The sequence below is a fragment of the Bacillus rossius genome, chromosome 1 (assembly GCF_032445375.1).
Source record: "Bacillus rossius redtenbacheri isolate Brsri chromosome 1, Brsri_v3, whole genome shotgun sequence".
In the NCBI taxonomy this organism is placed as follows: Eukaryota; Metazoa; Arthropoda; class Insecta; order Phasmatodea; family Bacillidae; genus Bacillus; species Bacillus rossius.
Window position 1 is genome coordinate 100,153,900 of NC_086330.1, and position 103,249 is coordinate 100,257,148.

The 103,249-nt window shown below is 37.4% G+C and overlaps 1 protein-coding gene across 2 annotated transcripts; it reads left to right on the plus strand.

The window, feature by feature from the left end:
• The first annotated feature begins 5,417 nt into the window (after positions 1-5,417).
• LOC134540777 (transcription initiation factor TFIID subunit 4) lies at positions 5,418-92,164 on the plus strand. 2 transcript variants are annotated; one of them, XM_063383697.1, is made up of 14 exons: positions 5,418-6,524; positions 15,112-15,309; positions 16,046-16,156; positions 21,334-21,375; positions 24,131-24,343; positions 29,160-29,282; positions 34,918-35,052; positions 36,331-36,722; positions 37,219-37,385; positions 53,103-53,233; positions 54,062-54,244; positions 59,114-59,236; positions 69,177-69,224; positions 81,849-92,164. In XM_063383697.1, the coding sequence occupies exons 1-14, from the start codon at positions 5,478-5,480 to the stop codon at positions 81,960-81,962; spliced, it is 3,027 nt and encodes a 1,008-aa protein (XP_063239767.1). In that variant the 5' UTR covers positions 5,418-5,477; the 3' UTR covers positions 81,963-92,164. The 2 variants fall into 2 exon arrangements, with proteins under 2 accessions (XP_063239767.1, XP_063239776.1); XM_063383706.1 differs by lacking the exon at positions 21,334-21,375 and having other exon boundaries at positions 5,420-6,524.
• Positions 92,165-103,249: the final 11,085 nt, after the last annotated feature.

The following is a 103,249-nucleotide window of genomic DNA, read 5'->3' on the forward strand; positions in this document are numbered from 1 at the left end:
ATGTTTTGTATGGCTAATTTTAGATTAAAATTATGCGATGTGTTGCAAGTTGGCTTATTGTACACAAAGATAAAAAGTAGTTTAATTTTTTTTATGGGATGGCTTATAAATATGTAGTTTACTTCATTTAAATTAAATTGTACTACGAGTGTCATTCAATTCGTGTGTTCGTGAATTGATAATTTTTTTGTTTGGTCTCGTAACATTACATTTTACATGAAAAGTGCGAACTATGGCATATATTTCTAAATTATAATTGTTATTTACAAGTAACTGATATTATGTAGTTTCTGCATAATCCAAATCTTTTTCATACAAAATATTACAAAATGTTTTTAGCTTTTCATTCCATCAGGCCTAATAGTACGTTAGATATGCAAAGTTATTCGAAATAATGTAGACATATTCTGGGATTGAAATTCACTTCAAACGACTCCTGAATATATCTATTACGATCCATTTCAATTATGAATGTGAAAATAAAGTTTAACTTTTTTCACACTTCGTTTGTTCCTGTGTTCCTGCCACTGATGTAGACAGCAGTCTTAATCCTTGACAGTGATAATAACACACACGAATAAAAGCCGATGAGTATAATTAAATAAACATTGCTACAGAAAATTATATTTTGCTGAAGGAATACTTATTGGAAAAATTTACGATTATTTCCAAGAAGCCGATACTCTTTAAATTTATTTATTTTTTTCTTTCCCAATTTTTGTCAATGATTCGTTCTAATAAAATGTACTATTTCGTTATGTATTATGTCGTCGTCCCACCGAAGGCCATAAAGCCCGGCAACCACCCGCCAGTATTAAACCCCGCTAACGGAACGCACCCCTAGCCCATGTCACGTGATTCAAGCGAGCCGTCGACGCCGGTGAGTGCCTTCACAGATTACGTCCATATGCCAACACCACCGAACATTTCCCATGCATCATTAATTACTGGGAGTAATTAAGGGATTTTTAATTAACAGAACAACCCTTAATAATAAAAGTGTGTCGTAGGGGTGCAGCGGTTTTCCCCGTGGGAAACCGCAATTAATAAACGTCAGGAACATCCCTTGCGGCCTTCCGCCAATAATTAACCACAGTGTTAATAAACCTAATTCACCTCCCTGTTTTTACTTGCAAATAGCCACTGGAGTAGTCTGCAAGTGACAGACAGTCTCCAGCTTGACTTTTTATTTTTAAATATAATTAATCTCAATTTCATTATGTATCATTATTATAGGCCTTCCGCCAACTAATTCAGACAGATGTCATTAAGATACGAGGGTTCTAGCAATAATTATGACTAATTAAAATTATAAATTTGGAATAACGGCACATTAGAAAGTTCGGCGTGTCATGACGCTTCCTCCCCTCCCAAGCCAGCACAAAGTGGCAGTCACTTTACGGTCCAGGCCGACTCCCGCGAAAAGAAATTAATGTAATTCGTCGAGCATGCGACTGCCGACTACAAACTTAAAGACTTTGCCCCTTAATATTATATTTGTGGGCCCGCGACTCACACAGGTGGGCCTGGGCAGGAAGCTATCTGCAGTTCATCACGGGAGTGGCCGTTAATTCACCCAAACTCTTAGTCGACCCACAAACCAATGTAGGGATCTTGTTTGCGAGTGCCGCAATGTAACATAATTAATTATCAGTGCGAGTGTATGTAGTGTCAACGTATTTTTTGTCAAGTGTAATTGTGTAACTTGTGCCACATCCACACTATGTGAGATGCGGAATTAAAAAACCAGCTCCTAAATACTGTTTCTTTATTTCGTAAATGCCTCCTGAACAATTAGAAAACAGTCTTCTATACTGTTTAGGGCCAGTGCGTATTAGAAGCAGGGACTCCCTCCCACCATCAACAGCCGTCGATCCTATTGGAATACGCAGGGGCAAAAACCCACGACCACCTTGCCGTCACCCGCGGTCTCGTGATCGAGACCCGGGGCGGTCCTAGTGATTTTAGTGGCTCTTAATGAAATCTCCGGCGGGCGCCAGGTTAATTTGAGTATTAACCGAGGTGGTCGTGGGTTTTTGCCCCTGCGTGTTCCACTAGGATCGGCGGGTGTTGATGGTGGAAGGGAGTCCCTGCTTTTAATACGCACTGGCCCTTAACAGTGTAGAGGACTGTTTCCTAACTGTTCAGGGGGCGTCTATGAAATAAAGAACACGTTAATTAGGTGCTGGTTTTTAATCCCGCATCTCACAAAGTGTGGATGGGCACAAGTTATACAATTACACTGGACAAATACGCTGACACTACACACACTCGCACTGAATAATTAATTACGTGTTACGTTGCAGCACTTGCAAATAAGATCCCTACATGGGCTTGGGGGTCCTCGAAGAGTTTGAGTGGGTTAACGGCCACTCCCGTGATAAACTGGAACTAGCTTCGTGCCCGGGCTCACCTGTGTGAGTCGCGGGCCCACGAAGGTAATATTAAGAGAAAAGTCTTTACGTTTGTAGCCGGCAGGCGTCTGCTCGACGAATTAAATTAAGTTCTGTTCGCGGGAGTCGGCCCGGACCGTAGGGTGACTGCGTCGCGAACCGTTGTTGCGCGACGAGCAAAAATTAATGCGGCCGGGTTAAGCCCTGCACCGGAAAAGGGCACGGGGGCACGCGGGGAGAGGAAAAAAGAGGTTTTAATGAATTATAATATTTACCAGTATGAAGAAATCAGTAGCACAAAGGTTGAAGTCTCCCCGCGGGATCACGTGTCCGCCCCGGCCCGTGAGTAAAACTCTACTGCCGCTTTCTGCCGGCTTGGGGGGGGGGGGGGGGGGGGGGAAGGAAGCGTCATGACGCGCCGAACTTTCTAATGTGCCGTTATTCCAAATTTATAATTATAATTAGACATTATTATTTCTAGAACCCTCGTAACTTAATGACATCTGTCTGAATTAGTTGGCGGAAGGCCTATAATAATAATACATAGTAAAATTTAGATTCATAATATTTGAAAATAGAAAGTCAAGCTGGAGACTGTCTGTCACTTGTTGACTACTCCAGTGGCTATTTGCAGGTGAAAACGGGGAGGTTAATTAGGTTGATTTATGCTGTTGTTAATTATTAGCGGAAGGCCGCAAGGAATGTTCCGAACGTTTATTAACTGCGGTTTCCCACGGGGAAAACCGCTGCACCCCTACGACGCACGTTCACTCTTAAGGGTTGTTTTGATAATTAAAAATCACTTAATTACTCCCAGTAATTAATTAAGCATAAGAGCTGTTTGGTGGAGTTGGCATATGGGCGTAATCTATTTAACACTCACCGACGTCGACGGCTCGCTTGACTCACGTGACCTGGGCTAGGGTTGCGTTCCGTTAGCGGGGTTTAATACTGGCGGGTGGAGACCGGGCTTTATGGCCTTCGGACGGACGACGACAACCTCGGTTAATCCTCGAATTAACCTGGCGCCCGCCGGAGATTTCCTTTAGAGCCACTGAAAACCACTAGGACCGCCCCGGGTCTCTATCACGATGTACAAAATCATAACAAACCTTTTGAATGAACAAAGCCTACATAAAATTAATTTTTACATTTTGAACACAAAAATGCAAATAAAGATTGAACTTGACAAGCAGAAACCGTAGGCTAAAGAAGAAAACAACTGTATTAAAAGTGATCCTATATTGTAAATAAATAATTAAATTTGCGAATCGTACTTTTTTTGTAAATATTCTTGCTTTCGTATAAACAAAAGTATTTATTTCAACTATAAATTAAGTTCACTTGTTTATTGTAAATGCTATAGGTGAGAAAACTCCATTAGTGAGACTCATGTGAGGGAAGCCTTCTTTTCACAGACGAGAGAGCCACACCCGAAGTTACCCATAGTTATGATCACTTTATTTTTCCCGTTCTATCTCATATCTTTAATGAAGCTGTCCTAACCAAATCAACCGTCCATAATGTTTTAAAGTATTAATAATGTAGCTAACCTAACCTAATTGACCAATAGTTATCATGAGTTACGATGAACAAAAAAAAAAAACGATGTACGATCGGGCGTTTGGCTCTCTCGTCTGTGAAAAGGGTTCCCCTCATGTGATAGGTTATTCCATAGAAACATCCATGCTTGTGCCATGAAGTCCTATCTAGCAATTTTGTTGGAAGCTTCTAGTGGAGCCTGTACAAATCCTCCCATTGTCTGATACAAGCTTAATCGGTAAAAATAATGTTGAAGGGCTTTTTTGTATAACAGTGGAACTAATTTTTTTTTTTTTTTGGCATTGCAGCTTGCCACTTTTGTACTGCCTTCTTAGGCATGTAGAAAAACTAAGAAAAAAAAGGGAATGGTTTTGAGCCATAAACTTCATTACTACCAGGAGCAATACAAGAGCAAGAGATTCTCTCTCACTATTTAAGCTTAATCGACAAATGCGGGATAATTTAATTAATGGGTGCGGATTAGACACTTAATAACCAAGTACCCAAACGAATGAAAAATACTTATCAGGAAAAAAAATTCAAAAATTGAGACGGATCTAGGAATAGTATTATATACGAAATGCCATCTTAACAATGTTAATATTGGGCCTAACTAATATTAGCGCCGCTATTTCGCAGGCCACCACAAGTGAAACACGCCAAAGCATAGAGTAGGAAGTTGCCAAATCTATCTAAATGATGGTGGTCTACATCCATCCACATATCTATGGTTTTAATGCTAAGTTTTTTAATCTTTATTAACAAATATTGCAGATAGATAAAAATGCGAAACATTGCCCAAATGCACAATACTTTGCACTTTATAAATATCAAACACACTTATTATGAAAAATATGTCTAGAATCTAAGTATTTTAATTGAATGTTAAAGGATATAATTTTTTTTGTACACCGACTTAATTTCTAGTGTGGCATAACGCATAACCGTAGAATTGTACTCTTGTCCGGTTTAATAATAAATCCACTGCTTACAGTTAAACGATTTTATCAAGCGATCTTTCTTAGCTTTTTACTAACGTTATTGTAACTTCCATGCATCGTGGATAATTTTTTATATACAAATATGTGCTATTTTCTTAACAAATAGTTTCATATTATTCATTTCTAATTTGAAGTATACATAAATTCACAATTTTACATACCGTTTCGTATATTGTGATGAAACGTATTTACTTCGCAAACCTACAAAAAATATTGTTAAACAGAAATACCATACTTTCATGTTTAAACATATTGTTGATTGAATTGGCATTATATAATAATATAAATGTACTATAATATTTTGCACGGTTCAGTTTACACAGCTGCGTTCCTGCGTAGTTTTAACGTTATAGGCAGCCATTACGAAAACTTCATCGCTTCTCTGCCTTCTAGTGCTTCAAGCGACTCTCATCCCACGGAGTTTTTCGTCCTCCCTCTATTCCCCCTCTTCTACATCTGCTCCGCTTTGACACTGCATTGTGGGTAACTGCTCTGTTTAGGCGCATGCGCTGTTCAGTTTACAGTTAGAGCTCGTCAGAAAATGGCGTCGGCAAAGTTTTTGGAGGAAGCTCTCAGTACGGACGTCGATGAATCAGCAGTCAGTGCATTGGTTGGGTCACTGGAGACACAGTTAGTAGCCCCTGCACCTGTGTCTTCCGCTCAACAAGGGGCAACAGCCAGTGTAAATCAGAATCATTTAAATAGTGTAATACCTAATGGGGGCACAGTAGCTTCACAGAAACATAGTGTGACGAACGGAGGCTCAGGATCCATGAATATTCTTTTAAACTCGGACGCCAGTAAAACAATTACTACGAATTCGCTTCAAAGTGGTAACATAGTGCACTCAAATGTTAATACAGTGGTAGCATCGTTGCATTGTGGTGTTCCTGGAAGTGGCTATGTAAATCAAGTGACTTCGAGTGGTAGCCAGCCAAATCTTGCGAAACCCCACGAGGCTGTCAAGATTGTTTATCCTGCGTGTACCCAGCCGATGGGTGGATTGAATGTAAACAATCGTGTTGCTTTTCCTAGTGGCGTGCTTCCAAACGGTAATTTGGGGCTTGCCTCACTGCCATCACACACGGTACTAAATACAGTTTCTTCAGGTGTTCAAAGTGTAGTCTCACATACACATGCTCAGACTGTTAGTAATATTTCTAAGTCTGTAGGTAACGTTCTTAATGTAGATCATGGTACGAAACAACAAGGGACTGCATTAGTTATTAAAGCTAGTGGTAACTCAAACGTAACACAAGGGACGCCAGTAGGTGCAGTACCAATGACGGTTAACACATCAGCAAGCTTATCTGGGACACATACAAACGCAAATGTTGGTACCACGTCAGTTACTGTATCAACTATGTCTGGTGTGGTAACATTAGCCAAAACTGTATCGCATAGTGTTGGTGCTTCACAAACAACAATTGTGGGAAGCTCACCCACAATTTTACCAGCAAATGTTCAGATTGTTAATGTCAATGCTGTTAGACCGGGAACATCAGTCCAGACAGGACAGAAGGCCCTTCCTCCTAGAGTTGTCATTGGAGCACCACATATGGTTGGTACTCGTCCAGGACAACCAGGGGTAAGTTTATGGTATTGAAGCACTGAGTTTTTGAAAAGTGTAACAATATTTTACAATTTTCGTTATAAGTTATATTACTAAGTCAACTCTTATCTCGTTTTTATTTACTTTGATTATTTGCATAACTAAAATACCTACAAATATATTTATCATCCTGTCACCTTTTTTATCCATGTTATAGTTTAATTAGGTTAATGTTGTTCTTTATGAATGATGGACTCATAATAATAAGTTGTTTATGTAAAAAATATGTTTTACTAACTGCCTGAGTTGTTTACAATGTGATACCATAACAATATTGATGTCACCAACGGGGCGACGCTGTCATTAACGGTTTAAGTTCCACATCACGTATACAGGTTAATCTCTTGTTCCTGATGATGTGATCCTGTATACATTGATCTGTGGTTCATGTTGCTTGCTGTTTTAATTTAGTATGTCGAAAGATCCTGCACATAACAAAAACTTAACAATTAATTATGTTTGTAAGTTCAATATGAAAGAAAATATTTTCTAAAGATGTATGTAATTTGTTTGCACTGTGATAATCAAGTATTTGTTATGTCCAGCATCTTGTTACTGGTAAAATTCTTATATCTCTGCTTTTCCGAAAATACTTTTTTTGGACACTAAAAATGTTCCTCTATTTACCCTGAAAACAACATTTCTAAATTCCTACTAGTTTTTTTGAGAAATTACCTTTCGTAGCTTACATTACGATACCTGTGCATTGACGCAGCCGTCGTCATGTTGTGCTTTCCGTGTGGGTCTATGTATGTATGTTTTGGAGAACTTTAATAAAATCGTGAGAATATTTGATTAGGTTGTATTAGCTACCTTAAAAATACATTAAAAACATTATGGACCATTGGTTAGGTTAGTATAGCTACATTGAGAATACTGTAAAATATTGTTAATGATTACTTAGGAATTAGGTACCAATTTAAGATATAGCTATCCTGACCTGACCTAACCAACTGTTGATACTATTTCACAGTATTTTTAATGTAGCTATAGCTGACCTAACCTAAAAAGTTATTTGTGCTATTTTAAAGTATTTTAAATGTAGTTTAAAATTCTCTAGTTTCTCCGTTGTTTAAGTCTATGAAAGATAATATGGACATCTTTCATACAGATTTTTATCCTTTATGTGCTATGGAAGTTTCCAGTAAAATTGTGAACTTCGGTCACCTGCGGTGAATTTTAGAACTGTTTGGGCCTTGGAGTGGACTGGTGTTGAAGCTGTGAACTGATTGAAAAACTACAGGATAATTCCTTAGCAACCATCAATACTTAATAGTTTTTAATGTAGATAACCTAACCTAATTAACCATTTCACGATTTGACTAAAGTTCTCCAAAACATACACACAGAAACACACAGAAAGCAAAAAAAAATTGTGAAAGCCGCATCAATGCACAGGTATTATAATGTTAGCCACAAACTGTGATTTTTCACAAACTGGTATGAATTTAGAAATGCTGTTTTCAGGGTGAATAGTTAGTGTTTGAAAAAAAATATTTTTGACATTTTGTTATTTTATTCACGGAAAAGCCACCAAATAAGAATATTATCTTTTGATGTACTAAGTTAAAATAGCAAGTATCATGTATCACATGATCAAAATGTACCTACAGGATCAAGCCATCAGGATCAAGGTATTTACTTGTATACATGATACAGAACAATTACCATCATTACCACCCCTACATTTGTATGGGATAAGTGCGGGATTATGGAGGTTGGTTGCGAGGAACTTTCATACAATTATTTTGAACATTTTACATTTCTTTATTAATCCAATGTACCTGTCATGGTAATTGTTCCTCATTATGTATCCAGTTTATATAAATTTTTTATGGTTCATATTTTCAAAATCATATATATTTTGGTTATGGTACAGTTTCATTTAAACTTATTTAACAGCTTACTTTAATGTGATATTTTACATTAAAATACAATTGGTACAGTTACTCGTGGGAAAAATGTTCATTATTGTGTATCCAGTTTGTATCAAAGCTTTATAGTGCACATCTTCAAAATCAATGTATTTTAAATGTGGCTTATCCGACCTAACCAACCTTTATCTCTAGCAAGAAGCTTGCATAGCCGTAACAGGAGATTTACATAAAACAATGAGAAATACATTTTAAAAGATACACAGTTTAACACAATTTAAGAAATGGGATCACAAAGAAAAGAAAGACAATAGACTCTTGTTTTGGAGGCAGAATAAATCAGTATCGTAACGTGTGCGAGCATTTAAGTCAAAGCTTTAGAGTTTAGATCCACAGAACGTTTGCTCACGTCTGATTATTCCTGAAAATACTTTTGATTATTTAGCAAAAAATATATAAATAGACCTATGTGAAAAGTTCGTACAAAATAACAGGAAAAATAAATGAAAATAATCCATGTTATGTAGCTTAGTAAAATTATTATAATTTTAATTCATCCAGATGGCAGCAATGGAATCAGGTTATCAATGATATGACATTACCACATAAAATGTAAACTTGACAAAATGTTTCCTTTAAAAATAATCAAATAGTGGCCCAAAAATTATTACTGGCTTTTGGATTAGGCCACATCCAAGTAATGATGATGTGCCCAACGGTTTGACGTTCCATCTCGCAGTGACTTGGTCATAACTCAGAGCTAAGAAGTATGCAGTTACTCTGGCCATAAAAGACTATGATCTAGAATAATTATTTTTATGTAATTCACATTTCAATAAATTTGAAATGTTTACTGTTTGGCTTTTCATTAAAAATTTAACACTTTTTTGGCTGTCAAACGGAAATTTCACTAGTGGATGTGTACATAATTTGTATCTCTGCCCTGATTCTTAGTTCTGCTGTCTGTAATACGAAGGTCATGGCATGAAAATAAAATAACCTAGACTAGATTCCTTTTCAGTGTTAATTTTTTTTTAATTTTTAGATTCTGCTATATTGGCTAACAAAAGAAGTAAGACTTATGGGTATTTAGTTTATTTGGAAATACAGTTACACTTTTATTAGTGGTCACTTATTTAACTGTCAGTTTCTGTTATTGTGTTAGTATCAACAAACATACATCTTTAAAATTGTCCTTGGATTACCTTTACACCCTACCATATAAAGATGGAAGTGGTTGTACTGTATGACAACAGAAGTGACATTGTCGGTGCACCATAAACCCTAAACTTACCAGTCGCTGTTTTGTTTACATGCAGAAGAGAGTAGACAGTGTATTTTAATGAATGTTTTGTTTTATATTTTCCTGTTACTATTTAAGGCAATAAAGATCATAGATAAATAATAACAAAGCGACACGAACGTGTGACTCCAGGAACGGATGTACATCGCACTGCGGTGTCGTAGCGGCGAACTGGAGCACTTGGGGCGCATAGCTGAGTCGCTGGGCGATGCTCGGAGCCGATAGCACAAGTCTGATGGGGAGGGGATGAGAGGGTGAAACATTTGAGGTTAAGGGACCCGTGGGCGGCAGTGCTCACGTACCGCTTGTCAGTCAGACGCTTCGGTCTCCGTCGGTCTTCTCCGGCGGCATCTTTAGCAGAGCGAATACAAGGGGGAGGGGGCGGGTGAACTCTCATGGACTGACCGAAAAGCAGCCGTCTACAACCGAAGATGTTTTACCACGTTTGCGGACGAAACGGACGTGCCGACGCGACAGTAAACTCCGCAATTGTTATCGCTCGAGTGGCATAGAAGACGGAGAAAGGAAGGGGGGAGGTTTCTGCTTGGTAAATTTCTTAACATTTACAATTTTGGTTATAAAAGTAGCTAAATTGCGGCCTTTTTCTCTGTTTGGTAAATGTTTTAAAATTTATAGATCACAGTAAACACCAAATAATGTAACTTTTTCAGCATAATGTTACGATTGCGCTACCGTTCTCTATGTATTTTTAAGCTGTGCATATTAAGGGGTTTCTGTTATCCGCCACAGCCCTGCAAAATGTTACTGTAAATCTTTTGGTTATTTGAGCCATCTGCAAAACTAGTTTGACTAGTTCATACATTCATAACTAATCTCTGGGGCCACGATGGTTGAATGGTTAGATCACTCGCATCCAGCCAAATTGATCCAGGTTCTATTGCCTTTGTGTGCCTGTACTAAGTTTTTCTCATAAGTGAGAAACATGGCAGACATTGTCATGGTTGGTGGTTTTTTTTTCAGATGGTTCTCTATGCTCCATTTATTGGTATCTCTTGACCTTTCATCAACTCTGATGACCTCTATGTCGAAGAGATGCTAAGCTCAATGCATACTTATATAATCTAGTTAATCCAGAAAAGTAAAATAAGCCAATAGAAACAAATTATATTCCAGCTCACAACTAAGAATTACCAATTAAGTATAAAATCTGTTTTTCTCAGAGCCCTTGAAAAAGTTAGTTGATGTGTAGCCAGTAGCAAGTATGAGTGGGGCATAGAATTTTGTACCGAGTACGAAAAAAAAGAGTTCCGCCAGCAGCTAGCCACTAGTGCTTATAGACGGGCTTAGAGATGTGGAGGTTCAGCAAACTCTTCGGTTGGCCCGCCACAAAAACATTCGCGATGCTCTAGTTCACGCCCTGGAAATCGAAGCTGCCTGCATTGCCTCAAGAAACATGAGTATCAGAGCGAGACAGGCCGTGATAGAACCTTACCACCAAGCGAATAGCCGCTCAGATACTAACGAAGAGATTATACTTGGAACACTGAAGAAGTTGTTAAATGGATCTCAGTTTCAGAAAACAAGGGGAAGACAGAGGTGCTTCGTCTGTAAAGAGCTAGGACACATCCGGCGCGTGTGTCCGAATCGTGGTAGGAAGCCCAAGGGAGAAGTACAACGCTGTGAGACAACGATCGAACAGGAGAAGAGTCTACCGGTCCGACGGAGAATAGGTCGCGTATGATGTTATGCATGTCGAGAAAGAGGGCACGTCCAACATGACTGCCTGAATCGTGTGAAGAAACCGAAGGAGGAAGGACATCGATGTGATAGCGGGATTAAGGAGGGTGCTAACTCACTGGTTAAAGGAACGGGAAGTCACCTACGGTGTTCTGCTTCTGCGTGCCGACAAGGGCATTCTCAGGGAGGTGCCCGGAATGGGAACGTGTTCAGTGGGGTTGCCTGGTGGAAAGGGAAGCGCCACAGCAGTAGGTGCAGAAGAGCGAGACCCATAGTCACCGCAAAGCTGGCCTATGGACCCGAAAAGTCGGAGGATGGCCGCGATGTTACATCTGTCAGGAAGTGGGCCATATTCAGTACACCTGCCTGCTGCGTAGGATGGCTTCGCCACATGGCTGACAACAGCGCAGTGTTTCCTGTTCGGGACGAACAGGTTTAAGGAGGGGGCAATGTTACGAACAAGAGCAAGGCCGGGACACGTGCAGGTGCAGAGCTGGCTGGCGACTGCTGCAACATGATATGCGCCGCGCGCGCCTGGAAGATAACAAGGATTGTCGCTTTCCCTCTTCCTTCCCACCACTCCCCTCGCGGCGCCCTGCCTTTGACGCGTAACTGCAACCTGACAGCTGTGGAGTTACGCGAGCCGCCGACACATGTTTCGAGAGATTTCTGCCATCGGGTCGGCCGGAATGACGCGACTGGCCCCGGCCGCGCTCGCAAGTTCTGGAAATTGCGGCTGACAGTTAAAACGAGGACGGCGGCCTCGAGGGGGTGAGTCGGAGTTCAGAGTGAAGTCGGGAGTTTTCCCGCGGCGGAGTTTCCGGGCGATAGAGTGGCGAAGTCCCTGGACGAAGGTTCCAGGGTGAAGAGTTCAGTTCCGGGCGATAGTGTCGCGGGCGCGGCGGAGTCCCGAGCAAAGTTCCCAGCGAGGCATTGAGTGGGATCTCGGCGAAGGGGAAGTGCTACGGCGGCAGCGTAGTGCGGCGATGGAGGACCACGAGGGGTGCTGCGGCGAGAGTTCCGCCAGAGGTGTGGCCCAGCGAGGTGTGTGGATTGTAAAAATGAGTGACTGGTGAAGCAACACTTTTAAGTGCAATTGATTTTTGCATGGTTGCTACAGGACTAGAAAACCGGGAAAACCGGGAAATTAAAATGGTCAGGGAATTCCGGGAAATGTCAGGGGAAATTCTATGAATTCTGGAAATTTTAAAGTAGCGTATAATTCAAACAAAGCTTTGTTTTGATGCGCTCGTACCGCTACCGAAGGACTCCGCTAAAAGACTGCTGCTTAAGGCACACGGCAACTGCAACTTTTTTTTCAATTGGTCTATGATTGTCCATTGCAATAGGCTGTTACAACCACCCACCATAACTTCTGGCCAATCCAGGCACTCGTTCGTTCACTAGCGAACCTAGACCTTCATTTGTTTGTGTTTTTCTCCTTTTTAATTTGCCCGTGAGACTTTGTATTATGTTCCGTTCCATGCAGTGAACTACAGAACGTGCATGGTGTCGTTTATCTTTTGAAGGCTATTGTCACGTGGAATAAGGTGAGTTCAAAGCTTATTACGTGAATTTAAAGGCGTTGTTTCAGGTGAAGTTAGTTTTTGATGCGATCATAAGAAAATAAAATGCATTTTGATAAAGTGGCAATACCAATTCTCATTTGAAAACTACCAAGCTGATATGAAAACACGTGGCTTTTGTGTGCGGTTATGTTTTTGCATTTTTTCTACCTATTTTTTAAAATTACTTTTTGGTAAATATGTAGTTAGGCGGTATTTGCGAGAAAAACAAGTTAAAAATACAAAAATACTTTTATTATATTCTCTTCAACTTCCAATTTTCATTAAACCCGGCGGAGATAAGAAATTCGAAAAACTTAAGGAGATATCAAATTTTTTTAATTTTCATAGTTGAGCGATATTTGCTAAAAAAAAATTAAATTCCGAAAATACTTTTATTCTATGCTCTTTAACTTCCTCTTTTCATTAAAAGCGGCGGTGTGTATAATAAAATCTTTAGTTGGGCTATCTTTTACGAACCCGCAGTAAATTGTAACAATATTATTTTATACACATGTTTATATTAATATTGAATACTCAGTACTTAACAAATTAATTTTTATTAAAATAAATTTCAAAATAGTTAAGTGTCTTCAATCGAAAAAGAGGTATAACTTTTAACATCTGTAAATATAATATTTAATATAGTTATTTTGATATAAATGAAAATATGTAACGTTTCCAAGCTGAGTGCTGTGGCAAATTTTGTTTGAAATGCTAACTAATTTTGGTATGAGATAGTCAGGTTTCTAGTCCTGGGTATGGTATGAATATATGTGGACTTTTATAATTTTAAGTTTTGTTGAGTTTAATTGGTAATATATATATATTTTTTCCCCTTCTTTCCCTCTAATCTATTAGTTTGTATACCTGGAATGAACCCAATTAAAAGTTCTACAAGTATATAATTTTCTTTGTCATATTCGTGGAGTATGGGTTGGTGCGTGAAATATGTACTGTAGGCTTTGATTTTACATTCATCTCAGTTATGCTTTCCCCTTAATTACAATATTTTTGTTCAACATCTTGCACACCATTTTAAAACTTCACTCCATTTCCATTACACAGAACAAAATATGGCTTCTCTTGTTCCACGCTTCTGTTGGATTTTGGTTAGTTAGTTAGTTTTTTAAATTTTTTTTTATACTGATACTAAGAACATCACAATTTGTCAGAGCTAAAGAGACATTTAGTTTTGTTGTAGTGCGTAACAGTATATTGCATGTTCGGTGCCAGATCTTGAACTAGTTGTTGGCAACTTTCCATCCGCATTTATATTCTGAGCACTTAAACAATAGCTCTGCTATGGATAAGACTTTCATACTGTAGTTATAGTTACTTACACTGGAGTTATGTTTTTTTATTATCTAGTACAAATCATAACCTTTATTAATGCTAGTGATGATGGTAATGGTGTTAGTAATAAAACATACTGACATATTCAATAATTTTTTTTTGTCATTTATGATCTAATAAATTCAATATTGGCATTCATAGAGTAAAAGTTAAAAAGGGAAATGTGTGCATATTTTTATGACTTAGAGTTTAAGTGAATTCCAGGTTCTCACAAGCAGGGAAAATCTGGAGACCAGGAATGATTCACGAGTTAAAAAGGTGTCTTCAATACCTGGAAAACACAGGGAATTTCACATAATTCTAGTAACCAAACTGGATTAGTATTTTTAAATACCTACAAACATTTTCCTTTAATGTCTTCAACCATTCTGTATATTAATCACAAATTAGTGTGTAGTTGAAAGCCAATTTTTTTTTCATCATTAACTAACAATTAGAGAAACATTGAATGAATCGGCTATGTGTTGATATGCGTAGCATTGATGGAAATAACAGTGCAAACTGTGCTATGTATTGTTCAGGGGGAAAATTTGCTGCCAATCTGATATATTATATATGGCTGAACTGTGTTTTGATAAGTATATGTAGTTTGATGTGTTTGTGTTATTTTGCAAGATTGATAGATGAAACAATGGAGAAATGTTTTAATTGGACAGGGAAATTATGTAGGCTTGAAGAGTGTGAACTCTGCAGTGATGTGAGATCTGGATGTAGAACGGGTGGAAGTGTAGCCTGCCCGTGGTGAAGGCGTGTCTTGCTGCTTCCAGCAAATCACGCTGCAGACGCTGCAAGGCCTCCAGCCGGGCACACAGGGCCACCTGCTGCTCAAGACGGAGAATGGGCAGTACCAGCTGCTGCGGGTGGGTCCGGCCCCTGCGGCCCCCTCCTCCACGGGCGTTGTCCCGAGCAACGCCCCGGGCTCCCTCCCTGGTGGCACCACCTACCGTCTGCAATCCGTCCCAGCGGTGGGTAGCGTAGCGTACAGTAGTCTCTTGCTAATCTGGACCGTATGGGAGCGTACCCTGTCTGGATCACAGAAATTCCAGATTAAACTAATATGCCCAAAAATGAATGTAATAAGTTTTAATTGAGTAAAACTATAAAAAAAAGTTTTTTTTGTGTATACATTTATCATACAGCTAAATTTTAGTTTTAATATTTCTGTACATGTGTAGTTAAGTATTTAACATACAAACTGATGCAGGATTTACTAAACAAAATTTTGTTCCTTCTGTATTATCCTGATGTCCAGATTGTCTACTGTGTTTACTTTCTCCGGTAGTGTACCATCTTTTATCACGGTACCCATGACAGCATACTGTATCGTGATCTGAAAGAAACACTTGGAATTATGTTTGCTGTCCATGAAGCCGCACAAAAGATTTTTATTGTGTGTAATAGTAAAGAGACACACGATGGGTCAAGGGGGTAAATATTAAAGACACATACCTGTAAGATGGGGTCATGGGGGCAGTTTAGGGATGTGAAATCAATTTATTTTTGAGAATCAATGCATTGACTACAGAGCAAAAATCATTTGAATTGGTTGTTGTATGTGTCACTTAGTTATGTCATTCTGTCTCTTGGTGACTCACTGTTTACGACATGAAGTGCTGTGAGTGGAATACCAGAAATTAGGTGTCGGAAGGTGTTTGTTAGCGTTGGCCTCTGCTCGGGGGCTGATGTGCGTGTCTCCTGCAGCACGGGGCGGTCGCTGTGGCGGCGGCGACTTCTGCGACGACGACGACAGCAGCAGCCATCACCCCCTCCCAGCCGCCGACACTCACCTCCTCCAACGCCATCACATCGCAGGTAGGTCTGCAGGCCTCAGCTGCAGTCGGTGCACGTCTGATTGAACACTTTTGGAAGCGCTGCTTCAGAATCCTTCACACACATCAACATTCAACATTGGTGTTGCAGTTGGCCTTGTGGCCTGTAATGTGTGCCCCTATGTGAAACTGTTAAATTATGTAAAAAAAAAACACATACCGTATTGGTCCGAATATAAGGCGACCATTTTTACATAAACGAGAGATGCAAAAATTGGAAGTCGCCTTATTTTCGCACCCAAGACGTCAGAACCGCAAACATTAGTTCCAAGCTGAAAGCTACAGTAGAAACATTGTTTAACAAAACGTTCACAATTTTTTATATTAACTAAAACTTTGTTACCTCACACGGGGAAAAATGATAAATCCACCTAATATTGCAGTAATTGACAATTGTTTGAAGTTGAAAATTAAAATATTTGTTCTTGAGTAAAAACGTGAATGTTGAAGCATCTCAAAATGGCAACCTTTTATTTCACAATTCATATTTGTACTTTGTGTACAATCGCGTGTTAACATTTACGGTAATTTATCTTCAGATTTTTAACGGAAATATTTGTACTAAAATATCACAGTTATTTTCAGAACGATTGTTTACGTTTACAAACATTTCGGATGTAATGTTTGGAAATTCACGGCTGCCAACTGTCTTTCCACAATATTTTTTTGTTGTAAAACGAACATTGCCGAACACGCACGAAGACGCCATATTAACAGGAATTTGGTACGTTGCTTCAAAAGCTATTTTAATAATCCACTCTTTATTTATGTAAAAACCTTTCATAATTATAATAGATTATTCTTTCAAATTCATAGAACAGACTCTCTCTGTCAGAGAGTAATATGGACAAATATACGCGGTCACGTAACCGAAGTTATTCTTGGCCGTATGCTTCATCATGTCAGCTAGCCACTTGTTTTGTTCCGGCAAGATACATTCTTTGTTTGCTTTTTTTACGTTTAACACACTACTAAATAGTAATACGCCTTGTTCTGTGGTAATATGTAGCTTAAGTCAAACGGAAAGTTAAATGCTGTATTTTAAGAGGGATTAATAGCCATTGTAAAAATTGTGAAAAATGAACAATCACACATCGGTGGAACGGCGGGGAACGAGCCCTAGACAAATAAACAGCTCTGAAGATGACAATTATGCAGCTTCATTAGAGTAAACATACGAAAAAATTTCTAGTGTAATACTTAAAAATGTAAATATTTTCTAATTGTTTTCTTTTGACTTTTAGGGTAGGCCATTCAAACTTATTTTAAATAAGTAATGTGATAAATATAAATTAATTGTTATACATAAATGCAAAAACAATTTATCAACACAAAATGTATGTCTAATGAATTTTCACATTAATTTCTACCAAAAATTATTTTTACATTTGTTTGGCCTCCTGAAACTGCAGGTCGCCTTATATTCGGGGTCGCCTTATATTCGGGCCAATACGGTATAATGTGTTTCTTTTATAGCATATCTTGACTCGAAACACATGAATCAAAATGAACGGGCTTCAGAGGCCAACCATCTAAACATGGCTCTCCCAACAATTAGAGACGAGAATTTATGGTTTTGATTTTAGGTCAATTTCGTTTTTAAAATATGAGATTTCTGTTTTGTTGGTTTTTATTTTTATACATTATGTTCATTTATAAAGATAGCATGCTGTTCAAAAAATATTCTTATAATGTTTCTTAAGACTTACTTGACTAAGTTAAGGCGATTTTGAAATATGCTGACCCAATTTTTACAATTAAAGATTTTCTCAAATAAAAATTAATTGGCAGTTATATATGCATTTAAGAAAATTAATGTGTTAATCCATTTGATTAATATGATTGGTTCTTATTTGAAGCTAAATGCATTTAAAAAAAAAAATATTTTTTATTTTTGTGTATTAAAAGATTAAATATTGGTGATTTTACATCAAATTTGTGTAAATGTTACTTAATTTCATGGTTTTAGCTTACATTTTGGTTTAAGTGGTGCTTTAACTCAGTGTTATGTGGTTTATTGATATGCATTAAGGTGTTATTTCTTTTTATTACAATTCACCATAAAATCTTGTCCTACCAACTAGATGTAAATTCATGCAATTACATTTCCTCTTTCGCTGCTAATGCCACTTATTGTGTACTAGCCATGTTTGAGTTAATTTGATATAGTAGAGGGATTTTTTCCCCTCTAATTGTTAATTTCAAAAGTGTTCAAATTAAGACATATTTACTGAAGTAGTGATGTGGCTGTGCATGGCAGTTGTAGCCATCTATGGCTCTAGGTACTAGCATTTAAGGGGCCCACCTACCCAGGCACACATAGGGTGTGCAGATCTTCAGAAAAAACCATGTGATTTGAAAACTTATCAACATAATCAGAGTAGTGTCTGTTAATGAAAAGCTTTTAAGAATACGCTAAGGGTGGATAAGTAGTTCTGTTTCCATTTTTCATTCTAAAACTGTATTTTTATGATTTTACATGATTTCAGAATAATTTTTAGGCATAGAATACCTGGTAACAGGTTCTTGAAAGCACTCGAGGGTTTTGCTTTGAACTTTTATCCTCATTTCTCTGCCATATAATGTTATGATAGCTGCTCAAATCTCACAGCTGGCCTAAGCATGACGAGAATACTGCACGCCAGTTCAGAGCATTGTGCTTAGAAACCGCGCTACCTGCGAGCGTCAACCATATCCATACCTGCCAACCCTCCCGCTTTAGGCGGGAGACTCCCGATTTTATACCCTTTCTCCCGCCCTCCCGATTTGTCATTAAAATATCCCGTTTTTTGGTTCTGTTTCTCTTGAAGTTTTTAATGCAATAAATTTATAGAATTTTTGTACCATTATTCCGTACAATTGTATAGTAACTACGGTTCGTACCATAACGTGTAGTTATTTTAATAGCCTAAATGCCCACAATTGTCGGCTAAAACTCTTGGTTAAGCGTACATCTAAGAAAGAAACGTAGTTATTTACGATAATTATGGGAGCTGTTTTGGTACACGTTCGTCATTGGTGTTTGTTAGCTAACCAGAAAAAGGTTTCTTTTCCAAAATGGCGTGTTTTGTCAACATTGTAAATTGTGTTTTCGGTGTGTTTTGAAATAAAGACGGACTGGATTAATAATGAGTTTATGATACCACTGTTTACATTCGTGCCTAAATTCGCTTCGGTTTGTTAGCCGGCTATGTGTGAATTGTTTTTTCGTCCCTGAACAAATTCGCCTTTGTTCGCGTCTGTGCTCACAGAATAAGTGTAAAGGTAGCATTATAGTAGTCTTCAAATTTATTCAACGGTGTATTCATAAAAATATGATTTTGTGGAAGCAGTTGCGTGATGAGTATTTTGTACGCGTTTAGTTGTAGGCCTACTCGGCAATAGGGATTTAATATAAATGGCCTACAGTGAAGTATCTTGCTGTGTACAAGAAGACATTTAGTGACGAATTTCCGTGCATTTTGCAATCTAGGAAAGGTGAACATGCTGCATTTTGTTCTTTGTGTCGTGATTTTTCCGTCAAAATAAACAAAATTTCACCCCCCCCCCCCCCCCCCCCCCCACCACCAACGCTTTATTGGGGGCAACAAGCATTGTTTACTCCACTAAAAAACCTCCCGCTTTTTGACTGGCCAAAGTTGGCAGGTATGCATATCATCCCGCCTCACCAACACAGATACACCCTGACTAGGCGGGCCCTTTAAGGGGTGGTCTGTTGAATATGTTTCTGGAGTGTCAGAATACCTACGTTCTATGGGACATTTTTGAAGATAAATGTTTCATGATCATACACTGATATTAATTATAGTGTGTCTGTGTCTATCTCTGTGTGTCTGTGTGTGTGTGTCTCTCTCAAAAACACTAAATCATTCATTGACAAAGAAAGTTACGCAAAACATTTACTATCTGCTCCTTATGTAACACTCAACCTCATGTTAAATAGGTTAATGGGCAGTCCTTGATTAGGGATTTATGTGCTCCATCAATTTTAGGTTAAAATACTTTCTAAAGGTACCAGAAGTAATAAAAAAATTAATTATTTTGGCTACTAATTTTAAACATCTACACCTACCCCAATGAACTTCACCACAGTATTGAAATAATTGGTAGTAATTTATGTTATAAAACTTTGAGCAGTTGTCTGAATACCCTCGTACTATTTGTTCAATAAGATGTTTATTTTATAAATATAACTTTTTTTTGTTTATCACTTTTTTTTAAGTAAACATTCATTTTAAGATGGAAAATAATATTACACTTTTAATTTTCTTCCTCTTGTGAAATATACATAAGTATTGCAAAAATTCTAAAGTTTATAAAATCCTTTAGAGCATTGCCATTTTTTATAAAATAAACTTTTTAATCCTTGCAAAACACAACACCCTTATTTTTTAGCGTATGGGGTGAATAGGGATGGGTATATAGTAATAAAACTCATACTAAATTCAATTCAATTGCTATATTATAATAATAACCACCCACTTTCCTCCACCTTGAGCAATGGTTCAGGATACAAGAGAGAATAGGCATGAATCAGTGGCCCTACAAGAGTGGCTGTCCTGTCTGTAATCTCAGGACAACTTGACTTGAGTGAATGAGGTGAAATGAGGTTGATGTGGACTGGCAATGGATTAGAATACCCGATGAAAGCCTGATGGCCATAAGCGATGTGTTCTACGTTTCTCACTTCTTGGAAATCTAAGAAGGGGAGGTAAAATCTGAATTCTTGTTTCAGAACGCCAGTTGCACTTCCTCGCAGCTCCTATGATTAAATAAGTACTTGTTTATTTGGAATCGTGGGGAACTTGAAGTTTTCATATATTTCACTGAAATCACTTTCAGTGTTTATAATTAAGGTTAAGTAAATAATATCATGATGATAAAATCCTAAACACAACCAATGCTTAAATAAATTGCAAATATAAAATACATAAGAACTGAGAACACAATGCATAATAATTCATTCTAGTTATTGTGTCATTCCAAGAAACAGAATGAAATATTTTTTTAATATAATTAAAAAAAATTATATGCCATTGTAATGGCTAGCAGGTTAAGCATAAAATTTTAACGCCAACACCATTTTTTTTTTGTTTCTTTGTTCTCGCCAATCATGATGTTTGTATTCTTCACTCTTCATGAACCCGCTTGCTCTCGAAGGATGTGGTTCTTGGCTCCCAGCATTCTGACGGAGTTGTGTGGGTGAGTTTACAAATACCCTAACTCAAAGTACCCTGGATGAGTGATTAAAGAAGCAAGAAATGATAGTTCCACTAACACAGATAGTTTTGATTTCATTAAATCCAGTCATAGTGGTATCATTTAAGATTTAACAGTCTTTATTCACATAAAATAGTTAATTTTTAATTCAGGTTTGGCCTTAATCATTAATCTACACAATTAATACTATACCCAATGAGTGTGAATGGTTTGTTTTTCTTGAGTGAATATATAACATTTTAACAGAAACTATAATTATTTAATTTAGTGTGTGGTCAACAGAAATAAATGCAAGCATTCAGGTGGTTCCAAACTTTTGTGATTGCAATATTGTCAGATTTTTCTTAGTTTAGTAACATTTGGAATCTATTTTGTGTTAATTTGAAAGTAGGCATTGCAGGAATAGCACGTAAGCATTAAGGGGTTACATTTTGTTAAAGTGGGGTCATTATTTCCTGCAAAAAGAATCCTGTTTTGTGCTCTGATACTCCACATGTGTACATATTGTCTCCAATGTAGCTTTTGTTATTACATTTCTGTCCAAACTCTGATGTTGACTGTATGTTCCAAAAAGTTGCCTGTTTGAAGGTTTAATTGTTTTCTCCCTTCCCAGAAAAAATGTTGTTAGATAATTATTTCTATTTAGTGTTTAATGTATGAACCATAATTTGTATGGTTTGTGTGTAAAACCATAATAATGGAGGAAAAAAAAAATTATGCAGGTGTTTAATGTTACTTTTGATTTTGCTGTGGTCTGGTTTATTAAATATTCATCCATTCTTTGTCAGGCTTTCAAATGATTGCTTAGTAAGATAATGAACAGAACAATTTTGGCCATAAATTGTCTAGTGTTTTTAAGGCAACAGTTAGAGTTGTGTTAAATCTGCATCGTTTGAGGGAGTGAGAGGAATTGAAATTAATGTAACTTTATTTTCTGTTATTCATAAAAAAGATTTTAACATCGGCATGGTGTTTCTTTTGCCCTAGCCAAGGTAACTTGGTTAGGGTTTGGAATGGTTGATGCTTGTGTCTCTGCCATGGTTGAGCAGATGTGTCTCTCTTGAGCTGTTGGGGCCTTATTGATTTACTGCATTGTCCGGTAGGTTTCTTGTGGTATTACCCAAATTTATTTATTCATATTCTTGATACATGTATGAACAGTAACATTATTTGCTTTTATTTACATAATTTTTGTGATTGAAAATGTGTTGTGGTATTTCAATAGATAACGGGCATACCCACCAACAAAAGGAAAGAATTTGAAAGAAAACAGCTGGTAAAGAAATTCTGTGTTAGCAATAAATGTGTTGAAAATTCAGATAAATTATTAGATACCATTTGAATCAATCTTTTATGCTATTTTAAGAATGCACAGTTACATATTTTTAAAATGATATCAATTTCAGATACTTTATTTTTATTTCAGTTGTAACTAACCAGAAAACTAATTTTACTAAGTGGTAAATTTTATTTTGAACATTATGTTTTGTCAAACATTTTTTCATGATTTTACACATAAAGCTTATAATTACGTATGCTGTTGGTGACCTACAGTATCTCAAGGCACTAAAAGAGAAAATCGTTTGACCTAAAAAATATGTATTTGTTAAAGTGAAACTTCTTAACAGCAGGCAGGGTAAGTCGAGGCAGAGCGTAATGAATAGTGCAACACCCAGTATTAAGGCGCTCAATTGTGGAGCTGGGGAGGGGAAAAGACCTCAAAAACCTACATTTCCTGCTCCACACAGATCAGCATTTGTGATGTCTTCGGTCGCACGACCAGTAATATGCCACACGTGTGGTGGCACGTTGGCTTAGGTGAACAAGTCTGCACAATTCTGACAGGGCTGGGGGTTCCTGTGAGGATAGACCAGGGGAGTCAGGTGATTGGATAAGAAGGGGTGAAGTTGGGTGAGGGGTAGATAACTCACCAGCTTATGGCAATATGAGAGAATAATGAGAGACCATATTTACTGGTATTTTTTAATTGTTTATTTATTTTTTATTTATAAATTTGTTACATGTCTACCAACAGTATAATTACTTTTGGGGCAGGTACAAACACAGAATGTATATACGGGGTAGACAGGACAACAAACAAGAGGTGGGCTCTGCAATCGGGCTAGGCACTGCATACCGGTAGGACACTACAACATGTAGTTGTTTTACACATTGTTTGCACCACCAACATGCAAGCACCACCTCTTAGAAGGCACCACCTACCAGGACATAACAAGACTAAGTCGACAACTTAGATACAGAAAAAGACAAACACATAACACACAAGCACATAATAACAATAGAAAAGTTATGAAGATATTACATTAAATGATTTAAAAATAAATAAAAAATAGAAATAAAGTTAATATTATGGATGAGCAGAGGATAAAACTTTTTAGCATTTTTTTTTTAACACAAATTGCTTAAAGAAGTTCTCATATTGATTGAAATGCATAATAAGTTTGTATATAATGTCTTTGTCTTTAGTAATTTTTAAGGTACCTAAAGGGTTCCGACTATTAAATGAAGGAATTTTAATGCCAGTAACTTTAAATATATAAGGGCAAAAAGGTTGTAATTATTATCATTATAAACAAATGCAGCATCTAGAATGTTACTTATAGTAGAAAGAGAACCTAAATGGGAATTTAGATCAATAATATTGCCATTGTTTATTTTGTTTGTGTGCGTTAAGCATAACATAAGCTTTCAATGTTGGTTTGTGTTTGCCGTACAGAGGCAGGCCGCAGACACAACCAAAGAGAAATGTCGGAAGTTCCTTGCCAACCTTTTAGAGCTGTCGAGCAGAGAACCCAAGTCTGTGGAGAAGAATGTTCGGACACTGATACAGGAGCTTATCGACACAAAGGTGGAACCTGAGGAATTCTGTGATCGTCTCGAAAGGCTGCTAAACGCTTCACCGCAACCTTGCCTTATAGGCTTCCTAAAGGTTAGTACTGTACTGGAATATTTACGTTTGAAAGATAAAATGTGCTTTCTTTTTTGTAAAATTACTTAGCTGTCCAGCTGAAATTAAAAATGTGAACATAGATATAGTCATATTTTTCGTTCACAGACTTTTGTTGAAATGTTGTGACAGTGTGTTGTTGAAAGCTCTCAATCTAGGTGTGGGGAAGTAAGGGACGGAAACCAATGCACATCTATTTGGTTAGGCTTAGTAGAGTTTGTCCTGAATACATTGTAATTTTTCTGTGTGCGTTTACATTTTCGTGACTTTACGTAGTGTGCAAATGTGGTATTTGTCGATAATCCAACCGATTAATGTTGTGATCCGAGAAAGAGTGTCAATAGCAAAAGTCATTTGTGATTGTGACATAGAAAGTTAAAACAGTTTTCTTTCAATGCCATTTTGTAAATAAAATGAACTGTAACCCAAGAAAATGAAATATGTGCTACATTAATTAGAGTGCATGTTGTGAACTTCTAAGCATGTGCCTTAGTTGTGTGACGAGTGGGGGCATGCTGGTATTCATGACATTCTGCATGCCGTAATACTTCTAGTTTTGACTCGAATATTTGAAAACGATGCATTACACTTTCACTTGGAAGCCATAATTCCAATAAGATTCCAACTACCATTACTGGCAGATGAATTGGCAGACAATGTTTATATAAGTCTGATGCTGTTGGTTGTACTAACGGGAATACGTAGATATATTTAACAATAGATACCGGAACAGAAATTAACAGATGATTCACGTGGGGAAAAAAAAAGGGCCCTGCAGGAAATTTTGTGAACCAAGCTGTGATATGCGAACAAGCACTTTAATTTTTGAAAAATTAAAATGTTAATATCCAGGCAGTAATATCGTTATCACTGTCAGTAAAGGATGGTTTGGAAAGTTTGTGGAATGGTTCATGACGTGAGTTGAAGGTCATGTCCGAGTGGACAAGTCAGCCAGCTGACTGACAATAAAGTACATAACCACGTATCTCCCATTATGTGGTGTTGTATTTGTCATACAAAGTACTCAATGGTAGGCTTATAAAGATAAATAGTGTGACATTTATCGTTGAGTGTTATTCTACGCATTTATAATACATAAAGAATATTTCCCTACACATTTTGGAACACATTAAGTAAATTAGCCTTGCTATTTATGGAGAATAATGCTTCAGAATACGTGATTTCAAATAACAGAAACTTTTTTTAGGAACACATTAGTCGTGCTAAGTGAGGGATTGGTAGAGCCAAGATTATATGGTTTTATGCGAAATTGTGAATTTTCACGCGAAATTCATCCCAAACCGTGAAAAATGCGAGATGTTTTCTAACCACAAATAAACACCTCAATATTGATTTAAATCGTTAACTACCGACTATTGGTTGATTGACAAAAATTCCGTATCTGTTTGTAGAAGAAATGGTCGTCATCCAACTGCAGTGTGGTGGTTATTTAATGCGTTAATTATTCATCTTAAAAAATTACAAGATATCACAAAAATTGACGATTTCACGAATCAAAAAAAGATTGTTATCGGAGTTAGGTTAGGGTTTTTAAACGCATCTAGCCACTAGAGATCACGCAATATTAACAACTGACGATCGTAAACTAAAATTAACAAGTTAACAAACACAACAATGTGAAAAATCTCAGCGCCTTGTTTGCTGTATCCTTTGAAAAATACACGTGAACAAAAACTGCATTCATTAAATAAATACGTATGAAATAAAATAAAAGCGAACATTGATATTTAATGATCACTTGATATTTAATGAAATTTCACTGTAACGCAATTTTGTGTGCTTGTTGAATAAGCAGTTTACCGTGAAGCCTTAATTTTCATTTCACACTTCACAGGCGAGAGAGCCAAAATCGTAACATAATCGAAGTTTTCCGATCGCTAATGAAAAAGCACCATATTGCAAGGATTTATTTATTTTACGGTCATTAAATATTTTAAATAACGCTTACCTACCCAACCCTCCCGGAAAATAAATAAAAACATTTATTTCACTGACCTGACATAACCTAACCTTTTACTTCGGGTTGAGTATATGGCTCTCTCGCCTGTAAAAAGTAGGCTTCCCGCGGTTTATTTTTTCGCTACAACTTCAGTAAATATTTTTTTTTGGTACCTCCGGGCTTTGTTTACAAATGACGTGCATAAATGAAAGCTAAATTTCTTAATCATGCCAAAAAATAAAGCTACTGCGGCATCACGTGCTGACGAGTTTAAGAATGAGGGATTATATGTCAGTGACGGAAAAATACTTTTCTGTAAATATTGTAATTGCCGTTTGGAGCATGAACGTAAGGACACGGTAAACAAGCACATAATTAGCGACAAACATGTAAAAGCTAAACGATCCCCATGCACTTTGAAACGACAGCTTTCTATCCCAGAAGCAGGAGTGGCGCAAATATGCGCAAAAAAACAAAAGGAAGATTTTCTTCTCGAAACTGTTGAAGCCTTTGTAGCTGCAGGTATTCCTCTTGAGAAACTTGACAACAGCAAGCTGACTGCATGGATGCAGAAGCATGTAAGTGGTGCTGGTGATCTTCCAACAGCGGATTGGATGAGGAAAAAGTACATTCCCCTACTTAGAGAGAAAAAAGAAGTGGAAATTAAGCAGCAGCTCTTGGGGCAAGATGTGGTCATACTCGCAGATGAAACCACTGACAAGAGTAATAATTGTGTTTTCAACATCTTGTTTAAAATTCTGAAACCAGGTGCTGAACAAGATGTTATCTTAGGGGCTTCTTGTGTCCTTGATGCAGCAAATGCTGTTTGTTGTTCTTGGGCAGTGATTGATGTATGCTCCAAATATGAAGTCAAGGAAGAAAACATAATTGCGTATGTTACAGATAGTGCTAGGTACATGACAAAATCTGCTGGCACCCTTGAAGGTGTATTTGGTGACCACATGTACCACATACAATGTTGGGCCCATAAAGTAAACATTGTTGGGCAGATCTGGCAAAACAACTTGGAAGAACTGAACCTCTTCGTTTGTAAGGTAAAGATGGCCTTTCTTAACACCAGAAAGAGGAGGCATGCATACCTTCAATTTCTTCTCCAGAAACATGGAGAAAACAAGGCTCTGGTCAAGTTATTCCCCATGCCAGTTGTTACACGTTGGAACACATTGTTTGAATCTGTATCATACCTCGCACTCCATCTGCACGACATTGTGGAATTCTTTGAGCAGCTTAGCGAAGATAACTCTGGTGTTAAATATATCAAGGGACTCCAGAAGGAAGAGTTACAATGTCTTGAGGCCACTCTTACATTTGTGGCTCAAAACTGTAACACCTTTGTAGAGCTAATTAATTTTCTTGAAGGAACAAAGTATCCTACTGCTCATCAGTTGTGCACAAAATTGAGTAAACTGCAAACTACTCTTGATGTCTTGGCTAAGGGAATATTTCCTGAAAATGTTGAAGACATTTTGGCTGAAATGAAAACTGTCAACTCTGCAGCCCTTAAAGAGCAGTTCAAGAACACAGCTAAACTCAGTCTTATAAAACTGATTGATCTGGTGAACACTGATCCATCTCGTCAACTATTTCTGGGAATCAGCGCTCTAATGAATCCTCAAAATGTAGGAAACATTCGTGTGGAGGAAAAAGAATTCCAGAAACATATTGGGAACCTACCTTTCCTTTGCAAGGTGCAGAAGACCTATGTAGCGACAGGCTACATAACACTCCAAAACCTGGTTTCCCAAGAGCAGAAGAAACCGCATGTGAACTACATAGACATGGTGGACATACTATGTAAAATGAAAGCGGATTATCCTGAATTTGCAGCTGCTGCTTTAAAGTTAATATGGATACCTGCAACGAATGTGGACTCAGAAAGATCTTTTTCTAAGTATTCTGTAGTTGTAAGTGACAGAAGAAGATCTCTAAAACCAGAGAATGCTGAACTGCTGACAATGGTGGCTTTTTCCTGAGCTTAATTATATTGCATTTATAGAACAAAATTTTAACTGTAGTTTCTATTTTAGTTAATTTAGACTCTCTCCTGAACTCAGGAACAGTACTTACCTGCATAAGAATACTGAATATGTTAGTTGTTAATTTTTTATGTACTCTCAACATAGTATTGTTTAATGTGCATATTTTAAGTCTCTAACCACGAATTATTGAAGAATTTGATCAAGGCAGCTCTGCTAGGTGTGTACATGTTATTACATGTGTTTTAATTTTTTATGACGATAAAGACGAAATCCACAATTCTTAATGACGAAAAGTCCTTTTTCATAACACCATAAAATCTTGGCTCTAGGGATTGGTGTACACATATACAAAGTGTGTGGGTGTGTAATGTGATAATAGCAATGAAAATATTACAAATCTATGTTTTTACGTATTTTTTTTTACACCTGTTACAGGTGCGACATAAATATATAGAAACATGCACGTATTCGAATGCTACGCTGTTTCAAAATGTCAAAGCAATCCGTGAAGAACTTTCGTGATTAAAGATTTTGAACAAACAATTACCATATCTATTTATATAGGTTTATGTAAAATATTATATTTAATTCAATACGTATTTAAATTCCCTTTTTTTATTGTTTGTTTACAATAAATAAACCAAGCATGGCTCATTCAAAAATATTTTTAAAAAAATAAAAATTTACATGCTAAAAGTTAACAAATTTAGATCTGTCTTCTGCAACTTAGAACATATATCCCTTTCATATCTAACAAATAATCTTTACCGACCTAATTTTTTAGATATAAATTACTTTTCTATTTAATTTAAAGGTAATGTTTCCATTCTTTTTCTAGAAAAGTTTACCTCTCCTCAGGCAGTCCTTGGTCACGAAAGAGCTCGTGATTGATGGAATTCGTCCACCTCCACACACGGTTGTCTTTTCCCTTCCGAATTCCGGCATTGTGCCTCAGCTCCAGGTGAGAGACAGCTTTCACATGTGTTCAGTTGTAAGTGCACTGTTAAGGTACATAGTTCATCACTTTCTGCATCCAACGCCTGTCTTCAAGTAAGTAAAAATATATATATATCTTTTTTTTTTTTTTTTCAGTTTAATTTATAGGCTATATATTTTTTGTGTATGTTTATCCCTGATAGCCTTTGCAAACTTGTGTAAATGTTTTTTAGAATAGTTGATTAGTTGCACTATTAATAATAACTGTCCTTAAGGCACAATGTTACATGCCATGTTGATTTTTTTAAAAAATGTAAATTTATAAGAACTACTACCTATTGTAGTGTTACCATGGTACGACTTCTGGAAAAAATTTATATAATTTTTCGTTTCATGGCTCATAAACCCCAAAACCATTAACTAAAATGTTTTATATATATTTATATATATCACATTTTTATGGACATGATAACTAAGGTAAGGAGTTTCCGCGATTGCGGAATATTTTGCAGAATTACAAGAGTCCCACATAATCGCAGAATCATCGCAGAATCGCTGATTTTGCTGTACCTTTTTTGTCCATTTTGAGTGCAGTAATAATGCATGCAAGGGTTATGTTCTCCCAAATAATATCATACTTATCATGGGCAGAGTTAATAATTTCCAAACATTGTATAAAACATACATTTTCATATAATTAATGCGGCAATGCCGTTAAAAAATACAAGTTTGAATTACCAAAATATTATCACTTACGTACGGCAAAAAAATTTTGTTTGCAGAGAATCAAAAGATAAGATTATAAGATGAGCAGCACATTGAGCGAGCGATCCTACTGGCATTTATGAAACGACTATAGTCACAGTCAATGGAAATATGTGCGCATCAATCGACTAATCAATTGATACAAGGCTCTATATATATATATATATATATATATATATATATATATATATATATATATATATACACATACATACATACATACACACATATATATATATATATATATATATATATATATATATATATACATACATATACATATATATATATACATATATATCGTGATCCACTGAAGTAAATGAAAATGTCTTTGAGTAAATACGTTTTTAAAGAAGCCAGCGGGGGAAAATCGCATGTGGGAAACAAGTCTGCGGCAGATAGAGCTAAGGAATTTCCAGATGTGTTACACAGTGATGGTGGTAAACTTTTTGCTCCATTTGCAATGTGTTATTGGACCATAAACAGCTCTCCACGATTAAGGATCATTTAAATTCTCAAAAACATAAAGCCAGGTCGGTGCAACATACCTCACGTTTGGCAGGAACCTCCAAGCAAACAACGATTGGTGCTTCCTTCAAAAAAGAAAGTTTGTCTGATGAAAGAAAAAATTGTGTCCCAAGATCTCGTGAAAGCATGCGTCAGTGCTAACATACCACTGACAAAACTTGACAACAGTGAGTTTCGTTCATTTTTGAACAAGTATGTTGTAAATGGTGGCTCTATTCCAAGTCACTCACAGCTGCATAAAGAGCACCTTCCTGCTTTGCATGCGGAGTACCAAGGGAAGTTAATGTCGGAAACGGAAGGGAACCAAATAGCTATTGTAACTGACGAAACAACTGATGTTGAAATGTGGTATGTTTTGAACATTATTTTCATACCATTGAATGTACATGAAGGTAAACTTTAACCATTTCTTGTGGATACAGTCATGTTGGAAAAAACCAATTGTTGTACTGTGGCTCAAAAGCAGTGTCGAATTATAATATTGACTACAATATTATTTTAGGGTTTGTTACTGATAATGCAGCTTATATGCTGAAGGCATATAAAGATACACTGAATGGAGTTTTTCCTCACTGCATCCACATTACTTGTATTGCACATATCCTGTCATTGGTTGGTGATGTTTGGAGAAAGACATTCAAAGACGTTGATGCATTTGTGAATGCAATGAAGATGTTATTTTGTAATGCACCAGCCAGGAAAGCAAGGTTCATGAACTACCTGAGAGATAGAGGTCTGGAAGTGAAAGCACCTGTTATTCCAGTTAATATTCGTTGGAACTCATGGTTTCAGGCAGTAATGTACCATGATAAAATTACACTTGAATTCTATAAGTCATTTCTGGAGGGAGAACTGCAACATACAAGTGTTCCATCTAATGCTTTGTCACATGCTGTTGATGTTGTGCAAAATGATGTCAACCAGAAGAAACTATCAGCTTGTTTGAAGTTCATTGCTGAAATGTGTCAGAAAATTGTTCAACTTCTGACAGAGTTTGAAAGTCAGAGTCCCAAGGCAACAGATGTGTATGACATCCTAGTAGATTTGAAGGCTTACCTTGAACTTCAGTCGAAAACAGACCACTCCCATTACTTGAACGAAGTGCCTGCTGAAAGTTCAGTTTCTGTAAAACAGCTATTCAAAATTGTTTTTGTTAGCTCGTTGGAAAACTGGCTAAATATCAGTCAGCACAGGGTCAACCAGGTTGGAATTTTTTGAAATATGTGAGAATATTTTCTCCTAATAAAGCTATTCTGCTGTCACACAATTTTAACAATTATGTTAGTGTATTGTCACTTCTAGCATCTTGTGGTGAAGTAGAGTTTGCTACTTACATTGGAATCTTGAAAGACTCAGATTGTTTAGATGTAGACTCATTCCAGTTTTGGGACAGCATAAAGAGCAGGTGTCCAGTTCTGGCAGGTATAGCAAGGGCTTATTTATGCATGCCTCCAACAGTTTTGACTGTGAAAGAAGTTTTTCATTTTATAAGGACATTCTTTCAGACAATAGACGTAATCTGTTACCAGAAAAGATTAAGATGCTCAACATAATGCATTTCAATACCAGACTTTATAAAGATTAGATAGTTCACAAATGCTCAGTTGTTTGAGCTTTTGAACACAAGAATATGATTAATGCTGTATTTCAACATTTGTATAGTGCCTTACATTAGATAGGAATTTCACATGTATAGAAATAATATAATTCCCTTTAGTTAGACTTCTTTAGGCTGTATACCTATACATGTTTAAAACGTGATAAACTATTTTTAATAAATTGCAGAACTTTACCTTTCTTATCGCAGAATTTCTTGTTTTCTATCGCAGAATTTGTGTTTCTCTATCGCAGAATTTTGGCCTTTGGTGTGCAGAAAACTCCTAACACTAATGATAACTGCTGTATTTTTTCGTAAATATCTTCCAAATTGATACATAAAATATAGTAATGGAAAATCTTGATCAAGTTCATTAATGGGCAATATCCGACCAAAAGGTTAGAAATGGGTAAGGTTTTTTTGAAAAACAAGGATTGGAAGACAAAAATAATTATGTATCTCTTCATAGGCACACCATGAAATCTATTCAAAGTTTTTATAAATCTTATAATTTTTATCTTAAACTTTAGTCTGAAACAATTTTCGATAAGACGAAACATTGCTGGGGTTCATGGGGTTTGAATAAGAATATAAATAAAACTTCTCTAACATGTACACTATCGAGTTAATTATTATTTTTATTTTACATTTATCTAAAACTGTTGTTAAAATAAATTTTTGAAGTGGTGGAAATAACAAGGTTTGAAAGTAAAAAAAAATATACTTTTTTAATATATATACTATAAAGTCCATTATAATTTATTTTATAAATTTTAATATTATATATATATATATATATAAAGATGTGTGCAGGCAAATATGCGCGGCCTTTGCTTTAGGATAATAAATACCTTGAACAAAAAACACTCTAGTTAGCAATACACTATTTTTTCCTAACTTTATTTAAAATTATTTATTAACTGTGCATCCTGCCTGAGGTCTCACTTTTTTTAAGGCAGTGTCATAATCACAGGCTTAATGACCAGCATTAAGTACATCACAATTATAGCGTAGGTTGCTTTATTTACTTATGCGCCAGAAACAATATCCAATATGGTACTTAAATTGCAATTATGTAGGTCTAACATAATATTTCTTAAACATGTAAACAAACAAAAACCACAAAACTAGAATAAACTATCCATAGAACCACAGATACAGAAGTACTTCTTACTTCATAGTCAAATAAATGGTTGATGGCCATAAACAAAATATTGCTGTGAGAACTCAAAATATTGAACCAAATATCGATTGTGTAGTGTTCAGCACCTGGTTGCTTGCATGCACGTAGTTTAATATTGAAGCATAATATCTTTCGTGACATTGCCATGTTTTTAAACAGTAGATATTATGAATAGATAAAAAAAAATAGAAAACAATGTGTGCTGACATTTTTCAACGTTTGCAATTTTTGGACCCAAATTATAATTTAAATTGATTTAAATTTGTTTTTAATTATCAATTTTGCAGTATTCTGAGTATTTTGAGGTGAATTCTCAGTATGTTATAAAAAGTGAAAAATTCACATTATTGCAAATGCTATAAATGCATGTCCCTAGTCACTTTTCTTTAAGGACAATTTCATAATTTTTACATTGATACCTCCCGTGCATATATTTTTCTGCCACAAATATTTTCAACAGATATTCATTGAATATCATGGATATGAAATGCCCCGCAAGTGATGATGATTACGAATACTTGCAATAAAATAAGTGTGGCAGAACAGCACATACAAGGGAGGTATGGCATTCCAATTTCAGATATATGTAGCCCTTACATAAAATTAATGATAAAAAAAATCAACATGGTGTGAGGGATTGAGCCTTAAGTACTCTACATTAATTTTTTGGTATGAAGTTGAACAATATTGATGGCACACCCCAGGCACATCTCGTCCAAGTGTGGGTGATCTGGGTTTTATTCCTGGCAGATCATACATGGGCGATGTTGCCTTGAGTTGGGTGACAGTTTCTTGGGGTAATGAATGCTCCATTTTTATCCCGTCACACTACGTTTTGTCTGACAAGCCAGATGTCGATAAGACGTTACGTAATCCCATATTCAGTTATTCTCGTCTTTGTTCCCTGTCAGCAAGCAGTAGAGGTCTGCAAGTATTCAAGAAATATTCAGTGTTCATGAATAAATGGGTATTTCAAACTTCAAATATTTTTAAAATTATTTTTTTTTTTAAATTACGTTTTACTGTTAAATACACCAAGTGGGACTTGTTCACAAAAAATTTTATCAAAAAAAAAATTATCTTGTATGAAATGAAGATGAGTTATTGAGAAATTTAGTTTGTTTTTTTTTTTTTCATTAAATTATACATAGATTGTTTTAAAATGTAACAGATAATGTGTGATTATGATTTGAATTCTATTTATAATACTCAATATTTTCATGTATGTAATCAGTTGGATAAACAAAATAATTTTCAAACTTAAATTTTTCCTTGTTTAAGAAAATGAATTGACAGGGTTTTTTCGATCATTATAAACCTCTATTATGGTACCATATATACTTTTCTCATTAATTTGACTGTATTTTGGATCAATTTTTCTTGGTCGTGAAGTGTGTGTATAAAAAAGTTTCCGTGCATGTTAAATTTCAATTTGAAACAAAAAAAATATTTGTGAATAATTTGATATTCGATTTGAAGTTCAAATTAGAATGAACAAACGGTAATCACAGGAGCCTAGCAAGCGGATGTGGAAACTAGAGCTGTGGAGTGGTTGGTCGTGCTGATAGGGGGCGTGCGTGGTTCCAGTCGCAGTTGAGGCCGCAGGCAGTGCCCAGTAATGCGGCGGCCCAAGTGCGACTTATGACGCCGGTGAGCACTCAGAGCGTCGGTGTCACCACAGTCCCTCGGCCGGTCCAACCTGTGCAGCAGAGGCTAGTCACAGTGAGTTGTGCTGTGTTTGAATTCTTATCCACGTACACATCTTTTAAATTCTTTTATGAAATTTAAATACAGAGAAAAAAGTCTTTAAACATATAATATTGTGGTTTGGCACATTCTGTAATATGGCACCACTCAAGCTGCTTGTGGTCAGATTTTTTGGGTTGGCTCTGACTGATTTAATACAATTCTTTGGACATTCTTCATTGCAGTTTTGCGCTGTTAGTCATGTAAAAAAATCCAAGGATGCAAACATAAGAAACCCAGATGGACCCAACGATTAAACTAAAGAGGTATTATGGACAACCTGATGATGACGGCACAGATGAACACACTCAAACTTTAAATATCAGACAGCACAATAGTTCCGGGGAAGGAATTTAGTCATGAATAAATAACAGTACAAGCAAACACAGTGGGCTAACAATGATAAGACAATTTCAACAAGAACTCTAAATGCAGACAGACAACACCTGAACAACATAATGAATATTGAACACAGAAATGAAAATGAACAGGTGTTATGGACAACGCAATGAAGAAAGCACCAACGAACATAGTGAGCTTCCTATGACAAAATAGTTGTAATGTTTTATTTTTGCATTCGTGAATTGTTTTCCATGACATACCATAATGGCATATGTGCAAAAAATTGTATTAAATCAAAATTCCCCATTGCATGAATCATTTAAAGAACATTGAATCAGACATAGCCACCAGATCGTATTACTGCACTATCAACATTGTCTATTTATCATTACTGTCAAGGTTTTCACTTCAGTACAGTGTTTTCGTAAATATGTTTTATGTACGCCTTGTTAAATGTTTGTGGTTTTTATATCATATTTTGGCTATAACGTACAGTGAAAGGTCTTAAATTCGGCACGTTCCGAACCTCGGTCACGCCGAATTAGTTATTTTGCAGGATTAAAGAACATCAAAGTATTTTAACATGAATACAGATTGTTTAATGTGAACTGTAACCTGCAAGAAAATAGGAAGCACTGTTCTGAAATGAAACCAAACAGTAACTATGAACTTTTGAGTGAACTAAAAACGCAGCTAATGTGGTAATGTGACCAGGCGACCAAAGTTAACATAAAAAAAAAAATTAAATGCAATTGGCTCAATTGGTGCAGAATCACAGATTGTGCCAAACCTAGGAAACCTTTCACTGTATAAGAAAAGTATGTGTGCTGCAGTGTACATACGACGTGTGTTTGTGTGCACGGTCGTAAACAAGCAGTGTCGGTATCTCAGTCCTGTCGTTGCCTGCCGCAGCCGGTTCGAGCGCAGGTGCCTCGCATGGTAATGGCGTCGGCGCTACGGCCGCCCGCCCCCACGCCGGCTCCCTCGCCGGCGCCCGCGCCCGCGCCCAGCTCCGCAGTCACCTCCAGCATCATGACGCCGACATCGGCACCTGCACGGGTGCCCGCCCCGCCCCTCCATGCCATCCGGCCGCCCCTGCAGGTGCAGATCCGCACGCCCAATGCTGCCGTGGCCAGCCACATGCGCCTGCCGGTCCCCGCGCAGCTCAAGACCGCCACCGCCACGCGCATGACCACTGTCGCGGCCGTCGCCGCCGCCCAAATGAGGCCGCCCGTGCCTGTCATCCTGCCCAAGCCCGTCCTCCGGGAGAAGGAGAAGAAGACCTTCTCCAACACTGGCTTCGCGTGAGTCCTCGCACGTCTCCTTGCGCTGTTCGGTATTGAGCAGCGTTCCCCTGTCTTTCGTGGATCGCTACACTTAACCCACGAATTTATTAAATTGGTGGCACTTTATTTAGCCAAAAGGTTTCATACCAAAGTAGTCTGCAATTCATAGTAACTTATTACTTTTCTTTGAGGTTTACTATTGGTGTGTGACATAATAGCTGCTTCACATCATAGTCGTTTGGGCCATCCCTAGAAAAGGTGATGCGCCAAATAGGCTTGACCTTGTGTGTTGGTCTGTGTGGTTTTCTAATTTTTCAGGTCCTGTTTCAGTTCCTTTAAAAAATGGTCTGCCTGAAACAGATTTTAAAATATTTATTTTGATTTCAGGCTTTTGGTTTCAGTAACATGTGTGTGTGTGTGTGTGTGTGTGTGTATGTAAATATTGACACACAAACACAAACACACACAAGCATATGAGAGTAGCAGTGGTAATGTGTGCGGCACATGTGTGCAGGGGGGACGACGACATCAACGATGTGGCGGCGATGGGAGGCGTCAACCTGGCAGAGGAGACCCAGCGGATACTCGGGTCGACTGAGTTTGTGGGCACGCAGATCCGGTCCTGCAAGGACGAGATGCTTCTCCACTCCAACCCCCTGCAGCGAAGAATCAGGGAAATATGTACGTGTGATTTCTCATTTCCACTGAGCATTTGGCATCGCTGCATATTTTAATCTCAGTCAAGATGCTAACTAGGGTTGTGCTGATATTTGATAGAGGTATCTATATCCAAAAAAATTGGAACAATATATTTAAATTTTTATACATTCCCTTAATGAGAGCTAATGAATGGAAAATTTTTGAATTACAACTTATGTATATTAGATGCCCTTGAGTTAAAAATTCTTTAAAGCAGGCTTGCCACCAAATTAGGTTCCTAAATCCTCTTTGCAGCATTTAAAAATCCTGTAAAAATTATAGCCTTAATTGACATGATATATTTTTCGCAGTAATTATAAATATACATTGCATTCCAAAACATAATTTAAAAAAAATCAAATGAATGTAAAAAATTGTTAAGATTTGCCACCTACATTACAAAACTAATAGTTGGTATCACAATAAAAAAAAAGTAATTTAAAAAGTTTCTCTTCAGCATAGGCTTTGGTCCTTTTCTTATTTACAAACTATAAATACATCCATACAACTGAAGTTATTTACAAGTTAAATAAAAAATTGGTTGTCTGTAAAGTCGGTTTACGGACGATAGTTTAACGTGACGTCATAACAAAACATTGATGAAATGATTGATCCAGAAGAAAAGTAAATACAGTAGAACCCTGTTATAATGAATCTGAAGGGAGTAGTTTATATGTTCACTATAGAGGGGAAACTTTATATCTGGGAAAACTTTTATATTGGCAATACATACTCAAAAGCATAATCTTAACTACACATAGGCCTAAGCCAAGAAAAGAACGAATGAAAATACTCAAAGCAACAGTTTTATGAGCAAATGCAGATATTATTTTTAATACACTACACATGTACAAACTTTCTATTAATGGTTCTTCGACATCGGCGTATTTTCCTTTTTTCAGGCATTTAATACTCTGTGACGTATTCGCAGCTTGAGAAAGAAAATTGTTCAGCTTGTTTAATATTGTACTTAATGTGGATGTTGCAATTCCCAGTTCCTTTGATATTGACACGTGCGGGACAGTGGTGTTGGAGTCTACCTTTTTAATAATGTCCAGTTTATCTCGCACAGATAATGCCTAACGTTTTTTCAGTTTATCTCGCACAGATAATGCCTTACGTTTTTTAAAGCGTTTTTCACCCTTTTTTATGTACGTATTTCTTATTGAAGCTCATTTGCAGCTTAATAACAAGAAATTCTTTTTACCGTCAAAAGTAAATAAACGAAAAATAAAGAGAATTGCACATCAAAGATCACTATGTATCATTTAGTATCACAGTTGCTAAAGCTGGAACGAAAATTTCTCACTTTCTATGGAAACATTTAGTCCACAGAGTTCAATCTAGTGGTAGTCTTACGAACCTTACTCGATCAAAATGTCCGAAACGTGAACGATAAAAATGAGACGTAAAAATATTGAATTTGCTGCTATAATGTACATACGTATTTGTGTGGCGGTAATTTATGTTTAATTTTGATAACTTATTAAATGTACACGCGTTCGCTCATTCTTTAACTATGCAGGGAAAATATTTTTTATTTTCACCAAACTGAGCACCATTTCTGGCTACACGTAGCCTACCGAGGCCACTCGATTACGACTTGTTTATAATATGAACAGTGGACAATCAAGTAGCATATTGCGGAGAAAAACGTTAATGTGATCCAGAATAGATGTTTTGTGAAAATACTTGTAATTATATGAAAATATTTGAGATAAATGTGCATTATGTCGGCAAAATTTGTTCGTGGTACACGGGAAAACATATCAACATTGACAAAAGTTGTGCGCTATATCCAATGAATTAATACATAACCTCACATCATTTTGCCGGGACCGAGACGGAAATTCACAATAAACGGGAATTCATTATAGGCGGGTTCACTATAAACGGGTTCTACTGTATCATATTCGGCCTGAGACTGAGCCGTAATAGGTTTTTGCAACCAAACCATTTAGGTGTTAAAAATTATATTTTTTGAGGAAGAATTTTTTTTTAATTTTTCTATCTTTTGTATGATAAAATCTATCTCTATATACTTTTATGAATAAAATTGAATAATTTTTAATTGAATTATCACTATTTTGTATGGATACAAAGGAGTGAAATGAAATGTACAATTTAATTAATAAATTTACTTTTATTTGCATTCATTATTCAAATATATTTATTACAGTAGAATCCCTCCCGAACGACCCCCCTCTGGAACGACCATTCCGTAAGAACAACCGGTTTTCGAGGAACCGTGAAAAAATTAGAAAAAAAAAGAGAGTAAAATCGGATGAAAAACAAGTGCGCTACACACTATGTACGGCGCTGCGCGTCACGTTTTTCTTGGAGAGCGCTGTACTGTTGGCAGGCGCACGCATGGCTAAAAATAGATACCACCCCTCCAGAGTCCAGACTGGCCACCCTAGCGATAACGGTGAACAGTGGTGCGCATGCGCATTTTTGTTGCCGTCTCGATTCCGTGTCTTTGTCTTGTGGCTTGTTAGTGTGATCTTGCTCGCTGGTGGATACGCTTCTTTTGCTTGTTGATTCGGATATTTCTTGGTTTTTATTATTGTTGACGACTTATTACGCTTTGTTTCTTGGACGCTGATTTGGTTAGTGGTTTGATTTTGTGAATTTTGTATATTGTTGACGACACACGCATTTGTTTTTGGATTTTGATTTGGTAAAATTATTGGCTTGATTCTATGAACGATCGTTGACGACACACGCAGTTTTACACGGATTTTGATTTTTTTTTTTGAAATTTTCGTTTCGCATTTGTGAAAATGAGTGCCAAGCGAAATACACTTTCGCTAATGAAAAAATATGAGATTATCCAGCAAGTGGATAAGAAAACAATTTCCAAGACTAAGATAGCGCAGCAATACAACATTCGGAAGTCTACTCTCTTCACGATTCTCAAACAGAGAGAAGAAATTGTGAATGCAGTACAAAAGCAAGGCCGCAATGTGCAACTGAAAAATTTGAGGGGCGCGACGTACGAAAACTCGGCCGCTCTATATTTCAAACCACCCAGTTACGTACCATGTAAAATAGCTTTTTGGCCCGACCCTTATTTATAAGAACCTCAGCTGTCACACTTTTAAAACCCAGGGAAAATACTCTGACGTCCGCTTCCCTTCTCACGTCGGTTGGTTATTATGTCCGCCGCCCGTTAGCTCGCCTGGCGCCGAGAGACGTGTCCGGCGTGGCGGGACGAATGGTGACGCCGAAAGAGTGGGAAAGGGGGGAGGGGGGGGGGGGGCAATAAATGGATAAAAAATAAACTACCCACGTTACATAACATTAGCACGATGTTATTTTAAAGCTGCCCAAATAAAGGACGGTTCTTTCCGTGAAATGGCCGGGGGGGGGGGGGGTTGGGGAGGGGGGTGGGGGAATGGCCAAAAATTGCCCAAATTCTCTGGAACGACCCTTCCGTAAGTACGACCGTTTTTTCGGAAACCGTGAGGGGTCGTTCCAGCGGGATTCTACTGTACTTTTGAAAGTGCGCCGTATTTATTTTTACAAGTTCAAAAAAAAATTTCGGACCTGCTGGGATTCGAACTGACAACCTTACGATTAAAAAATAGCGCCGCTGACCACCAGCCACGAGGCCATATTTGATAATTGCTAGTTTCAGATGTTATATATACCTTTATAAAAATTTTTTTCACGGTAGGGGAATAATATTTCGTTTTAATAACTCGATTTTATAACAAATACGCATCCCAAATACACCAAACTTATTTATAAGGTGTTATAATATTTTTTAAAACATTGTGCAAAAGATCCCGGTTGTAATTTGAATTATTATGTGTAACTGTAAAACACCATTGTTGGTTCAAAACGTATTTGATTATTCAACATTACTTTAAAATAACCGTACCGATTGTGCTGACAATCGGTGTACGATCGTTAAATTACATAATATTAATAATTCAAACGACGATAATATGATTGAAAATTCAAATCGATGGTCGTTCCAATCGAGTGGAAGAGAGATGCCACGCATGCGTACAATGAGCATGAAGAGAGATGCCACTCATGCGTACAATGAGCAAACAGGAACATCCGTAGTGGGACATCCGTAGTGGGACACTTTTTCGTGCGTGCAGCCGGCGTTCATCGATTTATTAGACGTCACGTCAAAAACAAATGTATTTCAAATCATTAACTAGCTTCATATTCTGTGCTCTTTTCTGCATCTCGTCAGTGGGCTTGAAAGCCAGACCTGCAGATGTTCTCATTCTGCAATGCAACAGTGCGTTTAACATTGGTGATTCCAATGATGATCTGTGAGCAGTTTTAACCATCGAGATTGCTGGAAACCCTTTCCACAGCATTGCTGTGGGGAAGAATTAACATGGTCTTTGCAAGTTTTGAGAGCACAGGGAAAACCACCACATCATTTTGCCTGTGCTGAGAGACACTGTGCCTGTAGGAATCTATTTCCTGTTTTGGTCAGGCTGGTCCAGGTTCCCATACTGAATAAAAGATAAACTCATCTTTCAGTCTGTCCATGTCATCTGGCCCGATGACATTCGGAAACCTGTTGGCAAGCTTCTCTACGTTGTGCCAGTCTCATGATGACATGTTGCAGGGATCAAAAATCATAAAATTTTTTAACACATCATCCTCCAGAAGCAGGAGGCGACATAGCTCTTTAGTTCCTGTCTGATAAAATTTTCTGACATTCCCAAAAAAAAATTTTTTTTGTTCGGTGGCTAAATTATAGGTTTCCAGGAAATCTCTGGTTTTGTGAGCAATAAAAATTCCTTCGTCTGGCTGTTGGTTTTCACGTTTGTTGTCTACTTTAGTGATACCACATTCCTAAATTATTGGAAATTTCATGTAGCTTGCAACAAATTGCCTGAGCAGTACACAAATTTCAGGATAGAGTTTATGGATGTATGGTCTTTCTTGCTGAAACAAAGTGTTCAATTTGGAAAATCTTGGCAGTACAGCTTGAAGGAAGAAAAAGTAAAGTTTATCCAAATCTGAGTGTAAAGTACTGACAATGCGTTAAACAGAATCTGATTTGCTTTCTTTTCTATCAAAATTACAGTAAAACCCCTTATTTGCACTTTTCAAGGAACCCCAAGGTAAAAGTGTAAATTGCGGGAAAGTGTAAATTGTGGGAAAGCACTTTTATTGGCAGTTAATGCTAAATTTTAGCTTAAAAAATGTATCAGCATTTACCTATTTTTAATTATTGTGTTTAAAGTACTAACAGGAATATTCAGTTCCTTGGCCAAAACCACTCGGGTACCCACATGCTTGTCAAACTTCTCAATAATTTTAATTTTATCTTCAATAGATAAAGTATTTCGTGGAACTTTATACCTATCCATCTTCAATCAAAATCTTTCCATAAATAATATTGTGAACGATAAAAAAACACGTGCTAACCAAAACGGACGTTGACTAATGTAAACAATGAAAGCCATCATAGATATGTACTGTACATAATGCAGCACTACTAAATATACGTACTGTGTATCAGCGCTTTCCGGTAGTATCGATAGCTCAGCGCTTCGGACTATGCTCTGCTACGAGAGTGCTCTATGACACCATAAATAAAACCGTTTGTGGTTCTGCTACGAAAGTTCTCTATGGCAGCAAAGATTAAAACGTTAGTAGAGGAGAGGCACCATAGAACTTGTCGATACATCAAAACGAAAGGTTACAGACAATAGGCGAACTACTTCAAACTTTTCACATCTATGACTAACGTGACGAGTATTTACATTTTTACCGTGTTTTGAAACGTACATTCCGGGTTTTTTGGTTACGTAGCGGTGTAATTTCAGGGAAAATGCAACACGAAAGTTAATGTACAATAAAACGGACCTAACTTGATGTAAGTTTTTGGACATACGCCATTGCTAAGAACTTTTTCTGTTGAAGAAAAACTAATAAATAAAATAAATAAATAAAAATAAAAATACTCAAAAAAAGATACAAAAAACACACAAAATTAAGCAAACAATTGCTGTTGTCAACAAGGATATGAACACCACAAAATATTCCGAAACAGGAATATGGTCAGCAAACAAAGAAAAAACAAAGAAAAATGTACTAAGAGAACGAAAAAATCCCCACAAATGATGACAACACAAAAATATTGAAACCCAAAATAATTCAGCACAACAGTTGAAGCGAGACAAAAAACATGACAAAACGAAAAAAACAAACAAATACAATAGTTTTACCTAAACAGAAACAAGCGACGTTTCGGGAACTGCTATCTGCTCCCGTCCTCAGGCAGAGACGCACATGGTACGGAAACACAGGTGTGACTGTGTTTCCGTACCATGTGCGTCTCTGCCTGAGGACGGGAGCAGATAGCAGTTCCCGAAACGTCGCTTGTTTCTGTTTAGGTAAAACTATTGTATTTGTTTGTTTTTTTCGTTTTGTCATGTTTTTTGTCTCGCTTCAACTGTTGTGCTGAATTATTTTGGGTTTCAATATTTTTGTGTTGTCATCATTTGTGGGGATTTTTTCGTTCTCTTAGTACATTTTTCTTTGTTTTTTCTTTGTTTGCTGACCATATTCCTGTTTCGGAATATTTTGTGGTGTTCATATCCTTGTTGACAACAGCAATTGTTTGCTTAATTTTGTGTGTTTTTTGTATCTTTTTTTGAGTATTTTTATTTTTATTTATTTATTTTATTTATTAGTTTTTCTTCAACAGAAAAAGTTCTTAGCACTGGCGTATGTCCAAAAACTTACATCAAGTCATGCACTCCCATTGCACAAATCTTTTAAAGATAACAAAACGGACCTACATAAAATGACGTTATTTGCGGGAAAACGTAAATAACGAGAACGTAAATACGAGGTTTTACTGTATCAAAATAGTTGATCAGTGCAAACCACTGCTTTAACAAGCTCTCCACACACTGTAGGAGAGCCAGCCATATTGTGAAACAAGGTTGAAGAATGTTGTAGGTATCCATTTCCAACATTTCCTGAGTATCCTTGCATTCATCTTTCCGCTTTTTCTGAGGTTTTGAAGTGCACATAGACATCTTTAGATAACTGTTCATACACGTCTTGCAGCTCACTGCAGGCATGAGATGCTGCTAGCTGAGCCACGTGGCATGTCCAATGTAAGAGCCATACATTGCCTTGTTGTTGTGTCACCCTGAATAGCATTGAATTGAATTCTCCAACCATTGCCTTTGCTCCATCAGCTGACATACTTAAACAATTTTTCCAGGGAATAACATCAGGGTGGCCACAGACCGGGAAAACCGGGAAAAGTCAGGGATTTTAGAAATGGTCAGGGAAAATCAGGAAAAGTCAGGGAATCGCCTAAGAGGTCAGGGAAAATTTTCTCTTCTACTGTGCATTATTAACTTTGAATATGCCATGTTATGTTAGAATGTGTACCGTAAACCAGTTCTTATGTGCTGTTCTCATTCGACAGTACAAAAACAATGGCTTGCGTGCAACATGAATAACTATTGTAGATCTCTTTTTACATGCTAAATGTCGCACACCAGTACCATAATAATTTGGTGTGTATGGTTTTTCTGCTCTCGGTTTTGCCAACAAATGTATGTACTTGGTTTTTGAGCACGTTCTAAGAAATCTACAAAATCAAATGGCTACTTTGTTTGGCAGCATATTTTCAGTTATTTTCGCTTATATCATGCATATTATTTCATAGGGATTTTTCTAAAATAAAAGGTTTAATAATTGACGTGTTAAAACATTGCAATTAAAATAAAAAGCAAATGAAAAGCCGGTGGTGGGGTAAATTAGACGTTATTTCTTTCAGTTTCGGCTGGGATCGCCATATTGGCTTATTTGCCTTTGTGTACACTTGTAAAGTACCTATTGCTGGTGTTGTGAAAATTATTATGACGAAGTTGTATGGGTAGTGTTCGTTAGACGTAGTGTTTGAAGTGATAATTACTGCAGTGAGCTACTTCTTAGGAATCGTAAATGGGGATTATGAAACGTCTAACATGGCTGGCTAGCTGTTCAGATAGTTAGCTAACCTATTTTTATACAGATGTGACAGACGTTCGATTTGTTTGTTTACACATGAAAAGATTGCGTAAAATTTCGTGTTTCAGTATTTAAAGTGTGACAAAATTTTCATAGTTTAGAAATGACAATTTAAGGAAAGTTCGTTAACAGTTTCATGGTAAGTTGCGAATAATTTGAGACCCTGAAACATGGTATTTCCAAGAAAGACTTCAAATTTCAAAGATGATTGGCTTCAAGATGAGAGATTTTGTTTGTGGTTGGAACGACCTAAAACCGGAAGTAATCATGCTCGTTGTTCGCTGTGTCAGAAAACATTCTCCCCCAGCAACATGGGAAAACGTGCACTCACAAGTCACATGAATGGTGAAAAACACAGGCAAGCAGAAGAATATTCCAAACGTAGCAGTTGTAACTTGGGTATGTACTTTTCTTGTAAGCCACAGCCTTCTACTAGTGCCAGTGGTAATTCTGATTCACAGTCATCCTCCATGTTGTATACTACTACTATTGTTTCTGATGGTACTGTTCTTGGTGACCAGTCGGGGGTTGTCAGTAAAATGCAACCTGAGAAAAATTGTGAACAGTCAGTTGTGGAATCTACAGCTCTTTGCAAAATGCCACTGTCTGGGATAAACACGTTTGTTTTAAATGAGGAGGTGACTAGGGCTGAAGTTTTGTGGTGCATGCAAACAGTTTTATCACATAAGTCTTTGCGTTGTGCAGCAAGTGATGTGACTGTGATGCAGGCTCAGTATCAGTGCTTAATGAAGCACCCCCCCAGCAGACTCGTCTGACTGATAAAGGGATAACATCATCGCCAGTGAGGGCCGCGGGGCCCGAATGCCGCAACTTGGCATCGAACTCCGCGACCCTTTAGGAGTACCAGGTGGCGTCCTGCCAACCCCTAACCTCCTGTTTTGACCTATGTGAGTTCAATTTTGACTTTTGTAAATGACTTTCTAAATAAGCTGCGAAGCTGTGTTTTGATGCAAATGGCCTGGTGTAATCTACTTTAATTTCGTGTGGTGACTCTACTTTAAACTCGTGTGTTGTCCAGCCCTCCCTTTAAGTTTAAAATTTAAATTCAAAGGGGGGGGAAGGGGGGTGAATATTAATTTAAGCTGAGCAGTTGGCCTTGGCTGCTCAGTTTGTTTTGGTTTTATTTAGTTTGAAAAACGTGTTGATTTATTTATTTGCGTGTGGGCAAAGGCTGGACTGATTTACTGTGTTAGCTAGTGTGTTGTGTGTGTGGCGAGGTTCCTAGACCGTGGGCTGCTGACCCCCTCCCTTTAACGGGAAGAGGGGCTAGGCCGGCGGAGGGGACGAGTCCCCTCTGCCCATGGCTGGCTCGGTGTGTACCTAGCGCGGCTCAGAACCGCAGCTAACATTTCTGCCAACTGCAGCACTGTGCCGCGCGGAGTAGACTGCAGCTCGGTGTGGCCCCAGGCCCTGGGGAGCTGCGGTCTGGTGTGAGCTGGTTCAGCTGCGAGCTGTGCGCCCTTGGTGGCTAGGCTGGCCTCCAGGAGTCGAGTGGCTTCTTCAGGTGTAGCAAAAGCCACTCGGTGAAGGCCGGTGGGGCGCCCTGTTGCCTTGCTGCGTATGCGCCAGCACTTGGTCGGTTTGTGGCCGGCCTCGCGCAGTGCAGACTCCACTTCTTCGGTCGGTACCCCAGCCCCTCCGCCGCCCCGAAGGACGACAAAGTGCCAGGGCACACTCTTCAGTTGCGGAGGCTGCTGGCGATTTTCTGCAGCAGATTGTAGTCTTGGGTCCCGCGCAGCAGTGGCGGCCGCCTCCCTCTTCTTGTCTGGGGCGGCCGGCTTCACTGGGCGGTCTCGTGGCGTGTGCAGCTGTTGTTGATCTGGTGCTGGTGCTGTGGTTGCAGTGCTGGTACCTTTCTCTGCCGTAAAAACGGCGGTTTGGGTGCCAGAGTGTTTCCACTTGGCTGGGGCGGGCGTCTGACACGAGTTGTGTCGTATTCCCGCTTGCTGGTCTGTCTGGGTGCTGCTGTGACACAGCCTTGGGGCAGGTGGGGCTGTTGAGGACTGCGTGCAGCCATCCCTCGTCTGCCGTGGTGCGTCTTGCGGTGGGCTTCCTGGGGACTGCCGTCCAGTGTCCGCCTCAACTGCCAGCATCTTCTCATAGGTGGCCCACGAGACATACTGGACAGGACGCGAACAAATGCGGACTGCAGTATCTTCGATTTGTAGCATTTTTAGTTGTTCTTGAATGTAGCTCTGGATGCTGCGCATCTGTTGCGAGGTCCGCACCCAAAATCTCAACCCGCGCTTGTCCTCCGGGAAGGGCATGAGGCGGGCCCCGCACTTCGCGTTTTGCTCCTGGAACTGCGCCCTTTTGTCCACTGGAATGGATCCCGACATGAGCTATTCGCAAGCGAACACTGGGCCCTCAATGTTCCCAGACTCATCAGTTGCCAAAAAAATGCAACTGCAAAGAACAAAAATTGGGTACATTATATTACATGGCATAGCCCCTTATTTCCATAATGAATTAGTGAAAGACATATTCCAGTGTACTGAAATAGTTGTGGGGTTTGATGAATCACTAAATAAGACTTCCCGACTTGGACAAATGGATATAGTGGTGAGATTTTCGAGAGAACAGAGCTGCCAGGTTTCAACTAGGTACTTCAACTCAGCATTTTTGAATCATGCCACAGCTGAAGATCTGCTGAAAGCATTCACTGAGACACTGTCAGAAATAGATTTGTGCAAAATTCTGCAAATCTCTATGGATGGTTCCAGTATCAACCTAAAGTTTCACCGTGATCTTTGTGCTTCTTTGTCGTCAGATCCAGAGGCTTGTCAGTTGCTCGACATTGGTACCTGTGGCCTTCACAGTATTCATGGGGCTTTCAAAACAGGAAATAAATCACTGATTGGGACATACAGTCAAACCTCTATCTATCAAACTCGCATGTATCGATTGTCCGTGTTTATCGTATACTTTCTACGGTCCCGGGAAAATTGCCATACAACTGAGGTTAAAAAGGTCCGCTTGTACCGATGTTCGAATTATCGTTTTGTCCGCATTGATCGTACAAAAATGTGGTCCCGTCACTATAAATTATAATAGATGATCATTTAACCATAAAGATTTTGCAGAAATAACCATTTCTTAGAAAGAAACCGTCATAAAAACAGTAACGATAGTATATAGAAATATTAAAAATCACCTTAAATCTGCAGCCATGTTATAATAGCAACAAGTGAACTGTCAACAAACAGTAGATGGCTAACATTGGTGCCATATTTTCTGAAATTGACTCGTCACGACACGTTGCCACACTATCGACTTGTATTTATGTACGAAACTTTATCATGTCAACTAAAATGGTAACGTAAAAAGCAAAACATTTTATACCGTACATATATAAAATCACTTCAAGAATAAACATGTCCCTTATTATGACTGAGCATTAAGACGTCTCGTTTTTAAACTTCACAAGTTAAAATGAGCGGAGTCTTGGTAACTGTTTTATACGTATTTTATAATTTGGGAAGTACAGTATTGTACAGTTGACGCATATTTTTTAAACTATCCATTTATTTCTGGGGATCGTAAATAATTAATTAGTGGTATCAAGACATCAAGATGAACGTAAACTTGAACATGTCATGGCAGCGAGAAAACTGGTGCGTATACCATTAAACTGGTATTAGAACTGGACAAAACTGGTACACGGGAGGTGGAGCTTATATTTTTTTCCGCTAAGCTCGCATCTATTGGCTGGCTGCTGATGGAAGGTCACGAGTCTGGGCAGAGCGTTGAGTGAGTTTTACTGCGCATGCGCAGCTCAGAGAACAGAGAGAGCCAGCCGGTGGCTACGCCGCGCCGTAACAGCTGATCGAGTACAATGACCTTTCTCCGCGCATGGCGCGCTATTGACGGTAAATTTACATCAATTTGCTGCCTTTTTAATATTTTTACTGTGGCGCAATGCGTATGTGTAATGTAGCCCGTATTTGTTCTGTACGCTGCAGGATACGACTGTATTTTAACTAACTTTAACGTATTTCTTACAATTTTTCATATTTTTGAACTTTTTTTTTCTCGAAAATCTGTACGTACGACCGAGGTGTACATACGAACCGGGGGCCGTACGAGCAAGGTTTTACTGTAGTTGAGAACACTTGATGAACGTATTAGGATTATTGAATAAATTGAAATTGAATTGTAGGCCTGTTGTGCATAGGCTATGTTTTTTTTAAAGTGTAAATTGAATTAAGTAAAATGCTTCCATTTTTATTTTTATTTTTCAATTGATTAAACTTTAATGACAAGTAACTGATATATTTCTGACACTAATTTTGAGGTTGAAATATTTTTTTCAAAACCTAAGAGTGAAGTCCACATCTATTGAATGTCTGCATCTACTGAATTTTTTTGTTGGTCCCCTGAAAAACGATAGATAGAGGTTTGACTGTAGTCAATTTTTTGCGGTCACACTATACACTTTTCAGGGATTACCAGCTCGGCGAGGGGATTTTACTCATTTCTCAGGTTCAAAGATTTTTCCTCTCAAGTTTTGTAATATTCGCTGGATAGAAAACTGTAGAGTGGCAAAAAGGGCTATTCAGATTCTTCCGATGGTTCAAAAATATGTTGATGCTGTTTCCAGAGATTCCAAATTGACACCAAAGTGCAAGAGCTTTAACACTGTATCTTCAGCATTGAAAGACAATCTTCTGACTTGCAAGCTTGCTTTCTTTGTATCTGTGGCATCTGAAGTAGAACAATTTCTTACAGAATACCAGACAAACACTCCTTTGGCACCCTTTATATATGAATCGTTGAGCAAAATTTTGAAAAATGTACTGTCAAGGTTTGTTAAAGATGGAATTGTAAATGGAACAAAGTCTGTAACTAGAATGATGATTTCAGATGACAAAAATTTACTTACTGCCAAAGATATCAATCTAGGCTTTGAAAAACTGGAAGCTCTGCGAAAAATCAAAGATAAAGAAGTTGAAATTGTTGTGTTTCATCAACAGTGTAGAACATATCTTCAGAAAATGTGCCTGAAAATTTTGGAAAGGTCTCCTCTTGTCCACATCCTTACCAGAGGAATTTCTTGTCTGGATCCTGAAGTAGCACTGCGTCCAAACATCTGGGACAAACAATTGGCAATGGCTCTCCAACAGCTGGTTCAAAAAAGGCATTTCACAGGCTTAGAAGCAGACTGCATTCAGAGGCAGTTTAAATATGTTTGTGAAAATGATTCTTTTAAAGAAACTATGAAGAAATTTTCAAGAGAACATGACCGTTTAGATAACCTATGGATGAAAGTGTTATCAGCTTGTAAAAAAAAAATGGAGGAACTCAAAGCATTTGCGAAGAAAGTTCTTATTCTCTCGCATGGAAATGTACCACTAGAAAGAGGATTTTCTATCAATAAGGAATGTATTGTCGAAAATCAAACTGGAGAATATCTCGTAGCACAGAGGCAGGTGTATGATGTTGTTGTAAACATTGGTGGAGTTGAGAAGGTAACAATTACGAAGGCATTGATACACTCTGTCCGTAACTCCAGAACTCGGTACCAAGAAGCTGCAGAAAGAAAAAAAACAAGAGAAGATGCAGTAGACAGAGCAAAAAGTGAGAAGGAAAAATTGGCATTACAAATACAAGAATTGGAGAGGAAAAAATGCCTACTTATGCAGAGTGCAAGAACAGAAACTGCTCTTCTTGATGAGGAAATACAGTCTTTAAGAAGACAATGAGTGAGTGATATCGGGCCTAAATATTTGCATTGCTTGGTTGTAACAATTTTTACTTTTCAAATGTTTAATTTTTTTAGATACTGCATGGTCTTATTAATTTTTTATTGTTTTTATTACTGTTGAAATATTTATGCCAAAGAATCGTAACAAAACTGCTAACAACAGAGATCCTATATTTCTCCTTTTAAAATATATTTATAAAATCACAATCATGGTTGTGTAAATTAAAAAAAATTGTAGTCGGGGAATTTCATTTCTACATTTCTGTGGCCACCCTGAACATCCTCTTCAAATGAGGAGCTCACCAAAGCAAAGAGATTTTCTCCAGTTGCAGCACCACTCAAAGCCATTACTTTGTACAGATGAGTTTCAACAATCCCTGATGGAAAGAACCTTGCTAACACTTCAACCTGCCTAGTGACTGTAACATCAGTTGATTCATCAATCATCAGTGTGAAAAATTGTTTTTTCATTGCATAAGAAACATAATCTGCAGCTGATATACCCAAATATTGAATAATTATCTGGCTAGTTTTAGTGCGAGCACAATGAAAGTTTCTTGCAATTTCGCTATCTGGAAATATTTGTGGGACAAGATTCGTGAAATTATCACTGAGTTTCACAGATAAATTGTTTTCACAAACGAAATTCGCTCTTAACAGTTGCGCATTTATTATTTTGTTTGGTTTGGTTACAAAACTCGTCAAAGAACAACTCTGATCAGCAGCTCGTTGGTTTTTCGCATGAACTTGCGTATTTTCGTGCCGCCAAAGATCCTTCAAGCCACCCTTTGTCACGTTCAGTTCCGAGTTGCAAGTCGAACAAACTGCGGAAAATTCAGTTTTGCCACGCCTCAGCCATTTCAATTCTTGCTCCCATTCTTTACGATAACGCTGTTTATAAAGTGACCTGTCCGGCGAAGCCTTTCGTGTTTTCTCCATCACAATCAGCTTAGCCCAAAACTACAACTTAAATCACGTAAGAAGTTTGTAAACAAATGCTGCACCTAAAACATTGAATTGGCAAAAAATTCCAATGTTTACTGATGCCATGACACTTCTTAGCATTTAACTCAACAAACAAAAAACATTTCCCCCGAAACCATAGATATTGTTCTTCATGAAACGAAATGTGAGAGTATATGTTTTTGGTTTGTGGTTAAACGATTAGAAGTGCAATGGCGCTACACCTAATGTGAGTGTTTGCTTTACTGGTGGACATTTTATGGTTTGACAACTTCAAATAGGTAGTTGAATGTAAATATTTACACGAAGGAAATTCAAATATGAAAATATCGGCGAAGCGTCGTAAATATCTGTGAATGTCGCTGTTTATCCGTTAGTCCGTTTTAAGCTTCAAATTTCCGTGAAAACTGATAAAATCCGTATAAACGGCAGGCCTGCTTTAAAGTATAATATGTTCTTAAATGTTGGACAGCCTCGAAAGTAATATATATCTACGGCCATAAAAGTGAAGTGTGTATGTGTGCTTTCTCTTTCTCTTCCCTTCTCCACAATTCTCTTTCTACCCTCTGTCCCTCTTCCCTCTCTCTCAAATCTCTCCCTATCTCTCTTTCCTCCCACATCTCACCCCTTTCCCCCCTTATCACCCCTTATCCTCCCCTTCTCCTCCCCTTCTCCCCCCTTATCCACCCCTTCTCCCCCCTTTCTCTCCTCATGACCCCTTTCTCATATCACCTTTCTCTCCTTTCTCTCCCTTCTCTCCCTCTCATCTCCTCAAATCTTTCTCACCCCCTCTCTCTTTCTCCTCTATGCCTCATCTTACCCCCTTGTATCTCCCTGTCCCTCACGCACAACTTCCCCTCCCCTTTTCACTACCTTTCCCTTCCATTTCCCTCCTTATCTTCCCCTCTCACAATATCTCTCTCTGAAGGCATTGAGTAAAGCTCTGATATGGGAACAACCTTGGCCACTAGTTTCTGTGTTGTTTGTTCCAGCATCGAAGTACGGACTGGAAGACCCGCCCAATGAGGTTGCTGCCATCATCTCTCATGCTACACAGGAGAGATTAAAAAACCTAGTTGAGAAGTTGGGGGTCATAGCGGAGCATAGGCTAGATGTTTTGAAGGTAAGTTTTTTAAGTTATTGATTAAAAAAAGAATTGAGCACTATTTCAAGTTTTAGTTCAATGTGTTAGGTGTTTTGTTGTGTACATTGTTTGTTATACTGTATGTTGTGATTTTACCAGACGTTTTTAGAATGGGTTACGTTAGTGTTGTATTGATTACTAATAAAATGAAGATTCTGATTTCTATTTAAATTTTCATAAACAATCTTTGATTCTGATTCAATATTTTTTAAGGTAATGTGTGTCAAACTCATCCTGATTTATATACTCAGTTAGAAAATCCTTTATTTTACTTAAGGAAAGTATTTACAATTCATATGTACATATTCATTTACAGCTACAAATAATATTAAACAACTTACAAGGATGGTTACTCAAGAGACTTAAAATTAATTAACTGCATGTCTCATTAAATGTTCATTCTATTTTCAAATTTGTTTAACAGAAAAAATAAAAGTAATATAAGTGTGTTATATAAATTACCATATAAACCAGAATAGAGGCTGACTCCTACTTTTGATGCCCTCCACCAAAAAAAAAATTTTTTTTTTTTGTTCTATATCTTAATCATTTTCACCTTTTTTTTATATACGTCCTTTGCCACCATATATTATTAATTATTCCCCTTCTTGTGGGAATTAAATTTAAGAAATCAATTTGAATTTTGGAAAAAGTGCTCCTGGGTGCAAACCGACTGACGCCTCCTAAAAAAATCTACGTGCCAAATCTTTACAGCTGTGCTGCACGACAGACAGACAAGAATCAGTGGAAGGACGTTGGGTGGGACCTGGCCGTGGTGTGACGGGAGGCGGTGGTTGTGGCGTACAGGTGGATCCTCGCTACGAGGTGTCGCAGGACGTCAAGGCGCAGCTCAAGTTCCTGGAGGAGCTGGACCGTGCGGAGCGCAAGCGCCACGAGGAGCAGGAGCGGGAGCTGCTGCTGCGCGCGGCCAAGAGCCGCTCCAAGTCCGAGGACCCCGAGCAGGCCAAGCTCAAGGCCAAAGCCAAAGAAGTAGGTCTCGCCTTGCGCATTACAGTTTGGGTGATGATACATAATTGCTAACCTTCAGTTTTGTTGCAAATTTAATTAGTGGAGAAAAGATTTAATGGATTTTTATTTTTATAATGATTTAGTTTTAAAGCAAGAGATTCCAGTGTTATTGTTTTTATTTTGTATAAACTCTGTTTATTCTTAAAGATAGCACCATTTTTCAAAAACTACGACACTACTTGTCAAATGATTCGTATTTTACCAAAACAGTAGCATTTTGACTGATACATAATGCACTTTTACAATATAATAATTTTTTATAAGAATGTCAAACTGCTGGGAACAGTACAAATAAATCTACAAGAATATGTGTGTTTGAAAAATGTACCAATTTTGTTGTGCTAAAATTAGTTACTAATAACAGTTGCAAAAAAAAAAAAAATGCTAATCTATTTAGTGCATATATTTTGTTGGTAAATAATTTACATTCTTTGAATATAATATATTAAAAGATAATGTTTTTGTAAATTGAGTTGAGCCGTGCTAATTAGTTGAATTATTTTTTGTTGCATTTCAATAGATTATGGTGTATTAACTTGCATTTCGGTGTTATATGATGCATTGACATGCTTTTCGGTGTTATTTCAGTTTTATCGCAATTTGCCATCTAATCTTGTCCCCAGTAATTAGTGATGGGAAGAGACAGGAAAATTTAGCGAATTCATTTTGAGATATGATAAAATTCAAACAATTACACTTGTTCACTGTTCCTTCTATGCTTCACTGTTAATAAGGAATGTCTCTGGGCCAATTTATAAACCCTTAATCAAAGAAGTATCAAATCCCAAGTAACGCAGTCGAGAATTGTGGAGTCCATCCCGGAATTTGTTGAACCCTCATTTTTCCTACTTGATGTTGAGTCAAATCTCAGTTTGTTCAAATTACCAAGAATGCATCAAATCTGAATCAATATCTGAAGGGTCTAAAATAACTATTATTTCACTAACTAAATTTCCCGATTCAATATGTATCGTAATTAGGGATGGGACGAATCCACATTTTGGTCGAATCCGAATCCTTGGTGTTTGTCATCGAATCTCGAATCCCAGTCCCACACTAAACTTCACCACATGTTATTAAAAAAAATCACACATTTATTTAAAAATATTACATAGGCCTATGTATTAAAAAAGTTCACATATGTGTATTTATAAAATAAGTGCATAGTGTATGCACCTGATATAAAATAGAGACAAATAACCTCAAAAACCACACACGTAAGTTTGCATCTGTCTAATTCTCTGTTAAATTAATCCTTCCTATGTTTTCAATAAAATATGTTTGTATAACAGACACCATTTAAAAATAGTTACGTTTTTTTCTGCAATGTTATATTATTGAAGGTTGGAAATGATCGAGTAGTTATGCTATTTGACAAAATGCAGCGTACTTTATCTTATGTTTGTGCTATTTCCGTTACCTTAATAATATAGTTTAGGTATACAATCTTCAATTGCTACCGTATTTACTTGTGTATAGCGCGCCCTCGTGTATAGCGCGCACCACGATTTTTGCAACAAATTCCAAAGAAAAAATTTATAATATTTTTTCCCCATAAATAAATTTTACTTACATTTTGTGGTACCTGTTAAGTAATTACTTATGAAACAAATGATTATTTACTTTGATGTGTGGTGGTGTGTCAGGAAAATACTTAAATTAAATACTCTTCCACCTGAAAGCGAAACTTTCGTGGCATACTGTACCATCTAAAACGACACGAGCAAGCTAAACTCTGCTGTGTAGACGGAAGATAATGAAGCGCTGTATCGTCACAACTGGTACAAGGCGGGAGGGAGGGAGGCAGGCAGCAACGGGACTATGACCATCAAGTAACCTTGACAGTTGACAGGACTAAACACCACCACTCCCGTCACCGTTGGTTGCTAAGCTGGCGCGGAGGACTAGATGACTCACAGGTAGCTGCTGGGACGAGGAAGCGAAGGAAGTGGGTGGGCGGGGGACTGGTGACAACTGCTCTCTCTCTCTCTCTCTCTCTCGCTGGAGGCGACAATTGGCGAAGTGGCATTTCTCCACCCGGCACTGTTACTAGCTGCTGCGCTAGATTTCTGTAGAGGGGGAGGTCTAAAAATAAACAAGAGAGACCATGATGTGCAAGCTTGCGTGCGCACGTGTGTGTGTGTGTGTGTGTGTGAGCAGTTATTTACAGCGGAGGGAGAGGGCCATACTAAAAGGGAATGGAGAGAGTGATGGAAGAGTGACCGTTGAGAAGCGCACTCTCCTGCAATCTTTCCCTTTAAACGTCACCCATCACCCGGCAGTTAACGCCTCCCAGCCTCCCCCTCTCACCTTTTTTTCCCCGTGTATAGCGCGCATCCTTGATTTTTTTTTCTTTACTTGAGGGAAAAAAGGGCGCGCTATACACGAGTATATACGGTAAAACTCTTAAAAACCCACCTCGAATCCTACGAATCCTCGAATCCATAGGATTCAGTATATTTGACGAATCCAAGATTCGAAGATGCCATCTCTAATCGTAATATATTATTTTCATAATTACATACTCAAGTCAAAATATACGAGGGAATGGTAATAGGAATTAAGAATTGTCTGTTTTGAATTTCTGAATTTACTTCATTTTCTCCAAAAAAAATTTTGTTCCAATATTTTCCCTTGGATATCAGATTGTTTAAATACTAAAGCTTTTATGTTGTTTGAGGATTTGATTGGGCCATCTTATGTTGTAATGAAAGTTCTTCGTACTGAACTAGTGGATAAGTGTGAAACTTCTCCTGTGGAATGAAAAATGAAGTTAGAATTACTTTTAAGTAAGTTCTGAGATTTCTCTGAATGTAATTTCAAAACCCTTGCAGTTTATTGTGAAATCTCATAAAATAATTGTATAAAATCTGTGTAAAATATGCAGTTTTGCTGCAAACAATTTTTAATTACTTCATTTCTATGTTAACCATTTTCTTGAGTCCCTCGACATAAACATCCAGCTGGGTTGGGAAATTTTCACTTGTAGATAATTTCCTTGTTGGGTTTAGGACTGGGTGTTGTGTTCTTATGTCTCCTTTCTGCGGAGGGCAGTGGGGAAGCACTGCAGAATATCTCACGTAGCGCACTTCCGTCGTTCCAGATCGCTTGGAATCCAGAACATTTTTCGGGCCCTGTAACTCCTCATTATATTCATCCGTCCATAATCATTATCATCTATTTATCATTATGCAACCATCTCATCCATCGTACAACCATCATTTATAATTAGGGACAAAATTATATGTTGAAATGGAATAAAACCGAAATACATAACGCCGATAAGTATGTCAAAACACTCAGTTGCAAGTTAATACACCCTATAGCACTGGAATGCAAGTTATATCATGGAATTAAGTATAATTCAATGAAAACTTAATTAAAATCATTAAAAAAAATCTGTTTATGTTTAAAATTCAAGGAATGTCATTATTTCCAGACAAAAAAAATTGGTTGTCTGTAAAGTCGGTTTACGGACGATAGTTTAACGTGACAACGTCATAACAAACCATTGATGAAATGATTGATCAAGAAGAAAAGGAAATATCATATTCGGCCTGAGACTGAGCCGTAATAGGCTTCTGCAACCAAACCATTTAGGCATTAAAAATATTATATTCTTTGAGAAAGAAATTTTTTTTAAATTTGAATCATATTTATTGAATTATCACTATTTTGTATGGATACAAAGGAGTGAAATGAAATGTACAATTTAATTAATAAATTTACTTTTAGTTGCATTCATTTATTAATTAAAATATATTTATTACTATTGAAATGTTGCGTGCGCCGTATTTATTTTTAGAAGTACAAAAAAAAATTTTACTCCTGCCAGGATCCGAACCAACATCCTTTGGATTGAAAGTTTGCGACGCTGACCACAAGACCACTAGGCCATACATTAAAATTAGTTGTTTCAAATGATATATATATATTTATAAATTTTATTTCAGGGTAGGGGAATAATATTATTTCGTTTTTATAACACGATTTGATAAATACACATCCCAAATACACCAAACTTATTTATAATGTGTTACAATATTTTTTAAAACATTGTGCAAAAGATCCCGGGTGTAATTTGAATTATTATGTGTAACTGTAAAACTCCATTGTTGGTTCAAAACGTATTTGAATATTCAACATTTCTTTTAAATAACCGTACCGATTGTGCTGAAAATCGGTGGACGATCGTTAAATTACATAATATTAATAATTCAAACGACGAAAATATGATTGAAAAGTCAAATCGATGGTTGTTCCAATCGAGTGGAAGAGAGATGCCACGCATGCGTACAGTGAGCATGAAGAGAGATGCCACGCATGCGTACAATGAGCAAACAGGGCACATCCGTAGTGGGACACTTTTTTGTGCGTGCAGCCAGCGTTCATCGATTTATTAGACGTTGTCACGTCAAAAATTGTATCAAAGTGAATGGATCAGAAAAATTAAATTAATTGGTTTTATTGTTCATCTGTTATTGAATCAATTTTAAGCCATAAATGCTTGCTAAATATTTTTATTGCTGCATGTATCTGTTTTAGCCTGATTTATTAAAAATGGTTTTATTGTGAAAAAGCAGCATTTAAATTTTACTTCTATTTTGGTGGTATAAGTATTACAAAACAGCTTTTATAAAAATAAAAAAGAATAAAACCAAAATCCTGTTTTAAAAATAATAATGGACAAAAAATAAAACCATAAAATCTTGTCTCTACCATGCATCATTTGACATAAAATTGTGGTAAGTATGTACGTTAATATAAAGTTAGTTGCCCAGAGCAGTAGAGCTGGACTGACTGCATGTGTATCGTGTGTGTGGGCCACAGATGCAGAGAGCGGAGATGGAAGAGGTGCGACAGCGGGAAGCAAACCACACCGCCCTGCTGGCCATTGGCCCCAGGAAGAAACAGAAGCTGGAGTTGGGGTCTGTAGCCAGCAACCTTGGACAGGTGAGTTACATCTGTTGAGTTACATCTGTGCTGGTGCATCGTAGGTGTGTTCTAACATTCACAATTTTTTTTTTTGTCATGTCAGACTCGAGCAGTCAAAATGATTTCAAACATGTTTCACTCTCATCTTGTAAAAAATCTTTATGACCGATATTCCAAGACTCAAAAATAAGGGTTTAGGTGTTGAATATGCTACACCAGTTCCCTCATTATATTTCAAGTGCACATTACTGCACCCAAATTCTTAGATACACAGGACACGACCAGTTCCTTATTTTTAGTTGCAGTTCTGTTGCCCAAATTTTGCGCATGCGCAGAACTTATATTTCCGATTTCGTCTAGATGGTGGAACTGTATCGGGTGCTATTAACTTGGTGTGCTAAATGAAACTTTATAATAGCGAAACTATCCTGGAATACATTTTGTACACTTAAATGGTCATAACAAGAAATTATCGCTACTTAAAAAGTACTTGAGGAAATTAGAATAACACTATTGAATGCCCATAGTGCACTGTGGAGAAGAAATAGTATGGGTAGTAGCAAGTTCAAAACCAGACAGAGGGAAACTTTTTTTTTACTTATAAAATGTATTATTGCATTATAAACAATATAGTTTGTTTAAAATAAATTAAATATTATTTGTTTGAAAAATTGCTGTGATAACTTCTAATACTTGCTTAGCTAACAATACTGCCTACGTAACATTTCAGTAACTGTACAGTAGGGTCAAAAGCTTCTTACCGTATTGGTCCGAAGATAGGCTGACCTCGAAAATAGGCCGACCGCTTCTACAGCCCACTCAAAATCAGGGAAAAATTAATTTAACTAACTAAAATGATTATCAGCAGCATATTACCACAGTAACACTTCAAATAAGTTAGTATTTATTGAACTGACAAAAATATTTGAGAGTTCATATTTCCGTTTATCTTCACATTGTTTTGTAGTGGTGCCAACAATTTATACGGCAATGGCTACATTTTCTAAGTTCATAGAAATTGTGACGTAAAAACATTTACCGTTAGGTACGTTTAATTTTGACGTAAAAAACCCAAAATGGTTTGTTATGACGTGATAACTGAGTGGACTGTATACGAAAATAAATAGCGATGCCATTAAAACGAAACAAATTAACAGTGAGGCTACACCATTGTACTACTCACCGCCATGATGATAATATAACTGACTTCCAGCCGGAAGTCCAGGGCTGCCAACTATTGGCAGAGGAAGCTTGCGCATGGTTGCCACTACACAGCAGCGCGGGAAATACAAACTTGAAGTGTCTCTTATATGTTGAGGTCTAACCAATGTTGTTAGCACAAATTACCAGCACTAATACGGTCTGAACATTAATGTTACTAACACAAATTATATACACTAATACACAGTCTGAACATTCCGCCCACCTTGAAACGTCATTTCAACACAATGGTAGAGGACAGAGCTTGACCACTGGGCGTTTGAGAGATCCACTGGTGGTGCGCACAGTAGCCACTCGTGTCACACCATCCTTTCCAGGGTGAAGGTCCTGGATACGCCCCAGGCGCCACTGTAGAGGTGGTGATCTCTCATCCTTGAGCAACACAAGCTCATGGGGTACAAGAGGCGTTGCGGGTTTGTGCCACTTATTTCGCTGTTGCAAAGTGTGCAAATAGTTTCTGTGCCAACGATGCCAGAAATCCTGCTGTAACCGCTCCACAAGCTGCCAACGATTTAGATGATTTAGTGGAACACTCTGGAGATCAGGCTCTGGCAATGCTACCAATGGTTCCAATGTCAAGAAATGACCAGGAGTCAATGCGTTGACGTCATTGGGTTCGCTGCTCAATGGACACAACGGCCGGGAATTCAAGGTGGCTTCCACTTGGACCAGTACACTGTACAACTCTTCATATGTCAACACCTGCTCACCAATCACTTTCTGAAGATGGGTTTTGAACGACTTGACTCCAGCCTCCCAGAGGCCTCCGAAGTGAGGAGCAGCAGGTGGGTTGAAGTGCCATGTAATACCGAGCTGAGACACGACATCTGTGATGGCTTGTTGATGAACAGGTGACGACACTAGCTGTTGAACTTCCTTGAGGTGGTTGTGTGCTCCAACAAAGTTTGTGCCACAATCTGAGTAAATGTCTGAAGATCTCCCTCGTCTACCAATGAAGCGCTTGTAAGCAGCAAGAAATGCCTCGGTGGATAAATCAGAGGCAAGTTCAACGTGAACGGCTTTGGTAGCACAGCATACAAAAATGCAAAGGTAAGCCTTCAGGATGGGTGCCCTGCGCAATCTAGCAAGTTTGATGGGAAATGGTCCAGCATAGTCGACTCCTGACTTAGCGAAGGGCTTGATCTGCTGAACCCTCATGGCTGGAAGATCTCCCATCTTAGGTTGAGCAAAGGAGGGCCTTTGCCTGAAGCAGCGCAAGCAAGTACGAAGTAAACGAGTAATGGCATCCTTGTCACCCAAGATCCAAAACTGTTCTCTCAGAATACCCCTGAGTGTCTGAACTCCTGGATGGTTATTTTTGTCGTGATAATGGCGTATGATGAGATCAGTCAGAGGATTGGATTTTGGCAGAAGCACCGGATGCTTGTGCTCGAATGGGATTGTAGCTTGAGGCAGTCTGCCGCCCACCCTAATCAATCCATGATCATCCAAAAGGGGTACTAACTTTCGAATCTGGGAAGAAGTGCAACGAGCTCTTCTGAGAGCATCAATGTCTTTCTGGAATGAGCTAGATTGTGTGCGAAGCAGCCAAAGCCTTAACGCATGATCCAATTCCAAGGGTGTGAGGCTCCCATATACGCGTGCTGAGTGGGAAGTACGCACGTTGTGAACAAAACGCAGCATAAATGCTGTGACCCTCAACAACTTTGTAAGACGGCTGAATCTGGTCACCAGCTGTTCTATGTCATGATTATGGGTCATGGCTTCCAACGTCACAACCTTGTGTTCCAGAAGGACTGGGTCCGCTTCAACAGCATGTTGGGATTTTAAAGGCCAATACTGAGTTTGCTCTTGTAACCATACTGGCCCTGTCCACCACAAGTGGTGGTTTAGCAACTGAGTAGGTAGGAGGCCACGGGAGGCACAGTCCGCCGGATTGTGCTCGGATGGTACATGTCGCCACCAGGATGAGGATGTCAGGTCTTGAAGCTCACTTACTCGGTTGGCCACGAAGGTTTTCAGCTGGTGTGGGGAGGAGTTGATCCAGGCCAAAACGACTTGAGAGTCCGTCCATGCTGTAACTGATGACAAACTAAACTCCTTTTGATAAGTTGCAACGACACGTTTGAGCAGGCGCGCCAGCAATAAGGCACCACACAACTCCAGGCGAGGCAAAGACTGGACCTTGACTGGTGCTATTTTCGACTTTCCGATTAGCAAATGGGTGTGGATTTTGTTGTTCGATTCTATGACCGTAAGTACACCACAGCAGCAAAGCCGGTCTCAGAACTATCCGAAAAACCATGGATTTCATAAACACACCCCTCAGACCCTTGTATGTGACGAGGAATAGCAAGAGCTGTGAGGCAAGGGAGCTCCTGTTTGAATTTCTGCCAACGGTCTGCCAGTTCAGATGGAAGATCAGCGTCCCAGTCAATAGTTTGCAGCCAGAGAATCTGCAGCAGATGTTTGGCGAACATTAACAGAGGGAAAAGCCAACCAAGTGGGTCAAATATTCTAGCAATCGTTGAAAGGATGGTCCTTTTTGTGGCATGGTTGGAACTTTCTTCAATCTTGTACGCAAATGTATCTGACCCTGGACTCCACTGCAGTCCTAAGACTTTGATAATAGCCTGACAATCAGGATCAAAGCTCAACATCTGGGGTGTTTCAACATCTTCATGTGGAAGCCAGTCCAGAAGTGCGGGGTGATTGCTCATGAATTTCCGTAGTTTAAAGCCACCTTTGGCAAGACAAGAAAGAAGTTCCCTTTGAACATCCAGTGCTGAATCAATGGAACTCGATCCTGTGACCACATCGTCCACATAAATGTCAAATAATAGGACTTTAGATGCGAGAGGAAAGGCTGCAGCCTCATCCCTAGCCAGCTGCTGTATTGTACGAAGAGCTAGGTAGGGGGCTGCAGATACTCCATAAGTAACTGTTCTCAAGCGAAAGTCTTCAACAGGATCAGTGTCACAGGACCGCCAGACAATGCGTTGGTAATCCTGGTGCATCTGATGGATAGAAATTTGTCGGTACATCTGTTTTATGTCCGCAGTGAATACTATCGCATGTGACCGAAAGCCAAGCAAAACATCAATTATTTCTCTCTGTAGTTTGGGACCAGTAAGCAGGCAGTCATTCAGTCATTCAATGACCTTCCAGTAGAGCCCTTAGCGGAGGCATCAAACACCACACGTAACTTGGTGGTCGAACTGTCAGGTTTAACTACAGCGTGGTGAGGAATGTAGTATGCTGGAACTGAATGAATTTGTTCTGGAGGAACCTTCTCCATGTGTCCTGCAACCAGATAGTCCTTCATGAAATCCGAGTACATTGCTGATACATCTGGGTTCCCTTTAAGGCGCCTCTCCAAACCAAGCAGGCGATTTATGGCTTGAGCACGAGTGTCTCCCAACTCAGGGGATGTGTCGAATGGCAAACATACACTGTAGCGCCCATCCTCCATGCGCTTGTGAGATTCAACAAACATTCTCTCACAACGCATATCTTCAGGTGAATGATGCTTAATGGTGGGGTACTCCTCAACTTCCCAGAATTTCTTCATTACTTCTCCCAATGGAGGGGAGGAACAGAACAAAGAGACTGTGAAGGATTGTGAGTCCGCAGGAGCTGGTTTAGAGGGTACCCTTCCCATCAAGATCCAGCCAAACACTGAATCTAAAGCAACAGGGGGGCCTTCCATACTGCCACCCGTAACCAATAGGGGAAACACATCTGCCCCGATAAGCAGGTCGATGGGGCCAGGCGTATCAAATGAGGGATCCGCCAACTTTAAGCTAGAGACTGCCTTGCGGACACTGGGCGACACCATTACGCTGGGTAAATTACCAGTTATACGTGGAAGAATAAAGACATCAATAGCAAACTGAGGACCAGTGCTACCAACTGGCATAACTACAACTGAAGCACGGGCCTTGGCAACGTTCACCTGAGTGCCTGATAACCCACTGACTGGCACTTGGGTTCTCTCACGATGTAGCTGCAACTTCTGCATGCAGTGCTCAGTAAGGAAACTAGCCTGACTTGCTGTGTCCAACAAGGCCCTAACAACACATGGATTACCTGCAGCATCTAAAATCTGCACCTGAGCTGTTGACAACAGAACAGTGTGATCAGCTCTCGCAACAGCTGACGTGACTGAGGAGACTGCGGATACAGTTTCTCCAGAAGACGTTTGGTCTGCATCCGAAACTTGTGCTACTTTGTCATGAACATGATCATTTACAAAATGCAATAAGGTGTGATGTCTATTACCACATTTATGACACGAGAAAGTAGACTAGCAATTTTTCGAAAGGTGTGTTTTACCAAGGCAGTTTAAACACAACTTCTCTTTCTTCACGACAGCAAAACGATCCTGAGGGTTCAGTTTATGAAAGTCGGGGCACTGGTGCAACATATGAGATGCACTGCACATACAGCAAGACTGCGTTGAAGTAAGGAGAGCATTTGTGCGATACTGAGATTGAGTCAGGTATTTCTGCTTAAAGGGTTGTCTCCCCAAAGTGTTAGTACGAGATGTACCACTGACTACTTCCTGGGCCCTACAGTGTTTTTCCAGAAATGCACAAAAGGAATTAATGTTGGGAAACTCACGACCTAATGTCATCTCCCACTCTACTCGAAGCTTAGAGTCTAGGCGCTTGCTCAGTATAGGGAGCAGGATCATGTCCCAATGGTTTACCGGGGCCTGCAATGCCTTAAGTGCTGATATATTTTCAGAAATGACTGTCAACAGCCGCCGTAAAGAACTTGGTGAGTCTACTGAGGCTGCAGGTGCCTGTAGTAGGGCCTCAACATGTGCCGACACAATCAAACGTTTGTTCTCATAGCGTTCCGTGAGCAAGTTCCAAGCTACTTTAAAGTTTGCCTCTGACAAAGGTAGCGACTGAATCATCCCAAGCGGATCGCCCACGAGAGCACCCTTCAGGTATGCCAACTTTTCTACAGATGACAAAGCAGTGTTGTCCGAAACTAATGTGGAAAACAAATTGGAGAAATTCGACCACTGCTGCGGGGTTCCGTCAAAGCTGGGAAGTGTGATTTTCAGTAATGCAACATTTAACTTACGGAGTTCTGAAGCACTGCCTTCAGGCCCGGGTGATAACCCAGGCTTCGTGTTCACAGAGTCGACGACGGCCATGACTGTGTAATACTGCTCTTCAAAGTCTACCAAACGTCGCTGATGCTGTTAACTGTTGAAATTCTTCCTTTTGTCCGACGAAGCTTCCACCTCGATGAAATCCGCTTCATAGGAGCGCTTCACTTCCGGCAAGTCACGCACACTGGCAAGAAGCAACGGCACCTTGGTCGCGTCACTCGCTGCCGCTTTTGCTAAGTCACACGCACGTTTCACCCGTCCCTCGGCTAATTGCAGCCGCAAACCCAACGCTTTAAGTTCACTCATGCTGAAGCTATTTACGAGATTTCCTGCTATAACCTCAAACTTGCTTACGCGAACACGCGGTAATTAATGCACGAACCAAAAAAAGTTACTCCGTTCGTGCAGCAAGGTACAACACAATCGACCAACGTACAAGGGCTAATAGTCATTTCACTGCCCGTAACGTATTTCACTGAACAAAGGCGGTCCCGGACACAATAAGCAATATTCACGCACGTGTCACGTATCACAAACAAATCTCGAAAACCGGCAATTTTAACACCAGAACTATCCGGCCTAGATGGACCAAAATGTTATGACGCGATAACTGAGTGGACTGTATACGAAAATAAATAGCGATACCATTAAAACGAAACAAATTAACAGTGAGGCTACACCATTGTACTCCTCACCACCATGATGATAATATAACTGACTTCCAGCCGGAAGTCCAGGGCTGCCAACTATTGGCAGAGGAAGCTTGCGCATGGTTGCCACTACACAGCAGCGCGGGAAATACAAACTTGAAGTGTCTCTTATATGTTGAGGTCTAACCAATGTTGTTAGCACAAATTACCAGCACTAATACGGTCTGAACATTAATGTTACTAACACAAATTATATACACTAATACACAGTCTGAACATGGTTTCATGTAAAACGTGTATGAATCAACCATAAAACAGCCAATATTGCAAATAGGTTTTATTGTTCTTGTTGCTGTTGGTATGTACCGGTATTTGTTTATTCATGTCGCAACTACAAGTTGCCAACACTGGTGCCATTTTGTTTTTCCTGTGGTAGAAGAGTAAATAAAGCATACTACGGTAAATAACCGTACGGCAAAATTGCTGTTTTTACTAACTGTTTACTGTAAATATCACATTTTACAAGCAAATAAAATTACCGCAGCCTGTTAAATACAGTTCAAAAATAACCAGACGGAGCTTTCAAAAGCTATGTGCTACAAATGACCACATCTGTGTACTTAACTTAAAATATGATATGTTATTGGGGTTAAGTGAGTTTACTAAATTTCTAAGTTGGAAAAATTGCTAATTCCACGTAAGTACGGCGTAATTTTAGGTCAATGAATTGTATATCTGATAACATTTTTATGCCATAAGTGATTCTCCTTGAAATGTATGTGTTTAATTATACTATTTTGGCTAGTGCCCCATTATAGGCCGACCCTAGATTTCAAGGTTGACAAAACTGGCAAAAAAGGTCGGCCTATTTTCGGACCAATACGATAATTTTCAAGTACGTATAGTATGTTTTGAATGTGGTGTTTTTTTTATTTTTTATACTATGTATAAAGCAAGGGTAACCAATTACACTCCTCCTATTACCTAACATGGAGCCTAATGCAATTTGTAAGTCTGCTTTGTATATTTAGGCATTTCCAGTTTTGTGTGTTGGTGCTTCTATCTCTAGTATTTTTGCAGTAAAAATTGTGTCGATGAATACAAAAGTCTGCGAGAATGCGTTGGAACCTGTTTCTGGCCTCGCTCAGGGCACCGTTTATTAAAATGGTTGCAGATCTGTAACCTTACTGAGATTTTCATCGGACATGTTCTGGAATACGGCCCGCAAATTAGGTTATGGTTATATACCAACTCCCAACCTTACCCAAACGTTTTGGAATACTGCCCTAACTATGTTTTATGATCATAATGTGTGGTTTCTGCTAGAGTATTTTTGTGAGCTCTTGAAAATATAATGTGCGTAACTCTTAAAAAACTCAGTAAAAATATTTCATCACAATAAATTTAAAAGAATGATCTCTTCACCTATAAATACAGACAATTTTATTCTTTTAATAACTTTTTCCTGTTAGTACCGTGTTTTATTGCATAATCGTCGCACATTTTATACTAAAATGAAGTTTGAAAAGTAGGGTTGCAATTTTTATGCGAAAAAATTTTTTGTTAGGTAAAGTTATTTATAAAAACAAAACCCATTCATGGAAAGTACGTTTATTTAAAAAGTAGAGTATACAAAAGCATGCCAAACAATTTAAATTAATAAGTCATGCAACAAAAACCTTTCTTCAACTTTAAATAGAAAAACAAAATTTGTGACCCAAATGCAAGCCTGAACTAATGCGTAACTATCATCATAGTACACACTTACCACAAAAGAGTGCGGGCCATCAAATGTAGTTAACTCGGCACTCGACAGAAAGTGCGCGTTGCATATAATCAGCGAGATATCAATATCGATATTCGACTACATGTGCGGGCTCTATTTGGGAAGAAACATAACCAAACATGAATGATGCCAACTAGCGCTGGATATGGTTTTATAAGCGGTACACCGCGGCGACGCAGACGAACAGATAAAGGTTATAATGTTTAAAAAGTCCTTAATAGAAAATTCAAACATCAGACAACTTCATATTTATGTTAATTAAATAAGTGGTAATGTCCGAATAAATATTAAATTTCTACTTTAAAATACATTGTTTTATACGGAACAAATACCTACACAAAGCGCTAGGAATCTAATAGCAGAACCAAAAACATCATGCGATGGTTATGCGTGTGCAACGATTATGCGATAAAACACTGTAAGTTTATATTTCAAAGTACCTTGAGAAACTTCTTAACGGGGTTTTAATGTATGTATGTATTTGTTATTTTTGTTAATGTTTATGTCTGTTAAAATTGATGCTGAGCTAGTATGATTTCTGGCCCAATTATTGCATATACATATATATGTACATATGCACCAGTACTGTAGATAAATTGAGTGTTTCGTAATAAAAATTGCTTGTTATGGAAAATAATATGAACTTAGGCTTGTCTTAACACACTTGAAACAGTTCAATTTTAATAGCTGCTACAACTTATTAATTAATATATTTAGTTATTTATTTAAATTCATTTCATTAGTAACATTATAGCAATATTTCTATTTTTCCGTTATTATAATAGTTCAGCCGTGCTCAGCATATGTAATATCTAGGTCACTGCACTCATGAAAATGTAATTTAGGCTAGTGGCAGTAGGATACTGAAAGTAGGTCTTTATAAGAAAACTCCTTAAAAAAACTTACTTAAGTAGCCTTCTATGGGTGAGTCATTTTACATGTATTGTTTTCCATTGATTTAGCTCTTAGTGTTCTCAAGTTACGCAATTGGCTGGATTTCCAATAATGCAATAATATATTTTACAGCCTACCATTTATTAGTAATGTATTGGTGGAGTTCATCATGCAGCAAGTTTAAACACATGGCAACTGGTTTTTTCTCATTTTGAAAGATATGTTAATGTTTTTAGTCTAATGTTTGACAGAAACATTAGACATTCAATTAGTAGAGTTATCCTGCATAATAAACAGCAATTTTTTGTTCTTTTGCAGCCTGGATCGAGTACAAATTCTTCATCTAATAGCTTCAACAGAACACAGGTACTAGTTACTTTTACATTCTCTCTTTTTTATTATATAGAACTAAATTGAAAGTAAAGAATTAATTAATTAAAAAAAAATCAATTCATAAAACTAAATTTGAAATTTATTAACTTTTTATATACATAAACTTATTAGTGTATTGTTTATTTATATTTTTGCTAGAGCTGGGCAGGATAAGGAATTTAGGTATACAAAAATTTTGGACGGAGAATTTTTCTGCAGGAAATGAGCAATTAGAAAATTATTTGAGTTTGCATTTTCAAAAAATTACGTATTATTAAAAAGGCAAAATAACATTTTTATTGTGTAAGTCCAAATCTAGTTTTTGATTATAATTGATAGAAGCAATTAATTTTCAAGTACCATAAAATACCACAAAATAAAGCAACATTTTTTAATTTTATGGTAACGACTAAATAAAAACAAAAATCCTAATTTGTGAAATAATGATGAATTTAACTCATATTTGCACTCTTCTATTCTGACACTGCGCAAAGTGCAATGTCTATAATGTTATAAATACATGCAGAAAATTAGCTACTACTGTGTAAACATGATGATAAATCTATCGTAACTATTGTTTTAAACATATTTTCAACAACCGTGCTCATATTTTGTTCATAGCAAAACAATGCCCGTGTTTATTTTGATGTACTCGATGGTTGTACTCTGTTTTTATTTTTTTTTTCAATACCGGTTCGTGATACGATGCAAACAAATAGCTGTTTAGTAAGCTTTTAATATGTCCAATGTTGGTATTTTCAGTCGTGGACAAGATTTATTCCACTACCGTTTTGCTGCAGTAGTGAAATAACTTTGATTATTTGGGGTTTATTTCAAATTCTGAATAAATTGTTTTTTATAATTGTGACTGTGAACATTTTTTAAGCAACCATTTATAGTTTGATTTTGAACTGCTGAAAATAGTATGTTTTCGATCCTGTATATGTATTGAATTAGGTTAAAATGTAATGTTTTCTATGAAAATAATTAACAAGAAGTTTAGCTAATGGACTTGCATTCTTCCAAGAATCAAATCAATAAATTGGAAAAATTAGTTTCTCGTCCTACGTTTCTGGAAATATATGTTCCTGGTTTTCCTGGAAGAATCAGGATCCTGTCAAATTCTAGTTTTTACTCAATGCATGGAAAACAAATAATTCATGACTTAAAAAAGTGGTTATTGTAATATTGACTAGGACATACATTCAGTTTCGCCTATGGGAGTATGTAAAGTTGTGCCAATACTTTATAATTGTCTCGATATAGTAAAATACATAACATCAATTTGCAACTGTGATGTAGTGTTATAAAGTTATAATTATTGAGGAGTTAATAGTCGAGAGTATAATTGCATGTAGTTTTTAGTGCATTTTTTTGTTGTCCCACCCTTTTCAAGCAATTTTTTTTTTAATGTTTTATTATAAAAAACCATCTGCTGTTCTTAGCTCTCCATTCAAGCTTTCTTTTTAATGACCATTTATATTTGCATGTCCTTATCAGTTTAGTTGTAGCTTAAAAGAGCAAGTAACTACATATACATAATACACATAGAGCCATAGGATAGTGCAAATGTGATTTTTTTTTCACCTCTACAAAATAGAAACTGGGATTACAATTTTTCTTTGGAAATTAAAACAACTATTAAAAATAAATTTCACTAGAGTTAATCACGGGAAAAAAACACCTAACACTTTAGCAAAATAAAATAAACATAGTGTAGCTGCTATTGTTATATTTTATATTATACCGGAATACATACCGTGTTTTCTCGCATAATCGTCACACATTTTATTCTAAAATCAAGTTTGAAAACTAGGGGTGCGACGATTATGAGGGGAAAAAAAATTTTGTTAGGTAAAGTTATTCATAAAAACAAAACCCGTTCATGGAAAGTACGTTTTTTTTTTTAAAGGTGGAGTATACAAGAGCACGCCAAACAATTTATATTAATAATTCATTAACAAAAACTTTTCTTCAACTTTAAATAGAAAAACCAATACTCTAATGTGAACGCAAGCCACTTGAATCTGACGTGAACTAATGTGTCGTAGTACACACTTGCCACGAAAGAATGCGGGCCATCAAATGTAATTAACTCGGCACTTGACAGAGAGCGCGCGTTGCATCCAATCAGCGAGATATTGATATTTTGACTACGTGCACACGCTCTATACGGGAAGCAATATAACCAACCATGAGTGATACGCTGGCTACATTTTTATAAGCGGTACGCCGCTGCAACGCAGACGATCAGATAAAGGAAATAACGTTTAAAAACGTCTTTAAAAGAAAATGTATGCGTCAGACAACTTCGTATTTCCGTTAATTAAATAAGTAAGTGGTAATGACTGAATTAAATTTTAGGTTTCTACTTTAAAATACATTGTTTTATACAGAAAAGATACCTACACCGGTACACCGCGGCGATGCAGACGATCAGATAAAGGAAATAACGTTTAAAAACGTCTTTAAAAGAAAATTTACACGTCAGACAACTTCATATCTCCGTTAATTAAATAATTAAGTGGTAATGACCAAATTAAATTTTATATTTCTACTTTAAAATACATTGTTTTATACGGAAAAGATATCTACACCGGTACACCGCGGCGACACACATGATCAGATAAAGGAAATAATGTTTAAAACGTCTTTAAAATAAAATTTACATGTCAGACAACTTCGTATTTCCGTTAATTAAATAAGTAAGTGGTAATGACCAAATAAATATTAAATTTCTACTTTAAAATACGTTGTTTTATACGGAAAATATACCTACACAAAGCGCTCGGTATCTACTAGCGGAACCAAAAACATCATGCGAGTTTACGAGAGAAATTTTTTTATCCAAATTTTGGCAGCCTAAAATATAGGTGCGACGATTATGCGAGTGCGACGATTATGCAATAAAAATGGGTAAGTTGTCCTCAAAGAACAATGTTACAGCATGTCATAGTAATTCTTTAACATTCTTTTTGTAATCTTAAATCATGTTGTACACTTGCTTGGAATGAAAATTCAATATCAATACTTACATGGGAAGTAAATTTGATAGTATTTAAGTATAAAATGCTGTATTTTTTTTTTGCAGTCTGAAGTAAACACAGGAGAATATCCTCTGTATGATTATGTACATGTTGCCCCCAGTTAGGGGAAACAAGGGGTTTAGTTAGAGTAACACAAGAAAACTGTGTTGTGAGAGTATCATGCTTTATTAACATGAAATAAAGAAATAAAAACAATAAATATTTTAATACGACACAGTAAGTTTGTCTTCGGAGCATTAATCTTTGGTCTTCAATTTAACCTGCTTGAATACACCAGCTGGCTCCCAACACAAATACATATAAGACATTTGTTAGCAATTGCAATAATACCTACATAAAAGGCCAGCATAATTAATTATTACTCTTCAAAAAAGACTTGGAATTATTTTAATAGACCCCTCATGCTACTGGGTCCAATATGGCCGGACACTCGCCTCAACAATCGGTGGGTCGTCCTGTCCTGGCCGTCGCTCGCCGAGTCGTCACTATAGGTTGCACACCGGCCATTCCACGCCCTCCTTCCCTAACGACACCATGGAAGGACTTCATTGGTACACTGTTATTCCCTTGACAACCGCGAAGAGTGGTGCGAAGGACAGGCCACGAACCCCCTTGGCTGGACTGTCTCGATGTCCGCACCTGTCACTCTCACACCAGTGAATCGTAACGTCCAAACAATAACTTAATCCTGGATGGGCTTTGGACTAAGTGAACACCCCTACTCAATGAAAGGGTCAAATCTGCTGTACAAAAGTCTAAGTCGGGAATTGTCACACACTGCCTTGGTATGCCTGCCTCTGTCTGACTACACTGTTTAAATGATGTCACATACATGCACTTGCCCGTAACATTGCCCATTCGGAATTACTTTGCAGGTCCGCGAATAACTATATTCTTAAAAATACGAGTGTTTATAAACGTCTGGTCTTGTCCAACTCTGTCTTGGACTCTCTGTTACCAAGTGCAACAACTTCTCCAACAAGTCTCTCGGTTGCCACACAGTCGACATTCTACTTGTTGTTGGTTACCTTTGGCACTTGGTTGCTGACAATCTCATCGCGCTCCAGCGTTGCTCCTTATGGATTGGACTAAGTCCGACTAACGACGGAAAATAACTCAGTCCAGCTTACCCTTCGCAGAGCCTAAGTCAAATACTGGTGTTCGTAGTTCATTTGGGCGTAGTGGCGGTCTACTTCTCGGTGGTCAGGCAGGGCGGCGGCAGGTCTTCGTTGTGGTAGAGCCAGGGTTGGCACGTTTAAAACAAAATACTTAAAACAATATGTTCAAAATTGTTTAAAACAATACACACTGAATAAAACAAGTTTAAAACACAATGTTTAAAACATTCTGTTCTAAACATGTTTTTTGTATATGTATTTTAAAAAAAGTTTTATTTCTTACGAAAACTGCATATTAACATTTTCATTGGAAGCATCACTGTCTCATTGTAAGTCACCAATTGTGATAAATATCCAGACTAGAATGTTTTGAAGTGAAACACATTTCTCACGTAAACATAAAATACCAGCACTGCTTGGGGTCAAACCAGTCATACCTTTTAGGGTGCCAGTTCCACTAAGTTCATCTAACCTAATTAAAATTTGTGTTTGTTAGTTAAGTGCACGGAAAACAGTTACAAGTTTGGCAGCCTTCTCTGTTCCTAGCCGGTTCCTTACAGTACTATGCACAAACCCGAATGTGGAGAAAAGACGTTCAATACCAGCTGACGAAGCCACTGCACTGTGTAACTGATGTGCCAGGTTCAGAGTTGCATGATGAGTACTTTTCTCCAAAGCCATCCACCATGCTAGAGGTTTAATCTCTTTTAGTGTTACAGGACTGAATAAGTACTCCTTGAAAGGTGAACTTTTTGCCTTGTACTTAATAATATACGGAATGGCTAGTCAGGGAAAACCGGGCAATGTCAGGGAATTCCATATTCAAAAATGTGTAGTAATATATGTACCTTACACCTGATGGGACTTCTGCTGAAACCATATGTGCAAAACATATTGTGGTGGTTTTGATTAAAATTAATATTAAAAACAAAAAAAAAGTTTAAGCTTAAAAAACTCTTTAAAACATGACAAACTGTTTAAAACAAAACAAAAAAACAGTTTAAAACACTAAAAAACATGTTTTTTGATTATTTTTTTTAAAAAAAACTGTTTTTTTCCCAACCCTGGGTAGAGCAGTGCTTCCGCTGGTTGCCGATGTGGTTCTGCCCCTTAAGCGCAGAGATCGGGGGTTTATATATCCCTCGGGCTGCCTTCCCCTCTATTCTCTAACCATCTAGAACCTCGTGGTTACTCCTACTTCAGTCTGGATGGCAGGAGGGAGGGAGGTCATGTGATGAGTCACGTGACTACTGTCCAATCATGTGGTTACCCGCCACACAAGTACGTAGCACTGGTGTGACAGTCACTTCAGGAACAAGTCTCTTATCGTGGGACGCGAAGCCACCAAAACATACAGAAATAATAGAATAATAAAAAGATCAATGTGCCAGTTTCACATTTTAACATTAGTTATAGAAATACATAGTCGTATTGAAGTGAGAATTACTTTTAGATTTGTTATGTTATCCTGAATGTTTGCTCTATTATGACATGAGGTACTTATCTCGGGCAGTGGAAGCAGCCACAATGGCTGATCAGAAAGGGCTGGAAAAATTAGCATTTTGCTGTAGATGCTATTTTTTTTCCCCTAATTTCTTACATAAATGCTATTTTATATAATTTTTGAAATAAGTACTTTTTTCAGCTAAATTAATTTGTAAATACCATCTATAAAATACCTTAATCTGATAAACTTTTAATGCCTGTTTTCAAAATGGTGTTTAAAATGTATCGTTTCACATTTAGACCTGTGCAGGGTGGCCACTCACCAGGAAAACCGGGATTTATCAGATAAATCACGTTGATCGAGAATTATCAGGGAAATGTCAGGGAATTTTTTTTAATAACCGGGAATTTTTTGTGTCATGTATATTTCCGCAGAGCTGCCAACCATTACGGATCTTCCGTAATTATTACGGATTTAACACTGAATTGCGGAATTACGGAACATCGCTGGTTTATTACGGAAACGAGGCTTTGTGCTGCATGGTAACGGAAAAAAAATTCTGTTTCTGATGTGCGTGTTTCATGAACGCAGTTCGAATACATCACATGGTTGCGCAGATAACGGAACTAATAAATGTGCGCATGTACTGTGGAAATAAGTAGATTAATTCTTGTGTTTTGTAATAGATAGAAATGGTATGGTATTACATCTGTTGTACGATAAAACTAGTACATATTCTTGGACTTATCGTTTGTTAAATACTTACATCACGATAATTTTTGTACGGTACTTTGGCTAACCTGTGTTGTTTTAGTTACTTTCTTGAAAGCTATTTTTTTCATCAAAGTGTTTTTGTCGTGTCTACAGACGTGAAACCTTTTTATGTTGTTCGATAGTGTTGTGTTCTTCAGTACCGGTTGTAGAAATGAAGCGTGTGACAGAACAATGTGTATCTGGGGCAAAAAAAGAGAACGTTATTCTTCAGAACTTTTGACCAAACTATTCAAAAGAATGGCCATGCTTGTCATTTTAAAATGTTTCGGAACGCCACACGTTTTGTAAGTATGCACGTGTGACTTTTCGATTGCACATGGTGGAAGGGATGATTGTAGACGGCATATTGAATCAAAGAAACATGCAGAACTTTTTAAAGCCGTGACGAGCAATAAATCTATATCGTCGTTTTTCGCTACATCTGAAGAAACGAAAGTAACGAACTCAGAGTTATTGTTTACAAGTTTTCTGGTAGAACACAATTTACCGATAGCAGTAGCCGATCATTCGGGTAATTTGTATAGAGCTATGTTTCCGGACTCAAAAATTGCACATAAATACAGCTGTGCGAGAAGAAAAACATCTGCCTTAATGGAGTATATGGCTGGTGAAACTAAAAGTGAAATTCTTTAATCTTTAGTAAGTGGACCATTTGCTTTAGCTACTGATGGGAGTACTGATTATAATGCAGTGAAGATTTATCCATTAGTTGTTTCATTTTAAATCAAACACAAGGTAAAATTTGCACGGTACTGTTATCCCTTGTTGAGAGTACAGACAACACATGATATGGTATTTTCTCTGTGCTGAATAAGGAATTTAAACGTTTTGGAATTTCTTGGAAAAATTGTGTAGCATTTGCATGTGACAATGCCAATACTATGATTGGCACAAACAAAGGTGTGGTAGCATTTGTTAAAGAAAAACATCCCGCTATTGTTGTGCAAGGCTGCTCGTGTCACCTCATTTATCTATCTGCTAAAAAAAGCCAGTGCACAGATAACAATTAGTATTGATTGAGACATTTTTGGTTAATATTTTATATTACTTGGAAAAAAGTTCAAAATGCCAGAATAATCTGAAAGTGTATCAAGAGGTATATGGGGCAAAGTCACACAAAATCTTGAAATATGTTAGCACACGTGGCTCTCTCTCCTAGATTCAGTTGACAGAGTGCTGGAACAATGGGAGGCACTAAAGCTATTATTTTGTAGTGATCCTGAAAAGAAAGAGCCTTCAACTTCACAGTATGAAAATGTAAAATCTCTATTGCAGGATCCACTTACGAAACTTTACTGTTATTTTCTTAGCAGTTCACTTTTTGTTTTCAACCAAGTAAATTTAATTCTCCAACAGGATGCTCATGTGATACATGTATTTTGGAGAAAACATTTTGGTTTATTGACAATTTGCTTGTTTGCTTTATCATTATCATTATCATTTATCATTATTATTAATGAAAAATGTAGTGTGCATTTGAAATTGCTGCAATTTGTAACAAGATATGCTAGTGTGTATTTAATTAATTGTTATTTGTTATTTGTGAAGAGACATAAAACAAAACACAGACTGCAGGTCATTGAAAGGGAAGCTATAATGTAAAGTGAATGTATTATTTCATTTAACGAACTTCCGTATGTATATAATGACGAAAATACAGCAGGGTGCTAAAATGTGAGTAATCTCTTTCTATAATATTATATTATTTCATCAAAAGTATGTTTTTTTTTGTAATTGTAAATATCAGGGAAATTTTGAATTTTTAATCAGGGAAATCAGGGGAGAATCAGGCAATATTTTTGGTGACTGTGAGTGGCCACCATGAGACTCACATTATCTTCGTACCTGGCAGTTTGTCTGGGACTCATGCAAATTTATTACTAAATTTTTACTACCTTATGTTTGTCACTGAAGACTTATTAGAAAATCAATTGTACACAAAAACAATGAGACCACCATCTTTGTTACAAATTTTCTCTTGTCTTATGGGCTAACCCAATTAATTCAATTGATTTTTGAGTTATTATAAATTAAACCTCCAGCTTAATGTTTGCTAGAATATTGGACAACCAACTTTTTCAGAAAAATTAAAATTAGAATTTTTTTTGTTTTCATTTTTAATCCAAAAAGGAAATAAAAGTTTTTTTGTACAAAATATAATACTGTTATTTATTTTTTCAAACATTTAGAATGTAAATATTAAGTTTTAAATATGTTGCATGAAAAACCTGATTTCAAAATAATAGATGCTAATTTTTCCAGACCCTACTGATTGATAAGATTACTCTTCTACCACATCAGTCCAGGTTTGGTTCCATGCAGGTGCAAAACTCGATTTTTTTGCAGGTGGGGAAACGTGGCAGACGTTGCCAAGAATAGGTTTGTGCGAAGCTTTGACTAAGCAAATCAATCGAACATCTTTTTAATATTCGATTTGACTTCGCCAGAAAATTTTCTATTAATTTTATTTGAAGCTTTGGTTTTAGTGGAAAGCTTTTGTCTGATGTGAAACTTCACAGTTGTCTAAAAGCTTTAAAACAAGCCTAAGATTCGTTCAGGAAAATATTTTTTGTAGGTTTTGCTTGAATAAAGTTGGTTTCTTAAAAATTTCAAGAGGTGGCACTCCGTTTGTTTTATGAATGCTCAATATTAATATTATGAATGGCTATTTTATTTTTTTTTTAATCATGTTATTCATAGGGCCCACTTAATCAGTTCAAAAATTACAAACTTTAAACAAAATTTGTTTTATTTCAATTGTATATTTTATAAGAAAATTGTAATACATTTTTGCCGAGAACAGTATTCACAATTTGATTTGACTTGTCAAATATTTTAAAAATTTAGTATGATATTTGCTTTGCTTCAAAAAACTAGTATTCGTACAGGCCTAGCCAAGAGTCGGTGGGTTTTCTCAGGGTACTCCCATTACCCCACTGATTAATTCCATTGATACTCCATTCTCATTAAGTCTGTATCACCCCTCATCGTATCTTAAGAACTTTGATGTGGATGAGCCGTTAAGAGTGTTCTATGGTCGTCACAGCTTGGGTGACATTGTAGTTTATCTGCTACAATCCCTTGAATTGTATTGTAGATATGGTGACAAAATTTATATCTTGCATGGGTAAATATAGCTAGGTGGGAAACCAGATATTTCCCGCAAAACCGGGAACATGTCTTTCCCAAAATTTCGGGCAGGAAATTAATTTTTCCAGTTGCCAAAATGTCGGGCAGGAAATTAATTTTTCCAGTTGTCCAATTTTATTTGTGTATTAAACACTTCCATGTTCCAAACTTGTTATAGAACTATTTTTAAACAAAGAACTGCACTCTACCTGATTCAGTACATGCAAGTGATAAAAAAGGCACCATTTGTTGCCACTTCAGAGTATTGCTTATTACCCTCAAACGGTTTGCTTGTTTCTTCCATTTTCCTCTCTATTCCTTCTCTCGCAGCTACTTGTTCACACAGCATTTCTTCCCGGCTTCTCTTCGTCTCTTCTTGGTTCTTCACCCTTTCTTGGTTCTTCACCCTTTCTTGGTTCTTCTTAATCTCGTCTGGACTGCACTTAGTTTCTCCTTGTACCATCTTCATGATTCCTGGTGTTCTCATTGTCTCTTTTAGGTATTTTTCATCTCTTCTTGATCTTTCTTCACCTCTTCCTGTTCTTTCTTCATCTGTTTGTATTTCCCCATTTCTTCTTGACTCATGTTCTTCACTTCTTGGCTTTTCTCCAGCTCTTCTTAGCTTTTTTCTCTCTCTTTTTTCTGTCTTCGACTCTCCTTGGACTGTTCTCATCTCTTCTTGTTCAATCTTTATCACTTTGTAACCCATCGTCATCACTTCTGTGCTCTTATTCAGCTCTTCTCGGCCTATATTCAGCTCTTCTTTGATCTTCGGTTTCTGGCTGTTCTTCTCTTCTTTGCTGCTATTCTCCTGTTGGCTTATCTTCACTTCATTAAGATTGAGTATCATGGCATCCAGCTCCTCTTGTGAGTTTTTGTTTCATTCTTTATTTCATTCTTCCCCTCTTGATTGCATTTACTCTTCATGGCCATACTAGCCTCTTCTTGGTGGTCCATTATTTCACTTTTAATTTCATTCTGAATGGCTTCCTGGTTACTCTTCATCTCATCCTGACCACCCTTTGTCTCCTCTAGGCTATTATTTGTCTCACTCTTCATTTCTTCATGGTGGTTCTTACTCTCCTTCATTTCACTCTTCACTTTGTTTGTGATGTTCTTTGTACTAGTTCTTATTGCCCTCGTGTCATTCAAAATTTCTCCTAGGGCAACCCTTATCTTCTTGATATAGTACTCAGCAGCCATCTCTCTCTACCACTTTCACTAATCGAATAAACTAAATCATTATTTATTCCTATTATTGCTCTTAATTTTAAAAATTTCTAGCCTAAACTTCCAATCAAAAATAAATTAACTCTATTACATTCAAAACTAACACCACCTACATTACATTCAAACTAACTTTTAAACATTGGGAAGTCACTAACACTAAAGTTCTAAACACTAACTTTATTCTCGAAAAACTAAATTCTATTAATTAGTGCTATCCCACTTCTGACACCAAAATGTTACGAATTATTTAGGGAGAAATCTGGGTTCGTAAGGAATAACACAATTAATTAGTACAGTTTTATTTATTAGTAATGTTCTACACTATAAATTTAACTACAGCACTCAAGATTTTTGTCCACAACAATTATTGAAACATTAACACTTTCCATTGGAGCTTGGCTCGACAGTGACTCGCTCTTGTGTCCGCCTCTGTTCACTTCCTTCGCACACTCACCCACGCCGCGCTGCAGCACAGTCCTCAACTGTCGCTCGTCGCACCCGACTGGCTCGTCGAGCCTTCTCACAGGTATCCCAGTTTGCTCACCAAGAGCCACTTGCCCTCTTCACCTCTCGTTAATCGCACTGGTATCGCCAGTATCATTCCCCGAGGGGGAGACTTTCTTGCCTACTCTCAGAACCCTCGGAACTCGCTCGGTACTCCCATGGAGACCGGCGTCACCGCTTATATACCAGTGGCATCCTTCTCGAAGGAACGAGAACACTCAGAACAGCGATGCTTATTCACGGCACTTCTCGTGGCGCCCTCTGTAGGACTGGAATTCCCAGGCTGCTAAAGGTGACCATAGCCTGAGGCTGTAAGGTACGTGGGGAGCGGAGGTGGGTGGGTGGCAAGGACCCTTATAATCCGCGCTGGCACGCGTGGCATGCATTACGTCATTGGAGGGCACATGACGCCAGCAATGACGCCAGTCCTGTCTGCGTTCGTAACAATAGTTACGACCAGTCTACCACCAAATTCAAACATTACTATTATCTTACTTTCCATCTTTCTTGCCACATTTATATATGACACTATAGACGTTATGACTAGCAAGCAACATAAACAAACACAGACATAAATAAAAGTTCCAGAAGTAAGTGTAAATTCACTGTTAATAGTTTTGCATTATTGCCAAATGGGTACATAGCCATTATAAATAACTAAAACAAGTTAATTAACTTGAGTTAACGCATTGGAGACTGGTTGAACATGACCTACTTGGACTAGGTGGACTGCACATTTTTCACAAATTTCAAAAATATTTGGTATCTCTATTTTTCTAGTAAATTGTTATTATAATATACAAAATTAAAATTCATAGTTTTTTCTACTTAGATGCATTAAAACATTTTATTGTTACTCAAAAATAAAAAAAATTTACAATTTGAAAGAAACCATGTTTTTGGAAATAAAAAAATTTTTTACGACAATATCTTACATGAAGATCATGTATACCAGACTATTGTCGGAACACCATAGCATTTGTAGACATGTGTAACATACCATACAAATGGTCTAATATTACACAAATAACATATTTTGCCAAACATATATACTATATCCGGCAATAATGCCCCTCTCCCCTCTTTTTATCAATAAAAATATCTCCACAAATTTCACATTACACAGTTTGAGAGAGTGAGAAACACCTTTATAATGAGAAGTCCTGATGAATATCAGAATGATTGTAGTATTGTAAACTATAAAGGAAAACATAAATATATGGAAGAAAAAATGTACAATACTGTACATAAAAAGTATAGTCACACTGTATCTGCATACTGGAGGGATTTTGTAAAATCGGTACAGCTGTACTCTTAAGCCCTAATGCATTGATTGGAGGCATGATGTGGGTGGTGTGGCGTGTTGCAGTTGCCGATGCGGCCGCGCCTCAAGCGAGTCAACCTGCGCGACCTTGTCATGCTGCTGGAACAGGAGAAGGAAATGTGTCGGACTCCCACGTTGTTCAAGTCGTATCTGAAGTGATGATGGTTGTGGACCGGCGCGGTCTCCGTCGGCGTTGCGTTTTGCGCCGGGGAGATCGCGGTGACCATACTTGCGCGGTATCGATTCCACGGTCCCATTGCAGTGGCGAGGTAGTGGGGACCGCCCTCGCAGCGGTGCGAGTTTCACGCGACGTCTGCGACTCTCGAACCGTGGCGTAGCCGTTTGTTGCCGTTAGTTGACTCCTGAGTATCTCTCGCGGGCATGTTTGATTGGCCTTTTGCTGAAGTGAGTGTGATTTTCATTGTTTTCTGTTTTTGATGTTGGAATTCTTATTTAATGCAAAACCTAAATTTATTTATCTTAATTGTTTAGCTTAAGGAGAATCAGATATATCTTGTCTTTTTGGGTACATGTAAATGGCCAGTAGTAACTTATTTAAGTAGTGAACGGGCAATATCCATACTGGGCCATCGTGCTCATTTTACCTGGTAAGTCTGAGAAATTCCAAGAGTATAGTCATTTTATACAGTTTAAGGTCACATTTTGGTTCCTGTGCTCATCAGATTATGTCAAAATATTTGCTTCATTGAAATGTGCATGTGCTGTGGAGACAAAGGTGAACCGAGAATGCTAGTGTCCTCAGGATCAGGGCTGTAGCTCAGAAACTAGTTCTTAAATTTTTTGAGTGCACCTACAAAGCAGGTCAGGGCTGCAGACACATGAGTCCATGCTAATTCTCGTGTTTGACGTTTAGAATATTAGTCATAGAATTATTTTCAGAAGCAAATTTTTATTTTATTTTATAAATACTGATTTTCTTCTCTTTCAAAGGGTAAGAAAAAATCCACCTGAAGGAATAGATGATCGCTCTGAAGCTTTCAATTTTTGGTTCATATGTAACTGTGTAGTATGATGAGTGTAAACGTAAGTCATGTGAAGTGGTAAAGATATACTTCTTAAGTAAGTTTCTTTTTTGAGTGTGCCTCTTAAATTTTAAATTCCCCCGCCCCCCCCCACACTTTTTTTTTGTGTTAAACCATTGTGAACCTAACTGTTCATCAAAATTTGAATTGCTCATGGTGGACCTTTCTTATGGAGTGTAAGTAATACGATTTTTGGACCATATGTACATCTTAAAACGAAGTAAAATTTGTTTTGGTCTAGCATTCTCACCCTAATCCATTGGACTCTTAGATCTTAGCATGAATTATTATCGGCTGCCATATTTTGAAACTGCCATTTAGTGTGCTGTTTTTAACTGAAAGTGTAAAATGTCTACCTTGAGTCAATCGTCAAATGTCATAAAAAAAATTTGTTGTGTCAGCAGAGGTTCATAATTTTATTAGATATAAGTGACTTGCAATTTTTTCCCAGTCATTACCACATTGTTGTTGTGATCTCGATTATGACGCTAGAACTTTAATTGTTGCTCTACCAAGTATAAGAAACAATTATTTTACATTAAAATAATTGGTGTTGTGAGCTTTACTGGTTGAGTGTCTTGTTGCAGCTTGCTGAAGTGTTGGGTGTAATTGAAAATAGAAAAATAAAATGGTAGTGACTTAGTGTTGCTTAGTATTAAATGCAATAAGTTAAAATATTTTTACAATGCATTTCATAGTACTTTGCTTTGGAATTTGATTTTTCAAATTACCGAGGTAAGTTGTATTGTATAACTTGATTTAAATTTACTTTTTTTATCACCATGGTTTGGTATTTAAGTGTTTTTTCCCTTAATTATATCATTGTGTTGTTTTTTTAGTATCTTCTTGATATGACAATCCTAATGATCTCAAATACTGATTAAATAAATAATGGGCTTATATTAATTCAGTTGCTAATTATTCAAGGTGTACTGATCATAACGAAATGCTTCCTAACGTAGGCGTGGTCATAATTATTCTTAAAAATTAACTTATTTTGCTTTTATTTCTGACTAATCACAAGAAAAAATTTTCCTTTTTCATTGCTATGCATAGATGTGTGGAGAATGGGAGAAAATGTGCAAAGCAGTATTTTGGAAGATGGCCAAACTTTAGTTTTAATGCCAGTTGTTAAAATATTTTTGGGCGTTAACAATACGAAAGGTGGTTGTGAACTGTTAAGATAACATGATTTGTTTCAGTAAATACTCATATACAATTAATTGTAAATAGTCATTAATAACCAACAAATTGTGATTGGCTTTGGTGCACCAATCGTTTGTGCTGCTGTATTTTAAAATATTTAAACTGTGTTTAAAATGATTTTAGAGCACCATTGTAAGCAAATAAAATGCCAAAGAGAAGCAAGGGAAGACTTGTAATGAAGTGAATTTACCTCACAAAGCTTCAGGCTGAAAAGGACATGTGGTGTGTGTTATTGAAGTGGTAACACGAGGCTCTGTAAAAAAAGTACCAACATAACATAGCCGTGGTAGTTTACCTCCAGCGGTGGCCTGTCAACTGCGGAGACAACAGTTGGTAGCACTGTGTACATCCTTGTCTCACAGGAATTTTAGTTGTCAACAGCTTAGTTTCATATCTATTTTCCTGCCAAAACTATCATATAGCCATCCGGGGCCTAAGCATGATGTGAGACCATAAACTGTAGTTTCTGTGAGACACTCTTTGCATATTAGGTATTCCAGATGCACTCTTACTTCCAGCAAATAGTTTGTTTCCAAGGGCGGGGTGCATTTTCTGTCAGTTGAATTGGACATACAGGCCAGCTGTATGTTCTGTGTATGTTCAAAACTGAGCTTATTTATGTATATATTTGTGTATATATCTTTTTTCGGTTTCCTGTTTTAATATATGACACTATGTGTGAATCAAGAAGATAAATTGTGTTTGAGTCTCTTTAAGCCATTATCAGTTATTTACTTCACATTTTGATTTTTTCAAAGATTATTATAAGCTATTGTCTCATACTTCTTGTTATAGTAAGTGCTAAATATCTTTTGATTTTATGGTGAATCAAGTGTTTCTATTATATTAGGCTTTTTTTTTGTGACAAATTATTCTAATTAGATCTCAGGGAAATAATTATTTATATATTATAAAAGGTGCTTGTCTAGTCTACTGTGTTAGTCTTAAACACTTAAACAATACTTGAAAATTTATACACCCAATGACCATTTTACCTTTAATATATTGGTCAATATGTTTGTATTTATTTTATAAAATATACAATTTGGTTCAGAATAGTTCAGATATTCAAAATGCTACAGTTATTGAAATAAGCAAGTGTAATTTCCCTGAAAATTAATTTTACAGTAAAATAAAATTAGCTCATTTCACAATAGTTTATAGGTGCACTGAAAACAATTTGGTAGTTATGTTTGTATAATAGATCAGTAATGTATTTAATATAATAACTGTCACAAAGAAGACATGAAAGTACATGACCAGAAACATGTACTCTTATAAGTCTCCACTAAAGTAAAAACATTGATGGCCGGTTTCACCAATGTCCCCTAACTTTTAAGGGCTGCTTAAGGCATGTGTAAGGGCTGCCTAGCACATTGAATCGTTTCACCAACAGTTAAGGAACTCTTAAGTAATCTTAAGCATCCCTTAGTTTAAGTGGTGGAAATCGGGCCCCTAACTATTTAAGCGGCACTTACTGACACAAAACAAGAAAAATAAAATGGATGCCGTGGAGGAATACGAACTAGCCGAAGATGTACATTTTATTTTTGATATAAATGTTATTGCTGAAGTTGTGGAACATTTTTAAGGTGAACTTAATGTGAAATCCTTTATTATAAATACATTCGAGAATGTTCGCATACTCCACTTTTATTTAAGAACTCATTTAATAAGGAAGTAATTAAAGGTTTTTCTTTTGAAAAGTCTTAAAAGAACATTTATTACAAGGAATTTTGTATGTCCTAAAGGAAATAAACTGATATTTTTTTTTATTTTCATCTGCTATTAAAACTTAGTTTAAACTTAGACAAAATTACAATAGCGAATAAATTCTCCCATGCTGCGTCCTTTTCTTTGCTCGAAACAGCATCCGTCCTCTTATTTTCTATTATATTTTTATGCCTCTCAACTAGGCTCAACACCTTCATTTTCTCATCAGAAGAAAAGTTTTGCGTTTTCATTCTCTTTGTTTCAAACTTTTTCACACTACTTTGCAACGACCATATAGCTACTACTTTCCGTGAAAATACACTAACATCGTAACATCCAATTACTGCGAAATTAATAAACATTCAGATATTTGTTTACTGTTTAGTAAAAATATTTGATTGGCTTATGTATGTCACGTGACAACAAGTTCGAAGTACCAACCTGAAAACTATTAGTACTTATATCTGTACGAACCCTCGCTCTATGGCAAGCAAGTCCCTAACTAAGCAACCCCTACATAAGTGAATGTTACGATGGTGAAAACCAATTTCGTGAGAATTGACTTTAAGGAACGCCTAAACTTAAGCAGTCCTTTGCTGAGGGTGTGTTTAGGAGGCGTTGGTGAAAACGGCCCTGAGAGTTTTTTCTAAGGTGCATTTGGTTAACTTCAATGCGGCATACAGTGTAGGTTGATTGGATTAATTAAAAAAAAGTGTTTGAGTTGAATTACTATCTGCATCAGTATTGGCTTGTCACTTAGGCCTTAGTCATCATGTTGTAACACCTTGTCCACCACTAATGACAGTCCGTCGTGAGAACTAAGTCATTGGAAAGAGTATATTTTTTATATTTAATCTGGAAATATTTAGACAGCTTCTTGAATAGCATGTATCCACAGAGTTTGTATTAGTTGGTCCCAGAAATGTCCAGCTTGCTTAACACAAACATGTGAACATTCCTCACAAAGTACTGCGAGTCATTGTAGATTCCACCGAGATTATATTCTTCATCTCTTTTGGGTTCCATAGCTTCAAGCTCTGCTGCCGATCAGTGTGGTCTTTATGCAGAAAACAAAAGTTATTCATTTGAATGTATAAAGAAGGCCTGTTTTGACAAAACAGGATGTCATGAAAGTCGCAAAAAAAGTAACGAAACTGAAGGACTGGTCACAAAAGTCACAAAAAACTCCCAAAATAAACAGTTACAGTTGTGGTTGTTATGAACGTTTTTATTTCCAGCAGCTTTTTTTTCTAACTTAATTTGTTTTTTGGCACCCCACTTAAGTTTAGAGTCGTTTGTTAAATATAAATAGTTGGTGTTGTCCATTTAAAACTTATTAAATCATCTCTGAAAATATTTTTAGCTTTTTGAGCATAAAAATAGTCATGTTCCTGCTAATATCAGATCAATTATGTATTGTGTTTAATTTTTCTTATATTTTAAAATGGCCCTGTCATATAAAATATGGAAAGAAAATGTTATTAAATGTTTTGAAAAAGTCCTGCAATTGACTCACCAGGTTTTTGTAGACACTGTGCATTAATTATGAGGTGAGCATGAAAGTAGCTATAGTCAGTATCATTATTTATTTATATGTAAATGGACTTGTTTTGATATAAGAAGAATTATAAAATTTCAAATTTTTTTACATTGCCTGGTGTGCAGTTACTAGGATGTGTACTCCAAAGAAGTACCTTATTATGATCTTGACAACTTATGTTCAAGTAATGTTTTTTCCTTAAGGTTGGACCACTTGAATGTGCAAGTGGTAGTGTTTGCAGCTGTGTTTGGATGTGGAAGCTGGAGGCAATTGGAGTTGGTCTTCACATGTTTCTCTGCAAACCACTCAATTACAGGATAGTCAAAATGTGGATTGCACATATTTCTAGAGGAATGTAGAATAACTGTGTATTACATGGGCACATGACACTCGTAATAGTAAAGAATTTAGAATTGCCTGCTGAATGTTTCTTTGGAATTTTTCATGGCTAAATATATTTTATTCACAGTTATGTACATATTATGTATTTTAAATAGTCATAATTGCTTATTACTTGTTAGTATTTGTAATATTTTTAAGTTTTGTGGGGTAAAAACATGAAAACGGTGTATTTAGTTCTATGTAAATTGTAAAACGGTCAACAAAAATACTCCATAGAACAGAGATGTAATCAACTCACATAAACCATATGTGATTTACGTGTTTAACCAAGCTATAGTTAAATTAGTAGAAATATGAAGAAAATTTACCCCATAGTTTATTTGTGCCAAATAGACCTGGTATTACTTACTACATTTGTTCGTAACAAAATTACTATTTAAATACATTGTTATATAAGCTAGAATCCAAAAATTTAATGACCAAAGCATTCTACAGTCTAGTTAATTTCGAACCAAATAGTTTTGACAATATTTACAATTCTATTTACTGGTACTTTAATAATTTCATGTAATTGAATGCAATGAGTATTTTAAGAAAACAAGCTTTTTTTTCTGATCTTCTGAAAATAATTCTGTATATGTGTTCAAGAAATTTAGTGTATTACTATTTGCTTTGGGATTAGGACTTAAAAATCCGACTTATTTGATATCACCCTGTTAAGAAATACGTAATGTGTATGGCTGTATGGATATTGTTATTTAAAGAATGTACTAGTATGTAATTTGGGCCACTAATTTAATGTTGCAAAAACAAAGAGAATGATTTTATGATTGAGTGGAAGAAAACTGTACACTCCTCTAATTGATCTTTACCTTTTAACTTTTTTATTTCCATCCCATACTGCACAAATTCAGCAACATGGTTTCTCGTGACTGTTCACGGTATTTTGGACTGCCGGTGAAGCAGCTTACTAGTTGTAACAGCACTTATCACTTGTCGATGCTTGCCGAGTTCACTCTTTATGTCTGCTAGCGCTGTGCGCTTTGCTTATTTCACCAACCACCGTAAAAACTTTATTTATGTATATGTGTTCTTCATATACTGTATTTGGTAAAAGTAATTTCGTGAATGTAACGGAAATTTATAACCACAATGCTGCCATCTGTGGTGGATGGGGCGAACTAAATTCACAAAGCTAAAGGGAAACTTTATAGGTACTATTAACTCTTTAATGAATTTTAACAAGATGGGCAATATTTTAATAAAATTCCTTGTGGAAAATCAGATCCAAACCCGAGGTTTAGTATTTTTTCAAGTCATTTTTTTTTTTTGCTTTTATCGGAGCTGTTTCATTTTATAGTTCAATCTGCTAATCAAATGATTTGATAGTCTACTTAGCTGATCCGGCAGCGTATTTTAGCGGTGGGTGCAAGAACTACGCATGATTCACATCAAGAAATGTAGTTGAAAACACAATTTGCATACTTATTTTTGTGCTTGGCATTATTTTAAAGAATTGTACGTAAAATTTTGTGTTAAAGTTTGGTATTTTTGCAACATGAGATCACATGAATTTGCTTGTTACCGAAGTTAGATGTTGCACATCTCTGGCGAGTACTGAAAGACACCCCCCTCCCCCCCTACTCCACTAGACCAAACACTACTATGCTTATGGTGTGATTTTAGAACTGTGGTGGTGTGTTGCAAAGTTTGTTCTTTGCAGTAACTTAGTTGAAGTAGTGCAAATTTAAAAGTGTTTGTAAAACTTCAGATGAAGCATCTGCAAAACTAGTTTTGGACTATGAAATAGAAATGCAAACTTTGCCAGACTTGTAAAAAAAAATTATACAGAAAAGTGGTGAGCCTTGCATCATTAGTGCGGGTCAGTCACCTGAGATGATATTGAGGACACCTTTTTTTTCTCCCCAAGATTCATATTCTTTGTTTATTGTGTAATTGTTTTATGAAGTTAATGCAGGCTCTGCTGATCAGGACTAATCAAATTACCATCCTTGCCTACTCTGTACCAACGATAGTCATCCTGATATTTCCCAAGGTTGGCAATTATGTGTTGGTTAAACACAATCAGGCCAAAATCTGTAATAGTTGGTCACATTTCCCACAGTAGGAAGTGTACTGTATTTCTTTTAGTTTTTGTCACAATGAAATATAATTCATGGGTCATTTGCAACTCTATATCCTGGCTTTAGACCTTGAAACAAAGATAGATCTATTGTGAATATATGTATCATTATTTCATTTTAAGTGTTGATTTTAGTTTTACCACCTTCTTTGTGCAGCTATTATTTAAATAATACTCATTATTTATGGCGTATTGCACAATTAACAACAAAAAAAGGTTTTACGGTGGTCAATGTAGTTTTATAGTAACTGTTTGAAATGAAAGAAGGAACTGTACTTACTGTGCTAAATTAATATATGTGTAACAGTTCAGGTATATGTAATCTGCGAGAGGCTTTGTTTGTTCAGTAAAATAACAATATGGTTTGCAGACACAGTTAAAATTTGCTGACTTTATGGCATATATATATGTATATATATACACACATACATATATATACATATATATATACATACATGCATACATACATACATACATGCATCATTCTTCTTGAAATTGTAAGTGTTGCATGTATTATAAAACTGGTTTTAATGCATTGTGTTTCAGCAGTAGACTTCAGTATAATTATTGTCATCATTTTGCAAGCTGGCTGTAAAAATTAAGTTTTTCTATGATCGAGTTCTATGCCACCTATCATTGAAGGTTATAAAAAAAAGTTAGCTTAAATATGCATGACGTTGTTTTCTGTGAGTGCAAAGTTATTTTTGTTGCCTGTAGTTGTAATGCTGTATTCAAAAAATTTTTGTTAGAACAGTTGATTTCTTTGATTTCACGTTGTTTTGGTATTTAAAATTTTTAAGAAATTATCTGGTTAGCAACAGTATCATGTGTATTTTATTTATTTGGCCAAACAAATAATTGACTTATAACCATAGTGATTTTTTTTTTATCTTTACTACTGCAAGTCTTACTGGTTTTCACTAAATTTTCGAAGCAATGAGAATTGTAGTCACATAGATAAAGTATTTAAGTTTTTTTGTTTTTTTTTAATATGACATGTATAAAATTTGGGATTGATTTGTGAAATAAGTCATGGTGCTGCCTGTAAATATTGTGGTTAGCAGAGTCATTGGCAGTTGGCATTGCCCCAGACCAAAACCAGTTTAAATCCTTCTGGCTTCTGACAAGTGTAAGGTTTTATGTGAGCCTGATGTTATATACCTACCACTGCACTCATGAAATTTTTGCCTAACTATGTAATCAAGTAAGTATCATCCATGTGAAACTTGGCATTGCTGTATTTGTCAAAGATATTTGATGATTGCAAGAATCTCATATATTTATTAATTGTGAATTATATTCTAATGCAAAAAAACTGACAGAAATCTGAACTTAATAGCAATTTATTTGTGCATGTAATTGGAAAATGTTGAAAAGATAACAAATTACTAAATTGTTTGTTTAAAAAAATGTTTGGGTAACGGTTACATTTTTTTAGCACTTGCTCAATTACTGTAGTGATGTTCAGTGTAGTACAGGTTTTTTTTTTGTAATGAGGTAAGCGTGAAGAAAATGTACCTGAAAAACTAAACTGTGGTGGTTGCAGTCTCCGAGGTGTTTGTAATGTTCAACATAATACGTAACTAGCATGTAAAGAATCTTTTTACTGCGGGCAAGAAACGAGAGATACTTAGGAGCAAAAAATAATATTCTAAATAGTACTACGTTCAATGCGATGTAGGCAAGACTAGCACTGTTGTGGCATGAACAGGGGAAAAAATAAAAATAATTTTTTTATTAGTGTCAACCCAAGTGCAATTGTGGAGCTCCGTGCGCGCACACACAGAGCGACCTGTGTTTGGCTGCGCAAACTTGGTGCGGCGTTTCCAGTGTGTGGTGCGATTCTTGCGTGTTTTCAAACTACTTGCGGACAACTGTTTGTGTGTGATGGCTGTAATTTTCACGTCATGTTTTATAAAGAAAATGTGGCCTGCTGTGCATATACATAATATATATTACATAGCAAATTGTAAATATTGAAATGCTGTATCCACTAGTTGACTCAGTTGTAGATAATATTGTTATTTTGTATATTTGATGGGGGCCATTTTCTGAAGAAAATAACAGAATGTTTTAATAATACGTAAATAATAATGATTATGGTTAACAAATTTTGTGTATTTGGCTTCTACCAGCTCCTTTTTTTTCCAGAAAAAAATAGTAATGTTTAGAAAAAAATATTTTATTTTGATGTTGTAGAGCATTAATTTCAAAAAGCTTCCACATGTGTCTTCGCAAAAACTTTTGCGTATGCTGGCTTCAACTACTTTCATACGAGCTGTAGAAAGGACAGAATTTGTGAGTACTGCAAATGTCGGGCTTGTTTCAGTTAAAATATTGTTATTGTTGAAGTAAATATTTTATAATTTTGATACTTATGTGTTATTTTTACAATTCCTTTGTAAAACTTATGGAAGTGTATTAACAGGTCTAAACCCATTGTAAGTCTTCCCTCCTCCATCCTCCCCCCCCCCCCCCTCCTTCGGGACAATTTTCTGGGCTATAAGTGGTGATAAATGGTAGTGTCTGAAGTTATAGTTAATTGTTGAGCACTTTAAAATCTATTCCGAGTGTTTTCTTCTTGTCAGTTAGACATTAACTGCAGAATTACGTTACTTGCTCTGATGTACACCGTCAACTGCACTAGCACTAGCACTGCACTAGCACTAAACAAGTGCAGTTGTGGACAGGGTGTGGTTTGCTGGAATACACTACAGTGGAGTCCCACTAATCTCAACTAATTGGTGCCAAGACCTGTTTGGGATTACCATTTTTTCAGATTAGTCTTATAATTGCCATTATGCAACAGCATGTAGTAAAATGCAGCTCTAGTTAGTTATCATGTAAAACAGCCTTAGATATTTTTACAAGTAAAAAATCACTAAACATGTTTATAATTGGGTCAAGATATCAAAATATTTTTTTTAATACAAAATATTAATTTTTTCCCCCCCACCCTAAACTCATTTAAATTTTCAGGACTCCACAGTATTTAACTGGCGTGGCTCGGAGGAGAAGCTACGTGATGGCCGAGTATCAACTGCACGCTGGCGTGGACTTGAGGAGAAGCTACGTGATGGCCGAGTATCAACTGCACGCTGGCGTGGACTTGAGGCAACTCGCCCCGAGGGATGGTTGAGAGGGTAGAGTGTCGAGGGGGAACAGTTTGGGAAGTTCAGTTGGAGGGGGGTCAGGTTGTCCGGTCCATGTGACGGGTCGGAAGGCGTGCTGCCGACACACTTCGTTCCCCATTTCCCCTTCAACTACTCCATGTGAAACCCTGGTAGGGAAGGCTACTTCCCTGATACGTGTCAATACAGGACCAAGCAAAATTTCCCAGCCTAAAGCAGCAGGTGTGGGTGAAATTGACTTGGAACAATGCTATTAAAATAATTTGTCAAAAAAAATTAATTTGGGCATGGAGATTTAATTTTGTTGGAAGAGAAACATCTTCATTTTTTATGCCAAACAATTAATTTTTCTTTAAAAATGTATGTATTTATTTATTTTTTGCATTGATTGAAATGTACACAAATGGTCGTAAGCATAAGTGTTAAGGACAGGTGATATTGACGGGCATTCAGAAAGACTAGTGTAAACGTTGTTCCAACCATCCTGGTTTTTGTTAACCCTGGTTTATTAAAATCATTTCAGGTAAATGTTGGGCATTTTCCTCAGCTCCCTTTGTTTCGTAGTGTGTTTTTCCATTTAAAATTCCCTCGTCAACAGTACGTAACAGTAAAAAGGTTTGGGTAAAGTTTGTTCACGAAACCATTCTACTTTTAGTTCATAAAGTATATTATTTATATGACATGGCATGATCTTCATCAAACAATACATACCTACTGTACAGCTGCTGCGTTTTCATTGGTATATTCAAGAGCAAAATGAGCTGCTTTCACCAATCAATTTACAACAGAAGAAATGTTGCAGTCATGAACCTAGTTTATTGACTACGACTACACCAGTCAAATTTTCCTACAATAAATCACTTCCTCTAATCATTGTCTGAGGAATAGGAGTATATATGCACGTTAATGTCCATTAGTGTGGCTATTAATATGGCTAAAAACGTATAACACAGTTATAAAATCTACAGCAGAAACAGTGACCACGCAAAAGGTGGTGGTTTATTTTGTTGCCCATAGAAATGCGTACTAGTGCAAAGAACAAACACAATTTATGTAGAAATGAATTACCAGATATTGGTGATTTTACTAGACTTCCCTGCGTGGGGAAGCAGTTCAATTTTATGTCACCTGAGAAAAAGAGTACTGTTTACATTCTCTGTAATAACCATTCATGTCTGGTTTACCATCAAAGGGAGGTTGGCTACTCATCATAACCGATTATGTCCAGATTCACAGCATATATAGGGCTTGACTAGAAATGAAAGTGACACAAGTGTAGCTCCAGATGGCCAAATGTTTCAGAAATGAAATTTTTGTCACGGAACGGTAAATACATAACGTTTTATGTTAGCAAAATTTCCAAGCAATGGTTGGCGCAGCGACAAAGAGTTAAGGTTCGTAATGCTGGTTCGTCTCTCCTTGTGGAAACTTTTTTCTTTGGCTTCTTGTGGTCTTGCATCCTTGTTTCTGGTAAACATCAGTGGTCGTCACATTTCCTAGTACATATTATCCAATTATTTGTCTTTTTTAAGTATGTATTTGCATCTTGCTGTTCCAAAATAATATATGGTACACACAAACATAGCCTACGTATACAAGCACTTACATTCTTTCTCAAGATTTCTGAACTTTAAGTTAAAATATATCTGAAGAAATTGTAAACCATAAAACATTGTTAATAAGTTCTTCATATGGTTCAAAATTTATAAGTATAAAATATTTGATAACCATGTAGTATTTAGTAGGGATTTTAACTACTATGTCTTAATGTTTTTTTTTCTTTTTTATTTACCAGAGTTTGGTGACTACAGAGAATACAAAACCAAATTTCACTCGTATTTCCCTCGTAGCAGAGGAAATTTCTTTACGTAGAGAGTTTTTACCGACCAGGCATTAGCATGTGTTCACGTCGATATTTAAGGACTTGGTATTCAGGGTCTCCATCATGTATTCATTAACTTCAGTTTTTATTGAAACCACCCGCCAGCTTTCCCAGGAAAAGGCTCTTAATATTCTGGCGTAACATTAAACGCAAATTTATTTTGGAGAAGGAGGAGGGAGAAATAAAACGATAGCATCTGTTGAAAATGTAAACATGACTGCCGTCTCTCCTGTTAACTGTCACCCATTGCTGTTCCGCTGTCCGCGGGCCCAAAGTGACCTCTTTAGTTCTGGGAGGGGTATTCCTTTTCCTCCCCGGGGGCTCTGTGTCGGTGAAGAATACGTAACCCCTCCCCGTACGACTCCTGCGCCCCAATGAGTTGCTGAACGGGACAGGTGGTGGGGTTGGTGCTTGAGGAGGGGGGTGACCTATTGATCCTGACCGCGGGCGGAACGTGACGGCAACGAAGGCCAGGCTCTAGGGGCCGACGAAGTTGTGGAGGGGGGAAGGAGGGGGGTGGAAGGCAGAAACAAAAGAGGATCCCCGAGTTCTGCTCCCGAGGGCACATCTGCATAGATAATAATGTTTTCCTTGAAGCGATTGAACAGGCGTGCTCGTAGCTAACACACACACACACACACACACACTAGCGCTGTGCCCCTTTTTCACTCCTCTTACACCCATCCCTCTCTTCCTCTTCTTGAACCCTACGTGTGCTTTGAGGACACGGGCCACGAGAGAAAGGAGGCGAGCAAAATAAAAAAGTATATCCTAAAATAAAGAAAAAATCCAATTAGGTCTATTTCTCATCCGACGGGACAGAGAACTAACCATTATAAGGGCCCCTCAGGTGAATTTTCCCTTATGCAGGGTCTCCGGGGCTCCTGGCGCATCGTGATTCATCTCTTCCAACGAAGAAGGGGTTAAGGGAGGAGTTAGGGGGGATGGGGAGGGGGTATATAGCCCTGGAGATAATTCCAATTATGGGACTGATAACAGTTCAGCGCCGCAGTTTTATTGTCCCGGGATTTCGCGCGGAGGTAAACAGCGTATTCTGGGGATGAGATAATGAAGGCCCGAAGGCGTGAGGAGGAAATAAATGTGCGCGAAACGTGATTTCTTCATACGTACTTGGAGGATTTTCCTTGGCCAACGCGGTGGTCGCAATTAATTTTTATTTTGTCTTTCAGGCTAATACTTGGCTCGTTAAGGAACATCCATGGAGTTTATAACCCAATCAGTCGACCCCGATGCGGCACCAGGGGACCTGGTGAATGTATTGCGTGGTAGTTTTTTTTTATATAAAGTTTTGTGTTCGTATAAAGTAAAAAGGAATGTCACATGAGTAACTGATTGTTTTTAACACGCTTTTATTAGCTTCATACGTATGTATGTTAGTATGTAACGGAAGCTTTGAACATATTTTGACCCCCTTCAAAACGTCTGATTAACTCGAAATTTGGCATACAAGGACCTATGACAATTCAATATTTTAAACAGTTAGACCCGTTATTCTTAAAAAATGTATTTTATTGTAAAAAAAAGCGTGGCGTGCTTTTTAAGATATCAAAATGATAATCTTTCTACTCATATTTGTCAATAAAATATTTATAACTATTGACACCATGCACCCCACGCTTTTTTTTACAATAAAATACATTTTTTCTTATCTACACTATTCTTAATTCAAATTTATTAAAAATTATTTTATATCTTTTAGTTGGATTTTCTATTAAAGCGAGTTTTTTTAAAAAGTTTTTTAAACAATTATTTATTCATAAATGAGTACACACACAAAGAAATAGTGTAACCCGTTGGCACTGTATTCAAGACAATCTTGTCACTTTATTGATACATGATTAGGTATGTTTTTTTTGTCATTATGTCACGAATGTTTAACTGTCAAATAATCATCCTGAGCAGCGTGTATCTAAGTCGCTAATGGCGCTGTTCAGGGACGGGCATATAGGCAACTCAATTTGTGCGCGGCATTGCGCCGTTCGTAGCAGCGTTGATTCCAATAAGGGACTTCCTGAAATAAGTCGAGTTCTTTCAGCACGTGGGTGTCGTGTTGACCTTCCCTAGCTCGAGCAATTTTCGTAGATGCCGCGTAACGGGGTTCTGGCCAATGACACAAAAAAAAGTTTTTATCAGTGATAATGTTAATTTAGGTACACGGCAAAAACTTATCTTACTCAGTTCTCCAATCTCCACACACCTCTCGTGCTGCTCGTCTATGATCGTGCCAATCTTGTAATTAGTGGCATTCTCTCGGTCAGGTTTCTTCTGTCGGTGGCGACGAAACTTTTTCCGCTTTTCCGAGTGGGTCTTGTTTACTTCCACCTGTGTTTCACTCATCGTACATTCACTTTGTTTTTGTCTACCTACTGCCACGGTTTCTCCCAATTCAATAGTGCATAGCACTAAACAGCTGTAAAGTGTCCGCATGCACTGTCCCAAACCAATCACCCCCCGCTGTGAGGCCGCTCGGCGTGCGCTTACTCGTATGTGTCCGTCACCCGACTGCACGCTGACCTCCTCTCGTCCGTCGACTGCTGGTGGGGGGGGGGGAGGGGGAGAAGGCAAGTTTCGGCTGGGCCGCTATTGCCGTCGGCCTATTAACCATATCCACATGCTTTGCATAACGTTATACCCCAACTCGCTTATGATTGGCCCTTTCTGAATACCATCTTTAAAAGGACAGTTAGCTTAGAGGATTATGAAAAGTGCCTCTTTAAAAGGTGTCGTCCATTTATAGCTGTATGAATCCTTATAGAATCGCCGAAACAGCCTTTCGTGAAAGGACTAGTTGCTCGCGTCCTTTCATGCATACAAACATAAGACTACCAAGTTGTATAATCACCGAAAAATTCGAATATTGTTTACGGCTAGTTTCTCACCGAACGCAGCCTTGAAATTATAAAGATAGTTTCGTTAAGGCTTATTATTTGGAAAAACCAACTGTGTTTTTTCCTTTCGAATGATTGCTCAAAAATGATCCCTTAGTGGACGTAGGATTAGGGCAAAGTGGGCATTCTTTCTGAAATTTTCAAAAATATTATTATTATTATTATTTTGCTGTCAGAACGCCCTGTGTCAAGCAGACCATGTCACAAAGACAATTAGAAATTTAATAATACAATTGTGGGCCGTTGGGGTGAGGTTGCTTTTACGTTTCTACGCAAATGGGAATAAGCACTCGGTAATTATTAAGAAAAAAAATTGTGACGCCACAACAGAGAACGGAAATATGTTGACTCCAAAGGGCCAGGAAAGTGGACGCCGGCCCCACTGTAAAGCTCTCTGGGTGTCGGAGGGGAAGGGAATGAAGAGGAGGAGGGAGGAGGGCTAGCGACCAGGCTCAGGGAGCCACCTGCCCCCACCCCCGGGAATATGCCCCCTCTTCGCGGCGTGGATGTGAGTGGGCGGGCGTGCATACCCCTCGGGTTGAAGGAAGACCTTCGATTCACTGACTCCACATAATTGTATCCACGTAACACACCAATGGCGGGTCGGCTGTCGTCTCTCGGGGCGTAAGCACCTCTCCTGCGGGCTGTGGGCCGGGATGTGCCCTGCGACCTTTTGGGTTATTTGCGAGCTAACCGAGGGCGACTTAGCAGTGCCATCTACTACCTACCTGGTCCCGCGGGGGCGGATACGGGATCCCAGCGAGATCAGCGACTTCACTGGGGTGACAATAGCAGTCCGCGCACTGGCCGGCCTGGCGTAGTCGTTATCACGGCTGTCGGCGGTGAAATGCAGCCTGGATGAAGGTTGGCGCGCAGTTGGAAGCAGTTTCCTCGGCGAAGGCACCGCAGGGGAGCTCGAAAAATTACGAAGTGTAGACGAACTTGGAATGCTAGACAGCGATGGACTTCGGCTAGTGCCATTGTGAGGCCAGTGGTAGCCCTGGGCGGCGCGACTTACAACCGACTCAGGGATTTTGGAGGACAAGAGGGTCTGAAGGTCGCACTCTCACCCACCCTGGCACGAAAAATATCGCTGTTGACTGGAAGAAGGGACATGTAGATGGAGATGGCTTGCGCTATAACTCTATCCTTGGTGAACAAAGGAGAAGTTCACAAGCTGGCAGAATTTTTTAATTTTCTTTTAATTCGCTGATCTTGATTTAGGAAAATGTGCGTTAGTTTTCTCTGTGTGCTGCTGATTATTCCTGCTAATATTTATTTAGCTATTTTTCTCCATGTGCTGATTATTCATCTCAATATTTTAGTGGTTTTCTCCATGTGCTCCTGATTATTCCTGCCAATATTTTGTTGGTTTCTCCAGGTTCTTCTGGCCATTTATGGCGATGCTTCCGTTGGTTTTCTCCGTGTGCTCTTGGTTATTACAGGTGAGACTTATGCTGATGTTCTCATAGTGCTTCTGGTTATTCTGAGAGATCAATCTCTGCATGAAATTTTTTTACTAAATCAGCACTTACAATAATTTTATCAGGTGGAATTCAAACACAAAAATAATTACTCAGTCAAATAATATGCCTTGAAATGGTATGAATGACTATCATGCAAGACGAACTTCCTTCTCCTTGGTGTCTACCGAAGCCTTCCTTCTCTTGCGAGTGAGCATCCCGCATTCCACATGAAAAATAAATAATATTTACCTCCATGAAAAATGTGGCGACATTTGTCGTTGAAAAGCAGAACTACTTGCCATGGGTCTTTCAAAATGAAAAATCAACTCTCGCTGCTGGATTACTCAAATTCGTGTTTAAGTATCTGTTTCTAATAAAAAAAAAAATCTCAGTTTGCATCTATCAGCCGCAGAAGCTAATATGGATCCTGGTTCGTTGCCTGCAGCTTCATCGGAAGGACTCTGCTGTAGATACTCCAAGAAGGAATTTGTCCTGAGAAGGAATGCTAGATGTCACGAGAAGAATGACTGTTAAAAACCTACTACGTAAAATGTTAAGATGTGATCGGTGTAGCAGGTTGTGTACACGAATTGATAGCTTAAAAAGATATGTCGGAACTTGTACAGCAAAGCCCACTTACGAGATAGAGGACATCGAGAAAGCCACTACACTAAAGAGTGTACCGCATGATGCAAATTTTCCTTATCTTGAACATGATTATTTTCATAGCACTCCTGATCTCGACAGAGAACTTAAATTGAAGAATGCAGATGGTTTAAGGTTAACTGAAGATAATGGCAGTATCATTAGCATGAAAAGTGAGAATACTTTCAAGCCCATCTCAAGTAGTTCCTCCAGGAAGCTTGTAGCCGACGAAGAAGCTTCAACGTCGAATTTCGTGTTCTTACAGTGATCCTGGCGAAGGCGCTGACTTCTACGATGATGGTGAGAGTGACTTTGAGGCTAGTGACAAGAACTAAACACTGTGATGAAGCAAATAAAGTTGTCTAGGTCGAATCTTATTCTATGCATTGAAAAATTAGACTTCCATAATAGGCACTGCGTGAACACATTTATCTAGCTGGCCAGGTATATTGTATAGAGTCGTTTTTCGTAGAGAGAATGATTAATAAATTCCACAAATGATAATGGCAAACAAAATTTAAAATTTATTTTAATCTTTAGTTATTCTTATCACTGGTCGAGAATCAAACCAAGGATGGATATCGATCAAATCAATCATTATTTTAATAGGTTTTTTAAATTAATTTTCGAGTGTTTTCCAAATTTATAGTTTAATAAATACTAATTTTCAAGATTGTGGCCATATCAGCTTACTGGAGCTTGGCAGATTAGGAACTTATACTGCTTTTAGGATTTTTCACCACATTTTATTGAATAATTTTTTTTTTACCTAAAATTACCTTTTCTGCAACGACCAGTAATCAAACCAAGTGCAGGAACCGATTGAATCAATTAGTATATTAATAGGCGATTTTTTTTATAAATTTTGGAATTTCTCCCGAATTTCTGGCTTAATAATTACAGATGTCCAAGATGGCGCCTAAATGTCAAGATGTTGGACACTGTGACAGATGACTGTCTGTTAATAAATTATTGCTGCACACTAGCGGGTAAAATTAAAACTAATATGGCTGAGGTGCACTCTGGCAGATGTGTATGCTAGCGCTCCAAGTATATAGGTTACTGAAAACAAGATGGCGGGACCGCTCTCTAGCAGGTAATGCATGTTAACTAGCACTCCTGGTGGCACGTATTTAAAATAAAGATGGCGTCAACGCCCTTTAGCAGGTGATGATAATATTCCTTTAAATTTAAAAAAAAAAAAGTTCGTATGTGTGTTATTTTTTTATACCTTATTTAATTCTCGGTCTGTTAAAAGTATTGAAGGCCGTGCGGTCAAAGGCGTATGTTTTTCAACCCAGAGATTCGAACTGTCATGGTTCGAATCACAGTAGGTACTGCTAATGTATTTTGCAACAAAATTAAATGTAATGTGTCTATAAGGACCACAACAACATTGGCAGGTAATGGAACATCGACCTTATGTGCATGATACAGAGCGATGTTGGCGCTCTCTATGAACAAACAGCAGAGACAAAGATGACGTCATCCAAGATGGGGGCCTCCAGCATACGAAAACAAGATAGCGGACATGTTATTATAATTCAAGATGGCGACATTCAGGGATTGGGCGTTTGATGCCAAGATTACGATTTTCAAGGTCAAGGTTCAATATAAAGTTTAAATTTCAAGGTCAAATTGCAAGTTAAAGGTCAAAATTCAAGGCCAATGTCAAGGTAAAAGGTCAAGGTCATCAAATATGGCCGCCATGAGATCAAAACTCAAGATGGCAGTCGGCATCACAGGCACCACCTCCGGCCTCCAGCCCCAGTAGCTCCTTTATTATACTACTCATCCGTTTGAACGTATTATAGCTTTTATCTAAATATATTTTGGATACGACCAACCATAATTGTAAAGGGTGAAAAAACAAAGGTTGGAGGCACACAATCTAATCCTTTCAAATTGTTTGTAAATATAATTTTATCTGAATTTTTTGTTTAAACGAACCATAGCTGAAGGGGGTTGAAAAAATAGGGGTAAGATAAAAAAAATCATAATTTCCATACCATGTACACTATTAAATCCGTTCTTATTTATTGTATAACCTTAAAATATTATCTAATACTTTCATGGAAAAAAACATTTATACAACCAACTATTACTGCAAGGGGTGGAAAAATGCAAGGAATGAAGGATGAAAAAAAATTAATAACTCCCCTAATATACACTCTTTTAAATATGTTCAAATTTTCTGTAAACCGTATAAATATTATCTAAAACTTTTGTCTGAATTTTTTTTTGATACCACCAACTATAACTGCAAGGGGTGGAAAATAACATCGGTTGGAGGACAAAAAATTCATAACTTCCTTGGTGGAGACACAATCAAATTTGTTCACATTTTTTCTAAATCTTATAATGCTTAACAAAATTTTTTGTCTGAAACTATTTTTGATAAGACAACCTGTTCCTTAAAAGGGTTGAAAAATCAGGGGTATAAATAAAGAAAAATCATAATTTCCGTATCATAAACACTATTAAATCCGTTTTTATTTATTGTAAAACCTTAAAATATTATCTAAAACTTTTATGTAATATATTGGTTTATACAATCAACCATTATTGCAAGGGGTGGAACAAACTAAGGGATGAAGGACAAAAAAAATCATAACTACCCTAATATACACTCTATTAAATGTGTTCAAATTGTCTGTAAACCGTATAAATATTATCTACAAAATTTTTCTGAAACAATTTGGATACGACCAATCATTACTGCAAGGGGTGGAAAGAACAGGGATTGAAAGACTCAAACTGTTTGTAAACCGTATAAATATTATCTAAAACTTTTGGCTGAAATAATTGTTGATACAATTAACCATTGCTACTAAGAGTGAAATAAACAGTGTTAAAGATCCTAACTACCTTATTAGGTAACTGGTAAAAAATATATTAAAAAACAACCTAATAATTATCTCAAATTTTGGTCTGAAACATTTTTGATAAGATGAACCATTACTACAAGCAGCTGAAAAACAGGGGCTGAAATAAAAACAATAACTGAACTTTCCGTACCATGTACACAATCTAATCTGATCTTATTTATTTTCAACTTTCTAAATATTTTCTTAAACGTCTTGCGTAAATTTTTATGCAATCAACCATTACTGAAGGGTTTAAAGACAAAAAAATCATAACTTGTTCAGTAGGTATATTATCAAAAATTCTAAACATTTTCTTAAACCTTTGGCTAAAACTTTTTTTATGAAACAAAATATTACCGTAAAACGTTGGGTTGAAAAAAATCAATACTTCCTTACTATCAAATTCGTTCGGATATATTTTTAACCATCTTAGTATCATTTAAATGTTGGTCCAAAGCAAATTTTATACTAATTCATATCAGTTCAAGAGATGAAAAATAGTCTTTGTAGGCCAACAAAATTTATTACTGCCTTCGTAGGCATAATATGAAATTCTTTA

Excerpts from the sequence above, each read along its gene's own strand:
- LOC134540777 (XM_063383697.1), top strand. The coding sequence starts at position 5,478 with ATGGCGTCGGCAAAGTTTTTGGAGGAAGCTCTCAGTACGGACGTCGAT. Across the intron at positions 15,310-16,045 it reads GTCTGCAATCCGTCCCAGCG|CACGGGGCGGTCGCTGTGGC; the intron begins GTGGGTAGCGTA and ends TGTCTCCTGCAG. Across the intron at positions 35,053-36,330 it reads TGCAGCAGAGGCTAGTCACA|CCGGTTCGAGCGCAGGTGCC; the intron begins GTGAGTTGTGCT and ends TGCCTGCCGCAG.